General features: G+C 36.8%; 6 protein-coding genes and 2 long non-coding RNA genes across 28 annotated transcripts in view; 2 read left to right on the forward strand and 6 right to left on the reverse strand.

Moving 5' to 3' along the window:
• The window catches only part of LOC135776742 (rap guanine nucleotide exchange factor 6), a 94691-nt gene extending 67511 nt beyond the window's left edge, over positions 1-27180 (reverse strand). For 4 of the 9 annotated variants that reach the window (XM_065287632.2, XM_065287629.2, XM_065287628.2 and 1 more), the window contains exons 1-4: positions 26744-27179; positions 6314-6384; positions 5761-5817; positions 4699-4782 (exon numbers count right to left, since the gene is read on the reverse strand). In XM_065287632.2, the coding sequence (XP_065143704.1) occupies positions 4699-4782; positions 5761-5817; positions 6314-6384; positions 26744-26812 (281 nt within the window). In that variant the 5' untranslated portion in view covers positions 26813-27179. Of the gene's footprint in view, positions 1-2171; positions 2461-4698; positions 4783-5760; positions 5818-6313; positions 6385-26743 lie in introns of those variants that run through there. The other 5 variants (XM_065287635.2, XM_065287627.2, XM_065287634.2 and 2 more) reach the window with 3 other exon arrangements.
• A 1345-nt stretch (positions 27181-28525) lies between these two features.
• fnip1 (folliculin interacting protein 1) lies at positions 28526-60810 on the reverse strand. 3 transcript variants are annotated; one of them, XM_065287638.2, is made up of 18 exons: positions 60613-60810; positions 52475-52604; positions 45053-45184; positions 44663-44766; positions 44493-44567; positions 44316-44407; positions 42915-42998; positions 42459-42530; positions 40958-41093; positions 39988-40189; positions 39589-39674; positions 36624-36770; positions 36369-36538; positions 33739-35068; positions 33482-33647; positions 30765-30959; positions 30220-30335; positions 28526-30112 (listed from the first exon to the last, which is right to left on the reverse strand). In XM_065287638.2, exons 1-18 carry the CDS (start codon positions 60699-60701, stop codon positions 30034-30036), a joined length of 3405 nt encoding a protein of 1134 aa, XP_065143710.1. In that variant the 5' UTR covers positions 60702-60810; the 3' UTR covers positions 28526-30033. The 3 variants fall into 3 exon arrangements, with proteins under 3 accessions (XP_065143710.1, XP_065143711.1, XP_065143712.1); XM_065287639.2 differs by lacking the exon at positions 60613-60810 and adding an exon at positions 54485-54760; XM_065287640.2 differs by lacking the exon at positions 42915-42998.
• Positions 60811-61857: 1047 nt separating this feature from the next.
• Positions 61858-67582, reverse strand: LOC135776745 (uncharacterized). Of its 7 annotated transcripts, XR_010544190.1 has the most exons (14): positions 67461-67582; positions 67293-67383; positions 65925-65994; positions 65737-65785; positions 65527-65649; positions 65172-65297; positions 64993-65053; positions 64262-64314; positions 64094-64164; positions 62829-63131; positions 62680-62729; positions 62430-62507; positions 62099-62139; positions 61858-61969 (listed from the first exon to the last, which is right to left on the reverse strand). XR_010544190.1 is itself a non-coding variant. In XM_065287642.1 (12 exons), exons 1-11 carry the CDS (start codon positions 67528-67530, stop codon positions 62700-62702), a joined length of 1047 nt encoding a protein of 348 aa, XP_065143714.1. In that variant the 5' UTR covers positions 67531-67582; the 3' UTR covers positions 61985-62507; positions 62680-62699. The 7 variants fall into 7 exon arrangements, 2 of the variants coding, with proteins under 2 accessions (XP_065143714.1, XP_065143713.1); XR_010544189.1 differs by having other exon boundaries at positions 62680-63131; XR_010544186.1 differs by having other exon boundaries at positions 62430-63131.
• A 1900-nt stretch (positions 67583-69482) lies between these two features.
• acsl6 (acyl-CoA synthetase long chain family member 6) lies at positions 69483-94857 on the reverse strand. Of its 2 annotated transcripts, none has more exons than XM_065287647.1 (21): positions 94776-94857; positions 87735-87955; positions 85133-85244; positions 82097-82161; positions 81917-82018; positions 81729-81828; positions 81456-81634; positions 80873-80905; positions 79302-79353; positions 77142-77215; positions 76948-77025; positions 75005-75139; positions 74458-74592; positions 74280-74375; positions 74119-74191; positions 73073-73161; positions 72870-72986; positions 71394-71537; positions 71193-71294; positions 71027-71098; positions 69483-70791 (listed from the first exon to the last, which is right to left on the reverse strand). In XM_065287647.1, exons 2-21 carry the CDS (start codon positions 87936-87938, stop codon positions 70651-70653), a joined length of 2103 nt encoding a protein of 700 aa, XP_065143719.1. In that variant the 5' UTR covers positions 87939-87955; positions 94776-94857; the 3' UTR covers positions 69483-70650. The 2 variants fall into 2 exon arrangements, with proteins under 2 accessions (XP_065143719.1, XP_065143718.1); XM_065287646.1 differs by lacking the exon at positions 94776-94857 and adding an exon at positions 94610-94769.
• A 14841-nt stretch (positions 94858-109698) lies between these two features.
• Positions 109699-112550, forward strand: irf1b (interferon regulatory factor 1b). 2 transcript variants are annotated; one of them, XM_065287649.1, is made up of 9 exons: positions 109699-109828; positions 110177-110268; positions 110372-110471; positions 110576-110787; positions 110888-110981; positions 111067-111186; positions 111288-111319; positions 111497-111626; positions 111789-112550. In XM_065287649.1, exons 2-9 carry the CDS (start codon positions 110182-110184, stop codon positions 111908-111910), a joined length of 897 nt encoding a protein of 298 aa, XP_065143721.1. In that variant the 5' UTR covers positions 109699-109828; positions 110177-110181; the 3' UTR covers positions 111911-112550. The 2 variants fall into 2 exon arrangements, with proteins under 2 accessions (XP_065143721.1, XP_065143722.1); XM_065287650.1 differs by lacking the exon at positions 111497-111626.
• Positions 112551-113475: 925 nt separating this feature from the next.
• LOC135776749 (uncharacterized) lies at positions 113476-128571 on the reverse strand. Its single transcript, XR_010544191.1, has 2 exons — positions 128452-128571; positions 113476-114610 (listed from the first exon to the last, which is right to left on the reverse strand). It is a non-coding gene; the product is annotated as an uncharacterized lncRNA (long non-coding RNA).
• A 2847-nt stretch (positions 128572-131418) lies between these two features.
• Positions 131419-135165, forward strand: LOC135776998 (uncharacterized). 3 transcript variants are annotated; one of them, XR_010544280.2, is made up of 8 exons: positions 131419-132272; positions 132853-132933; positions 133072-133145; positions 133744-133836; positions 134005-134068; positions 134135-134233; positions 134493-134593; positions 134933-135165. It is a non-coding gene; the product is annotated as an uncharacterized lncRNA (long non-coding RNA). The 3 variants fall into 3 exon arrangements; XR_010544278.2 differs by lacking the exon at positions 134493-134593; XR_010544279.2 differs by lacking the exon at positions 134493-134593 and having other exon boundaries at positions 131419-131866.
• A 7269-nt stretch (positions 135166-142434) lies between these two features.
• Positions 142435-144179, reverse strand: part of slc22a5 (solute carrier family 22 member 5) — a 6619-nt gene continuing 4874 nt past the window's right edge. The window contains exons 9-11 of the mRNA XM_065287883.1: positions 143450-143585; positions 143291-143358; positions 142435-143195 (exon numbers count right to left, since the gene is read on the reverse strand). Coding sequence (XP_065143955.1) covers positions 143176-143195; positions 143291-143358; positions 143450-143585 — 224 coding nt within the window. The 3' untranslated portion in view covers positions 142435-143175. The remainder of the gene's footprint in view (positions 143196-143290; positions 143359-143449; positions 143586-144179) is intronic.

Genomic DNA, 144179 nt, shown 5'->3' on the forward strand with positions numbered 1-144179 from the left:
TCTTTCCCCGCCAGCGTTTTTTTGTTTTTTAAAGTTGCCATCCAGCGGCAGCATTTTTTATGATTTTCCAGAAAATTATTTCTTTGAAAAAAATCAAATGAAAGAACAGACCCTCTGCTTTTAAAGAGCACCAATAATGTTGCTAAAACAATGATATTTTGTCTGTTTGGTGTAATACAATGTGTTTGTGTGGTTTATGGTTAAAAACAATACATTATTTTAATGTACCGTACATTATTGTTGCTCCTCTACGCCCTGCTTGCCTGAAACTAGGGATGCACCGATACCACTTTTTTGGAATACGAGTACGAGTACTTGCATTTCAGTACTTGCCGATACCGATACCGAGTACTTAATAAAAAACATGATTTAAATTTACAGGTAACAGCTTTAGTCATATAATTTAACAAAAAAACAAGGCACTAGTTTTCCAGTTTGTTGTAAACTCTGCCTCTTTGGACAACACAAGAGGCATTAACCCCTCACACGCCGCTCAAACATAGACATTTCTCAGACCGTGGTATCGATCCCTGGTATCGGGGGACTTTTAACGAGTACGAGTACTTTAGAAAATGTGGTATCGAGGCCGATACCCGATACCAGTATCGGTGCATCCCTACCTGAAACGCACTGATTTTGTACAAAGCTCATCAATCTCAAAAGCGCTGTGTTCTGATTGGCCAGCTTATACGAATGTTGTGATTGGCCTAAATACCTCTGACGTCAGCTGGAAATGTGACGCTCCTTTCCATATTTTGAAGTTTAGCTCCCAATGCAATACAGACAGGAGTTTATATTATCTTCACTACCTCATAAATACGAGCTAAATCTGCGGCTTGAGTAGTCTTATCTTCTTTTGTTCTTTTTTATCACCATTCAAATATGGCTAGGTTTCTTCAAAAATACAAAATTTTGAGCAGAATGCTGAGATTTTTGTAAAGGACTTTTGTTAAAGAAGAGATTCAGAACTTTGATCAAAACATACACAGAGTTTTTACTGTTTTTGGATCAGTAGGTGCTTCCGTGTTTTATAAGTTGGGTAATAGCGGAAATATGATTGCCGTAAAAACTCGTCATTGGCAAAGAAACATTTTCTCTTAATTGTGGAGATAATTCCTCAATGGCAGGGAAAGAGTTAACCAGTCTGGCAGCGAGATTATGCACAAGCACAGGTAATACACAAAAAATATTTAAACAGTCACTATACACAGAGCTAATTCAGACATATACTGTACAACAAAACTAGCAGATGCATTACATGTTTTCATTGTCAACATCATGCAGTCCTTCCACCATACATGATGCGGTGTAAAACTCTTGCACAGCATCTCTTTATAGATTTACTTTAGCAGAAGTTATACCCAAGATCTACGATGAAACTCATATCAAAACAAAGAACAAACTGACAAATGCACAATGTGAAGCTCTGAACCTGACATGGCAACTGGAAGTTACTTAAAGTGACAGCAGATTTCATTTTGGATTGTAAAATGGAAAGCTCTGTTACAAACATCCCTAAAACATAAAGCAGTTTAAATCTATCTGCTTATCTGGTGAAAAATAGAGTTAGAAATGCACTTAATTCATGGGAAAGCTCGGAATAAATAAGAATGTTTTTTTCTGAACATCGCCAGCAACAAATCATAACGAAACCATAGCAAAATAAAATGTGAAAGATCTTCTTTAGAATATAACAAATAATAATAACTCCTCGCACCTATAGTGTATAATAAAATCACTGATTCATCAGGTTGGCCGTATGTTGATCAGCACATTAAGTCGAGCTGGAGAAGTGAGACTTTCAGAAGAGCTGAGCTGAAATTTCTCTTCCTTATCCTGATGACAAAAGCCCGTTTTCATGACAACACCGAGTGCTGACACAAACCACACAAACCATCATCGATGTTTGACTCGATGTCCTATTGAGCAGCACAGATAAACACACACGACACCACAACACAACGTAACATACAGCCCACTGCACATCTGTACCCATGTTTGACATCACTTCATATTCAACTTATCTGCATTAGGAAGAAAAGTTTTCTTGTGTAATTTCAGATGACCACAGCATAGTAAGACAAGACAAAGAAAATAAAAACAAAAAGAAAACCGCAGGTAAAATAAATTAAATGAACAGATCAACATTGAGAGAGGTCTGGATTACTTACGCATTAGTTGAACAGGGATTTCTCTGTCTTCCTTTAGGAATAGCAGTGACTATATATTAACTCAGATGAGAGTTGGTTGTCCATGACAGCGGCTCTACTGGTGTTATATTATAAATCAGTTACTAACACAGCTCAATGAAACTTTCTTTACAACCTGAGAGAATGAAAAGAATGCAGCCAAACCAGACACCGGGAATTTCAAAGCATCCAAAATATTCCCACCTTTACAAGAAACACATTCTTCTGTTCTGAAGGAAAAAAAACACTTTTAGATTTCCAGAAAATTCAGAAAGTCTTTCTCAAGCACTGATAAACAGAACAGTGTTTAAACCCAAAAGTGTAAAGATTGATGAATGCAGCTGGCGATTCTTCTCTGCTAACAGGAGTAAGGGGTGAGGACTGTTTCCTGTCTGAATGCGTTCAAAAAACACATGGCCAAAAACTCCAACACCATGAGTTCCGCATTCCTCATTACCCACCGACCGCCACAGAGGTCAACACACACAGACACACAAACAGAGACACACACACACACACACACCACAAACACACATTTCCCTTTACACTGTCTGAACAAAATCAGAATGTTTATTCAGTGAATCAGTCTTTAAAACAACTTTTCCTTTTAGTATTAATATGTTAGGATATTTATAAACAGATACAGTCCAAATTAATGCTGACAAAAGGGTATGAAGAATTTAAAAGGGTATAAAAAGGGTATGAGAATTTAAAACTATGTCACGTGCGCTAAAAAAAAACTAAAATTTATATTCTCGTCAAATTTCCTGTCCAATTAAATGCTTTCTACACTACAAAACCTGTGAGTATTTTTTTTACTTTTTAAACCAACATTTTAAGTATTGAAAATTCATAAATTACAATTAATCCAAACTTAAATTAATTTTAATTTAATATTTAAGAACACTATACTTAAAACTACTGTTTACAATAAATACTGTTTACCATATTTTTGTATGCTGTAAACTACTTTTACCATTAAAGTCACTGAAAAAGAGACTGAGCTCAGCCTGATTTTTCACACAGTTATCATTTATATGATAAAGCGACACATATCCGACCTAAAGCCTAAGCACAAGCACTACACTTCTGAACAACGGTAACCACAAAACTTATGGTTAACACTTTTGAGTCTTTCTCTTTACTCTAAAACCACATAAAATATCACTTGCTCTCGTAATGAAGGCATATGCAAAGCATGCTGGGAACAATCGTGTTGATTTAATGTTAAACTGAAGTAAATTTGCAGTGCCAGAAGTTTGCAATTATTTGCAGTGTTTGTTAAAATGAGGCTGTGGTATTGAAATGACTCTGTTTGGAAGTTATAAAAATTTTTTTTGAGTTGGCTAAGTTCTTTGACTCATTTTATTTGAGTTTGTGGAACTCAAAATGGTGAAACAGTTAAACACACATAAAAGCTTTAAGTTTAATACTTTAACTTTTCCACAACTTTAAGTACAGTTCACCCATTTTAAAAGAAGTACATTGTACTGGGTTTACATTTTGATAACGTGTAGCTGCTGAAGTTTCCTGTCCCCTATGTTATCCGAACATGTATACAAGTCATTGTTATCATTGTTTTTATTCTGTAATAACAGTTTCATAGTACATAGTAATACTAGACTGTGCGATAAACAATACGCTATTGGCTATTTTAAAAAGGAGGAGGGTCTTCTCGATAGTTCCACTCTGACTTCCTGTTTCAGTTGAAATTACGTCACCACATCAAATAATGCAGCACTTCAGTGGGCATTTAAGAGGAGGCTAATAAGAGACATTTTTACAGCAAGATTTGGTTGCATTGTCATTCATTGTAGAAGGCATTGGATTTATTACTTTAAAATGTGCAGAGTTTAAAAACTAAACACAATTAATGTCCAAAGCTTTTATCCAAACCAACTTACAGTGCATTTTAGCTGTACTTTTTTATCAATATGTGTATTCACTGGAGATCAAACCCATGACATTTGCACTGCTAACACAATGCTAAGTACAGGAACAAGGTAAAGCTTAAATATGTTTTCATCTAGATATGCTTGTCTACCTCACGGTTGGCGGCTAAATGTTTAATGACCATTTGACCATCCTGAAGAAATGCCAGTGACACGAGACTCATGCATGTTTACAGATGAGGAAATGAAACAAGTCTGAAACACTTCAATGCATCTGCAGTCAATAAAGACACGCAAAGCCCATTACTGCCTGCGGTTAACATAGCAGACACACTGTGTGATGCAACTCCACTTTAATGATATCATCAAGTCAAAAAAGAATTTTATTTATTATCAAAAAGTAAGTTTTTTTTAGGCTTCGAGTATGGTAACCTTATTGTGTTTCAAAAATATGACAGCATATTTAGCTCATGATATATATCCGGTTTCTGCCCAAATACGCAGGAGTCTTGTGTTGCAGTTTCATGTGCTGAAAGTCTTGTGTGATACTTAAAACACAAGTCAAACAAAGTGAAGACTGCATCTATGTGCTGTTGGCTTTGTGAGGTGGTACATACCAGCATCTTGCCAGGTACATGTGTTCCTTCACAAACACAGAGCCCGTCAGCAGGATGTACCAGCACGTGGAGATGGTGTCCGCACTAGAAAAGAGACATAGGAGATGACTTTATCATCATTTATACATCATCGCTCACACACACACTCATATAAACTCAGTCTAAACCTTTTAAACCTTTAAGTTCTCAGCAGCATGATAACACTTTGCTTCAGCACAATGCTTCAGTGCTTTATTCTGCACCGCAGGGGCGATTCTATGTTTTTAATATTAGGAGCAGCTCAGCCGCCAATTAGGGTTAGTTAAAACAAATATTTTAAAAATTTGAATACTATGATTGGATTTTATACTAACCGTACCACTTTTTTAATGAACATAATAACACCAAACATGATTTGGTTTTTAAAGTATGCTTTCATGGAACTCGCTGAAAATAAACAAGGTGTGAAGACTTTATACAGTGGATGGGAAAGCGTCTTTTTATTTCTCCCACATTACGCAACTGATTTTATATTAATAAACCACACAGATGCAGATGTCATCTATCAGTTAATGGACACATATTTGTACAGTCGGGCATGTGATTGGCCAAGGACAAAAAAGGAAGGAAGGAACCCAACAACATTGACGCTCAAATAGTCTTAGATGTTAACATTTGCAAGGCTTCTAAACACATGCAGATGATAATCTTTCTACATGAATAGTTATTTCTGATTTATGCTTATTTGACAGATGATTTACGTGATTTAGACAAGTCATCTCACAGAGGTCAAAAAGTGGACAAAGCCAGAGAAAAATATATTCAGTGGAGAAAAGTGTTGCTTGTTTATATGAACTGAATCTAATAAAGTCATTGACTATTTTTCTGCATTATGACAGAAGAGTACTGCAATAGAAGTGAAATGACATGCTAAAGTTGGTTTCATGCAAATTATGACTTATCATTCATTTCTTTTAAAACATCTCTTAATTTTCTTCTGTTTTACCAAACATTAACTGCAGTTCAGCAAGGCTTACTATCTTTCATACAACCAATAAATGGGTAATGGAGAAATTGACTTACTTAAAGAGAATACGGTTGGCTTCATAATGCTGGTACCTCGCTGTCATACACATGGACCTATAAACAGAGAGAGAGAGAGAGAGAGAGAGAGAGAGAGAGAGAGAGAGAGATGTGATGAAGTATGTGAAGTATGAATAAGTGTGTTTTATCTGCTCTACATATCCTTATCCTGACAAGAGCTCAGATCCAATTTATCTTAATCCATTAACTCAAATGAGATTGACTTCAAACTCTGATGAAACACTATAACATCTCCAGACCAGACTTCATGCTGTGAATCAAACCTAACTGAAGAATCTCTCCCCCCCACCACACACACACACATGTTATGATGTTAAAGGTCCTGTTTTTCCTTTGATTTTGAAGCTTTGATTGTGTTTACAGTGCGCAATATAACAAGTTTTGTGTGTAAAAAAAAAAGAAAACGCAGTATTTTCCAAACAATTTATTAAGTATCTCTAAGCAGCAACATTACACACCTATGAAAGTTTGAAAAATGGGATCAGGAAAAACGGGACCTTTAATGTGTAATGTCTGTTCGTGTGACTCTCACCTGAGCTGATGTTCTCTGAGGTGAGACAGCACATCCATATGGTACAGGTGAGTGTAGATGGTGTTCAGATCCTGGATGAGAGGACACAAAAATCAGTACAGTCAAAGATTACCTGCTGTCATTCATTACCAATGTGTGTGTGCAGGTGGTGAATCTGTCAAGAACTATAGAGCCTAGAGCATATCAACTTTCCAACTTCAGATTTTTACTATATTTTGTATGAAAAACCAAGGCCTATTGTAGGACTATAATAATATTTTTTTACATTATTTATTAGATTAACGCTTCTCTGCAGCACTTTAAGTGCTTTAGATATGAAAGGGGGATTCTAAAGCCGAAAGTAAACTAGGGACGTCATTTTCGTCATCAGGAGGGTCCACGGCCGGCCGCACGGACCGTCCGTGTGCAACCCAAAATTTGAGACCACGCGGACAGTGCGCGTACAGTCCACGTACAACAGCGCATGCGCGTGAAAATATTTAGACAGGACATTCCACTACAAACAATTATACAAAGGAAATAGACAGCATTTGCGCACACACTATCGGTTTTCTTCTTTAACTTTTACTTCTTCCAAGAACAGAAAGCTGTGGAGCATTTTTGTTACCATAATGTTTGATTCCTGTTCTTTGTTGTCTTGTTGTTTGTTCTAAACTGTGTTAGCAATGGTGGATCAGTTACTTTTCTTCACCTATCCTAATGTTTTAATGTACTGTAAATGTCGCCAAATCAGTGCTGCCCTGACGGCCTGTTAGAGTACTAATTTGAATAAGAAATCATTTGTATTGCATATAGTGTCGAACGCGGCCATCCGCATGTAGCCACAGGGAGTATACTTGGAAAGCTGCGCGGACGCTGAAAAAAGGTATAACCCGGCCTAAACTCAACCACCACCAATGGCAGCCATATTGCACCAGAATGCCCACCACAAACCAGCTTATTACTGGAAAAGAGAACTTTATTTATGCTGGTTTGCATCATGATAAACTGGGAAAATGAAACATTTTGTTCCTCAAATTAGTCTCATGTTCTTTTTATGCAAAATATAACAGATGTTGAGAAAGATGATGGTCGTAACAGCCCAACATAGAGCACAATGTGAGAGTAAAACCTGACTGAATGGATCCTAAATAAATTTGTCGACATTTGAAGTTCATTTAAGTTGTCCTAAGATAAGAATAGGTTTTGTTTAAAATTTTAAGAAAACTTTTATGAAAGGTTTTGATCCAATACAAACGTTAACTAGTGTATATGAAGATCTAAGAGGTCTAACACTGACATTCACTTCATCACACATGAGGGCATCTTTGAAGACAGTAATTAAGGTTTGAAAGCTATATGCCATTTTAATTATATCACAGTTACTATTTATCTGACAGTTTAAATGTTTATGTTTATTCATACAAAAAATATAATAATAATAATAATAATATATAAATAAAGGAGTCTGTCGCAAAAGGTTCATCATATTTGAGGGTCCCTGCCTTCATGAAGTTTGAAAACCCTTGGCTGGAGGTACACTCAGTAGTTTCTGTTAAGATGTATGTACGGGTCACCCATAATTTATACATTTCACAACTGTAAAATATAATTAAGGGCACTTGGTAGTGTCATCGTAAAGTAAGTCTGCTGGGTATCTTAAACCAAGTCTACTATATGTTATAGTTTATTTACATTTAGACTGATGACCAGGACCACAGTGTATAATGAGAAATACTGTAAACGACAGTAGAAAAAAGTTATTTACAAAAGCACTTACAAAATTCAAGTAAATGTTCAAGTAATTCAAGTAAATGAAAATGTTGTGTCAATAAGTGCTGCACATTTAGAGACTATATTCTTAACAAAATAAATCATTTCATTGACATCGATCTATTAAAGTACAGTCTACATTAAACATCACAGAAACATGCAGCTCTACTGCCACCCTGTGACACAAACACATACACACACGCAAAACAGATGTGTGCGTCCACCGTCAAACCACTACACAACACTTGATGAACTCCATCACATGAACAGAGAGGACATTATGCCCTTCACAACAAAACATCTATTCAGAGACGTGAAAAACAGAACAAACACTGTTGAAGTATCAGAACATTTTTCTCTTTTTTAACTTTAAAATTATCTCCGTATATGTTCATACAGATCTGAACAAACTAACCCAAAGTATTAAATAAACCTTCTCCACACCATTTCTTCTACACATTGATTGTACCGGCTGTTCGTAAGATATGTGTGCTTGCTTGCATCTGATGAATCAAGTAACAAATCCATAGCCCTGCTTTATAAGAGGGAGTGTCAAGCCATATCCAGACACCAGAACATCAAACACACACAAGTGGCTTTTTTGGACTTGGTTCAGTAAACAACCACCTAGCAACCCACCCACAACATCCATAGCAACCACACAGAATAAGCCAGCAATGAGCCAACAACCATCAGAAACACTATACTTCACAATAACTGAAGATTTATCAAGCGTCTGAAAGAGTTACACCAGTGGTTCTCAAACTTTTTCAGCGAGTGACAACCCTTGTGTACAGTGCATTCCTTCGTTCCCCCACCCCAAAAAAAAACAATTATGAAAAAAAACCATGGTGAAACTTTTGAATGAAACAAAACATTAAGTTATACAATTTAGTGCAGCCTTATTTTTCTGAGGTTTTATAAGACAGAAATTATGATAAATTCATGTATATTATAAAATGTCCAATAACTGGGGACCCCTGGCACAATCTTGGTGACCCCAGTTTGAGAACCACTGAGTTACACAACATCACTACAATACAACATCACTACAATACAACATCAACACAAGACAAGGAAAACTGGATACTGCCAGGAATTTGCTACAAAAGATGGAAAAACCATTCTACTTTTTTACATAAAACAATATACTATTACTGACTGAACTTTTGTAAGACACTATTTGTTGTGTAAAGGCAATGGGAGTGCAAATGGTCATGAATATTGATAAGATTTACACAGTATGAACATTTTACATCACGATCGATAACACACTAAAGGAGCAGAAAACACATATTTATTTTATTTTAGTGATGCCACTAATTCATGCAGTGATTTAAGGTCTTAACAATCGATCAGTATAACTAATATAATAAATAACTAAATAATGGCAGTGCTTTAGGGTTACGTCAAAGGCTTACAACAGCTTACAAAAGAACAATTGCATGCCAGTATCATGAATATGCGGTCAGCATTCATGAAGTGATTTGCATTGACTATTTATGGTTAAAAATGGGTGTGTATAGGGTGAGATATGAGTGCTGATTCACAAACGCACACTTGCAGGTTATCAGTAATTCATAAAGGGAACAATGCTTACAGGTGTGCATACGCACGGTTTTAGAAGTCTGAAGTTTTTTGGCTTTTGTGAGCACGTACACCTTTAGAAAGAATTTTATGAATGAGTTTTATAAATGAGACCCTAGAACAGAAACTGTTTGTAAAAATGCTAAGCAGACTCAGTTGTGGGCCAGAGAAACAACATCAGTGTATTGACTGGTGTGGGAAAACCTCAGCAATGCGGTGTGATGATGGAAAATGGAAATCACACAAATGTCTGTCTGCATGCTATGACTTGTTTCACTGTGCTTGAGGGTCCGGTCTTATGAACTATAAAACTGATAACATGACAAAACTGTCGCAACTTTTAGAAGTTTAAGAGAAAGTTTAACCTACAATTACAATCATTTCACTCTCCAATTAAACACAAAAGAAGAATTTTAGCCTTTAAGAAAACATAATGCGCCTTTGAAATAAGACAAAATATGACCTTAAAGTATTATAGTAGTAGTACACAGAGGTGGCTACCCTGTACAAAATGATGTCAAATCAACATATCAAGAGTTTGGTTCCAAAAACATAACTTAAATTTTCAGAAATTTTGTTTTTTGATTGTGCATTCCAATTAATATCAATCAAACTGCAGTTAACAAAAAACAGCTAACAATAAAACATGATAACATAATAATAAACATGTTTTGACAAAAAAAAAAGTTATCTCGTTTTGGAACCAAACTTATATTGTTATTTAAACTTAACAAATTAAGTTAAACAATTTTAACTTGTTTTTATAAGTTATGTCAAAACTTAAAATAGTAGATTGAATTGACTTGACAAACCAAGTTGTTTTTAAACCTAGTGTGCTGTTAATTGTATTAATATTAACAAAACAAACACAGTACTAAACAATAAAAAATGTACACACAAATTAACATCTGTAAAAACCCACTGGTTTGGGGTTGAAAAGCTTTAATTTAACTTCCTCTGTGTGGAACCTTAACAAAATTATACCTTATGCTTACACCTTTCCCTCTCTGTATTGCCAAATAATGTCAAAATTATTCATAAATCATGAATTCAAAAACTTTTATTTGGAATATAATTATAATGAGAAGAAAATAGGAATGTAACGATTCAAACGCGTGTCCCATTAAAAATGCCTGTCTGAAATCGATTCTGAATTGCAAGGCTGCGATTCTGTGTTTCATGCACGGCTTGTGCGTGTACTACGGTTCTGTGATCAGTAGGAAGTCCTTATCAATCTAAAATCATTATGAGTCGAAGTCGTTTATAACGTGAAATTAAAAAAGCAACACTCGTTAAATAAAAATCATTCAAAATATTCTAAAATACCTGAAACTATTTGAAGAACAGCGATATAAATATTCCTGTAGACATTTCCTGGAATAGCTTCAGTAATGCTACTTCTTCTGTGGCACAAAGGGAGTTTCTGCACAAGAGCGCCCCCTGGCATTCGGATGTGCCGGGATTTCATCGTAATTCATTCAAATTCATTCATTGAGAAAACGCACATTTGCACGGTTACTCGTTACAGCCCTAGAAGAAAATGATAGATTTGTAAAGCATTACAGTACCTAGTACAGTTAAACACAGGCATTATGCTTTAAAACCATGCTGCCTTCAATTTCTTTGATCACCGTATAAACGTCAGCAGTTTTGGGGCAGTTGCTATTCTCATTTCTAGACGTTTGAGTCCTGACCAGCCATGACATTTAATAGAAACCGCTTCTAAACTAGAAACCAATGCTGTTCATCGCATGTCACCATCGTGGCTTTTAATGCAAAAACTAATTCATTGTTATTTCATACATGGTACATGACAGAATGGCCACACAGCTTTTTTTGGGTTGCACAAGCAAAAACTGTCCACGTTTTGGCACTTTAGCCAGGTATAAGGGTGTCACGATTTCGATCTTAAATCGAAATCGATCAAAATGAAGTCACAATCTCGAACTTCGAATTAAAAAATGGGATCATCGATGCTGCCACGCTCTCATGTAACGTCTGGTCGGCTTGCCAAGCGGGGGAAAAAACTCTCAGATGTGCCTTTAAAAACATTGGTCCAGCGGAACGCAATTTATATTTTAAACATGAGGGATGTATTCCTACAACTCCTTGAAATGCATATCATAAACAGGATTACTACCTAGTGATCTGACTTCGGACAGAGAGCAGCTCTATGCACGTGAGTGAGAGAGGCGCCAAGATACAGTGCGTTATATTTTAAACAAAAGGGATAGTTTGCCTAAGCTTGCATGAAACACATAAAACTGAACAAATACATAAGGATTACTACTTATGTTTAAACTTCGGACAGATGCGGAAGCGCATGCACGTGAGACAGAGAGAAGCGCAGCTGCTTATGACGCGCTGGATTTATTTCAAATGCTAGTAGTCCAAGCACAGATGCAAGTCCAGATGCATTAAGTCAATGTGCGTGCAAAAAGGAATCCTATCTCTACAAGCTCTCTCACGTAAAGTGAAGCCCACAAACCCCCATGTGAGGAAAAGCACGCAATATGCATGTTAATGTGAAACTATAATAATAATAATAAATAATAATAATAATGGCATAGCATTTTTTGTCTTTCAAAAAAAAGTAAAAATCGAGGATCAAATCGTGACATTGGAATCAAGAATGTAATCCAATCGAGGATTTGGAGAATCATCATGACACCCCTAGCCACGTATCCTATCAAAAATGAACTACTCACACACCAGTCATAAAAGGTTTTTTATTATTTATTGATTGATTAATAATATTGTATAAATAACCATTCGGGCCGGATTGGACACCTCTGTAGGGCGTGTTTGGCCCGCGGGCCGTATGTTTGGCGGACTTTATTGACATCATTCAGTAATACTACCTTGACGTGACAGTCCCAAATTCATTCCTAACCCTATCATACATGCTGGTGCAGCAACAACCATTCTTAAATATCACAACAACGCAAAATACGCTTTAAATAATCTATTCAGGAGAACCTTACGGAAGCAAGATGACAAATTGATATACATGACAAATTCTACAAAGGCAGAATATTTGCAAACAGCACCAGCCTTATACAGTAAGTGTGTGTATGACAAGTCCAAAGATAAATCTCACACATCTTTGTTCATAACACAGCACATTAGACAGTTCTAAATAGCCTAGATGTCATAAAGATGAATAAAACCGTAACAGGCCTATTAAAAAAGCCGAGTCTTACATTATGATGACGTTGACCTCATTTAATTAAAATAGAAATCATTTAGTTTATTAATGTGTAGCGTCGGTTCCTTGACTTGGAAAAGTCCTTTACATCTGGCATGTGATGGTGGGATAACAGCGCTGTTTCTGCATTTGCTCATCGTGTTTGAGGCAGGGTGCCAGGTTCACAGACTCAGCTAGACAGATATGTCTGTCTCATAAACTGCCACGTCAGGTCTCGATAAAATCGAGCCATGGGCACAATTTACTTAAACATTAACAAATGATATGTGGCACAAAATAACACAACTCTGTTCAACGGTTCAAACGTAATCATAGAAACTAGACATGGCTTTCTTAGATCTGGACTAGTAAGTCACCATCAATCAAGCACACAGGGCACCATAACAACCACAAAAGCAACCTTCCAGATTAACACTGGGGTTTACACATAACCACATAAATGAAGCATTATGCTTTGTAAAAATTATGACAATATTTTATTTGAGGCCCTTTGCTACAGGGGCCCTGTAAGGAAGTGTTATGTCACCTGAATTTTATCACCGGTTGCTCATGTGCAACTTGCAGAAGTGGATTTCTCCCTTTGCCTTTACAGAGATATGTGTATTCTCTATGAGGACGCCCTCCGGTCCAAACATCGTGACGCTTCTTTACATCCCCATCAAACAGTGTATACAACACATAATATCTATCACGGACAATTGCATCCTCATGCCGAAAGTTTATTTATTTGCATGTATTTTAAAGTTTTGACAGTTTAAACTTTCTTTTTCCTGACAGCTGCTCTTGTCTGTGTTCACCCAACACAGCTGCCTATCATCAGTACATGTGAACAGAGCAATCTCTCTCAAGTCTTAAAGCTACAGTAACATAATTCATCTTTATATTACATCTTTATAAGGAATGTTAAATTTCTCTTGCAGACGAAATATTTGTTGTGCTTATTTATTTGATTCTCTAGTACAACACTTATATGCCTAATTACTGCAAATAATATAACAAAGGCAACATCTGTGGTATTACTATTTCTAGAAAAAATGAGCTTGCATATAAGCTTGAAAAATCTGTATTGAGCATTGGTTTTTTGCCAATCACAAAAAACAAAACCAAATCGATACTCGTATTGGCTGCAAAAATCCTGATCGGAGCATCCCTAACCAAGAGCTAATAAATTAATGGCAAAAACACACATTTTACAAAACTGCTTAATCAATGTACAACAAACAGATAATAATGTTACTAAATTTTAAACATAAATGTCATTCAAAATCATCATGACTCACATCGTATCGTATCAGGAAATTGATGGCAATACACAGCCTTATTATGATGGTGAGTCTAATGCTGTGTTTACACCAGCCGCGATAGAGGTGGCAAGCGCAGGTGATTTACCTGTTAAGTCAATGCAAAGATGCGATTACACGCGGATTATTATCCTGCGGCCGGTACACGCCAATTGAGCAAATTCTGAACTTCTGCGGATTTCCGCATCGCGTTAACCAATCAGGACCTTGCTGTAGTAGTGACACGATTACAGGAAGCGAGCAGAGTCTCAGCAAAGTCGCAGAAGCCCCTCCCATGACGCAAATTATTATCCTGCGGCCGGTACACGCCAATTGAGCAAATTCTGAACTTCTGCGGATTTCCGCATCGCGTTAACCAATCAGGACCTTGCTGTAGTAGTGACACGATTACAGGAAGCGAGCAGAGTCTCAGCAAAGTCGCAGAAGCCCCTCCCATGACGCAAATTATTATCCTGCGGCCGGTACACGCCAATTGAGCAAATTCTGAACTTCTGCGGATTTCCGCATCGCGTTAACCAATCAGGACCTTGCTGTAGTAGTGACACGATTACAGGAAGCGAGCAGAGTCTCAGCAAAGTCGCAGAAGCCCCTCCCATGACGCAAATTTCCGCGTGAATTTCTCGAATGACTAGAATTTCACGTGCGGTTTTCGCGAGTGAACTCAAATGTTCAAGCGTTCAACTACACGCGAATAGTGCGTCTCTACCGTGGCAGGTGTAAATGCAACATTACAAGCAAGCCTCAAATTGTTCTTGAAATCTTACAATAACAGAAATTTTCATTACAGTGATTTTGGAAAGTCAGCACCTCTGACTGAATTTGACACATCGTTCACATGTCACTTTTTTCTAGTTTTTAGATGATGTTTTTTTAGTTAAACAGTTTTAGTTTTCATGAACAGAGAAAAGAAATCCACGCAGAAAAGACACGCAGCTAAACCTTGTCTCAGTTGCATTGTTCTGTTAGTTTTATTGTACTTTATCCGGCCAATCAGCTGCAGCATGTGAAACAGCAGACGAGCTGAGAAATGCTCACATTCCCAACATACCTCAAGATCAAAACAATGCATTCAAGCAAACTAACATTTCAGGTTTCATCCCATTCTCTTTCATGTTTTAGACACACAGTTTTTATCTAACCAACAAAGTGTATGACAATGTAGGATAAAAGGAGCCCAAGTCTATCTATGAAACCAGTTGCTATATAAGAGCTTGCCATGGTTAGATTAGTTTATCTCAATAAAAACTTTGTAAATGAACGTGTAGATCTTAATGTCTTTATTACGTTTAACTGCATTTCAGTCTTCTTTGCAACAAGGACTGTATGGTTTCTCTGAATTGTTTTCTAAAAATATTTAAGAACAAACACATTAAGCCTGAGGCATTAAAAACTTTAACAAACAGCATGAATCAGTTTGTACTTCTTCTGTACATGGTGATTCACTGTTTACTATCGTTTATTTATTGCAGACAGTTACTTTTCAAACTTTACTGTATTTGCATTACCTATAGAGAAAAAAAAATCTAAGTAAACTTAATAGATTACAATATTTTTAGTCTGGATGGGTGAATAGTGCTATAGTGCAACTCAAGGCCACTGAAAACGAAACCTATCCCAATGATTGAATAAAGATATAATAATAAAATGTACAACAACTACGTAAATACTACAAATATATGTGTGTCTGTCTAATAGCACCAATCTTCTCCTCTCTAGGTGTTGGTTTTCATATGGGATTAAGATGTAATGCACTCAGTATATATCATCATATGTCCCAATTCGAAGGCTGGATCCTTTAAAGTCCATGAAGAGATCTGAAATGAGACGGTCAGGCTACTGAGGCTGCATAGTCACCTGCTATATGCGCCCACCACTGCTGTCGGCGTTACACTCCAGGAACGTTTCTGACTTATTAAAATAAATATGGAACCAGAAAAAAAATATTTTATTTTAGAAAATATGACACGCTGATGTAGATTGGACTAACCAACAGAAAATCGAATTAACCATCCTTAGAAATATTTAAAAGTAAAACATAGCATTCACAATACTAGGCCTGTCGCGATAAACGATAAATCGATTAATCGCACGGTAAATAAAATGAGCTCGATCATTTTTTTAGGCCGCGATAATTCACATTTGCATGCTTGTTTGTTTTCCTTGTCTCTCTCTCTCTCTACCAAAGAGACTGGATGACCGCTCCTTGCAACGAGTGACAAGGAGTGAACCCTCGTCAGTCATTTGTCAATCGCATGATCTGTGTGGGGAGGGGGGACTCCTGGCGTAGCCTATCACAGTAGGAGTACTGAGGAGGATGAGAGCCGCGTGAGAAGTGTAGCAGGAGAAAACACTAGTTAAGACGAGAGTTGGAGAAAAAGATGGATTTACTAGAGGCTGTTTACACTTGTCATTAACATGCGTTTTTATCGATCGGATCACAATGTTTTACGTCTTTTCTGACTTTTCTGACACAAGGTGAACAGTGCTATTTTAGCCTTTCATTGATAAACTAAAGCGGGTGATCTCCGCAGTTTCATTTTGCAAGCGTGTGAAAGTTGCGCGATCTTATTTCATCAATTGCGCTGAAAATTCAGAGAAAGCTCTAACATATAAACGTACAAAACACTGTGCAGCATGTATACTTGCTAAACAAGCAGCGGACTCCGACATAATATTAGTTTGCGTCCATATAAACTCATAATTACTCCCGCTGGCGTTCAAATGACAGCGGAGAGACTCGCCCACCGTCTCACGGACCGTCCCCTCACAGTATTCAGCACAGAAGCGGTCGAAAGTGGACAAAAGAGACGGATTTAAATACCAGGTGTAAATGTGATATGTCTCTCTCGTCCACTTGTGATCTGATCAAAAACACATCTTGATACCAAGTGTAAACAGCCAAGTTTCAAAACCAAACGCTACAGCTGCAGTGTGGGAGTACTTTGGATTTAAACCTAATGACCGAGGTGAACCACTAAACCTGACCGAGCCGTTATGTCGCATTTGTGGTAATAACGTAGCACTTAAAAGTGGCAACACGACAAACATGCATATGCACCTAAAACGCAATCATCCTGTTATTTTGTTCATTTCTTGTGGATATTTAAAATGTCTTCCAGTTCCAGTATTACTTATTGTTTAGAAATAAAAGTTTATAGATCTTTGAAAAGGTGTATCTGCATTATTATAATGGTCCCGGAGCATCAATGTTATCGCCTATCGCGATAAATTCCGAGGCAATTTATCGCCTAGCAAAATTTGTTATCGTGACAGGCCTACACAATACACACTTTCATTTAAATATTCAGCCATTAGCCATAACAGGCGTGCAATGAATTTTGGGAAAGCTTTGGCTGTAAAGGATCCATTCGTTCTATCCTTGGCAGCCCGAAGAAAAGGGAAGCATTATGTGGTCGCATTTTAAGCAGCCTTCGAATTGGGATGGACTTACTGGCCTTCAGTCGCACTGCTGTGACACAATCGGTTTTGCAGCCTTCCAAATGGGACACAGCTTAAATGTAACACATACTCAATGCTCTTTAGATTTGTGTCACTTCACAACTCGCGCTTTAAGTGTAGACACTACAGCAGGGCTTTTTAAATCTTACCCTGGAGGCCCGGAGCACTACAGAGTTTAGCTCCAACCCTAATCAAACTTACCCACCTGTGATTGTCTAGTTATCATGAAGACCTTGATTAGCTTGCTCAGGTGGGTTTGATCAGGGTTGAAGCTAACCTCTGCAGTGCTCGGCCCTCAAGGGTAAGATTTCAATTGCCCTGCACTACAGCGTAACAGCTGGAATTAAACTTCGTGTTCAACATTGTTGCGTTTTTAGGTTTATAACAAGGGCTTGACATTAACTTTTTTGCTCACCAGCCAAAGTGGCTAGTTGTTTTCCAAAGTTACTAGCCACTCAGCATTTTCACTGGCCACAATTTTGTTGCAGGTAAAATCCATTTTATATGCTTAAATTTGACTGTGGCATCCTAAAATGACTTTAACTTGAGTAATTGTACTCAATTTAGCTAGATTAGATGCACATTGACTTTCAAATGCAGACTGACCACCCAAATTAGAACATCCATTTAGAGCTGGAACTAACGACTATTTCTTCTGTCGACTAATCTATCGATTATTTTTCCGATTAGTTGACTAGTCTAACGACTATTTTTATTATTAATAAAAAAATCTTTTTTTGATTAGCTATTTAATCTTTTGGATAATCTGTTTTCTACTCTCTGTCTGATCTGACAGTTATTGTTTGTTTTATTGTATTTTAACACAACTGAATGCTATTTTCACATTATCTGTTCTGTTGTCAGATATATATGGGGGACAGTTTCCCAGACAGGGATTAGACTAGTACTAGACTAAAATAAATATAAGAGCTGTCCAAACTGAAAACATCTTGCACTGACATATCTTAAAATACATCAGTGCCCTTAGTTTGGCCTCAAAATGCACAAAAGTAATGTTTTTAGTAAGGCATGTTTGTTTAAACTAATTATATTTCCTAATTAAACTAAGGTCTAGTTCTGGCTTAAGCTAATGGAAACCACCCAGGGCCGGAGTGGGACTCATTTTCAGCCCTGGAGTTTCATGACTTAGACCGGCCCACTTTAGTTCATGACTGACTATATTAAAATAATACAGTTAAATCCTCAGTAGCCTATACATAAGTGTGCAATAGTGAACTGTTTTCTGCATCCTTGCAATTCATTGTATTTTTTTAAATAGATAATTTCCAAATCAATGCAAATCCAGTAAACAATTATGATTTTGGCTCTAATCTTGCAGCCCTAAGATAAGGTATTTTTATATTATTCAATTAAACATATTCAAAAGCTACTAAAAGGGAACAAATGTGTTTGTGTTTTCCCCTATATTTCTATTTTTAAAAAATGGTGGGTCTTGAGATTACCTGTTGGGTTGAAAAAGTTTAGAAACTCCTGATATACAATACACAAGCAAGATTTATCAAGTATGCAGAGGAACAGGAGGAAAAATAAAAAATCCTTCTCTTAATTTTTAGTACTTGGATCATGTACATTGCCAAATACCTTGTGTCATATAAGAACAAATATTGAATGGACTTGTTTTACTTAAGAAAACATTATATTCATATGAAACGTTTTAAATAAACTGATGAGTTTTGCATCAAATAAGTTTTTGTCATCAAAAGACGATGAATAATATAACTATTCATAGATCATTCATTATTTGTCTCATTTTCATTTAAGTGGCCGTTCGTATCAGGTCGCGAATCTAGACGCGCGGCAAACGCCCTCAAAAACAGACGCATCTGAATCTAAACTCGTGTTCACAGGCGAGCGCTTTGAAAAGCAACATTTTAAAGCCGGCAAATTACGCGAGTGGGGCTGAATAAGTGCTGGCAGCAGCAACCTTCAACCCGGTGGCATGACAACTCACAATTCGGCGCAAATTAAAAAATTGCCATTACACAGAGTTACTACAGAAGGCATGGGCGGGCATAGGAGAGAGAGCTCGCACACAAGCCCATAACCTGTTTGTGTGGGAAAACACTACTAATCTTTCATGATAAACTCGAATCAGTCGTCTTCTCTGCCAGTAACATCTGACGTTTACGTGAAAATGCAAGTACAAAACACAGCCAACTTTTAATTCTTTCATTCAGTGTCATGTATGAGAGGCGCTGTCTAGGGGCTTCACGCAGAGAAAGAGAGAGAGCGCGCGTGCACAAGAGAGGCATCACCGAGCAAGCACAACAATAAATTAAGCCGTTTTAAATGAAAATAAAAATGTAACGTTAAATGTTGCGGCCATTGTTGATTTTGTGGCGCACACAAACAAATCAATGTATGGATAACACTGCCAGGAGCAGAAGCCGCCATTACGCGAAATGAATGTAAACAGCGACGCGTTGCAGCACTACATCCATTATTTAGCTGGTAATATCAGTATAGATCATATCATATATTTAGGTGCATGAAAAACATGCTAGATAAATATATTAACTTCTAATGAATATATTAAAAGTGGAGCAGGGGTGTAGAAGGTTAACTGAAAAGATAAACACAAATACCCTAGACACTACAATGTTTATGTGGCACATGCTTCAAATCAGATTTGATCCTTTTTGACATGCGCACATTGCACAATTATAGTTTTGCGCTGTTTCAAGATACAAGCACACAAGCCAAATCACTGCATCTATTTTAGAGATCGGATCAGAAATTAAAAAATTGGTATCACTTTTTAATTTCCGATCCGATTCCGATACCAGACAACTTGAGTATCGCCGCCTTGTTGTTCTGTCATCTTTTCTCTCTTTTCCCTAAAACGCGATAAACGGCACTGCTCATTTTCTGCAGAATACAATAAATCCGCTCAACCAATCACAGCACACCATTCCACGCACTGTAAACAACAATGGCTGTGTTTTTTTTAATCCCAGTTCTCCTCATCTACTTTCTACTTTGTGATCAACAAACAAACAAAAACAAAATAATACTTTTAACGGCATTGCTAAACCTGTGGTGGTTTTCTGTGGCGGGGAAGAAACGTAAGCCATCAACATCTAATAATTTACACGAGAGGCACTCGGGAGCCGGTTGCTTGTTCTCCCGACAGCACCAAGATTCTCTCATGCTAACACATTGACCCCAGGGAATCTTATGAAAAACTTTCCATTATTTTACTCGAAGTCAACGAAAATCAAGCAGGACCAAAACATTTTACAGCTGATCGCTGTCAAAAAAGTTCAGCGACGACGTCCCAAGTATAACAGCAGCAGTGACAGTGTTCTTAATATGTTTTGATTTATGCCATTAATGTTTATTTTTTTTCCACTAGTAAACTAAATGAATATAACATGGCAAAGATGAATGCACATTTATATATTGATTCAATAGATTTATAACATTTCAAATCATCAGTTTTTTATAATAAATCTTTGAAAATCAAATTATGGATTTGAATTTTTAATGTTATTATAACCTAAAGATGCTATGTGAAAGTTTGAAACAGAAAATAGTGGTTTTCATCTTGAGACTTTCTTGGTATAGAAAACACGTTTTACCGAAATTAGTCAAAATTGATTTATTGCATATTGGAACCAAACTCTTCATATTTTCCTTAATTGCACAAAACTGTCACAGTAAAAAGTTTTAGTGTGCAGATGGTTATTTTGGGAATTATGCGCTTGACCGGACAATTTATGCACATCCAATTGATGCACTTGAATCATCCTCACATGGGAATCCTCGCACCGCAATGGAAAGTTTATAACTGTTAAAACAGAAAGAGAATAGATGCATTGTGTACTCAGCACATAGTAAATTGCATCCATCCAACGGCGTACTGAGACTTTATAAAATCAAAATTTTAAAATAGCCTACAGTTATCGTGTAATGACGCATTTCATCTGTCCGCTTCATCAGTGGATAAACCCATTTGCGAGAACAAAGTTTCCATAAACATAATTGAAATATCTTTAAATGTAAATTTTTTCGGTCCGCAAGACAGAGTTCAAACACGCGTTTGTGGATCAGAGAATAAATCATGGACTGACCGGACAACGCTGTCTCATATCAATTTCCAAAGAATTGGAAGGAGATTAGGAAAATGTAAGAATGACAGTCGCTTCATGTGACTTCCTTCAACAAGCTCACGTTCTTTGTGTCATTTGTCATTAACACTCCAGTCCAGTAGGTGGCGGAAATGCACCTTTAAGTGGGTTTGCCAACCGCCATTAAAAAAAGAAAAGAAGAAGATTGCACACACGCAGATCATCCGACTTTCAGTTTTCAAACTGATCAAGTGTTTACATGTCGTTTTGAGTGGATTACTAAAGGCATAAACCCCTCCTCTCAAGCCGATTAGATATTTTATCGGTTTGACTCTTATATTCCGACTGAGGTGTTTACATGGAGCTTTTAATACGGACTGAACATATAAACCGATTACGATTGTCCATGCATTATTTTTAAATAATTCAACCGCATGTCGTCAGTTATTCCTTACATATTGTTGTGTCAAGGGTTAGGTTTCTAATTCCTAACTAGGTCACCCTCAGGGGTCTTTTAACCAGTTCTGCAAGTAAAATCATGAAAATTCAGTAAATCAGTTGAACCGCCAGAGGTGGAAGGTATTTACCCAGTACTCTTAAAAAAATCTGTTAAAATTTTGTAACAAACATCCATTAGGAAAAAAATATTCTAATACAAAATTAACAACTTTCAATGAGTTTACACAACTCAACTCTCTCGACAACCCGCAAATGAGAATGTACAATTCCAAAAAAGCTATTAAGATAAAACCAAATCTTTCAAATGATAACTGTAATTGTATTTGCAGATCAACATTTGTATTTGCAACACATCAGAAATTCAAAGCCATGTCGTTTGAGTTTAACAAAATGATGTTCTGAAGATATTTTTATATTTAATATTTTAATATCCTTATCACTTTTTTTACAGTGAACGAAAGGAATTGGCCTTTAAAGTGCACACATACTGTCTATGTTGGATTTGTCACAGTTTTCACCAGCACGAAATTGTGATACTTTTCAAGAGGCTGTTTATTGTTAGTCAACCAGAACTAGAAACATTCACTAGTGTCCAACCAGTACAAAGAAAACCACTATGGATCTCAAAACCCAGTCCACCCAAATTTTTGAACGCATCATATTTAAAGTTCACCCAAAAATGCAAATTCTGTCATCATTTACTCAGCCTCATTTTTTACAAACCTGCATAAATGTCTTTGTTGTGATGAACATAATTAAAGATATTTTGAGAAATGTTTGTAACCAAACCATTCATGAGCCCCATTCACTTCCATAGTATTCTTTTATTCTACTATGGAAGTGAATGGGGTTCATGATCCGTTTGGTTAAAAACATTCCATAAAATATCTTCATTCGTATTCTTCAGAAAGTAGACATTTATACAGGTTTGTAACAACATAAGAGTGAGAAAATAATGACAGAATTTTCATTTTTTGGGTGAACTATCCCTTTAACACGCCATGCGCAAATGATGGTTTAATGTACAGAACATAAACATGTTATTTATCATTTTCATGCTGTCATTCCATTTTCCTTATGGATGTTATGAGTCATGCACAGTCCTGTTTGATTACCTGCATCCGCAGTGATTACAAAAACACCTGACCTGTAATCCAACATTAGCATCAATTTATTCCATACCCCGCCTGTTTGACGCCCCGGCTGAACCGCAAATCGCGCAGCAAGTAGAAACCTTTAACAATCTTCAGACAGAACGTGGAGAGAAATAAGCACAGGGCCATGATTGGACAAATATATTTTCATTAATGTGAAACTTTGTGAGGGTCAGCAAATTGACAGCTGAGCAGTCAGCAGTGTTTTAGCACTCATAAGCGCTACACTTATATTTAAATTTAGAATTACCCGATAACTTAATAATATGAGTGCAGTGATTTCAAAGAGATGTCCAAAAAACTCAAGTAGCCTAAATGTTTAAAGTTTAACCCGCGCTGGTGATAGCAAACGCGTGATGAGCTTGCATCTTAAGTTATCTTAAATTATGGTCATACAGATAAAAGTAAAACAACATTCAAAACTGTAAATTGTGTACTTTTATAACACTTTCTTCAGAGAAAGGCTTTCCGACGCACTTCAGAGGCAGCGTGTTTGAAATATAAACAGAGAGCGCCTTTGTGATAACTAATCACATATTTGAAAACTACAATACTAATTTCTCGCTAGAAATGCAATTAAAATGTGTAAAAAGTGAAAATATACGTTTATTTTCACTAAATTTGTGCTCCAGTCGCTTCCTTGGCCGCCATTTTATTTTTTCGAGCTCCACCACTGTTGTCATGTGGTTTACGTCAGTAAAGGCGATGACAAAGGGTCACATGGATATTAACGTCATTGACAGGAGACTGCACTGCCCCGTGTCAATGTTTTGAATGGAAATTTTCTCACGATTTACAAGTAGTTGAAAACATTACAGATATTGATAGTAATCAGCTGGACAAAATATATAACACTGGCCTAGTGGTTTTTGGACATTTTACTGCAAATATCTTACAAATTGCACCTTTAAGTGGGATTTTTCCATACAATAAATGAATAAAAAAACATAAACAGTAAACATTTCCTTTGTAATTGCTTTTATTTTTAATAAAAAACTATAATGTATTAGTTTTTGATAGAAACGTATAATAAATATGCTTAACTGGCTGAAATCAGGGAAACTGTCAAGTGGGACGTCTTATGATAAAGTTGTTAGTCACGAAGAAGGAGAGGGACCAAGAGAGAGTGAGGATTTGGAGGCAACAGAGACGGAAAGAATAGAGAAAGAAAATGAACGAGGGAGTCAGAAGATGCGCCGGAGGAAACCGAAGAAAAGGGAAGGAGATGGCAAAAAAGAGGGGATGAGAGTGAACACCAGACGTCTTAAAAGTGGAAGCTTGTGTGTAGCTTTGTTGCATTAAACTGAATCTTTGTTGATGTTGTTGTTGTCATGCATGTTCTGGTTATTTGCTCATGATTAAACATGAGTCTTTATGGCGAGAAAACAAAGCTTTGTTGCGTTTTTTTTTTTAAGTGGGGATTGGGGGTGCAGCAACCTGGTTGGGACATAGAAGGGGGTGCGCAGGAAAAAAGTTTGGGAATTGCAGGTTTAGACCACAACATGGGCCTTATGTGCGTCTGCTGTTGAACCATAGGGAGACTTTCAGACTCGCAGAGACCTTTTTTCCCTCGAACGGCTGGTCGCACGGGTGCGACCTCAGATTTTTTTTTGGTCGTACTCTAGATCCCTGCCGTGTGTTTGTTGTAGTCCAAGAAGAGACGATGTATTTACGATGGAGATGATGACTCGCGTCCTCATTTACTTTGGGATTTGTACATTTTGCATATCGTTAACATGTACTAATACACACACACACACACCAAAGGAAATGTAAAATCATGAATCGGACGATAGGTGCTCTTTAAGGTTTCACTGTTTATCTTTCCATAGTGCTCCTCATTTCTTTAGCACTTCACTGAATCTAAGAATACAATCTGACTCCCATCAGGCAAAGCAGCTTCAGGGACGAGGCAGCCGGCATAATGGTATGTAAATCGAGACAGGGCAATATTTGTTTTGCTCTCTTATGTAATACTCAACACACCCATCCGGCCTCAAATTTGCTATCAAAGCAGCGAGAGGTTACACAGTTTTCATTCATCTGCTTTATTGATCGTCTGTTTGCTTTGCTAGTTCATTGTCTGTACTCACAGATGACCATCAGAGGGAATCCATCCATATCTGCAGACACATACACACAACTACAAAATGTTAAACATCTTCCATATTGATTTATAGAAAGTCATTTCAATCTGTCCAATCATCCCTTCTTAGAAACAAGAAACAATGTATGCTGGTAATGCCCACAATTAACCACTACTATACATCAAAACTAATCTGTTAAAAAGCTAAAGCTGCAATAAAAGAAACCTTTAGACTTTGCTTAGATACTCTGAACCTTGAACTTACAGTAAGCTTTCAATAACAGAACCCAAATGTAGTCTTCTTTAGTAACAACAAAAACAGCATTGTCTACTGTGTTGAATAGTTTAGGTAGTGTTGCTAATCTGTCTCTTCAGATTTGATCCAGATGTGCATCCGACCCAACAATTTACTCATGCTTGCAGTGAGAGGTCACGTCAAAACTTTCCTTGCCAATACCAGCAAAGAAAATGGGCGGGTTATATACAGATGCCAACATAAAATACTGCCAAGCAGACTTCCCTCCAAAATGTCAGGGAACAAATGTTGCATACAGACATACAGTTCACGTTTGAGTGTTGAAGGAAAGTTTGTGTTGACTTAAAAGGCAGAAGATTTGATCTGAACTCTCTTGACACTAAACATAAAGATGTGTGTCATAAACAAACTAAACTAAACTGATCAACAATGTTCATATGATGTCGTTCATAATCTAGTGAACTGCCCAAGTCCCATTTTAAACCATGCTAATAATGGCCAAAAACGCTGTCTAGATATTTGATACTCATAATGTACAACAGTCATCATAATGTCAAATACACATAATATGACGTCAGGCTTAATATTACGATGTTGGTCACAAATGCTGCGATGTATTTAATGGCGATACTGATGTTTACATCTGTTGCTCGCTAGTCTTTGGGACTGATATGATGCCCGCAAATTCTCTGTATGGAGCTCATTTGTGTTTAAGACATCACATATGATGGCCACAAATACTGTCTAGTCACCACAAGTTTTACAGACGTCTGCTGGTGATAAAAGAAGCGTTAAACTTTCTAAACATCTGGCCACTTACATACATTAAGCTTACTACATAAACAGCTCAAAACACAGATTTGATTTTAAATAGATTAACAACTGAAATCAGATCATTAAAGACACGCTTAAAAGATTTCATAACTCTCTTATAATCGCGCTACATTATGAAATTACGACTTTGCTGAACTATTGTTTTTAGATTAAATCTACCGTGTTTATTTCTTAATAAAGTGTTTGTTTGAGTAAAATCTGTCGTCTTATTTCTTGGTGAAGTGTTTGTTTCAGTATTTTTACCTCAGCCGTTCGTCGCGATGGAGGAGTTTTCAACGCTTTCTTCAGCGATAAATCCACCGATGAATTCATATTAAACTCTCTGACTTCCAGGAACGCTATCTTTATATACTAACATAAATACATGACAAGAAAGATAAACTGAGATCACACAAATGTTGTGATAAAACACTTTCTGTCTTGAAAAAGACTGGCATTGATTTGAGTTAGCTTCAGTTAGCATATGAAGTTAAGTCCTTGTTAAAAGTCGCTTTCGGCTCAAGGAAGGTCCAGAAAAAACGAAAGTGAACTAAAATTATCCTTCATTTCCAGAAAACGCTTCAATTTGTGTCTGGAAAACATCATAAAAATCCATAGGATTGTATAATCCTCCTAGGAAAAGCGTCCAGCAGTACTCCATGACTGCAGCTATGCCGCGAGCCGCCACTGAGTTTCACTGACACTCACATGACGAGCTGGACTACACCAGTACACGCTGAACTACACTGATCACTAAAACCAGTACTAAACTACACTGATCACTAAGACCAGTACTAAACTACACTGATCACTAAGACCAGTACTAAACTACACTGATCACTGAGACCAATACACACTAAACTACACTGATCACTAAGACCGGTACTAAACTACACTGATCACTGAAACCAGTACACACTAAACTACACTTATCACTGAGACCGGTACTAAACTACACTGATCACTGAGACCAGTACTAAACTACACTGATCACTGAGACCAGTCCACACTAAACTACACTGATCACTGAGACCAGTACACACTAAACTACACTGATCACCAAGACCAGTACTAAACTACACTGATCACTGAGACCAGTACACACTAAACTACACCGATCACTGAGACTGGTACTAAACTACACTGATCACCAAGACCAGTACTAAACTACACTGATCACTGAGACCAGTACACACTAAACTACACCGATCACTGAGACCGGTCCACACTAAACTACACTGATCACTGAGACCGGTCCACACTAAACTACACTGATCACTGAGACCAGTACACACTAAACTACACTGATCACTGAGACTGGTACTAAACTACACTGATCACCAAGACCAGTACTAAACTACACTGATCACTGAGACCAGTACACACTAAACTACACCGATCACTGAGACCGGTCCACACTAAACTACACTGATCACTGAGACCGTCCACACTAAACTACACTGATCACTGAGACCAGTACACACTAAACTACACTGATCACCAAGACCAGTACTAAACTACACTGATCACTGAGACCAGTACACACTAAACTACACCGATCACTGAGACTGGTACTAAACTACACTGATATAATAAGCACACAATGTCTTCTTGGTAATCTATTGTTTGGTTGAAATGGGTTAACATGGTTAATACCAAACTTTCTTACATTTGAATAGTGATGTACAAATAATCTCTTTATAACTTTCATTTGTTTATTTTCCTAGAATGCTTTTTTTAAAGTGATTTATGCTTTAAATCTTAAAACTGTACGGACAATGTTCAATGTGGTTTCATACTTTGGGATTACAAGAGCTGGAGCTGAAGAAATAAAACACAAATGAACAGTTAAGGAGTTTCTGCACCGCACTTATCTTTGATTCTTAATTCTTCAATGAGATCCTGACTACAAACTATTACGCTTGCTTGTACAAAGTAGTTGATTTAGATTAGAAAGAAGAAGATTGATGAATGCATGTGATGCTGTCGGTCAGTCAGTAGAGATGAGTCGATTGATAATGACAAGATCAGCTGAAAACAGTGTCACATGCTTGTACATTTGTAATGCGGACATATTTATTGCACAATATTCCCATAAAAATTGGGAAACATAAAGGTCACAAAGAGAGGCGTTATGTACAAATACATAAAGGAAAATTAAAGAGTGTATACAGCTTACATTTATCAATGCATGCCAGGTAAATAAATTAAATGTATATTTGTATAAAGAAATTACATATAAATACACATTTAGTAGAAGACAAATGGATGCAGATTTTTCTTTAAATTACAAAATTAAACAAATTGTACATTTTATACAGAAGCATGTTGTACACATTTTAACCAGCAAAAATAACCAGCAATGCCTCTTGCTAAACTTGTTCTTTTAACGTCACGTCAATTAAGACTTCGATGCGCAGTTTGACCCAAAAGAAAAAATAAGCCAATCATAAACATCTATGCAACAGTGAATAAATGTGTCAAACAATTAGATTTCCCTTTAGCTTTTTTTTATAAAAGCACACCATGATTATCTTAACAGACTTTGAGGCATTTCTTCTGATTCATTCGCTCTTTGCAGGCATTTCAGCAGTAAACACGGTCGAGTTGCAAGCAAAGTGGAGTCATAGCATTAAAAATTTCAGCATTTTCTATCAAAAATGAAAGGTGATCATTGAATGTCCCAGAATCGCCATTAAAAAGGTCCAGCAGCACAAATAAAATGTAGTGAATGGTGTTTCCTCTCGGAAAGCATGTTGTGTCCTAAGCAATCACACCAATAAAATTCCCTTGATGATTTCAAAGACATTGTATCTAACAGGCTGTTCTGCTTATGTGACTTTGCCCAAATCCTCAGAGCTCATTCATGGGTAATCCTGGTAACGTTTACCTTAAATGTTTCACTGAACTTGTTGAAAAAAGTGTGTCGGTGAAATCGAAGGTTCGAGGTAGGAGCTCTTTCTCATTTGACTCGACAGGAGGACACAACAAAGTTAGCTCACTTGTAAACACATTAAAAGGAATATACTTGATCATTACTGCGATGATCACTGCAGAATTGTCTGATATATTCATTTAAAAATCATAAAACTGATTCTGTAATTACTGAATAAACCATCCCATGTCATTTTCACAAAGGTGCATTATAAGAAGTTCATAACTGCTGAAGTATTTGTTCGCATTGTGTGTCTTCTTTGGCTTCTACATTCTTACAGGTTGAAGAAACAAACAAACAAACAAACACACAAAATATGCTTCATGGAATTAAAAATATAGTTCATATGTCCCTTTATAAGGTCAAAAAGTGATATTCCCAGGTCACGTTTCTGGATTTACACGTGAATGCCACATCACAGCAGCATGTAGCTTTGCTGCCATCTATTGGCAGAGCATCTGTCCTGCAGTCTGCTGACCCTGAGATGATTCCCACAGGAGGCATTAAACACTGATATCAGATCATTAAACAGATCGCTGAAGGCAGTGGTCAGTCCAAGTCTGGAGTACGCCGCCCTGCTGCTGACGGGGAATAAAGAGTCTCTAACTCGCTGTGTCCCCTACAGGAGAATCTGGGCAACGTACGGCGAGTGAGTGCTCGCGATGGCCGCCAACAGGGGCAGATCATTAGACTCGATCCTGTGGGTATGAAGGAGAAATCACATTATTGGCATTTGATGGAAAGTGAAGCTACTGACACTAACAGTACAACATACTGGAAAAGAGATACTGAAGTACATTCTTACCCAAGAACCATGCCCAGCTCTTTCACGTGGACTCTGGTCTGTCCTTTTAAATACTCCGCCAACATTTTGCTCTTGAAATACAATTCCTGGAGCCGGTCCTCGAGATGCATAATACACTAGAAAGCAAAACAAGACAAGTTTGTCTCGTGCACAAACATGCACACATGGCCTTTTCTGGGTTGTGATTTGCGGAAAAGCTGTGGAATTGTTTGGAATGGATTTAAAAATGGTCGAGAAAAAAATCCATGTACAAAACACTCAAAATATAAACAAAATAAACACTGAAGGGATGGAGCACGTGCAGAACTTGATTAATGACAGGCGTGTCTGTGTGTATTAAATGATGTTTGTTGTGTAACCATTGTCACACAGAGCTTAGATTCAAAGTAGTTTTATGGGTACAACAAACAGTAACAAAGCAAATAGAAACCGTTTAAGGTTTAACATTTGGACAGACTTGCTTCATCAAAATTATAAAAAAAGAGCAATCTGATTTTTGCTTGTCTACCTAGGGCACAAATATGAATGTGGCTAAAGTGACTTACAAAATTTGGAGACACGTTGAGACGGTAGAGCTGGCAAGTAGATTGGAGCAGGACGGACACAAGGTTGGACACGAGCACTTCTTTACCCAGTTTGTCAGAAGATCGCCTCTGGCTACTGGCCACCTGTACGGTCCACTTTTCAGTGTCTGCGATAATGCAGACGGCCTCTGCGATAGGCTCATCCAACACAGGGTGCTTTAAAGTAAGAAAGAGTTGTTTACAAACCACAAGTACCATGAAAAATCAGTTCATGTAAGAATCCATCACATTATTGAAATACATTTCTACACCTCATGAATAAAATGTTAGTAACACAACAATAATTATGACGTGAACCATTATAAATTAGGTTTAATATCAAAGCTGGAATTTATCTATGAGAAATCATTTATCAAAATTTAACTGACGAAAAGCAAAAATGAGATAATGATTAACCGAATGCTATTGTATGTGAATCAAATACTTCTGCTTCAAATCTGCTTAATGCCGGCCTCATAATAACGGTTTGTTGGCAGAATCCATTAAATGCCACGTCAATTGTTCAGCAAAGTCCTCAAATTGCACAGAAAATGAGGAACTGGATGAACAACGGCTCATGCACGTCTGATTTCAATTGATAAGCTGGAAGAGTTTTACCCGGTTAAAGGAGGTTAACCAAATATATGAGGATACTGACCAAATTTGTACCTTTATTCAAAAAGGACAGTGAAGAGTGACTGAAGAGAGGTAGGGTGGGATTGGGAAACTGTGGATCAAAGTACTTGGACCCAAATGTGGCAGCAAATGCATCACAGCGCCCCCTAATGTGCGCTTCAAATTATTCTCACATTCTGACTTTCAGCATTTGCAATCTTTGTAGTCGCATCTTTAGTGATTTTGCAACTATTTACTATGCTTTGTCCAGAGAAGTAGATTTAGCGGTCATTGCATGTAATCCAGCAAAAATTTAATTTGTTAAATATCAGAGGCACTAACGATACATTAAAACGGGACGTTAACATTTGACAGATGGCCCTGACGCGGTCGTCAAAGTGACAACAGCTAATAACAGTGGCCACAACACGCGCTCCTCTGTTCTCCGGTCTTGCATAAACATAATTGGCTGGCTCTGCACTAGGTTATTTGCATAAGGCGATCTTATTGGCTGACACCAGTGTTGGTGCTTAAAATTTTGAGAAATGTACAACTTCTCCCGCGAGCAATGCCAGTGAAGCCGACGGATCACCAATTCAGTTTGTTAATGCATGACGTCACCCATTCAAGTAAACGAGAAGGGTTAATGCTGACGCCTCTGTGTGAATGTACAGTTAGAAAATGGGTGCCCTGTTCCCATATTGTCTGTTTCTGGGTGCCCAGAGAGGGAAATGCTCAACTTTGGGTGAAACGCTCAGCTGGTCAATGTCACTTTTTACTCAGCCGTCCAATCACAGTGGAGGAGGGGCAGGACAAACACCACAACAACCAACCGGCGCATCGTACAATGACTGATAAACAAAACAGAAGTATCATAGCAACCAAAGCGCTTAGCTAAAAAAATGCTCACGTTTAAACGGGCTTGCGATCACTCATCTTTCAACGAAAAAATAGCAACTAGAGGAAATTCCAAATTTGTATTTGCTCATGCGTGAGTACTTGTAAAAAATTATCACACCGTCTCAAAAACTGTTCGCAGTCTGGAGCCCTACAGAGGGTTTTGCATCTGACCATTCATTCTAAATATTGCCTACACTTTTTTATCAGTAATTATTATTTGGGAGCTGTATTCACTTAAGCCTTACAAGTGTACCAAATAACTCAAAACAAAATTATTTAACTGCTTAAGAACTAACACTTAAAAGTTTAATAGTAATGGTTAGCAACTAAATTGATCACCAAGAATAATCAGTAGTTATAATGGGGCTGTTTACACTTGGTATCAAGATGTGTTTTCATCGATCGGATCACAAGTGGACGAGAGAGACACATTACGTTTACACCTGGTATTTAAATCCGTCTCTTTTGTCCACTTTCGACCGCTACTGTCCTGAATACTGTGAGGGGGTGGTCTGTGAGACGGTGGGCGAGTCTCTCTGCTGTCATTCAAACGCGAGCGGGAGTAATTATGAGTTTATATGGACGCAAACTAATATTATGTCCACTGCTTGTTTAGCAAGTAAACATGCTGCACAGTGTTTTGTACATGTATATGTTAGAGCTTTCTCTGAATTTTCAGCGCAATTGATGAAATAGGATCGGGCAACTTTCACAAGCATTCAAAATGAAACTACGGAAATCAGCCACTTTAGATTTATCAATGAAAGGCTTAAAATAGCGCTGTTCATCGTGTGTTGATGCCAGAAGTCAGAAAAGATGTAAAACTTGTGTTTAATACCTCAGATTAGATAAATGGGTGGAGAGAAGGCGGTCGCATGTGGCTGTTCGAACACATTCAACCACCGTTTACACAAGCAAAGGCAATTCGATCAAAAGTGGTTTCATCTACCTCTGAATGTGGCTGAAAGTGGTCGAAATTGGACGAGCTCAAAACGTTTTAAACACCGTTTACACCTGGCATTAATGTTGGCCACTTGTGATCCGATCAATGAAAACGCATGTTAATGCCACGTGTAAACAGCCTCAATGATGCTAACCAACTAACTACTTGACAAACAGACAGCATGAACAGGTGATGATTTATGACTAATGTCAATATTTTATGAATGATAAACTGCAGTTACCTGTACAGCATGGGCGAGGTCTGCCATGATGTTTTGCCTCAGTTTCTCATCATTAGGAATTCCGTGCAGAACAAAGTCTGGAACGTATGATGGACAGTATCCACCAAACAATGACCTCCCAAAGTTGGCAATACTTGGTTTAGAATAGTTCTCTACCAGCTTAGCCCTAGCAGAAAGACATCAATCGTGTTCATTTTCATTTAACAGACATTAGGGGATACAGATGACACACTACAGTAGAATATGACGGCTCTTACCCTGGTAAAGGCACCTCTAGTTCATCTTGCCAGTCGGCCTGATCTTGACTGTAAAACGATCCGTCGTGTTCTTGTCTGGCCATCTCCTGTCCCGCATCCTCACTCTCGCTGTCCCCAAGTGCACTATCAGAGCTCTCGTTTCGAGGAATGTCCCAGTCGTTCAGCGGGACGGCTTTCTTCTGGCCCCCATCATTGAGTAGAGAAGGGACGCTCAAAGATATTTCTATGCCTCTGTCCTGCTCAACAGAACAGCAGGTTTTGCAGCAGTCTGTGCCAAGGTCTCCAGTACCACATCTACAGGGCTTGCGTCCTTCTGTGCCTCTTCCTGCATCAGTCCCTGTTTGTGAGACATCATCAATAGTCCTCGTCTCCACAGGATTGTCCTCATTAAAATACTCATCGAACATGTCCACACAGTCTCCTTGTGTCCTTGGGATCAACTGCGGTAGAAATAAAGCCTTCTTGTCGTCGTTGGTCTTGATTTGGTCCACTTGAGGTTTAGCCTTGGCCTCAGTCAGTTGTACACCATTACATGGTTTATACTGGCCGTCTTTTAGGAGCTTCTTATGTTTCTTTATCTCCTTTTCCACCTTGAGTTGTCGACTCTCCATATCAGACTCGGGAGACATAGAGTCACCGATGAGAAACGTGACTTTGGAAGAGGGTTCATTCCCATCCTGACGGGATGCGAGCGAGCTCTCGTCAGGTGAAGACTTCTCTAACAGAACGTCTGATGAGCGGAAGATCTTGATGGGCAAACCGACACCCTCCATCTCAGTCCACGCTGCTGACGGCACATCCCCTCGAACCTCAAGCATGGCTCCACTCTCATGCGGCGAGGTGGATCCAACCTTTACGACCGTCTCCAGTCGAGTTTCGACCCGTAGGCTGCCTGCTTCTCTGCAGACCTGTGTGACACTGCTGTCATCAGCCTCGAAAACCGGCATAACAGGACACGGATGTCTGCAACCATCTGGAGCCTCGTTATCCGTACACGTGCTGCTCTGAAGGCCATTATCTTTGGAGGGGTAGCTGTCCGTCTCTGTCTCAGCCCCCTGGGACAGGTAGTCTTGGCTAGGCTTGTGCACAGTAACCAGCACGTAGTCAGACTCCTCCACCTCTCCACGACGCAGCGATGTGGTGATGAGCGAGCCTGGCATCACAATGGCCTCGTCCTCCGCGCTTTCCAGCAGATGCGTTTCCAGCAACTCTGAGCATCGGATGAAGTACGTCAGCACAGAGAGAAGGCGCTGAACGAGCTCCTGACGTTGACCAACCACCACCGTACGAGACAGGCGCACAGGTGAGCCGATCGCCCCGTACAGGTCACCTGCAGCAAAGCATGATGAAAAAATCAATGCGGTGCAATTTGTCTGCAATGGGTTATATGTGGTGGCCAAAATTATAAGAACACCCGACAGATCTGAAAATATTGACCTGTGCCTCCAAAACATGTTATCATGTAAATATCAGATGAAGTGAGTCGTACTGTTTTTACACACTTTTAACTTAATATTCGGTTTGTACACCTTTTCAGCAGCACATCTCTCTGTCAAAATATTTCCTCGGGACTTCATCAGTAATGTTATCCTTCTGCAACTAAAGCCAAAGGCTTTCCTTTGAATTTACCGTTTTATTTTCAACTCACCACAAATTTGCTTGATGGGGTTGAGTTCTGGACTTTGAGGGGGCCAGTAAGGAAGATGGCCTAAATCTCCTTAAGTCGATACACACCACATTATCTTATTAAACCGATGATCTTATCAGATTTTCCTCTGTGTTAAGAGCGTCGGAATCAGCTCGGAAGCACGTCAGAGGCGCTCCAATCGCAAATCTGATTATTTACGATCAGAAATCTTGTTGTGTGGGGGAACCCCAAGGACAAAAGCACACGCATGCTGTAGATTGTCATGTGAAACGATAGCCAATCAAAAAGCGAGCTGATGAAAGATGAAACCATAACAACTACAGTCATGGCACCACAGGCACAGTCCAAAGTGAGATGGACATCAGAGATATAAAAAAGCAGTCCAATGCATGCCTTCATTCTTCATGCCCGTTGTTTGCTTACTGTGAAGTCGTGTTTGGCTGTGAGAGACATTGTGTTCTCAGTGAAGACTCGTGTTGTTTGTGAAGTTAATCTGATGGTGCGTGGTGTGCTGTCATGACCACATAGCAGCACCCAACACACTACAGGAACAAAAGTGTTAAATCGTCAATTTTCTTCGTCATGATTGTGGTCTCTCACATTTTAAAAATCTGATACGATTTGAAAAATCTTTTGATGTGGCCCTAGCTTTATGATGGCTCTAAATATGAGTCATAATGAAGACTTTAGATGCAGTGATGGCCATCATAAGGAGATTTAGGTCATTTTCTTTACTGCCCCCCCCCCCCCAAAGTTGCATTTGTTGAACTAGCAGACTGTTGATCCTGAACCTGAAGTGTCCACCATCACACATGCATGTGCACACCAACACACTACTGGACTTTTCTGAACACTGATATTTGGTGAAATTTACAGCAAAGATGTTTTCAACATACACATTTTTTGCTGGTAAGTAATGCCTATCAACACACCACTAGGTGGCGAAATACACATATTTGAACACTTCATCAGGCTTCATTACCTAGTTGTGCCCAAAGTGGGTTGTAGGGATGCGTTTTGGCCAGCATGTCCACACTCTGAGAGGAGTGCTTCTCCAGGAAGATTTTAATGGGTGGCTGACCATTAGGCATGACTGTAGGAACCCAGGCAAGATGGTTAGTGAGAACAGCAGTCAGAAGCGCAGGGAGGAATCTAGAGAAAAGATAAAGAAATGCGTTAAAAAAACCTACTACATGACTTTCCGTGCCTAACATCATCATACTTGATGTTACTCAACTGGTTTTTGGAGGCTTGTTCCATGAGAGAGGCAAGATCTTTCATGAAGTGCCCACAGAGCTGGTTCTTCTCGGGTGCACCCGCCATCATAGTGAGCCAGACGGGCTCAGACACACGTGGCATAGTGTACAGGCTGCAGATTGTTGTCCTACAGAGACAGAAGAGCTTTTGTCAACTCGGAAAGAAACAAAGAACGCTTCAGATCCACAGGGACGCCCTGCAGCCGGGAAAGACCTTTACAGCATATTTAAACTTCTGGGAATGTCACACAGTCCGGAAATATGGGCTGCAGTCCAGAGCACACCACCACCACATTTTAAAATGCTAGCAAATCAGCAAAACATCAAAAAAAAAAGTTCAGACCTAACACACATTTTCTAGCTACACAATTTGCATTCCAAGAATTCTTTGGTGTAATACTAAGCTTTAATACCATCAAATTAAAAGCTCATCGATGACATCCATGTTTATTTTGCATCACAGGCAAAAATCATTTGATCATTAGTAGGAATATCCATGCTCATCAGAAACTGGGAGTTATGCAGATGTTTGCAGAAATTCCTGAGCATACAGCTAACAGTCTGACACTTGATAAAGTGCCATGTCTTACTACAATTCCCAGTACTGAAGTTAGTGAGTAGTGACCTATAAAAAGCACCATTCGCTTTATGTAAGTGCCAGCTAACCGACACAAACTTCAGTTTGCTTAGCAATAGACTACATAAGGGTTATAAAACCTGTGAGGGTCCAAAGCTAAAGGGGATAACTAGAAACTAAACAGAAAACTACATTTGTATAGGCACTGCCCCAATTTGTTGGGGTCCGGGGATATGTTCAATATTATTTTGTAATATTGCTTACATTGATTCATTTATTGATTCTGTATTGCCCAGTCATAAAAGATGTGGATAAAATTAAATCAAAGCATTTTATGGTTCAAAACTAGGGCTGTCAATCGGTAACCACATTCTAGATTAATCTAATGATTAATCGCAACTTAATCGCACATTTTTATCTGTTCTATATTTACCTTAACACTTTTTAAGTTTTTAATTGGGTGTGGACAAATATGGATGCTTTATGCAACTGTATGTTTATTATTATATAGTCAGCAAAAGTCATTTTGATAAAGATTTTTTTAAGGTTTAAAAACAAAATAACAGCATCCATACTTTAAAATCACCACTAAAACTAAGATTTATCACACACAAAGTCAAAAACTTTTTTTCTTTCTTTTATTGTTTGATTGACATTGAGACAGACAGCTTTAAGATCTACTGTAACGCAAGGATCTAATATAATATTACACATCAGATATTTTTCCCTAACAGTAAATCAAACTTTCACCTAAGCCATAACAGATTATATCTGCGTGACTTCTTGTCAAAACAGATATTTTTAAAACTGTAAATCTGTATAAGTGTATATATATTGGGGTCTGTGCATGCTTCAGATGTGTCAGTCAGCGTGAGGAAGATTGTTTTTGAGTCTTGTCACTCTTAATAACTCTTTAAACATCAATCAGGTCCCAAACGTCATCTGCCTTGATAACTATTTTAACATCAAGCAAGTCACGCACTTTATTTTCTAATTCCTGCCTATTTTAAAACCAAAACCAATGGACGGTATACTCAGAAAGCAGACAAAAGATTGTTTGATGACTACTTAGAGGATTTGAGATCACTAGACGAGAGCTTAAATGTTGTTATTTTTTAAAAAAAAAACAATTTTCGACCAAAATCTAAATTTGTATGTTCTTTTGCCTCAAAAGTAGCTCAAAATGAGACCCTAATTTAGACAGCACAGGTGACATTGACTGTCTAAAGGCTGCGGCTCAATTTATCCAACAACTGGCTAAGCCAAGGGTCACACAGAAATGGCACGTTGCAATTAATCGCACATTAAACATTTTGGCAGTCCTATTCAAAACAAATAATTTTGGTCACAAAAAAGAACAATAAAAAACCATAGTGATTCTGATAAGTGAAGATGAATATGACAAGGGTTTCCTCCTCTTCCTCTCTCCATGTCTATGACCTCATTAATGATGAACTTCTACAGCTCTGGATGTGTATATATAGAGAAGCTGAGATGAGAGATTTAGAGTATTTGTTTGTCTGTTCACTTGCATATTATTGACTATTCTGGTCTGTCCTGACAGTGTGTGAGGGAGATAAGGTTGCTGTGGTATTGGGGTCAGGTTGTACTGGCTATGGCCCAGCAGGCATATGACTGGCCACCTCTATGACACGAACAAACCATGACTGAACCCTTCTGCCTTGTTTTTTACAGAGTCAATTAAGTAAGCAACAAATCATTGTGTTAGTAGAGTGAAATAACACACAAACTGTTAAAATACAAATGAGCCTGAATGCACTGTCAGTCACTTTGGATAAAAATGAATGCATAATCCATTAACAATATGTTCCATTTAGTATCAATAATCACATTTCTTTTGCATCCTACATTTATTTAAATCTAGTTAAAATATGAGCTGTTAATTATTCACTGATTAATTGATCATTCATTTAAAAACAGATATCCACTAGTATGAAGTGACAAGTTCATTCATTTTTGTCATGTCAAGGTCTACACAGATTTTTGTGTGGTGAATTATGTGAATCAGTTTCCACAAGTTCAAGTTTAAAGGTTAGTGCAGCTTTCTCTAGTACTGTAAGAGTTGATCTAAGGACAGCGTGTCATTTACACTGGACATCAATATCAGGTAAACCATTAAACTTGTAGTCTTATCTATGGACCTGTCGGTGAGTTTCCACTCGACACGTTTAATAGCACTCAAGAGCTGTTCACTGACACATGTGAAACTGCTCTCAGATCAGTACTGATTACACCAACTGTGTGTGTGAGTGCTTTAATGGATTCAATGTGCATTGCTGGAATGTTGGTGCGAATAATAAAACACCTGGTGTGCAGCGTCCACTGAACTAGTCAGTGGTCACACTTACCTAAATTCATTGAGGCCATCTACCATCCGACTGTAAGCCAAAGCTCTCTGACTGGCATCAGCTGACTTGCGGCTCTGTATCATCGCCTTCAAACAAACAGAGCAACAACAGACATCAAAAGACTGCAAACCTCATAAATACAGAGAGTAGAGACAGAAAGGGAGGATAATTCATGGGTGAACTTCATTTAGGGAGAACTGTTTTAACCCACAATACTACCCACCATTTAGTGGCAATTTACCCAGTCAGCTTATCCATGCTGGTTATAAACAACAAGTCATAAATAAAACACAAATAGTTTTTCATTAATGTTATTAATAAAGAATGATTGAGTAAAAGTTTATGGAAGTCTTCATTAGGATAGACTGAGCATTTTACAAATATACAAACTTGTCTAACCTGTTCAATGGCACTTTTGAGTTTGTTCATGTGACTTTCAAAAAGTGGAAAATGGGAGAAGAAAAAGTCTTGGAACTTGGCATTTTCTTCCTCATTAGGTGACAGAAGAAAGATGACACCGATAGCGATTTTCTTCTTCCGTGCAACGCCCAGGCTTGGCCCGCTGTGTTCATCGGACATGTTGAAGCTCTCCTCCACAGACCTAAAAACCAAACATTTCACTATAGTTTCAAATTGTTTAAATAAAAGCTTAGTGGTGCCTACTGTAGTAGGAAAAGAAAAAAATCTGATCAACCATCTGATTCTCCCCCTCTCTCCCTCTCCATCTTAACATTAACTCTTTCGCCACCATTTAAGAGAATCGTTTCCCTGCCAATAACTTATCTGTCCTAAGTTTTTACGCCAATCTATGTTTACGCTATTATCCACCAGGTGGCACTTTTACACAACTTAAAAATCACTGAAGCATCCACTGATCCAAAAACAACATTCTGTATATGTTTTGATCATCACTCTGAAACATTTCTCTAACAAAAATATTTTTTTACTTTCTGTTCAAAATTCAGTATTTCTAAAGAAAAAACCTACACATACTTGAGAGGTGATAAAAGAGAACAATTTAAGATAGGATGAAACGTTTCTGTTCTTTCATTTGATAAATTGTGTGTTTATATAGTTAAAGAACAACATTTTCTGGAAGGTGCTAAACTTTTGTGGAAATGCTGGCGCTCACTTTTTAAATGGTGTTGGGAAATAGTTGAATGCAAAAATAATACATATTGAATTGGGCCTTCAGAATAAACAGAGCAGCATGTAATGGCTCTTGGGTTGTGCTCAACTGAATGGTCCGAAATGATTTCTTTGGTCTTCTGACCCACACAAATATTTCGGTTTAAAGCAAATCCTTCTGCGTTCTTACTGATTGGAAATATACTAAGAGATGTAGTGTGTACATAAATAAGTTTTGTACCATCGAGGGAAGACGCCGTTCTCTAAGCTGGTGGTCTGGCTGCGTAACCAGCGTCGTTGGTAGCTACTAGCACAGCTGCTGGTGATAGAGGAGCCCGGTGATGGGAATGGGGTGATCAACAGACTACTTAAAGATGCTGTGAAGAGAAAAGAAAAAGGGTTGAAACCTCACCATCCACCATAAATAAGCTTGGCCCTCCACAGCCTGACAGCATGAAAGCTATAGCAACCTAATGGCTGCAAAAAGCATAACCAACCACTGCAGTGTATTAAAAAATGATACAAATATTTTTCATGAATACTTTAGAATTATAAAAAATGTAAACATTATGAAATAACACTAAGTTATCAGTAAGACATCAGAAAAGCTGCATCACCTACAAGGACCAGACCATGATTTTAATAGCAATATGGCTGTTTCCATCCATTAGCCCATGCAGTCTAGACTAAAAAACAGCTCAAATGATCTGACAAAAACGGTTTTAAAACTTCAGCTTAAGTAATGTGCATAATACAACCATGAATGTGCATTAAAAAAAGGTCAAGGAGCTCAATGAAAATGAATCATGTGTAGAGTGAGACCTGAATTAGCCTCATTTACTAGTGCTGGCAGGCAGTTTTAGGAACTGCTAAATATAAACGTCTGCATGTGATGCTGCATTACACAGAAAAAGATCTCAGCTATGCTGCCTGTGACCTCGCTTTCCACTGCACAAGCTTTTCCAGCTCCAATGCATCTTCACAAAGCTGCAAGATTCAGTTGCACAGGTCAGATATTCCTATGCTCTGATACGCTCACTCTTTAAAATAAACCTGAAGTGTGTAGTTTATGTGCCTAGCATCAAATGGAAGACCAATCATCCAAAAGAATTGTAATCTAAAGATGCATACTGACACTTTTGCTGACAAACAGGTAACCCCGGACCAAACTCACATCACTGGTTTAACCAGGCTGCTTACATGCACATGTCTTTGAATATTTAAATGGGCAATGAGAAAGATATTTAACAGCTATTTAAATACTTGTTTTTTTATGCTCTCAGAAATGAAGGCATTTAGTCTAGTTTAGTTTATGTATTTATAAAGCACAATTAAAACAACAGAGTTTTGAGCCAAAGTGCTGTACAATTGTAACAGGGCGTTCACACCAGACGCGAATAAAGCGCGCTATTCGTGCATAGTTGGAGCTTGAACATTTGGAGTTAAATCGCTTCATTAAATCGCTTGTAGTCACAATATGCATAGCTCAAATTCAGTCAAAAGCGTTTTTTACAACTAGCCAGATTGTCGTAATCACATCACTACTAGAGCAAGCTCCTGATTGGTTAACGCTGCACAAAATCCACCAAAGTTCAGATTTTTCAGCTCAATTCGCGCTGCGTCATTTGTGCAAATTGCATGATTAGGGTGAAACGCAATGCAGGATGTCTATTGCTTAATTCACGGCTGGTGTGAACGCACCATAAAGGTTTATAAAAAGAAAAAGCAGCATCAGTGCTGACCTGATCGGGCGATGCCACTGTCCCTCTCATCATACGGTCCTCTGCCTGGCATGTCCATGGGGTTACTGTGGCCTGTGACAAAAAAAAGAGACATGAAAGGATGTTCTAACAGTTTAAGAGAGTTTAGGTTTCACACCCACCACCCATCACATCACCACAGTGATCTACCTACAAACTAGCTCAAATGCATGCACATGGGACAAAAAAGAGAGAGAGAAAAAAGGATGGGATAACGTGTGGATGCAACTAAATGAAGAGTAAAGCTCATTATAAAACCACCACAGACATACCAAAGTTATCTGTCCTAAGAGATGTGACACAATCAAATAATGAAAGCTCTACCAAAACGTAGTTGCACATGCACAGAAAACAAATGGCATTGACATGCAGACACTCATACATGCTTATAAAACCTGACATGCACACACACACACCTTCACACACACACACGCCAACCTGAAAAGAAAGAGGCGCTCTTGATGAGACGGAGAGGACCCTGCTCTGAGAACGCCCGGCGTGGGCTGCAGAGCTGAGAGAAACCTGTACGGTAAAACGATCAGGAGGAAGAGACGCATTTAACTGTTAGTCAAGTACAGAAGAGACACAGACACAGAAATACATCTGAAGCCGCCATGATGACACAAACACGTGTGCAGCGTCACCACACAAGAACATACAGTATACTGTACAGCAGCTGTGTACTGCTCAATCTGATCCAATAATTCTGGTACTCTCATCGAGCAGGGTTTCATCACAAGCACTGTCTGAAACACAATGAGTATGCAAAACTAACTACATTCATTGAAAATAAATGCATAATCACATTGTTTCAGGCAGTCTTGTGGATTTCAGAGAAACATTATTATTACAACAGAAAGACAGAGACACACCGACAGACAATGCTGAAATCAAAGACGTAAAGCAAACTAAAAGTGCAACATTGTTACATTTTCTGAAAAAAAAAAATAGCAAAGATATATGCTTGTAAAGTCTGACGCAAACTTCCAGGTCCAAACGCCTCATCTAATAACCACTAACAGTGCAGTGTAAAACTACAGAAATCATGATCCTAATCATTATCCCCATACTGAAATCCCTGATAGCCAGAAAGTAATGTATCTTATGAATTGTTAGAATTATTGTTGTCTGGGACGTCGCAAGCTTGGAGAATGTACTGTACACCACAAGTTTAAACAAATATAGCATAAATGTGTGAAATTAGCCTTATATGAAGCGAGTGGAGGCTTGGACCCGGAAATGGTTTTCTTTATGTCCCAACTTGCTCAAGACTTGACTAAGGTGATGTTTTATTCATATCCATGTCTGACTTTTAAGACAAAGCTCTACTTCTGCATAACCTACTATAGGAAATTACATTTATACTGTATCATTTTGTAATGCCTGTGTTTTAAAGAACAAAAATAAAGACAACTTTTAATATGGGTTATATTTACACTTGTGATAGAAGGTTAAGGGGGCGTGTACACCAAAGTGTTTAAACACAGCTGAAAACACCAGGCAGATGCAACAATCTGCATTTCGAATCACTTTGGGTTGCTATGATACTTCTGTTTTGTTTTAATTAGTCTTTGTACAATGCGCTGGTTGGTTGTTGTGGTATCTGTTCCGTGATTGGGTGGCTGAGTGAAAAGTGACATTGACGAGCAGTGATCAGCACTGAGCATCCAGAGCGTGGCCATTTTAAAAAAATGCGACACATCCATTGGAAACAATTGAAAACACCTTGGTGTACACGCCCCCTAATAAACAGCTATGATTTCTGACTGAGCTTAAGTTTGTTGTGGCTGTGTATGCGAGTAACTGGTTAAAAACAATAATGGGATGTTTTTGCTTTACCTATATTGCCTAGGAAGCCATTGCCTACAGTGTTCTGGTCGGGTCTGAGTGAATTGGAGTCCTGATTGATGAACTCCAAACTGTCCTGCAGTCTGTTATATGAACAAAGAGAGATCAATCAAGCACCTGCATGTAATCTACTGTATGTATGTGTGTTAGTGTGTTTGTGTTGCTTACGTGTTAAGGCTGCCGCAGACACTGCCGCCTGTCCTCGCTGTAAACACTTTACTGAGCATCAGCTGTGGTGGGGACCTGGAGACACAAACACAGATATTACAGGCACTGAATATTCAGCAAGAATTTGGGTCTATCTGACCTTTCTCACACTCGTTCAGATTCAGTCTCACCTTATCTGGTGAATCTTCAGCGTTGAGCCTTTGTAGCTCATGGCTACAGAACCGAACATCATTTCGCCAAGCATATTGGCGTCTGATGAGCACCTGGTTGAGCCCTTAGGAAGTGTACGAGAGAAATAGATTAATCAAATCAAAACAAATAAAGCAAACAGGGTTGAGTACTTGTCAATAAGTAGATATGGTCAAAAAGCACTGAATGCAGGCCAGACCTCCCGGTCAAACATTTAACTGATAAACTACATCCATTTCCCATGTCACATATATACTGTTATATAAACAATCTGAAATATGTAGCTGTATTGATCCATAAAAGAAATTATTAATTCTAAGTCCAACTTAAAACTTGTCACATTGTTATGAACTAGCTTTAAGAGGTCTCACCTGGAAGCGGCTTTGTTCTTTAGGCTCTGAGGTGCAGGATGAGCTGCTATCCAGAGAACTGGAGCTGCCCCCTGTAGGCCTCAGCTGACAGCACCTTCCGAACATCTTCGCCTGTGTCTCTCCACACACCCTCTGCAAACACCATATACAGACAAACTAAACAACTAGACGGTGCAGTGTGTCAGGGAGAAATAGACTGAACATGATGCTTATATACATGAAGAAAAAACTTATTTAGCCAGGAAAGAGTTTGTGACTAATATACAGTAGTGATCTTGCATATTTAATTTTGTGAATGGAGTCTAACACAAAATGACAAGAGTTTGGCACCTATTATTACTATTGGTGTTAATGACTAATTGTAAATCTAATGAGCTTTTCAATGTCCCGTGTGATGCATTTAGTTATCCCTCGGCTGTCCATGTAAGACGTATTTTTTTGAGATCCGGACGGTCTGCGTTCATCCACGTGCAGCCCAATTTTTGAGACCATCCAGATGGTACGAGTACAACAGTGCATGCATGAGAAAAATTTTGAGACAGGACTACAAACAACATACACAATGGCAATAGACAGCGTTTGCACGCACTGTTGACTTTTCTTCTTTTATTTTCTTCCAAGAACAGAAAGTTAAGAAGCATTTCCATAATTCACCATAATTTCTGATTCCTGGACTTCGCTTTCTTGTTGTATCTTCTGAACCTTGTCTGCAACAGTAAATCTGATACTTTTCTTCATCGCTCCTGGGTTAGGTAAATGACGCGAATCAGTGCTGACCGGCTGGTAGAGTAATATTTCAATAAGAAATCATTTTTACTGCGTATGTGTCAAACGCGACCATCCGCGTATATGAGTGTGCTTTGAGAGCAGTGTGGATGCGGTTAAAAGTTTACTGATGCCTTAAGAAGTGTGAGAAATATTAAAACACATTTTCCTGCACTGTGGATATCTTAAAAACAAACCTGAAGTTCAGATTTAAGGGCCGTACACATTATAACGATAACAAATCGTTTTATATTAAAGACAAAAGCGAAGTTCACACCTATAACTATAACTATAACGATACAACGAACAATATCGTTGGGATCACTTTCTAAGCGATTTTTTCCCCACCTGATGAACGATAAACTATTGACAGCCAATCAAATCCATTTGAACTTCAAGTGCACGTGCACTTGAAATGAAAGTGGAAAAGCTCAATGCGGAGGTCTATAACATGAAATTACCTCAGGTATCCAGCGCTAATGCAGTTTCTGTGAAATTCACTACATAATTTTCTTTTCCTACCACACTGACTATGCCAAAAGGTGAGATATTAATTTAGATTACACAAACTAAATTCACTGTTTAGACTTACACGAAACGCAGCGTGTTGAGGACATCTACTGGTTACCCGCTGTGTAGATGCAACAAGAACAGCATATTTACATATTCAGTGACATGTAAAAAAAAAAGTTTTTATTACAAGAAATATCCAGTAAAAGTTAATGTCATTAAAGGCAAGTATTTGTGCGAGTGCCCCGCGCGTGAGCGAATTAACAAAGTTATCGTTATAATGTGGACGCTAAGATATTTATCGTTATAGTTAACGTAGTTATCGTTATAATGTGAACGGCCCTTGTATGGAATTATATTTGTGTCAAATTAAACGAACGCAACTTTTGCAAAAACAAACAAAAATATACATTGATAAAAGAAAAAAACACTCTGAAAATAAAAACAATCAACTAACTAGCAAAAAAATTAACATCATCTTTAAATATACTGCATTCTTTGTTTATGGTTTTCTAAGTTTCAATTTCACTAAACATAGTTTTGAATCTGCTGCAATTGTTTTCGTTTTCGCTTTCCAAGTTTTCGTTTGCACTTCGCAAATTTACGTTCTCCATTTTGACACAAAACTCTCGTGAGGGGCGGGCTTAACACCGGTTCGCTCTTATTGGCTTGTGAGATTTTGATTGACAGCTCATTGAACCGGAACCCCGAAACAGAAGGTGGCGGTAGTGCACCAATAAGCTGGATGCCAACTGCTGTTAAAAATAACAAGAAGAAGACGACGATCGGACGCTGTTCTTCAGCGGAGCTGCAAGTAGTCTTAACAAACGGTAATAAGAGTATATTAAAGAACAGTAATGATAAAACACGGATATTTTACACATCAGCAGAAGAATAACAACGGTTCAAGATGAGTAATCGAGAGGCTCACGGTCCAGAGCATCAACACCATCCTCCTCGGCCGGACAATCGAGGCAGCCTGAGGTAAGTTTGTAATAACTATCAAAGTAAATAGAATCATTCCACTCCAAGTTTTATTAATGTGAAGACTGCAACAGTTGTGTTAAACTGTATATGAATGGAATTGCGTTTCTCAAAGCAGAGCAAAGATCGTTACGTAACAGACCATTTGTTCCATAGTCTACTTTGGCACATATGTTAGGCTTACAATGGATATGTGAAACGCAAAGATAATGATCTTTCTTTAGTTGTGGTTAGGAAAACAATTCTATCTTTATTATTGTCCATACAAAAACAAATGTAAGATTTTAGCCTAATTCGCTTTTCTTTTTATATTACTTATCAGGACCAAAGATTGTCATTTCTCCAGGTAGGCACTGAACCAGTTCATGTTGTTCTCTATTTATAAAATACCACTTTAAAGGGGCTTTGGTATATTTTTAGGTGTTTTTAGTTTATGTTTTTATAATATTTGAAATGTAACAAGTTCAGCATAGAATTCATGTTAGCTATTCCTACAAGAACAAGTGTGAGATCATATTTTGCAGCGTATGTTAAGTTTAAATCAATTTTTATTCAAATCAATTAATCTTTAATGCACGTTTACAAGAGCACCGTGCTACATAAGGTTAAAATGAAGCCTTGAAAGTGGTAGTCATGTTTGCTGTTACTGGTGGGACAGAAAGCTCTCTTTGAAAAGATAACATTTTAAAGATCTTTACTTGTGTTCAGAAGATGAACAAAGGCTTAAGGGTTTGGAACGACATGAGGGTGAGTAAATGACGCAGAATTGTCTTATTTAGGTGTATTAGCAGCACTCTAAAAGTGAATATCTGCACCACATCTGGTGGTATTCAGCCCACCTGCCCTTAATGTAGAAATGCCACTAATTTGGTTTCCATAATACTTCACATGATGATTTACTATGGACAAACATTTTTTTTAATAAGCTACGATTTGACAGTAATTCTCTCTTTTTTTTTTTTAGAATTGAGCCTCTATGGTGTGAGGTCAGCCGTCTCTTGTACTATGAAGAACTGCAATGGAATAGGAGACAGTGCTTGATTCGGCAGGTGAACTGCACCTATTTTGTAAGACCAGATTTAATTTTAGAATATTTATCAAGAATAAATGTTTCATTTTTCATCTTTTATTTTTATTCATAATTCTAGCTGGGTAGATGGGATGACATTAAACTATGAATAAACAACAACAACAAAAACACTGTAATAATACACCCTTCCCACGACAGTTTTTTGCATAGTCATTACTCATTATCATAGTAAGTAGCGTGCTGTCCCCTTCCCCTAAAAGCAAATGTGGTCTCAAGACTCATCCAATGCCATGTGTAAATAGGGCCTATGTTACATGAGATTGGAATGACTTGAAGTAAATATCAGGATTTTTATTGCATATAGTTACTTTGGCATTATGTAATTATGTGTCCTTAGAAATTTATCAAACTAAATTTGGTTAGCATTATAACACATTGTTTCTTTTTCAGATGGTGGAACAACTTTTTTAAGAGGACATTGTTGACATTCACAGAGGATGATGGTGTGGTCATGGTGCCAGAGATCTATTGTCCTTTGTCAGACCAAAAGCCTTTGAAATCACCATTGAATGTCCAGGAGTTATACCAACAGACACTCGACTCGATGTCATGCAAAGACTGTGCTCCATTTAAATTGTAAAAGTCATTTTCAGGTTTGAAAGATGCAGAAGTTGGTTCACAGATGAACTTTTCCTTTAAAACTATTTCCCACCTACAATGGAGACACATCTCTGACTGCTGGGCTTCCCCTCTTATTGTGTTCAGATTCATATGCATCTGCAGGGTTATTCATGCCAACACTTTATAGCGTTGTGCTGGTAATTTATCTTTATATATCATGCCTTCTCACTGCATCTGTCAGCCTGTGCTTTACATATCTGTGAGTCAACGCAGCTGAACATGAAGGACAAATGCAATGCAAGACGTTATGCATGTTATATCAGCATATGGATGATTAGATTAGAAACTGCTTTCTGTTGGTGTGTTTAAACATCACATGACATAGAAAATTTACTGTCTTCCATTTTCTGTTGTGTAATAAATCATAGGAAAATCACTTTAAACCATTCAACCATTTATTTTGAGAAATAACTTTTTTGTAACAAAATATTTAAGACTTTTTAAACCATTTAGTAGCATGTACAATCACAAGTGTTTTTTGTCATCCTCATCCCATCTCCATGTTGTTTCTTTATTCTGCTGAACACAAGACATTTTAGAAAAAGACGACATTTTAATAAATGATGGTTAACACACATGAGACTGTACCCATTGACTTACTTAGATTTTATTTGTACTTTAGACGTCAATGGGTACACTCTCCTGTTTGCTTACCATCATTTATCAAAATATCTTCTCCGCAGAATAAAGAAACTTAAACAGGTTTACAACAACATGAGGCTGAGTAAATGATAACAGAATTTTCATTTTAGGGTGAACTATCCCTTTAAGACTCTGTGAACCATTCAGATGCATGTAAAATCATTAACAACTGTTAAACAGCATCTATAAATTATAAAAAAGACATTACTATTGGGAGAAACATTTTGTCTAGACATTTGAGTTTATTTCAACCGACACCTGTAAAAGTAAGCATCATGTTGCACTGCTGTTTCCATTCTTTCTTTAAATTCATTAGCTTGGCCTTCGGTGCATGCATGTGTGATCAAACTTAGTTATTTTGAAGGCGTTTTTCTCTGACAGAAGCAGGTGCCTGCTGTCAACCACTGCATAGGACAGAAAGTGCTGCCTCGTCCTGAGTTTCGCCGTCTAGGGGAGTAAAATAAACAATAAGCATTTAATGACATCACTACATATAGCACAATAATCATTAAACACAAATACTTTAAAATGTATAACTTGTTTGTAACTAATTGTTGCTTTAGAAAACCGCAAGTTAACAGACAAGGTTAACATTAGAACCCTGAAATGTTTGCAACCCTGTGCAAGGCTTACAGCAAAAACCTCCCCAGAAGCACATCAATAGAACTTCCAGTGAATTTATTCTATTTATTTTGATAGTTATTACAAACTTACCTCAGGCTGCCTCGATTGTCTGTCCTAGGAGGATGGTGTTGATGCTCCGGACCGTGAGCCTCTCGATTACTCATCTTGAACTGTTGTTATTCTTCTGCTGATGTGTAAAATATCCGTGTTTTATCATTACTGTTCTTTAATATACTCTTATTACCGTTTGTTTAGACTACTTGCAGCTCCGCTGAAGAACAGCCTCCGATCGTCGTCTTCTTCTTGTTATTTTTAACAGCGGTTGGCATGCAGCTTATTGGTGCACTACCGCCACCTTCTGTTTCGGGGTTCCGGTTCAATGAGCTGTCAATCAAAATCTCACAAGCCAATAACAGCGAACCGGTGTTTAGCCCGCCCCTCACGAAGGGTTTGTGTCAAAATGGAGAACGTAAATTTGCGAAGCGCAAACGAAAACTTGGAAAGCGAAAACGAAAACAATTGCAGCACATTCAAAACTATGTTTAGTGAAATTGAAACTTAGAAAACCATAAACAAAGAATGCAGTATATTTAAAGATGATGTTAATTTTTTTGCTAGTTAGTTGATTGTTTTTATTTTCAGAGTGTTTTTTTCTTTTATCAATGTATATTTTTGTTTGTTTTTGCAAAAGTTGCGTTTGTTTAATTTGACACAAATATAATTCCATACCCTTTAACAATGCCAGTGATTTTACAACATATAAAAACATAAAATTTGCAGTCATGTGCTTAAGCCATGATTAGTTTTCTGCCTATCTGTCAGTAGCCGTGTTTCCATTACCCTTTAAATTGTACAAATTGACATATTGGCAAATTAAAAATACAAAAGTCAATTTCGCAAAAACTCCCATATATCGCATAAAAATTTCATGTTTACAATAAAATAAATAAAATAAAACAAGATGAAATCACACAGATTTTGCATTATGCCACATATTGATGCTATGTAAAAACTTAATGCAAGTATAGTGCAAGATAACAGATCCAGCACAGATTCAGATAAAAGAGGACTGAGTTAATAAGTATTGTTACAGTGAAACGTGTGTGTGTGTGTGATGCGTGCTCGGCTCAGTTTCACTAATGGCTCACACAGAGGCGTCTCGTCCTGCCCTGTGAAGAGCACAAAGAAACTTGAGCATGTGATGCTGTCATATGACTTCCTTAACAACTCGTGAGCTGCTCACTCGCTCTCTTCTGCTCTCGCTCAATGACTCGCTCTCTTTTCTCTGAAACAATATCCTCTGCCAAAAAATGTCATGTGACTGCAGCAGCAGCTCTATATCAGCAATCTCTAGAGCCTCACCCTAACACATTAGACAGGCTGTTTATCATTCATTTGGCTGCAAGAACACACAAACATTAGCTTGAACCTGTCGGTTATATGACTGATCCGCATCATGACAGGAGCATTGATTCATCTGCGGTACAAATAGATTTAAATAGTTGAGATGGAAAACGTTAACAAACTAAGTTTGTTTTATTAAAGTGAAAGTAAATAATAAATAATCATGAAATCTCACAGGTTAGGCAGACCTTTGAAAAAGTAAACGTTCAGCCAAAAATAAGTAAATTGTCATTATTTACTCATTCATGTTTCATTCTAAATCGATGTGACTTTATTTTGTCAGGCAAAATGTGAAGTAAATAATAATAAAAAACTGATAAAAGTATGATAAAATGGTCCTTTAAAATGAGAAAAACTAGCATTGCATGGAAGAACAACATAAGTATTCTGTAAAACTTTTCATTTTGTGTTCCTCCAAAGACAGACAATCATGGAATAAATAACGACAGTAAATACCAACAATTTTGATTTTGTAGCAAGTATATTGATACAGTACTGATATGCGTGTATATGTTGGAATTAACTGAAAATTGCGGTATTGGTCCATAACCACCTGCAGTCTCATGACAGCTTATGACAAACAACCTGGAGACGTGACAGAGAGCAAGAGAACAGCGGGTGGGGCGGGAACACTCCTGTCATGTGAATGTGAAAGAATGCTTACACATTCACTGTCAGCTGATGCTATTATTACTGTTGATAAGGCCTCTGGTACAAACTGGTTAGTAGTCGAGTGCTCTCTGGCTGTAGGAGAGGCCCTGCAGGGGGCACTAATCGCTTACCGTGACCGGGGCATCTTCTGTGCTTCTCTTTCTGGCATCGGAGTCGAAAAGAACATTTCTCCCACGCCGCTCGCAGTCCTGGTAGACGATGAGACGGATCTGACTGGGGTCCAGCTCCGGGGAGGCCCAGCTGAGGGAAGACAGACATGGACGTGAGAATGAAGGTGGCACAACGCCAGCACAGTGACTTTTACAGGCCGACCACACAGTGCTCCGGAGCGGACACAACACTGACCACACAGACAGCTGACTAATAAGCTTCCTTCAGCTGTCAGCTGTCATTGTCTGGGCTGCCATTTTGACAGCTCCTGCATTGCTGCCATTCCTTGGGTTTAAAATCGTCCTGTTTAGTAAAGAGTGGCAGGCAACCTACCCAAGAATGAGAATAAACAAAAGCGCGTTGTTTATGAGGTGGGATTTGGGTAAAGGGAGCAAGGTTAGTGAACGACTAAAGGGCCGTTCACATTATAACAATAAAGATAACTATTAAAAAAATCTAGTTTGAAAAAATCTTTTTATTACAAAAAATAGCGGAGTTCACAACACAACTATAACAATAAATATACAAGGAATGGTATCACTTTGAGCATTTTTTTCTCTAACTGATAAACAATAAACCAATGACAGCCAATCAAATCTATTTGAACTTTAAGTGCACATGCATTTGAAATGACAGATGACACTGTGGAGAAGCTTATTACTTATGACCTCAGGTATCCAGCGCTGATGTGAAATTCACTACGTAATGTTTTTTTCTACTACACTGACCATGCCAAAAGGTAAAATATTAGATTACACTAAATACTAGATTCACTGTTTTAGAGTTAAACGCGGCATGTTGAGGACATCTGCTGTGTATACCCACTGTGTAAATACAACAAAAACACAATATTTATACATTTATTACAAGTGAACAATTACAAGCGTTTTAGTAAAGGAAATATGTAATATTAGTTAATGCCATTGAAGGCAAATGATTTGCGCGATTACTCCGCTTCGGCATCGAATTAGCATCAAGTTATCGTTATCATCGGGTGCTGTGGACCCTAAATATAGTTATCATTATGGTTAGCATTATAATGAGAACGGCCCTTAAGTCAGAGGGAAGGGTTATTTCTGTGCTCTGCGTCAATGCAGGTGAAGAAAGGCACAGGACAGGCGGTAAAGTGCACGGTTGTTTACTCATCCCACCAACTGCAAATTCCAAACAACCGCTCTCATTCTCTTCAGAGAGGAAAATGAGTCAAACATAGGGTTGATGACAGCATCACTCGCTCTTTCAAGACATCTCATCCTTCATTCAAAATAACAAAACACTACATTTGAGCACAGTTTTGGTCTGTAAAAACAAGCCGTAGGACAGTAAGGGCAGAACTCACAGCCTTTGAGGAATTCCTTAAGCGTTCCTTAAATAAGCCAAGAATAACTTTCACTACAGGCTGTTAAACATTCGCACATCAGTTGCCTAACAATACAGCTGTGTATGGTATAAAAAAGCCAAACAACATGACTGTTTTACCAATGTACACCAGCCAAAACCTCACATCGCCCACCTATCTAGCTGTATACATGGGATCATTATTCTTTAAAAATTTGACTTGCTTAACCTGAATATGGCAAATACTCATATTGTTCAATAGTAGTACTGATAAATATTTTTCGTGTTAAAATTAAAGGGTACTGGCTGGCTGATTGACAACAGGAAACTTAACGATTACAGTATATAAATAAAAAAGACTGACAGCCTTCACAGCAAGCTCTCAAGATGCAACCCGTTAAGCATAATCTCCCAGCGTATATGTCGTATACGATCTCCAAAGCGAGGAGAATGTATACGACCGCACATCATGCTCTTGTCCCGCACATACAAGACAACACAAACCATAAAGTATTCACTCAGTCACTCTCCTGGCTGTCTGACTCCGCACAGACCTTGTTACTTTAGCAGCTTCTTCGAGCACAGATTCAAACTCTATTAGCACACAGTAAAAGCAAGCAGGCATGGAGTACCTGGACATCTGTGTAATTGTGCCAGTGCGCTTTCCCATCCTCCCTATCCCTCAGTCTGCTCTTCCTCACCCACGAGCAACGCTAAGAATAGCACTGAACTAAATCCAAACAACAACATGAGACTGTCAGGTGACCTCCAGGCCGAGCTGGACAACTCCTGGACAATTGCATCTGTACGTCCTGGTTGAATATGATGAAACTGAAGAAAGTGTGAGTTTGACTAATGCCCATAGAGAAGACTAATCTGTCCCTGGCTCTGACCTCTGACCACATCTCACAGCCCTGCCCTCAGCTGACGGTCAGTGTTAGGTTGCACCAGAAGCACGCGGGTGTTACATAAAGAAACTTTTCAGACCGTGACGCAGTTCCTGTCCGCTAACCGGGGTCATTTTTGAACACATGCGGTGGGAATTTTTCCAGGCTACATTCCTATCAGCTCTACCAGAGCCTGCTGCCCTAAAATACAAGCAGCCCTTCAAGACATCTTTATAGACAACAAAATAATAATCTCAGTGAAACTTAATAATAAAATAATCTTAGTGTAAGCATAAACCTGGTGGTCTAAGCAACATTTATTCACAGCACCCATTCATAGACTGTGTTTAATAGGCTAGCGCTCATATATTTCATTGAAATAGTAGGGATGGACTGATAAATCGTCCGATGATGCTTGCTATGCTTCTTAATAAATTATGGTGAAATGCCCCTACATCCAAAAGCCAAAGGGGGGTTTCCCATGGAAACTCAATATGGTTTAAGCACATATTTATATCGCTGTTCTTCACACCTTTACAGGTATTTTCATGAGAATAAAGAATATGTATAATGATAATGTTTGATAAGTGTTACTTTTTCAAATGCATGTTATAAACGACTCAAACTACCGACTATAAGCCGCGTTTCATAACTTGGCTGGTGCTGTGTCTTATAGTCAGGTGCGCCTTGTAAGTCAGTATCAATTAATTTTGACATTTATGAGACAAGAGACATCATTAACGTCAACAGCCGCAAGAGTCCGCTATATGTTGATCCTGTATTTATGTAATTTAATAGATTTAATGATGCTGAATCTGCAAATTTTACGCCTGTTGGCTTGTTCGGTTAATTTTGACTATTCAACCTTCCAGGTAAGTTCTGTATGCTATGGTTTATCGTTTAAATAACTGATAATATTACTTTTAACGTACAGACATCCATTCAGCCTGCTGTTCTGTCTGCTATTGTTTAATTGAATAACTTGCCTTTCCAGATTAATGTCTGTTCTTCGGCTTGGATTTTGTGAAATAATTTTTTTAAATAAACGCGACGTATAGTCCACTGCGACTGTACGTGACTTATATATGTTATTTCGTCTTAATGACGCATTTTTAAATGATGCGGCTTAAACTCCGGTGTGGCTTTTAGTACGAAAAATACGGTAACAGTGATTTCAGATTTATGAGGACTTCCTGATCAAAATCTGTAGTACATGAAATAGCTGTGCATAACATCAGTTGTGCGATTCAGAATATCAGCCAGGTATTATTAGTGTGTATCAGCATTTGTCGTCCCATCGCCATGTAATATTCTACAGAAATAAAGTTAACTTTAAGATCTCCAGGCGTCAAATATTAGTGAACCCTTAAAGACGTAAAACGGACAGCGTATCTTTCAGTACCTTCAATCACCTCTCCTCTTTATACCGTTATACTAGAACAGGAAAATTGAAAGCGAATACATTAAAGAGTAACTAAACCCTAAACCAACTTTTTTTAGTTAATGATCTGTAAGAATGATGCTTTATTAGTGCTGTTCATTGATTTTAGTAACTTTTTTGACATTAAGATATAAAGTGTTTCAATACTGCAATATATGGTGTAAAAACGTCTGAGTGCTGCCCTCTTCAGGTTGAACGGTGGCTATTGCAGTTGAATTTTCCTATTGGATGTTGGGTCCAAAAAATGACTCGTGACGTAAGCAGTTTCAAGCTCACCACGCCCTTGTTACGATCTCACCACACACTTGGTAAGAGCTTAGTTCGTCCCCACTATCTCCGTTGGGATCTGCCCACTTTTCTTGCATTTTTCAAATATTGCCAGTGGGTGGAGTCAGGCTCTGACAAGGGGTTTAGTTACTATTTAAAATATGTGCACCTAGCAATAAATAATCTCTTAGATAAATTCACACACAATCTTTTTCAAACTTTACAATTATCGTTAGACCAATGTCACATTTACCCACAGAATGTCCAAAAATCACCACGGACACTCTTACTATTAAATAACTTGTTTTTGAGCTGTGCTTTGGTGAATCTTCTAACTCTGTCAGCTAGTGCCCAAAAATAGTTTTGGTAAGCCAACATTTAAATGATTATATTATGGTGGTTTAAAGAAAGATAATTAAATTATCATTCGAAATAAAAAAATGTGTTCCTCAGTCAAAATGATGCAGCAGGTCACACATAGCTCACAAACAATAAAAATCGGCTGACACTTTTTTTATTATTCTGCGGTCTTCAGCACTCAATTCAGCATAATAAGTCGTATTTATTTTCACAAGAATACTGGAGCTATCTAAGAGAGAAATCTGAGTGTATGCCAGTCTTTGGGTTTGGCTGAAGGTAATCCCCTGCCAGAGCACACAAAAGCTTTTGGCTCAGTTGAGATGTGCAATATGACCATCTGCCCCTGCCAAAACCAAAGAAACTCCAGCAGCATTTTGGTTCTTCACCCATTCACTTGCCCTCTTTGATATTCTTAGGGATAATCTAACTCATCATCACTATGAGCTCTTCATACTGAACATGATGCCTTCAATACTTGCCCTAAATAGTTCTCCTGTAAGTTGTTGTCCACACTGCAGAGTAAACACCTTAGACTAAAGATACAAATTGGAAATGTAATAAATGTATATGGATTATAAGCTCAAATGAGTGCATGACACGCTATTCTTTTATGCTGCTGAATGACTAGCTCTGACCATTCTGGATGTATTACAATACAAGAGACATGATGATGTGCTTCCAAACAAGGCAACAACTTTAAAACCTCATTCACACAGCACTTTGGTCCCAAAATACCTGTAAAATTGCCACACAGACTTCTGTGTGAACACAAACACGTCCTCTAAATGTTCTGGTATTTCTTTTGGAAAGAGGACCTAGTAACATTCCCATAATATTCCCCGAAAACCCTCTGTGTGAACAAGACGCAGAAACAATGCCATAAGGGGCATGCCGTAGTAAGGACGTGTGTTATCGCAACTATGAAGTTATGGTTCAGTTCTTTAAAATTTGCAATTTACAAGAAGATCAACATTCACAACGTGAAATGTCTGCAAACTGGACTGAAGCAGATATCAGGGAGCTTGTCACTATCCGTGCTGAAGTCATTCAACAGCATAAAAGAATAGCGCGCCATCGCAACAAGATATATCGTTCAGCACTTTAAAACGGGGGTTTTAAATGCACATTAATAATCACAATGAGAAATGTCTTCAAACTGGAATAAAGCAGAGATCAGGGAGCTCGTCAAATATCCACACTGAAGCTGAGATCATTCACCAGAATACTAGAACAGCATTGCACACGCTCCTTTATAATTGTTAATAAACAAAAATGCAGGCGAGTGGTTTCTGGAGAGAGAAATCAAGGATAATAAGCAAACTTTAGACGCTGCAGATAAAAAACTACCAAGTGCAGGACTTTAAACACATCATGCGTCTTTACGGGATCTTTACACTGTGTGTGTGAATGCACATACAGATTCCGAAAAATCATTGGCAGTGTGAATAAACCAAAAATCAAACATAGCTGCAGGAGGCGCAATGACAATTACGAAGTGCCCGAAAATAGTCCCCTGCTATTGAAAGATAATAAAGAGACTATTTTCGTCTGCCATATAATATCACTACGCCTCCTGCAGCCATGTTACGGCAGCAAAGTCCTTGATTATAACGCCAGAATGAGAGTATAGTTCCTAGCCATATCTGCCTAGAAAATCGCAACTTGAAATTTTCTGTCGACCTTAGTACACGATGTAACTACAGAGGATTTAAGTTTTAAATAGAAAAAATATTGAAACTTTTTTCACTGAATATTTTTAGGCGCGATGCTAATGAGTTAATCAGATTGAAAGGATTGTGCTAAGCTAGGCTAAAAGTGGTAGCGCCAGACCCGGAGATCAGCTGAATGGATTGCAAAACAGTAAGAATCTAATGTTTAAAAAATTAGCATATTTTCAAAAAAAGTGCAGTGTCCCTTTAAGTATTTGGCAGTCTAAGAATAAGCTTTGATATGAATTTGGCGGCATTTAGACTGTGAGACATATTACACAATAGGTGTAAAGAAAAACAAAACAAGTGATGCTTTTTGTTCAAGGCTAATTGAGGCCATTTATGAAAGCAGTGTGGAGGAGAAGACAGCCAATAATCAAAGTAGTGAGCATTAAGAATTACAGCAGAGAACAGCACTGTGTTTCTTGTCTGTGGAAACAATCCTTCTGGGCCGGGCCCAAACCACATCTACTCAGAGCAGTGGAGACCCTTAAAGGTGCTGTAGAATGTAAAACTGTATTTACCTAGGCATAGATGCATAATTAAGAGTTCTGTACATGGTAATGATGACATATCATGAGCCTCAAACACGATTGTTTCCTCCTTATGTAGACCTTGTGCATTCAAAAGCCAGTTCGAAAACAGACCAATCTCAACATAACACTGACTGCGACGTTACAGTTGAGATGTACACCCCCAACATTAAATGACACATTAAATACAATGTTGTTATACAATGCTAAAAAAAAAGTTGCGACTGCTGAGTTAGCGCTATATGCTAGGTAATGCAATATTCTAACGTTCTACTACTGACATTATAGTTACGTTTTGTAGGCCCATACTGAAAAAAAAACACAAACTTACAGATCAAAAATGTCCATAAACAATCTCCAAACAATTGATTATTCCTCAAATTCTCTATCTTCTTCTGATACAGGCTTAAACACAAGGTCTGTTTACACACACAGACAGAGCTATCAAAGGAGCAGCTCTGAGAAACAACCAATCAGAGCAGAGCTTTACACATAATTTTTTCACATTATTATTCATGACCCTTTCAAATAAGGTAATAATAGACTTTTTCATTCTAAGGAAAAATCCTAGGGTTGTAAATGGACATGTTAAACCGTTTCTGGATCATTTTTACACTTAATAAAGCCACAAATCTAGATATCAGTGAACAATTTGACATTATTTCAATGGCACCTTTAAATATACATGAAGCACAATATTAGTGTACCACTACGACAACCACTACTACTTCTACTACATGTAAAACTAGTGTACTCATAAAATGACACATTTTGTTTGTCAGTCCAGTGTAGAGGACCCACTGAACCTTCTTTCACAAGCGATTTCTACAACCAACCTTATCTCTAATTACCAAACTTGACATTAATATAAATAAAGCTAAAGATTAATAATCCAAAAAAGCTTAAAACAATAACAACTTCAAATGTAACAGAAATGCTAAAAGCAAACTGCAGTGCTTATGGTAAAGTATAATAATGTTATAATGCATCTATGAAGCACCCAGTGACTGCACGAGAATGTTGGATGACAACGTCACGTGGTGGGAGTCCCGTTGACAGAGGTCTATAACGCGAACATTATTACCTATATTAAATGAGCACTGTATAAAATTCCCTGAATATCAGAGGAATTTACATCAATGAGTTCATAGTAGATCGAGTCTATAAATATTCTTCTCTTAATCGTGTCAACAGCACTGTACACGCGCGCGAGACATGATAATAGCGTAAAGTGGTAAACTATCTAGTACAAATTTTATACACACACACATTGATCAGAATGATAAATTATGGTGGACTGTGTGGTATAAGTTCACTTAGTTAAGCGGGTTTCACTTAGATCAATAATGTTTTGATTGAACGTGCTAGTAGCACGAGGCTAAAAAAACAATCTGTACACGAGGAAAACAATACTCCATTACTACAAATAAATACAATCCAGGAATCAAATACATTCTTCTGTATCAACATAAACAAATATATAACGAGTGTGTTGTCATATTTCCCTCTAGACTTGAGACATTGCGTCTCCTCAGTGCAGATGAGCGCGAGCTCGACACGTACCTGAACACGGCGTCCTCTTTGTTACACTTCACCGGCGGTGATAACGCTTTTCCTTTGTTAAAAAGTTTATGAAATAACGTGGGAGCCATAATGGACCCACAGTTTAGAAATTAAAATTCCTTTTGTCCTTTTAATTCCTGAGATACAATCGACTTCTGCAAACGGACTCCATTTGTGGGACAGTCATATGACTGACATTAGTCACAGGAGCTGCTTGGCAACGCTCTCCGCTCTCCTATTGGTCAATAATTCGATGCGCTTGCCTTGAGCCCCGCTGATTGGCTAACATTGCAGCACTTGCATCACGTGTCACTATCACTGTGTTGATGTTTTGGTGTTACCAGTGCAATGCGTTAAGGGTTAATTAATATACACTGCGTGAAATACAGTGTTGGGTGTAACTAGTTACTAAGTAATTAATTACTGTAATCTAATAACGTTTTTCTTTAAGTAAGGGATAACTCTTATTTTTTCCAGTAATTTAATTACAGTAACTTCTGATGTAATTGAACTAAATACTGTGTATGGACCTTAGAACAATTATATATATTAAAGTATGAGTTTAAAATGCATATTATCTATGCATCCTTCTCACTTTAAATAATTTGGTGAGATAATAAGAATAATGGTAACATTTTAGTGTACTTTGCAATTCTCACTATTTACTGGTTGTTTATTAGGATAATTATTACAGAGATATTGGCTGTTTATTAGTATTTAAAGCACACTTTAATTCCTGATTCTGCAAAACCTTATTCTACATCCTTAATCCCACCCAATTCCAACCAATACTTAAGCTACTTTTCTAAGTATTTATAAGCTGTAATTAGGAGTACATTCAGGTAAATGTGATTAATAGTTAGTTAATAGAAAGAAGTGAACCTTAAAAAGTGTGACAAGAATAATTTATGGACCTTTATATGATTTATTCAAGCCATTTTAAGCCTATCTTTCTATCATTTACTAAATAGGATTTGGAAAGTAATTAGTAATAATTAAATACTTTTTGGAGAGAGTAGTTTGTACAGTAATCCAATTACATTTTTAAAGATGTTATAGTTAACTAGTAATGAATTACTATTTTTGAGTAACTTAAATGCAAGATTACATTACACAAGATTATATATTAAATACATATTAACCAGACAAACTGTAATGCATTAAAATATTTTAAAATGCATTAAAATATCAAGTCACAAAAACAATGCAAAAAATCTCTTTTCATTCTTTATTTATGAATAAATTATTTATGAACATATATATATATATACACACTGTATAAATAATTGTATAAATAAGATTTTTTTTTAAATAAGATTTGTATCCAATAAAGCTCATTTTTGGGTCACAACTCCACCTAAAGAATCTTTAAAACAAAAACAAAAAAATTAAATAAACCCAAACATCACTTTAGTCCAATAGACATGTGATTGAAACAAAAATTAATGGATTAAAATGGTAATTATATTTTAAACATAGTCCTTACCCATTATCTTATCCAGAATTGCTACACATCATTCTCGAGAGCTGCAAAATCATTAATTAAATGCATTTAAATAACGTCAACACCAAAGTTGGTTGTATATTACTCTAGTGCAGGGGTGACCAACCCTATTCCTAGAGATCTACCCTCCTGCATATTTTAGTTCCAACGCAGCATATGACTCAAATTTTTAGATAGCCCTGAAATGCTTGATTGCCAGGTTCAGGTGTGTTTGATTGGGGTTGGAGCTGAACTCTGCAGCACAGGAGATCTCCAGGAACAGGGTTGGTCATCACTGCTTCCATTGACAAATGTTTTCAATATAATGCCTCACCATACAGAAATCATTCACCCTCAAGTCTTCAACCGCGAAGAAGTCAAACTGACACAGCACAAGGCTCTAAGTGAGCCACTACATTCAGAAACAAAACACAAAAAAAGGAAAGAAAATAATTCCACAAATCCAACATCTAATTGTTTTTGTCTTGAAGTCTTAGCTTGCCCTCTGCTGGTCACTGTATTTTTCTGTACACTACACAATGATTCTTTTAAGGTAACAATATTCAACAGGAACATTTCCAAACCTTGTTTTGACTGAAGTCTCCTAAAATGCTTGGGATACTATGGGGATTATCTAAAAAGAACAGAATCACATGCCAAATAAATGTTTGTGTCTCTTTATAACGTTTTCTCCTTCTTATAACACTGCCAGAAAAAGAAAGACAAAAGTTACCATTTTGGCAGGAAACTGGAATGAGTATGTTTGTTTTAGTCTTTGAAAAAATGCTTTTCTTTCACATTCATCTGCAAAGTCAAAGAATTTAGCTGGCTTTGAGGAATCATCACAGGATTTCAGTGACATGGTCTGAACTTCATTAAAGACGTCTTCGGTTCGTCTAACCAGCTTGTCATTTTGTACTCCATAGTGTCGACGGCCTGTTGTATTGCATCTGTGGCTTGATATATTCCTTATTTTCACAATATCACTGAACATCACTTTTCTGCATTTTATTGGTTTCTTATTTTCTGCAAAACACTAGAGAGTAGTTATAACACAGAGACAAAAATATTACACACACACAAACACATACATAATGCACAAACATATAAAGAGCTCAGATGCAAAACCCTCTAAGTGCATCTGACATGTTTTCTTGTAAATGAGGATTTTTATGACTCTTTGCCAACACAGTAGTATTTCTGAATGACCTGAGGCCGGGATTAAGCAGATTTAAAGTGAAAGTATGGGGGTTTAGGGCTTTCGCATCTCAGCTCCTCATATAAACATTCAAGAGTTTGCGGTCACTTGACTGAAATGGTTTTCATGATCTTAAAAACTTAAGTTGTCCCAACTTTTTCTGATTCGGGTTGTATTTTTAAAAACCACTGTCGCTTCGGTTTAGGGTTAGATTTGGTGTTTGCATTAGAATGTGTATTGGTTTATACTATTTTTTCAGATATTTTTTTTATATGTCGCCTGCCGTTAGGGTTAGAGTTGGGTTGGGGTAAGGATGTCATTTTATGTAAATCTAACCCTAAACTGAAGCGACAATGGTAAGAAAACAGGACAAAACAGTTGAGTAACCAATACGTGATAATCACACGAAAACAGAAATTCGTTATACGAACACGAATAAACGCTGAAATTCGTGATATCACGAAATAAAAAATCAAAACATTTCTTGAGACTGGGTTGACTAATACACACTTACACACCAAAGGAAATTTAAAAAATGTGAATCGGACCATAGGCACTCTAAAAAAAAATTGGGAAAGTAAGATTTAGATGAAACAGTTAAAGAAAATCAGCCAATAAGAGACTCTAGTAAGAACTCTACTCAGTGTGAATCATCAAGAAGTTCCTTAATAAAATGACAAGAAAACATTTCTGCAAACTTTAGACAAAGAGTTACTATAGACTGAAGATGTGAAAGTACTTAACCAGTCCCTATACATTATTCTAAAGCATATGACTCTGAATAAGCAAACAACACTCACCTGCTTTTCCACAACAGGAGAGAAACTTGGCTCTCTTTTGTTCTTGACCGGTGTTTTCTTTTCAGCTGGCTCTAACAAACATCCCATTAAATACAGAAACTTAGAATTATTTACCATGCCGTTTATTTGTAACATATGTGAAGGAAAAAACACTTCTTTTGCAAGTACCTGATGTAATGTCAGAAGCCAAGATTTCAGAAAGCACTCGTACAGGGGAGAGGCTAAAAAACATTAAATTACTAAAATCCATAACCTTTTATTTAACAAGAGTCAATCTTTACTTCATTAACCCTATAGAACCCAAGACAAAAATAGGATGTTTAGTAGAATGTGGCCGTTTCGCAATGGGAAGGCTGCAGCCTCCAGAGGTCGCATATGCAAGTTGCATACATCATTTAGCCTTATTTTAGCTAACTGAGCATTACATTTGAAGCCATAAGCATATTACAACAATTTACGATTAACTATGAAAATCTTTTACTTTGTCATGTATTATTTTAGAAAATAAACAATTATAATGTATGCAGCCTACAAATGCGACCTCCTTAGGTTGCAGCCTTCGGATTGAGAAACGGCCTATGTGGGTGCAGACACATCCCATGCCAAGGGTTAAATGCCCTTCAAGAATTTAGACACAGGACAGTTACAATAAGTGAAACAATATGTACAATACACACATTTGGGTCTATTTTTCTGATACAACATTTATTACGTTTTTATATTATAGCATAACAAACTGGCATGACCTTTGAACTAAGTTAACATGGTAGTGCAAATTAACACCAACATGAGTGACCTTTCTCTGTAATAAATACATATTTATAAACTTCAGATTTCAGGTTTAAATTTTACCTTTCAATCCCAGAGTTTCCATGCTATATCAAATAAATAAGTCTTACCTTATGGGTGACAATGAAGATGAACGTTTCCGTTTCTCTTTAACAGCGTCTAATGATAGTTCTGCAGGAAGTTGAAAACAATGATTAAGACTTTTGTTTTCTTACTCGGCACAACATCTGATCTAGCCTTTGTGTGAAACATCCCTTGCTGTATTCAATGAAGATCAGTCGTGACATACCGAGAATGGAGGAGAGGTCTGGAGCCTGATGCAGCGCTATATCTTCTGCATGACTCAGATCTAGAAGAGTTGAGTTTTTAACACCATTCAATATTCCATCGTTACCGACTATGGTGATCCCCTCATCTGAGAAGTATACAAATATGATTAACATAAAATGATATTTACTCAAAACCATCTCTTGTTCATCGCTCCCAAGCTTTAAACTTATTTCCTTCTTGTAAACCACCTAGCTTAGGAGCCAAGCTAACAATAAGCAAAGTCTACAAAAACGCAATGTTTAACAATCCTTCATTCGTATGTCACTTTGGAGAAAAGCTTCTGCTAAATGAATACATTACCACAATAGGATTACCACTATTATCTGCTCTGCGAAACTCCTCAATAGATGAAAGGGTGGAGTCAGTGTTTAAAGTTGAAGAATCAGTTTCCAAACAATCCAACAAGAAGCTGGAAACCCCAGAGGGCATGGTTATACCTGACCAGCGAGAGAAAACCATTACATAATTTTTAGGGTAAATTTAACCACTAATCCAACTATAAGAGAGAAAGAGTTAAACCCAACTTGTGGTCTCCTGACTGGAATCTTTGGAGGCACTGGCGGTCATCAGGGTCTGAGCAGAGAGGAATTATGACCGCTTGCTTAGGCTCTCATGCAAAGCTCTTAAAATACACAGCCTGTGCATGTATGTAACATTTGAACCACATTTTATGCTATTTACAGTAATACATGCGATATCATGTGTGCCACACCTTACAATGACCTCCTCTGGATCCTGAAGATGATCGGCCACTGAGATTTCTTCTTCCTGTCTTTACAACTCTGAAATTTGTAATTCACACGCATATTTTTAAATAGCGAAGCAGATTAACAGGACAGATACAACCGTTTAGTTTTATAAGGTACACCAGGCAGCCAGGTGTTGTGTGCACAAGCTCATGAATATTAATTAGCTAATATTTGCATGAAAAGATCTGAGCATTTGAAAATAACTTTGGGGAAATTTCTTGCTTGGAGATTTTATTACAGACATATTAGGATGAACATTCGTGTAATGTATGATAAGGGTTGTCAGCACTTGCGCCGCCCTCCCTGCCTCACACATAAAATAATACAATTATAATTATTTTGTAAATTATATACATTTATATGATGTGGCAATTGTGAAATTTCCCACAGGAGGCGGGTCTTATAAGTTTAGTTTCAATGTTAAGAAATAAGCACATATTATGATATGACATCAAATTTAGCCAATCAGCGTCCTCAAATCTAATACGAGATGAATAATTTCGCTGTTGCCCCAAACTGCTAAATTAAAGACTGAGAAATGGGAGCGCAATTTTTACTATGTGACGTGGACGTTATTCTGGGCAATCTTCTTCATATTCATTTGCAAAGAGAACTTTGGCAGAAAAACTGAAGGTAAGAGAAGTTACCAATGCTTATGGTCCTCTCCCATTTTTCTTCAACAAAAGGTTGTGTACACATGGATCCCTAAATATTTTACTACAAATAAAACATTAAACCTATTTTTGCTACAGAAACCATAGTTTTGTAGTAAAAACTGTGGTATTTGTAGTAAAACTGTGGTCAACAAACTGTAATCAGTCCACCTAAAAGCATGTTACTACACTTTTACTATAATAAAACCATGGCAAGTTAAAGCATATCAGTATCAGCAGCACATTTTAATACAATATCCTTAAAATTTGCAACCACTTAAAGATAAATATGAAAAATATTTTTAGATGATTAATATTGTGTTTTTGTTAAGTTAAATATAGGCTACAGTTCCCCATGCACTCACATACTTTTGGTTAACTTTGTTTACCTCTCCTGAATTTTCCACAACTCGTAAAATTTTAAATTAATAGTAAAATACAATACTACTACTTCATGATGTCTATAAGAGAGTTTTTTATATATCATTTTAGGGCATCCAGTTAATCTCAGAGCGCCACCTGCAGGCTGATTTGGCCAACGGGTATCAGTAAAAATTCTATGAATCAATGGTATCTGTAATTGTAGGACGTAGGCTTAGGCTACTCTGTTTTATGTGGACAATATTAGACTACATGTGTGTGTTTGTATAAATGTAACGTATCAAAAAATAATCCCACCTGTCTTTAATGAATCCAAACACGTTACATTTACTCCGCTGTCGACCACGGCGAACACTTCGACTTACTTTGGGTACAAATGCTCTGATATCTATTAATTAAAAACAACTACGAGTAAAAATGTGATTTCACTATAAATCACTGCCGCATTACACAAAGACATCATACCGATAGATGAAGTAGCTCTTATTGGCGTCACATTGCGACATTGTCGTGCTGAAGACTTCTTATAATTCATATTAAATGTTAAAGGGTCAAGCAACAGCAGCAGCTTTTTATAGTAGTGTTCACCAGCAAATAATTATTTAAAAGCCCGCTGTCATGTTAACAAACCTCGTTGGCTGTTGTTTATAGGGGGACGCACCTTAATTAACGTGCACCCCAAACGTAACCTAGCAACGTCATTAATATTAATGAGATTGATGCGTTTGACTTCACGCAGCCGCAAGAACCCACAAGCGAATGACATCAAAATACCGCGAGAACGAATCGAAGGAGCAGTCTGCCCCTCCCCTCAGATTTCTCTGGCCAAAATATGTTTTATATATGCTATAATGCTAAATACATTTTGGAGAAAATAAGTTTAATTAAATATATTTATGAATTTTAAAATATGTTTAGTTTCAACTTTCATTTATCCTCATAGGCCTATATTTCAAAATGTACAGTAGTTCTGTATGGGAAGATATGTATTCTTGGCCAAAATATATTATATGTATTTTTGACATATATTTGATTTAAATATTTTTACTCAAGTGCATTTTTCAAGAATCGGTTCTTTGTCACATTCTTTAGAAAATAAACATTTAGTACATAAAAAATCTCAATCCCTCAGTAGGCTACTTTGGGCACTGTAGGGATAGCTGCCCACTGCTCCGAGTGTGTGTGTGTGTGTGTGTGTGTGTGTGTGTGTGTGTGTGTGTGTGTGTGTGTGTGCGTGCGTGCGTGCGTGCGTGCGTGCGTGCGTGCGTGCGTGCGTGTGTGTGTGTTCACTGCTCACTGGGATGGGTAAAGTGCAGAGGTCACATTTCGAGTATGCGTTCCATACGTGACAAACATGTCACTTTTACTTTAAATTACTTTTGCTTGAGTAAAAGTGACGGGTCTTTTAAAGTCGCCATGAAACGGAAGTAGCGATTGCCTTATTTTCCCCGTGGTGACGTATATCCGAATGAAACGGCTTTTGAGATGAAATAAGGCAGGGCTGGATTTGAATTTGTCCATCGAGATCTGATTGGATCGTTTGAAGTTGGGTCGTGTTGCTAATTGCTAATCGCTGCGATCTTCTCCCGGACCCCGCCCACCTGCCATACTTTTGACCGGAAGTGAAGAGAGATCGTTTTGAGGAGGGGAGGAGATTTGCATTTTTGATTAAAGATTATGAGCACACACGAATTTTTTAAAAATAATGAAGCTCACAGATAAGTCATTTGTTAATAATACCACAATATTTAAAAAATATATATAGTTTTTCATTTCAATTTCATTGCGACTTTAACTTTACCTGTAATTCATTTAAGGTCAGCCATGTATCATATACATAAACCTAGTGGCTAAAACTTTGGAATTTAGCCATTCAAAACACTTTTACAAGATAAGTTAGTTATTATAACCATATGAGCAGACATATAGCAGTCCATATATACTGCAAATATTAAGTAAACAGCTTTGATCCATCACATGCTTTTATTACCATGATGATTGGCCTAGTTATTTGTTTGTTAAAAAATTGGGCTGTCAAAAGATTAATCACAATTAATCGCATACAAAATAAAACTTTGCATAATATTTGTGTGTGCACTGTGTGCAATTATTTTGTATATATAAATACACACACATGTATGGATGTAAGAAACATTTACGTGTATAGATAGATAGATAGATAGATAGATAGATAGATAGATAGATAGATAGATAGATAGATAGATAGATAGATAGATAGATAGATAGATAGATAGATAGATATTATATAAATAAATAAAATAAAATAAATATACAAAAAAAACATTTCCTTAAATGTATATATATTTATGTATGTGTGTATTTATATATACATATACCTACACACAAAACACACACAAATATATTATGCAAACACAAACTTTTATTTTGTATGCGATTTTTGTATCTTTTGACCAGTTACGTAAATAAAGATAGTTGTAATCCTGTACTCATGACCATCACAACCAGAAGATTTACAAAGAATCCTTTATTTTTACAGTTTTGCACACACTCATCACTATCTTTGTGAATATGCAGAGATGTACATGCACATGAAAGACTTAAGGAAAAGATGCAAGTAAACATTTAAATAACCAAAACATAAAATGTTGGTCAAAATTGTGAGGAAAAACTGGAGCTTGAGCATCTAAATGGAGTTTAAAATAATCTTTTATTACAATAAATTAATACCGGAATATACCTGATAGCTCAACCAATTATCTGTCAAGTTTTATAATCTGCAAGTAAATATTACAATAAAGTCCAATACTTCAATATAAACCAAACCGGAAGGTGGAAAAGGCCGGAATGTGCTTTATGGAATCTGAAACGATTAAAATGAATAAATTAAATTCTCTGCAGATCTATTTTCAACCATATCCCTTCAATAAATACAAAGATAAAGTTCTGATATCATTCAATAACAGTTTTAAAGTTATTGGGTTTTCTACACTGCAAACCATTGCTTAAATATTTCCACGTCTATTGTTCTTCAGAATGTACACTACTATTGAAATACTTTGGATGAAATGGAACGGAAAAGCTAGTTTATTTGTCAGCCGAAAATCGTATGGCATGCTCACTTTTGGATCACGTGAGCCACATTCGTAGACACCTTTACTACACAGAGCATTATAACGTAACTATAGTGTGTGTGTTTGTGTGTGTAAGGGTCTACCGATGTCCTGGAGAACGAGCCTGTGAGACACAGCCTCGTGAAATGCTGGGTATACATCATGCATTGCTTTTAGCTCAAAATGTGCTGGGTTTGCTATCCAAATTCCCTTTGAACCCGTGAACAAACCCAACATGTACTGTCAAGGGGTGAAATAATTTTGCCCTCCTTGGTCCAGTGAAAAAGAAAACAATGAAGCACGCATGCTCGAACTGCTTCAGTCTCATGAGGAGGACTAATTTGGTTGTAGCGCTGCCACATTTCTAAAGGCGCACCGACTGTTGACATTCACAGCCAAAGGAAGATTTACTCTTAATGACTCTTTTAGCCAGTAAGCTCATGCTTTGCCCTGACGCCAGTGGCCCGTTTTCAGTATTTTGTGCCAGCTAATTTTCTGAATGAAGAAGAACAAAAAGGTAATGAATGTCAGTAAAACGTCCTTGTCTTCTGGTGACAGTACAGTTACATGGAAATGTTGCTGTACAGTTGTTCGATTTCTGTCTTGAAATATTCCTTCAGCTCCGGTCTTTTGGCCTTTAAAGTTGGGGTCAGCAATCCGTTTTGTATGGAGAACATTTCTTTATGAATGTGTATGTCTTTAACCTGAGGGGGAAGTCAAGTAAACATTTTTACATTGCATTGTCAAAAAATTATCCTGAATGTAAGTATTTCGTCATTGCTTATGATTTTGAGAGTTTGGGCCAGGATTATCTGTTTATCCAAACAACTGGCAAACCATAGCAGTTTAGTTAAACAGTAACTTTTTTTAATAATGCAGGCCTTAAAGTAAATTTCTTCAATAGCACTTTTCGCACACAAGTTATTTTTTCAAGCATACCTGCTCAAATGAATGGAGGCCACTGGTTTTTCCCAAACGCACCATATCATCTAAGATCGCTTGCTTTATTCCCTATTGACAAAATGGATAAAATAATGTATATAATGTAGGATGATATCATTTATTTATTTAAAAAATGTCATTTATTTATTTGATGAAATCTTACTTGATTTTCACACAGTTCTTCAAAGCAGCCCCCAAAGCCTTTTTTCTGAGCCCATGAGGGTAAAACCTCTATATCAGGTACGACAATTCCAACCAGACACGACTGCACAAACACATTCAAGATCATTTACTATAGTTACACACTCATGTGTCATAATGTAGCTATACCTTATTGCAGACCACACAAACATTAGTGACTGACCTGCAGACTGTCACCATGGACGTAGAGCTGAGACACAGGTTCACTTCGGATGTAGATGTTTTCGATTTTCTCTGGAGAAATATATTCACCTTGAGCTAATTTAAAGATGTGCTTCTTTCTGTCAATGATGCTCAATGTGCCATTCTAAATGAAACAACAAAGACAAATGAGGTTAGGAGTACAAAGTACACAAAAGCCCTTCATCCATCCGTTCATCTGTATCATCAATACTGATGACCACAAGATGGCAAACAAATTAAATTTTAACACAGCTTTCCTTTTCGTTTCTGTAAGTTTTTCTTAATGAACTGCTCATGTAATGAACCACGCCAATTATGTCATTGAAAAAGGTACAATGTAACACTTTTGACCAGTGTTTGGGCAGCAACTAGTTACTTGGAGTTACAGTAATAATATTACATTCTCTGGTAACTAGTAGTGTAACTGGTTTCTCATTCATTTTTATCACAGTCGCTGATGTTTTAAAATTCAAAAATCCAATCATTCTTATTTATTTTCATAATCATCATGCATGTACGTATGTATGTGACATAATCAACACAGGAAGCTAGCACTTTTCCGTTCTGCTAACATGTTTGGTTATTTTCATTTGCTTGCAGATTTTACTAGTTGTTTAAAAAATATTTATTCATTTATCTTTAACGTTCATGTATTCACACTGCAAAAATTATGCAATAACCAATTGTTGGGGGTGTAATGGAAATTTTATGTTACTAGTAGTGTATTAATTAGTGTTGTCTTTGAGTAATAAGTAAAGTAATAATATTACTTTTGAAAGAAGTAACTAGTAATGAGTAATAAATAATATTTTTTGAGTAACACTGCTATTGACAATAAAGCATGGTAGTACAAAATATATTTCTATACATTTGAGAATAATAAGACCTGAATATAGACTGTTTCATCGGACACACGTGCGCTGACGCGATACACGTCTGGATCCGAACATTACTCTCGGTTTTGTTTTTTTTATGGTCTGACTAGTTGCTAAACTGATCTCTTGAACAAATGCCTCCTCGAAAATAACAAATGTTTTGGTTTCCTAGGTAATCTATGTGTTGGGTTTTTTGCTTGTTATATAAAAAAAACTACGTTTAAAGAACTTTGTTGTTATTTATTCTTAGCGGAGTTTACCGGAAGTTACGTGCGGACCACGACAGCCACTTGTTTATGTTGTTACTGCTGAAACCGTCTATACAATATGCCCTGCTACTGGATATGTTTTATTATTAATCTCTATGTCATCATCTGAACTTTAGGACCAAAACCAAGCCTAGCTGAATAGTCAGGAAGAGTTTCAGACAACACATTTTGAAATCACAGGTTTAGGTTTCATGCTATCTTCTTATCTATATTATAGATGAAAGTGTTTTACAAGACATTTAAGGAACATAATAAGACACACGAATGGCAGGATTTTTTGTAACCAAGATATTTGTAGTTGGTCATACATACTGGTAACCACTTTCCAATATCTCCTGTGTGAAGCCACCCATCTGCGTCCAGGGTCTCGGCGGTCTTCTCTGGGTCTTTCAAATAACCCTTGAAGACGTTTGGACCTTTCACACAAATCTGACATAGACAGGAAACTGTATGTTTTAGACTGCTTTTAAAAACATTTCTGACTCTTTACTTTATTATAATGATGTTTAACAAACCTCTCCCTCTCCTTTAGCAGCAAAGTAGTTCTTCTCGGCCACGTCCACCAGTTTAATGAGATTACATGGCAGTGGTGCTCCAACGTGACCTAAAGATGAGAAATGAAACAAAACAATACATTACAAGTTTTGCTTAGCATGTACATTAGTTTGTATGGTTATCTCAGGTTCATAATATGCAGATATTATGGAGGGGAATAAATAATGTGGGTGAACAATCTCTTTAATGTTTTCTTAAATTTAATGCATATCTCTTTACGCAACAGCAAACAAACTCAGAAAATCATAGGAAGATCTATCAACATTTCAAAGCAGAAATATTAAAAGCAGAAAGACTCTTCCGTGTTTATAACCTTTACACTTACACAGAAATTGAGTGTTTGGAGGATATAAGACACAAGAGGGAGCATTTGCCTAAAAACATTATCGAAATTTCACATTTGGAACTTTACGATCTTTTGAAACATCACATTGGTGCTGTGAACACATGACTTTACTGCCGGGAGCTGATTAAAGTTACCAAAATGACTGTACCGGGCAATAACTCTTTTAACTTCAGAGAGCTTGAGAAGGGCAACGGTCCTGTCTCCTTAAGCCTTATTAACCTATTACACCTGAACCATCTGGAGCAATAAAACTAAACACCAGAGAAGAGCAGTGGAGACACTTAATCATATAATATATTACAGTATACACAAAATAGTAAACATTAATGTGTTAATAATTTTATAAAAGCAATAAGTTATCTTATAGTGCTCTGCTGGATGCACTTGACTATCTGGTGGAATCAGACGTTATAAAGGAATTTAGGGAAGCCCGTGTTTCAGTATTAGTCATCTATAAGAGGTTTTCCCTCCCACACGAGAGCAAATGACAAAAGATTTTATTTCCTGCTGATCAAATCACATGTTTATTTATAAAAGTGCTCATGTGGCTAAAAACAAGCTAATAAGTGATTCACCAAATACATTGAGTCATTCAGGGACTTTTCATTGCTTTTTTGTAACGGTTTTACAACACAGAGGAGTTTCATATGCACATCTTACCAGATGTCCAATCCCCAGGGGTGGTAAAGGTGCATCCAGCTGTGCATTCTGTCTGACCGTATGCCTCATAGACCTGCCAACAGACCGAGGACGTAAGGAAAACAGCATTGGAAAAGGAGGGACTATTATATGAGATGAAAAGACTGATGTGTAACTCGAACCTGACAGCCAAGAGCAGCTCTCAGGAAACCCAGGACAGTCGGAGAGGCCGGGGCCGCCCCTGTAATGATCATACGTAACCTGCCACCCAGACTGGCCTGAAATGTAAAAATGTGAGTCTCTCATTTCAGTGCACATGCTTCTGTGAGTCTCATCATGTGTGCTGTATAGCTCACACACCTGGATCTTATGGAAGAAGATCTTGTCCCATATACTGTCGCTGCGGATGACACCACGGCTCACCTCGGCTCCTTTTCTCTTGGCGGCGAAGTTTAGCAGCCAGCGTTTCACAGAGTTGTTTGCCTGACTGAAGATCTGAAAGATAATGGAGAATATAGCCGTGCCATATGTAAGGAATAATTGACGACGGGCCATTGAATTATAAAAAAATAATGCACACCCAAGGTGCACCGCGGGTGTGCATTATTTTCAAATAATTCAAAGGACCGGAGTCAATTATTCCTCTTATACCACGGTTACCACAAACATTGTACTGGTGACAATTTTTAAGACATTTTACAAGTAAGGTGTGCGGTTATCAGAAATTAATACATACCCAATCAATATACAGCATTCAAAAGACCCATGGTATAATGTGAATATAACACACAGTGAAATCTGTATTTTTAAAAGTGTCGCACTAAATCTCATCAAATCAAACTTCAACACTAAAGTAGTTTTGACATCTTTGCATTGTTTGGTTAGATTGACTCGTGAGTCATCTCACCTTATCATACATGCGGTTCAGGAGACGAGGCACGACAGGGAAAATAGTGGGTCTGAGAGCCTGCATATCATCAGGAAGAAGACGGATATCCCCCTGGAAAAAACCGATCCTCCCACCATGGCAGATGACTACTGACTGGAATGCAGAAAAAATATAAATTTACATTTATTAGTTTAGCAGACACTTTAATCTAAACAAACATATTATATTATCATAGATACACTGTAAAAAATTGCTGAAATTATACGAGTAAATTACTGTAGAAGATAAAGACTGAATTAAAATTTCATGTTCATTTAACTTTGAACAAACTGTTGACAGTAAATAACATAAATGTAAAATCTACAGTAAGTTACTGACAGCTACTGTAAAAAATTTGCTGTAATTTTGCAGCTGGTTGCCAGTAACTTACTGTAGAAGATAAAGTCTGAAAATGTTTCATGTTCATTTAACTTTGAACGAAATGTTGCCAGTAAATAACATAAATGTAAAATCTTCAGTAAGTTACTGGCTGCTAGTTGCCAGTAATACCCATTAATACTGTAATTTATACAGACATTTTTACAGTGCAGTAATACCCAGTAATACTGTTATTTATACAGAAATTTAACATGGTTATTGGGTCATATAAGTAATTTAATACTTTAATCCCAAGTAATGCCTTGCTGAAGGTGAGGACGACACCTGAGGTTATGCCCAACCCCCAAAAGAGCCCTAAAAAAATTAAAAAGGTCCCATCTACTTAAACCAGGAGGACAGATATCTTCAACAACATATTTCTGACAAATAATAAAATCTATTATTAACTGTATCGCAACTTTTGTTACTTAAGCTCAAATTGCGCAAAACAAACCCTTTATTCAGAGTTGTTTCACCTACTAGATTGTCAAGCGCCTCACATGAACCGGTACAGAGCCCCTCCCCCAAAAGAAAATCAGTTTTTAGAGATTGCTGATGATTGGCTCTTCTGACTGGAGGGCGGGAGTTTCTTCGCTTGAGCGCCCATACTGACTGTTGCCTTCCCATTCATAGTAATAGTCGTGCTATATATATATTTAATATCTTTGGTGTAGATCAACTTGTCAAGATGAACCGGTTCTCACCATAGGCATAGATGCTGGAATGGTTTTAAGAAATAATAAGTACATAATAATTGAAATAATTTCATATTACAAGTTTTGTACAAATCAGTTAACTCTTTTTTCTAAGGAAAGGGCTTTGACCAATTTCCATGATTTTCTTGTAACAATGAAATTAGCAAGCGTTTACATATATATATATATATTTTTTTTTTCTTCTATTATGTTTCATATATTGTATGTATGTATCCGTGTACAGTTTATGTATATATGTACAATCCTGGCATTCTTTGTGGACGGCAAAGTAAGAATTTTCATGCTCAGGGAAACCTGCTTTCCTCACTGGGTATATGACAATAAACGCTTTGAATCTTGAATATTTTTTTTCTCTAATAGCATGGCAGAAATGCACATGGTTCCATATTAGGGTCTGTTTAAAACACTTAAAAATATGTGTCAAACTTAAACTTTGTAAATGAAAATCTGTTTTTTTTTATTTAGATTTCAAATATAAATTCATGATGTTTCAGCGGTCAATATCGCATTTTAGAAAAATAAAAATGATCTTCTTTAAGAAGGAACTGGGTCATGTTAGGACAGTTGAACGGCTGGGATAGAGGAAGTGAGTTTGACATGCTTCTGTATGTGTTATAGGTGTGGTTTCATGGCCTTGTTTGTGTTCACAGTTGACACAAAGCCAAACTGTAATCTGACACAGCAAAGCTGCGCATACAAAAAGCAGAAGATGAGTTTCTGCCGATGACTGGGAGAGTTTCTTCAGATGCTTGAGACTTTACAACATGACATAATAAGAGTTTAACCCCGGTCTGAAAACGTGCAGACACATGTTATTACAAGTCTCACCTCGATCAACCTCTCGAACATGTGAGCCAAAGGCAGGAAGGAAATGAGAACGTCGTCTTGGTTCGGAAAGATGACTTTCTGCACAACAGAAATAGATGCACAGAGAGACTGCGGTTAGAAGTCAGTCACATAAGTGTCTGCAACATGGCACGTCTCAATCCAGTAACCATAAACTCACAAATGACTGCACTTACATCCGTCACTTTCAAAAAGCCAGCAAAGTCGGCGACGACGTTCCCGTGGGTCAGCATCACTCCCTTCGGATTTCCTGAAGGATAGCACGCAATATTATCTTGATGCACCTGTGTGACCTACAGCATCTATCGTCATTATTTCAACATTCAAACATTGTCTTGCTTTTAATAAACAGAAGCCGCCATCATGTGACAGCACCTGCAAAAATGTAACCTGACACTTTGGTCACACATGAAGAGATCTGAATGTCAACGAATCTACAAGCACAAAGCGACCCCTTCGTCGGGTGCAGAATTATTCACAGCAATACTTATATGTTTAAAAACTAGTCCTGTAATGTGTTTGAACATTAAAACTAAATGTTTTGCATTAAAGAACTAAACTATACAAAAAAGTCATTATTTATTCTTTGCTGCATGTCATTGGCTGTCTGAAACTTGATGAACATGTGAAGTGATATAACCAGTGATACAACTACAACCAGCACTCTTATAAGGCTGCATGTCTCAGTGAACTACAGGAGCACACATTACTGTAGTTTAAAACAAAATATCATACAAAGTGAAATTTGTTGCAAGAATTCAATGACCTTTTATATAAACTGACTTCCCTTTTCCGAGAAACCATTACATTAACTGTAGACTACTGTTTTTTAACAATCAGAAAGTGTGCAGATGTCTTCCTTTTAACACTGCACTTCCTGTTTTATTATTCAATTTTTTTTGTCATCTTGAGTGATGACAGGGTTGCATGTGTCCAAATATTAATAATAATAAATACAATTATAAACTTCATAGGCAAACTTCAGTCTGTGTTGGGACACACATCCCACCTTAAGCCTTGCTTATACTCGACGCATCTGTATAAGAGCATTGGTGTGCGTTGCAAAAATTATGTCAATAATTAAAAAAACAGTGCGTTGGGTGCGCGAGACCTCATTTCATGTGGAGGTGTGCACAGCAATTTTCGCATCTGAAAATTACCAACCTTGCACAGCAAAATCACCAGATTTCTTTATTGTTTGTTTAGTAAAAAATGTAATTAACAGTAACAGTATGTGCCGGAAAGGTTGAACGTGCAAAAACCTTCGCCGTGTCACGTGTACTCCACCATTGGGCCAACGGGTGGTTTCCCTTACATAGGTGTCAAAATAGCTGGAAAAAACACCCGCAATGTAATACAATTGACATTTCCTCCATTTCATTCTTTTTAAATTCTTAAAATGTGAGCTAACTTGAGATAATTGCTGCAGATGGACAGTATGACAGACAGTACAACAGAAAGGAAGTGCCTCATGATGATTATTCATGTCATCTGAAGCAAATTGTCCAATCCATGCAAGAAACTGTTGTCACCTACTATATCTGAGAATGAGTACATTTACAGCAAATGTTTAATCCTTTAAGTGAATGTAGGATCTGTTTAAGTAAGCAATAAGATATGAGAAGTATGCAAAGCGGAAGTGATTGCTTTTATAAAATGGTTACCACACAATACAAATATTCAAGCAAAAAAATATGTATCAATGCAACTTTTCTGAAAGTTCCTAAAAATCCCTAAATGTCTTCCTCTTGCTGGAGGATCAACAGTAACCAAATGTTCCACATACGCAGTGTTTCACAGATTCATTGTGTGCAGCACTTATAGATGTTTTTTTATCATAAATAAAACACAACTACTGAGAAATGAAAATCTCAGGTCTAAAACAAACAGTTTTTATAAATTCTAAAAGGTCCCTGATGCTGTGCTGTATATTGTAAATATGTCACAGCTAAAGGGGGGTAATTGACTTCACTTTGCATTGTGCCTACCAACACCCTTCAGTCCTGACTTATTCACAATACAACACAGCCTTAAGTACCTTAATGCCTACTTAATGCTTATATAATGCATGTTTGAGCTGCCTTAATTTAAAAAAAAACCTTGCAATAACACATCTTAATATATACCAATGAGCAATTTCTACTTGATTTGTGGTAATCAGCAGATTTAAACCAATCATTAGCATTAGCATATAATTGGCTGAATATTTGCATTGCAAGGTTACTGGTGGACCTAATAAAGTCACAACAAAGATGTTTGATCACACATTTACACAATGCTTTATTACATGCAAATACAAATGTATAATTAAAAAAAAAGAGGAATAAATGACCAACCTGTGGTGCCGCTGGTAAAGCACACGATGGAAAGATCATCCGGTGCAGGAGGCTGTGATAAACATTAATTGCTGTTGTCAATGTACTGTATACTCATCATGTGTTACTTAACATAATAAATTATGCACTGTAAAATTGTCAAATCAACATATATTTTTATCTAACTTTAACTTAAAAAAAGCTACAGAACTTGATTGTATAAGTTGTCAACTTTTAACAAGCCCAAACTGGAAATAGTAGGCTAAACTGACTTGCAAAAGTCGTTTTAAGTTCATTTCGCATTTTTTTTCACAGTGTGTGTGAATTAAATCAAACTCATTCATTCATCCAAACAAGCATGTCAAACATCAATATTTCAGTAGTTTCATTATGACATTTAATAGTGCAGTATTTACAATCAACACTAACTGCAACTTGCACATGCTGCAAGACATCTGTCATTACTTTAATGATAACAAATATGTACAGTATTTAATTTGATAAAATAATAGGAAAGTGTGACATTTGAATTAATTATTTGATACGGTAGGCATAAAAAAAACCATTTTAATACTATATACGTAATTATATTTACTGCTTTTAATGCTCTATTTGCCCAATATTTTATGGGAACTAATAAGACATTTTAAAGCTCACGTAACACACGCTGTTTCTGCATTTCTGATGTTAATCTGGAGTACCTATAGAGTAGTATGACACCCTTTATATCTCCGAAAAGTCTTTAGTTTAATCAGATTAATAAAAGAAATATTAGCTTTACTGAATCTTTCCGATAACGTACGAAAAAATGAAGAAGGAGGAGTTATACCGCGGGAGGAGCGAGTACGAGTCATGCAACACTGTACAACACTTATAACTTATAATTCACTACTTGTTCGTGTCATTTATATAATATGCACGCCCATATTTACAACATAAGACAGAAGTCTTACTTACCGCGTGCAACTCGTCATGACCCGGTTGGGAAAATCCACCGCATCAAACACACATGCAAAACTCCGCTGCTACCCCGGATAATAAACTATAACCATTGTTTTCATAAGGCTGGATTTCTTCTCCTTACATCCAAAAACACACTTCATCTTTCGTGCCATTGTTGGGTTTTGAAATTAAACAAAGCTGTCGCGTGATGTGAATGTTTGTATGTTCTAGCGTCTCCCACTGATTGCTGGGTGGGCGGGGTTTTCCCATATATGGGGGAAGTGCCCATGTAAAGAAGTGAAACGTATAGAAACTCCTGAAACGTCAGTTGGACCAGTAATCGGAAAAAAGTTTTCGAAACCTGTAGGAACCCTGGCGAAGTGCATTCGGCACAAAAATACTCTGTAACATGTCCAGATGCTTTTTTGACACTTTGCCTACGTTTAGCATGAGGAAACAACTCTATAACTGTGTAAATAAGTCAGAATGCTTAAAATACCATTGAACCCCCCCTTTAAGTTACACAAGATGGCATTTACTTTAAACATTTTATGGTCGGCAGAGTTTCTTAGTTTCTTTTATTCTTAGTGAATAAAACGACTCTTAATTTGAGTATGAAGTATCTGTGAGTTTACTGATATCACACTTACCACAGGTTTCCTGTACTTCTCTTTACCCACAGCCTAAGAAAACAAACAAACAAACAACTTCACATGTTTTTAGGTAAGCAATAACATCAATTATGTTTGTTTTCACAAAATATTTCACTAACCCTAAAATTATTCACAGATTTAAATGCAACAACTTTCTCTCCATATAGGCAAAACCGTGTGAAATTGGTTCTGGTTTAAAGATGTCAACTATAAAAGCATTGAACAAACTCATACAGTAGACTTGTGTGTCACAGGTTTGAGCATGCTGTCAGGAATGTGACCTTTCTTAGATAGTCTTTCCTGATATACTTCCAATGAAGCTAAACATGCTCATACATTTAAATTACATTGGAGCACACTCTTTATCTCTCAAAAGACAGCAAGATTGTGGGATTAATCCTGATGTGACATTCAAGCATAAAGGAAATAAGTATGAAATTTAAGTATGAACTTTTTTTTTAGAAATGTGTACATTTTTCACAAAAACAGTATGAGGCGAGCCATAGGCTACTTTAAAATACCCAAGGCAGCATCATGTCACATCTAAGCTAAAGAACGATGTGTGGACCAACGTTGTTACCTCAAGATCTTTAAGGGCCTGGATATGAACTCCACACCTCTGTCCTTTCTCCACGAGCTGGAGGTCAAAAGCATCCATTAGGATTATTGTCTTAAGACCTGCCGTTTCTCCTCTCTCAACATTTTCCAAAAGCACTGTGGCTTTGTCAGCTTTGTCACAGATCACCGTGGCAATTTCAGCTGTGAAATCAAACATTCATAGGTAAATACACAGGCAAGACAGCAATGCGAGCTAAACTATGACAATTTGATTGTGAAAAGTTAAGCGTTGTACCTGTATTAATGATGTATTGTATAGCATCGGGTCCTAGAGTATCATAAAGTGGCACCACCACCATTGAATACGAGTAGCATGCTAGCTCTGATATGATCCACTGAAATATAATTAAAAAAAAACAGAACCTTATTTCTTGCCGTTTTCCATTTATTGCTTGTAACTTGTGCTTTTGCGAATTTTTTTACCTCTGGCCTGTTTTGTGCAAACACACCAATGAACTGCTCAGTATTGGGCTGACAACCCTGAGACAACAAACCAGAACCCAGGTGCTCCGCCCTGCTGAAGACCTAAAGCAGATCACAGATAACATGAGGCAGGCCGGCACGTGCAAAATAAAAATGAGTACATATTATATTAAGACTCACCTCTTTGTAAGACAGCCATTTATAGGGCTGACTGGGGAGTCTGGAGCCTAAAAATGGTCCATCACCTGAATAAAAACATACATGTGTATAGAGATGAATAAAGAATACATTTTTTGACTATTGGCATAGAGTCTGGTTGGCACGATATCGTGGCTACGACTCAGACACTTAACCGGAGAGGCTGTCTGACAGACCCCTGATAAATCCTGACTCCTATTCTTTATGTGTTATGTTTTTATCAGTGTAGTGCTCAGATCCTGACACACCTGATCTAGTTTTGTTTTTCGTTTATTACGTCAGGATCTAAACTGGTGCTCTGTGTCTCTTTTGTTCTGTTTGTGGAAGCACATGGCCTTGTTTTCTATGGTGCCATGTGCTCTCCTGTCTCTCATCTGCATCTTTTCCACCAAGGCAGTTTGAGTGCTGGTTCAGAACCAGAGCTCAGTTCTCTCTGTTTCGACACCCAAAGCACCTAACTAGCACCAAGAACCAATAGTGTCAGGCGCTGGGGTTACTGTGACACAATATTAGGAGGGTAGCTACATGCTAAGGCTAAAATTGTTCTGTGTAAATGATAAAATATGTTATGTCTGTACTAGAGGTCTTCTCAAGTCCAAAGAAATGTACCCAAACCAAATCACGTTTTAATCGAACCTGACGTTCAAAATTTTTTTTTGACGTGCATAAAGAAAAACCCAACCTGAGACAAACACGAGAAAATAAATTAGACCTGAGTCCAACCCGACCAAGTGGCAATTTTTTTTAACCCAACTGGACCCGAATGTAAACGGCACTGACACGTGTGCAGTCTGTAGCCCTACACCAACCAGTCAGACAGAAAGAAACCCAGTGGCCTCAATTTTATTTTCTAATTTGATTGACAGGTTTGGCTCAACCAAAAGTAACCTTCTGGCAGTCACATGATGTCACAAGCACTCTTGGCAAACAGAAGGTATTTCTCAATGTCAAGGAAGGATCCTCGGAAGCCAGAATTTCGAGGATGCTACGTCATCGACATCCGTCGAAGGACTGTTCCAATGTCGAGGATCCTCGGAATTTCAACCAAGGACTGAGTCCTTCGTTCGATAAATATCCCATATACAGGCAAGGATGCATATGTGTATCCTTCACGCTCTTTGTGTTCTAAAATCACTCACAATCCTATGCGCGCAGCGCCGAAAGCACACCTTTTCACTGACATAACGTGCACTTGCTAGCCTGTTCCATTAACGTGTTCTCTGAATGCTAAAGATGAGCCTCGCCTAGACTCTGAAAGAAGTGATTTGGAAGAACCAGTCCTGCCAAGAAAGTATCCTTGACATTTAGAAACACCTAAAGGAGAGGTTGGAAAAGGACTTGACACACACGCAAGAAAGTGCGGGTCATCCTGGGTATGTTCGGCAAAAACACATTCATTTTAAATTATCCGAGATCCAATGCTGCTAATATTATACACGACCTGTGTCCGAGGCACACGTGAAACTTTTAGACCCAAACCCGCTCGGGTCTCAGGGTCGGGCCTCGGTTTTTGGATCTAAGTTGACCCGTGAAGGCTGTTTTTCTCAATTGCAACCTCAGTTTATATATAATACATGGAGCTGCAAGCACACGTTGGATTCACCGCATATAGATGCCAATATATGTACGCAAAGTCATGATCATTAATAATAATGCAAGATCCAATATTGGTGATGGTGGAAAGGCAAATCGGTTCTTAGAATGCTCACCAGTAAAACCAATTTTGAACCAGCAACAGCACTAGCTCTGAACTAACACCTGGTTCTTCCCTGTGGAAAGGAGGTAATCATGAGCCTCATTCACTCTCATTTTTTGTCTTGTCTTTCTGTTGGTGTTTTTATTTATTAAATAAAAAACGTTCTGTTTCCTTTGGGTTCCATTAGAAAACCTTATATTACATTTGCTCATATACAAAGTGACAAATAGACATTCAAGGTATACAATTATCAGTATTTGTGTTCATATCAGTATTTTTTGCCCAAAGTTGTTACCAGCGTTACTGAATAAGATTCAGAGTGAGCCTCCAAAAGTTATGGATGAAATGAATTAACTGTACAGACAGACAGAGTACCGCAGGAGCAAGTCAAAAATGTTGCAAAATTGCTCTCGTGGCACTTTAATGTCAACCGATCGGACTGCGCAGCGCGTCATAAAGTTGTGTTTGTGTTATATTCAGGCTTGTACGGATTCCTCGCCCGCAGATACCCACAGAAAACTCGGCAGATTTCTGCAGTCAATTATTCATGCACTGTGCGTGTGAGTTTGTCAGCAGTAGAAGCCTGAGTAATAAAATCAATAATAAATAAACAAAGTGTAATTGGTCTTGACATGCACATTATCTGTGTCTTCAGTTTAATTCAGAGTACTCATTTAGTTTGGTGTGTTTAGATTATGACAGTCTCTTTATTAGCACCAATCAATTATAAACCTCACTGTAGGCTTCTCCTCTTTCTCAGTAGATGATCTGAATCAAATCTGCTGTCATCTGCAGTTATACCGGTATACATTTTGCAGAGACCAGTATTCAGTAGACTTTTAAGGACTGTTTGGGCACTTTTAAGAGTATAATAGAATAGGATAAAATCATAACAGAGAATGTTTTCCTCATTCATATACTTTATCTCTAGCATTATTTATAAGACAGACTTTGGGCTCCTGAATGTGCAAGATTCCATTTACAGCTTAAAGTAAAGAATTCATCCATGATTTCATCAAGACCTTAACTGAAACTGACATTCCTCTGGGAAAAATCACAAATACTGGGTCAATTTTGGCTTCATCTCTGTTATGTCACAATATGCATTTACTCATTTAATGATTTGTTTACAGAACAATTTCAAATTTAAATTTTAAATAGATTTGTTTTATAATTAAATTTAATTCTTTAATAATCATTTAGTAAATGATAATAATAATTAATAACCACCCCAGATGCCAAACTTCTTTGCACACGAACACCCCCCCTTTAAACAGTAATATGAGTAATATGAAGTGAAGAAATGTTCAGCTGAAACTCACCAGTTATGTGTAGCCCTCGCTGAAAGACCTCATACATTGTCTTGGCATCTTCATGGTAGTAAGGCAACAGCGTTGAGCTGCTACCCATCATGGACCTGCGAGCTCCATCTTCCTTTATTAAAACAAAGATGAAGGAAATGTTTAGGACGCCACAACCTTGTGGGCACCATATTGCAGTGGCGTTATGGGCGACATGTCTTTATGCGACCTGTCTTGTGAAATAAACACAATAAAACTAATAAAGAAGAGAGGAGAACATACTGTAAGTGTAAAACTGCGCATTAATATATAACAGTATAAAAAATAATTGAGTGCATAAAGCAGATTTGTGTTGGATTTGCAGGTTTATGGAAGACAAAGACCGTCAGGCGTTCACTGAAACAGCATTTGTTAAAAGAATGCCAAGAGTTTTATAGAAAAAAAGTGTTGACGTGGTTGTCTGGTACTTATTTGCATTAACATTTGTATTTGTATTTGAATTTGCATGAGACTTTATACTGTAGGATATGCTTGACATTTAAGTTTCAGCAGATGTGTACTGCATACTATGAATGTGGTTACTTATGAAACTGGGTGTGGACAAAAAGCTGCCTATGGCGTTGAAATACAATGCAAACCAGTGAAACACCTTCTGTGTTTTCTGAGGACACGAGCAGGCCTATGACAAATCTTAAAGAAAGGCAACATCGAGATCGCTTAAGATAAAACATGACATCCCCAACATGAGATTTACAAATGTATGTGCAAACCATTCATAATTTAAGCATCAATAACTTCCTTAAAGACTAACAAAGAAGTTTGTATGAATGTATGATATCTGTTAAATCTTTATAGGCGTTGGTTTTTTAGGATGATCCGGTTGGCCTTCTATCTTAAATACTTTGCTTATGCAAAACAGCGAGCAGAATTCAGGTCATATTCAACACAGCATTCGGGCTCATAAACACTGTTAGTCATGCAGGCAACAATGAAAGGAGAAATTTGTGTCAACCACGAATCCTATTTTTATTAAACCTCTGCTAAACAGGATCATCCAGGTGACAAAAAATGGACGCCTGTACACTACCAGTAAGAAGTCAAGACACACCTTCGGTATCTATTCTTGGTTATATTATACATGGCTCTGGAATGCTTGATTCTGATTGGTCAGAGGTTTGTTATTCCCAGATATGGAAAACTAATAACACAACATCATCTCGGTACTGCCAATCTTGACAGGAGCAGGAATGTAATATAAATATGCCTCATTCATGACATACATAATATTTTATTTACCGCATGTTCTTCTTGTTTGAACTTAGTGTCTTTGTTTAAAGTCGCTTGAAGACATTTATCCTCACAGAAGGTTTTGCATTTGTTATATATTATATATTAATAAAATCAATATTTTGTCTCCAATAATTTACTCATGTGGCAAGTAGCCATGTTATGTAAGGAATAATTGACGACGGGCCACTGAATTATCAGAAAATAAGCACACCCAAGGTTGATATGCGGCACGACGTGAAGCGGCCCTCTGGTATTAAGGTGGGAGAATGAACAGCCAGCCCTTCAGATTGATATTAAATATCCTGTCCACAAATAGTTATCCCTTACTTATAGAGGGAATAATAGTGAAGTCATTGAAACTATTAGAAAAAAAATGAAAGTATGACATCAAATAATCTCAGTCGAGCACATGTGTCTTCTTGACGTGCCTTCTAGGATAGATAGTTTAAGCCGTCCGAGATGCATATGTCCATCATTTTTCAGACTAACACATTATCAGTTATTTTAGAAAATGTCTTATATCTTATTGTTAATAAAATGTTAAAGGTTCCACTTTATTTTGATAGTCCACTTTAGACATTCTACTAATTATAAACAATTTTGCAACTACATGTCAACTAACTTTCAATAATTTGCAACTATACGTCAACTAACTGTCATTAGAGTATTAGTAGACTGTAATGGTTGGGGTTAGGGAAGAGGTTTGGGTTAGTGGAATAAGTTGACATGCACCTGCAAAGATACTTATAGTCAGTTGAAAGTCTGTTGAGATATCCTCACAATAAAGTGTTAGTAGATATTAAGCAGACAATCTACTAATTCTCTAAAGATTGGTAGTTGATAAGTAGTTGCAAAGTTACTTATAATTAGTAAAATGTCTAAAGTGGACTATCGAAATAAAGTGTTACCATGTTAAATTACAGGGTCCACTCCTTTAAGTCCAAAAAATAAACAAATGCCTTTTGAGGGTAATCATTGTGGTGTTGTTGCAGAAAAATAGTTAAACTTTATAAACGAAAATAAATTGCTTCTGGTAACGCTGATTAACTGATAAAAAACATTTTTTAAAATACATGAAATCTCGGACGACTTAGGATGAGTAAATCATTGGTGTAATATCATTTTTGGCAGAACTATTCCTATAATCACTTCAATTTTTAATTTGACAATTTTTTATGTACAAAACTAGCATTATCAATACATAGATTCACTGGGAACTGATCCCTGCTTTGACATTCCTGCCATGTTCCAATTAAGTCTGCATCATTTCCATGACCCATTTTAAGTTGCATTTCATCAGTCTGTGTCCTGTTTGTGAAAAAACATGACCTACCTCGACTTCCTGTGACTGATGACGGAGGTCACAGGGTGGAGTAATGGCACGAGGACGAGTTGTGAACCAGTAGGCTAGAACGGCAGTGATGGCACCCAGGCCGACCAGCGCAGAAGTGGGAAGAGATCTTATGAAGTGACTCAGCTCGTCCAGTTCTGGCAACTGAAGACCCAGCAGTGAATCCTGTGACTGCATTTTCTCCATAAGAGTGGAACTGAGCTCTGAGACACACAAACACAAACAGACATCAGCATACATCCAACAGACTACAGGTGCATGGGTTAGGAATTTTACTATGAATTCAAGCTATGGCACTTCATATGCAGATGATGTGTAAAAAAAGACAAAAGTAAGTGTGCTCTGATCTCAGACACTGCATTTATATTCAACTCTTATGAGAAAATGTTTGTAATGTTTTGTGACCTTCGATACAAGTGTCTGCTTAATAAATAAATGTAAACATTCACATAGAAAATTGTGGAATATTAAATTAAAACACCATCTCGATTTCAGCTATACATTATTTTTCCTTTTCTTCATCTGAGACTAACATGTCTGTATCCAACATCTAGAGCTTTTAAGATGCATCGACCAAAACCTCCACAGTCATTTCAGTTCTGTGCTGTATCTTTCTTCTCTATCTGGTCATACTAAAGGTTTTTATAACCCCAAATATTTACAATTACAGAATGTTGCAATGGGCAAAGAGTCTTCAAACATCACGTAAACAAACTGTTACAAATCCCTGATGTACTACAAGCGTTATTAAAATCATGTCACATACATTTTCTGAACGTCATATAAGCACATTCAGCAGTATCAGACAACCTATACCAAGCTGACTTTTTGAAGATGGTACCGATTCGAGCAGTGTACGCGTACATAAACGCAGTTATGAGAGCAAAACTGTTAATCTCATAACTTACCGGTATTAAACTCCAGCGGCTGAATCTCTAAGCAGTAAACTCAGGCTATTGACACATCAGCATGTAGTTTAAAGTTCACACTCCTAACTCTCTGTTGTCTGATTTTAATGCGTTATTTTTAATTTTGCTGAAGTAAATACTTCATTGTTTCAGTTACCGCTTGAATCTGAGTTTGTACCTCAATCAAAATAAATATTTTCTACAAAGATCCACTCCCAGACTTTTTATTTTCACTTCAATAAAAACTGCTTACGTGTGCAAAGCTACTCAGATCATTTCTGCCACATTACTGAACACAGATTCATTAAAGTATATCTAGATTTTCGAAAATAGTTAGACTCACTGATACTGATAAATGTGTATTGTGATCAAAAAGACCATTGTGACCTGGGATGTCTGGCTTGTTTGTTTACCCTCCTTTTATGCCAGCCAAATAGTCTTGATTACAGCAATAAAGAGCTTTATACAGACTGCATGAGCCACTTATTTTCATGAAATTTAAAACCTATAGTCACGTAATTTTGTGAGTGTTTTCCGTGACACTGACACGGTTTTTCCACCTTTTTTGTGTGAACATGTCACGTATTTCTGTGTACGTGTAAATGTCATGTATTTGTGTTACTCAACTGTTTTGTCCTATTTTCTTAACATTGTCGCTTCGGTTCAGAATAAAAAAAAATAAATGACATCCTTACCCAAACATCCTTACCCCAAACTCAATTCTAACCAAATGGTTTAAATGGTATAAATCAATACTTAAAGTAATATCTTGTCGGAGCTGATGGTGTAGTGGACAGTTCTCCGACATATGGTGCAGACGCACTGACCCGAGTTCGAATCCCGGCTTGAGGTCCTTTGCTGATCCCATACCCCTCTCTCCACCCTGTGTTTTCCTGTCATCTCTCTAATTACTGTCTATCAGATAAAGGAAAAAAATGGGCCAAAAAAAGTGATATCCTAACGCAAACACCAGATATAACCCTAAACCGAAGCGTCAATGGTTTGAAAATCAAAATAGAGTAACAAAAACGTGTCAGTGTCACAGAAAACACTCACAAAATTACGTGACTAAAGGTACATCATTTCATGATACAGGGTTGGCATGTGATGACATAACCTGATGCAACTACGCATCATTTTGCTTTAATTTCTAAGATGTAAATGATCAAGGTATTACAAACACTAAATTGTAGCCTTCAACATAATAGAGAGTGTTCAGACTATACAATGTCATTTTATTTAACAATTATATCATTCTTACACATTGCCACTTTAAATTAAGTTTATTTAACTAAATTTGGGGGGAACATGGTCATGTAATCTGACCAATCAGCGCAAAGAGTATATATAGTATATACGGTATATACAGCCGTCCCTCGCCTCTATCCCCTGATAGTTTTTTCAGAATCCCTCCTCCACCTCATAGTCAAGAATGGGCTATTAGACCCTGCGAAAATGTAACAGGTTATATGTAGGTTGTAACCATTAGGTAACTAGGTAACACCACCTCTAAGGCATTGATAATAACTCTTGTGAATTTAGATCTAGGGAAACATAGTCTCAGCCTCAGACCGCTGGCAGCACGTCTGATCCATTCAGCACACTTAACTAGAAACAATTCAGCAGATTCGAAATCGTCCTCTGATTGGTTGAGTTATACAGGATGTGTGTCACGTTCCCTAATCGATCAGCCTGGACAGCACAAAATCCATCAATACAAATCTGTCTGATGAAAGTATGCAAAGTTCACGTCATAAAGTCTTTTTAAAGATGTCCAAGTGTTTTGCTTGAAGCAATTACTGGAATGTAAAATAGATATTTTAATGTGTTTGCCACTGTTGTTATAAACTTGTTATAAACAGAGATGTTAATGAATGATGGTTGCACACCTGTCTGTTATTGTGGAGACATCTCTAACCCCTAAACATGACATGGCACAATGCGAAACAGGATTGGTTGCTTGACTTGTCAGTCATATTGCCTCTTTGGCAGGCCTTGGCAAACCGGCTTCAGTATAAAGGTCTGGCTATACGGGAGACTAGGGAAAGCATGATGAACCTCTTGGTTTGTAAAAGACACAGAAGACAATTTTAACTTAAGCCTTACTATTGATCTGTGTACCTTTCTACCCTTAGTTTGGATGTTTTATTAAGTTTTATAGTTTTTTGCTACCCAGTCTTACGAGGTTTCGTGATATAGTCATGTCATTTTTTTATTCTTTTTTCGTGATATTATCACAAATTTCCGTGTGTTTTTTTTGTGATCGTATAACGAATTCCTGTTTTCGTGTGATTATTACGTATTGGTTACTCAACTGCTTTTTCCTATTTTTAAACCATTGTCGCTTCGGTTTAGGGTTAGATTTGCTGCTTGCATTAGAATGACACTTTATTTATTGGTTTATACAATTTTTTCTGATTTATTTTTTATATGTCGCCTGGCGTTAGGGTTAGAGTTGGGTTTGGGTAAGGATGTCATTTTATGTAAATCTAACCCTAAACCGAAGCAACAATGATAAGAAAAAAGGACAAAACAGTTGAGTAACCAATACGTGATAATCACACAAAAACAGGAATTCGTTATAATATCACGAAAAACGTGGAAATTCGACTATATAACTAAATTGCATGAGACTGGGCTGTTTTTTAACAATTGATTGATTGATTGATTGGTTGATTGATTTACAGTATAAGGGTACTTAGGAAGTCCAAATATTATTGGATTGGAAGTTGACTGAGAGTTCATTTAAAATGTGATACGACTCAACTCATCCACTTAACAGATAAAATGTCATGTGCCCTACTGACCAGCATCTGACGTGTATTCTGCTGATGTGTCTGAACTGAGACACTCAATGCTTGCTCAGATTGAATTATTTACTTAATATACCTCTGAAATCCTCCTCTTCAGATTCCGATCAATTTAGCAGAGATTCAGGCAGCATTAGATATGTATGGCCTGTGCAGTGGGGTGATTTGTTTTGCATCTGCTTTCCATCTTGGGGGAGGAGTCAAGAGTGTCCTGCTCCACCTCATGCACGTTACCTCACAACCCCCCATCCCTCTGCAAAGCGTCAGTAGAAATTAGCCTGCGCTCTCACGAGATTACAGCCTATTAGTCCAGAAAGCTGATGGACGAGAGTAACCCCTGCTCTGGTTATGTAAATTCTTTCCTGCTTTCCCTGCTGGCTTTCTATTGGCCTGGAAGTCCTCTCCTCTCACGTCTACTTTGCTTCCATCAAAATAGTTACATTAGACTCTAATTTTATATACACATGAATGTTAACTGCTTTCTTTAATTGCGGCATGTGTTATTTGCAATTAATCTAATATTATAGTAGATTGCAGTAGGCAAGCCAGGCAGACTGCATTTATACCACCATTAGTCAACCTGTGAGTACTTCCTCTTATTACAGCAGCAACACCAGCAGAGAGAGAGAGAGAGAGAGAGAGACTGGAAAAGAAAAACGCATTCGCTGCTATGAACCTTTCTGGCCACCGTATCATACCACCCTCAGCAGATGAGCTCTGCCTCCACCCCTCCCTCTCCTTAATCCACATCTCTCTCTTTCTCTCTCTCTACCCTTGACTACATGATACTGAGTCTTAGCTTACAGCTCATAGATCCCAAACTCACATACTTAATAACACATCAACGAAGCTAAACTAGTCACATTTACAGAGAATTCATGTGGTAAAAGACACATTCCAGCAAGCAATTCTGCGTTTAAAGGATGTCTAATAGCGATCCACACTCAGTCCAAACGTCTCAGCTTAAATAAGGCAAAAATTGGACTGTCAGTGAAAATTGTCTAACCCTAGCCCTAAAAATTAATGAAATAAAATAATACATAAATGAAACCAAACACATTGTAATCGCTGTTGTCTTTGCTTACATGATGGAATCTCAAAATGTTATGTAACCAAATTCTAATTTATTTTGGCTAGAAGTTATACATCGTTATATCGTGTCTGTAGTTAACCTAGATGGTGAAATGACAACTATAGCTTGCTGGGATAGCTTCACATAGCTTAATTGATTTTTTAGCTTTAGGATCTTTATAAAAAGACATTGTAAATCATGAAATTCTGCTGTTATAAACTCTTAGGGGTATTTCTAATACATCTAACCTATGAGATGACTTTTCGCTGTGTAACCGCAGGTTTTTCAGTCGAATTAATAAATTCAAAATATAATATTTAGTTTCTGTAGTTGTTACCAAGTGAAGTAAGTTTTTAGGTTACCTGACATGAAAATACATTTTGGAAACTTGATGCTGAAAATAAATTATGAAAAAATCTAGAGTTGCCCTTGTAATAACCAGTATCAAAATGAGTGATAATTACAATTACTAGCAACAACAGTATTACACGTGACCCAACCAACAATCCCAATGCAAAAGATGGCGTTTATTCAGCAAAAATTAGCTGCTTACTAAGGAATATTTTAATTATATAAATATCATCCTTCTCCATTCAGCAAACCACAAAAATCCAGTGAGATGTTTGCTTGTGGTTATTATCACATGACATTTCGACACATGACAGCTCAGGATCTATACTATGACATCCCTGCTATGTTCCTATGTATCTTTATGTGCCCTGCAAAGCAGAAGTGGTGGATGAAGATGTGCACTATCGACTGTCTGATTGCCAACACTCATATGATTCAAGTTTAACTTTGATGTGTTTTGATCATTTTTTTTTTTTTTTTCAGATTTAATTAGGAGAGGGACATTGGTTACTACTCATTACAGACCAATCTCTTAGTTATCTGCACTAAATACTTAAAAAAAGAGAAATTAATTCATCTCTGTCCTGCATTTCGGATTTCTTCTGTAAGGTTTCCATGTCACTGAATGCTTGTTACAGTAACAGGCACAGTTTCATCAAGAAACTCACACTGACCTGGTGCTGGTTAGTTTCAATCGTTTAATTATGAAGTAAGGGCTAAGAGATTAGGTTTACCTCTGTCTCTCATCAATGCATCATTAATAAGCAGCACATGGCAGCTGAAAGGCTCAGGTTAGACGCAGTAAGGTTTGTGGTGTCCATGCACCATTCATTAGCATATATACGTAGCTATGAAAAATATATGATGTGTCAAACGCAAGGTACATTCAGAATGAAATCTTGTGATCTTGCCCTCATACACAATGTTTCTGTGTAATCTACCGAGTTTAATCTCTCTAACCTGAATGCTGTAAGACACATCACGGCCTTTGCTCTTTTACAATACAGCAATTTGCTAACAGGACAGCAGAATGTGGGAGGAGTCGCAGTGACGTTTCAGAACCACAAGCTGGACAGCGACTCTCCGCGTGACGTCACCGGTCTCCGCTTAGCGCTGGAAGCACGACACCTGCGAACCTACAGTGACTTTATCAAGATCTATTTAAAAAATGCCGTCCATACGACCATGATAACATACGCAGACACACATAACTCACTGTATGTCGTGTGTCTGAATGCACTACATCACAATTCATCCACTACAATGAAAGTTATCCTCGCACAGTAAGCGTCGCGTGAGATCTTCATCATGTGCCGCATAATGAAAAAAAGCCAGAATCAGCATCTTACGTGTTCACGCACATTATAAACATTTAAAAGCATTCAATCAAAAGCGAATGTGATGGAATCACTAATTCAACTAGCTGTTTAATTGCATAAACTGACATTTTTTTTTCGCATTAGCAGCTAGTTCATGTTGTAGAGGCCGCAGAAGCAAACACACACTCACTAAACCAAGAGTATTTTTAATAACTGAGTGCATTATAACGTCGAGCTTCACGTTTTCTGTACGCATTATCGCGTATTTCAACCACGACATCGACTGCTGCCGCTGCATTTCATCATCGTGCGGCGCACAGATGAGCCGGCATATTCCCATCATTCCTTAATCCTCAAAGAAGCACGAGACAGATAGAGAGAGCAAAGTCAAACTCACCTAGTACAACCCAGACAGAGCCAGCAACTAAAGCAAAAGCGAGCATGTCTCATTCACTGAGCCATGGAGAGATGAGGAGAGGAGGTATGAGGACGAGAGGTGATGTCCACGAGCCGGTACAGAGAGACTGAAGGACAGAGATCTGAGTATGGAAATAATGCCTCACCTCATCTCTCCTCCCTGATGCTGCTGCTGCTCCTGATGATGATGATGCACCTATGAGGTTCGCATAGGTTAGCACAATTTATGGTCGATGATTCTTAATAATGGAAAATTAACACTATTTTCACCAAATAAATAATACAATTGCGAGAAATAAAGGGCTGTTAAACCAGACATCAAATATTATTTTTGCACTTTATTTTATGAATAGGTGCTGTTATTTTAAAAATGAGTCATTGTTAATGTGGTCAGGTTGATTTAGACACATAAAATAATATTTTTGACTTGAGCTAGTTTATTTACAGTAAATGTTACCACATGCAGCATTTCATGTGGCCTGATAAAATATGTGTATGTATTTTTGCAGCATGAATTATTCATCATTGCTCCTCTTTAGTTATTTTAATTAATCTTTAGTTTAATTAATTATAACCATTAATGTGAAAATGCTGTCCATAGTAGTTTTTATCAGTTTGCTGCACAGTAATATGAGGTTCACATTACTACTACGCTTTTCATTGGAACCAATCCCCGAAGGTAAAACAGATCACGTGACACTCGTGCCCCGCCTTCTTCCCTGTTTAACCTTGAAGGATTCTCCCTCTCTATAATAACCTACATCCAGAACACCAGAGACTCCAGCTCACGTGATTTAACATTTTGATGACATGTCCTTATACCTAAAGTGTAAAGATACAAATTAACATAAGTCTTCAAAATGAGTCATCTTTATTTAATGTCAAAGATCTGTTTTAGGTTTGGTTTGCATTCTTTGTGGAACTCTGATCAATCAGACTACAGCCAATGGCTTTCATAATAAGCATCTCAGAAACAGAAAACAAATGTCCTGCCCACATTCAGTACGTTGATTCATGCAAATAAAGGCGTCAGGTGAGTTTTCACTGCATTGTCCAGTGTGGTTATTTCATGTGTTGGGTTAAAAGGGATTAATCAAACCAGTTTAACTCATTGTTGAGTGAAATATAAACATTTTCTGGGTTAATTTTAACTGGTCGCCATTTTTGGTTAAAATAAGGCAGTATTTTTAGAGTGTACATAAAAAAGAAACATAAAAAAGTCTTTATCTTTACAGTATCTATGTTATGTTGTTATTATTATAATGTTAAATGTTATTAAACTTAAATAACAGCCTCATGCAAAGCATTCTGAGAACCAAAATATGAAGGAAAAAAAACATTAAAAAGGCTGATGAGGATTTCTAGTTCCCAGAATGCTTTGTATGAGGCTGTTATATATTTTTAGTTTTATTTTGTAAAGATAAAGACGTGTTAATGATCATTTAACTTTGAACAAACTGTTCCCAGTAAATAACATAAATGTAAATCTACAGTAAGTTACTGGCAAACAGCTGCATAACTACAGGATTTTTTACATTGATATTCTGTTTATTCAGAGTTATTTGTTGTCAAATGGAGACAGGTAATGTATAAAAAGCATAAGAGGAATATAAAAACATACAGATTTGTTGCAGGCAGCTGTCTGAAGAGGAGGACAGACTTACCAGTGACGTAGCTGACATGGATTTGTCACTCAATCCAATGTCAATGGACTGCCAAAGCAGATGGCCAAGGAGAGATTTAGTACAAGGCTTACTCGCACCCGTTCTTCTCTCTTTCATAGCCTATGACAACTGTGCTCATATGTGAGTTTTCAGATGTTTTGGTTCACAATATTTCACTCAAGAATAATACTAATACCTGCCTTTTATAAACTGAGAAATAGTTTATATGAATATTACAGCAGAAGTCATTCTATTGACTGGAATTTTTAGATGAGAGAAGTGGTCAAAGTTGCTGGCCCCTGAATCAATGCGTCATTTTGCCTAAAAGTGATGAATTTAAAAGCAACTGTCTTATCTGCATGCTTTTTGTGTGAAAGAGAGGTTGTTAGGGACGAAAAAACTCCTTTATGAAACCAAACCTAGTGATATTAGGAACATTTAGTAACATTCATATGTCTTCAAACACTTGTTTTATCCCATTTAAATAGAGAAAGTAAAGTCACTCTAGGTACCAACAAATTTGTGCATATAAATATATTTGAGTTGTTTCGCACAAAACTTGCAACTTTGCAACAAAAAAGCATTTCATTGATATACGTTGTGTCTGTTTTTATTTAAAGCAGAAAAATGACACATTGATAAGCCTAATGAAAGGTTATTTTAATTCATAGGATATTACCTAAACATACACTTTAAAATATCTGTAAAAATTACAGTATTACTGGCCGCTGATTGCCAGTAACTTACTGTAGATTTAAATGTATGTTATTTACAGGCAACAGTTTGTTCAAAGGTAAATGAACATTAGACATTAACAAGTCTTTATCTTTTACAGAATAAAACTAAAATAACAGCCTCATGCAAAGCATTAACCAAAAATCATCATCAACCTTTTTTATTTTTTTTCCCTTTAGATGTTGTTTCCCAGAATGCATTGCATGAAAAAACTGTTGCCAGTAAATAACATACAGTTGGTTACTGGCAAACAGCTAAATTAATTACAGCTTTTTTACAGTATACCCTTACCTGTGGTATAATCACTGCTGTATTTCATTGTGTATTGCTTTATAAGATGAACAGCTGGAGACTGATATTTAATTTAATTCTGAATTTCAGGGATGTTGTTTGTTGTTGTGTTGTCTGTTAGAGGAAGAATAAATGATGTAGCAAATACTTGATGGCGCACTAACTTTATATCTTTACTTTTCTAGAGGTGCCTACCAGACATCATTTGCAAACAATATAATACATTTGGAAGCTACCTTTAACTGTTTTAATAAATGTTAAAGAAAGCAAACTAAACTTTACAGCTTGCTTTGGTCAATGACATGGATGCATTTGTCACAAAGTAAAGCAAAGATCCAGGATTCATGTGCAAGTACAAAAGGTTTATAAAAATCAAGAAAGAGTTGAGACAAACAACATAGGGCAAAAAAAAAAAACCCCTTTTGTAAGGCCAAAGTTTATTTTAAATATATGGTAAATACAATAATTATTTTTTTTATTTGAAAATATATTTAGTTTTAACCTGTAATTGTTAACCCGCTGATGTATCACAACACTACGGAAACGGAGGCCTGTCATGAAAGTCACACAGAGTAAAAGCATAAAGCCTCAGACACACTAGACTTTGAACATACGAGTATTTGTTGGATGTCATTAATGTCTTTGGCTTTGTCCATTTGTACTTTTCGGTAGTGAGAAAGGTCACGCAGTGACATACCGGTTTTGCTCAGGTCACAGTGCTCCATGTGATAAGAATTTTCAGATCTCACCAGACTATGCGGTGACCTGCAAAATATCTGTACACAAGCTTAGGCTTGCTTATAAATGGAAGTCAATGAGACGAAAAGTCTTGTGTGACCACGGCTTAACATGACAGAGTTAGAGCTGCATCCTCCACCAAGAAATTTCAAATCCAAGGTGTGGAAACCAGGTGTGTTTTTTTTAAGAAAGATGGACATCTCAATAAAACCCATGCAATTTGTAAAATGCAGTGCCGCTATAAAATATACAGGCAGCACAACTAATTTAACAACACACTTGAAACGCCAACACAGTGTGAGTGCGGAGACGTCGGCCTCCTCCTCCTCGCTCTCAGAGTTATTATTTATTCCTGAGCATGACATCGTGTTGAACCGAATCGAAATCGGACCGCACTGCAAAGTAATGGGGTAAATTGTATTGCAGGTAGCTGCTTGTATCTTTAATGTATTGTATCGTATGCTATTCATTGAGATGCATATTGCATCGGTCTCAGTTATAGAGATGCACATCCCTAATATATGCACTTGCATTTGTTCAGTCATTGTCTCGTCTCGTCTGTTGTTTAATGCCCATTATCCTGTTTATTTATTTATTACTATTATTTAAGTTTATTCTTGTTTTAGTTCACTCATCGTTTATCTCCAGTCATGTGACAGAGAACTAGACCAACAAATATTAATTCGTTTTTTTATTTTCCATCTTTTTGGAATGATCACCACTTTCCCAGTCAATTGCCTCTGTACTTTTCTCTTAAAATGAGAAAAATCCTGGAATGTTTTCCTCAAAAAAACATAATTTCTTCTCGACTAAACAAAGCAAAACATTAACATTTTGAATAACATGGTGCTGAGTAAGTTATCTGGATGGACTAATCCTTTAAAACTTGAACTCTGAGTTAACTTACTCTGAGATGGGAAACTACAGGCATATATTCACACATAATTAGTTGTTGTGGGAAACTGCTGCTCGAGTCAATGTGTACATTTAATTTTATATCACTATTAAAATATTATGTGTAAATAAACTGAGGACTGTACATGAACCTTATATTCATTTTCATGCAGATGCAATCACAGGGACCAAAAAAACATGATAGGAGTTAAAAATGAAATAAGGCTACAGACTTTGGCATAAAAGTCTACAGACTTTACAAATGTTTGAAATTAATAAAACCAAAATACACCAAGTCAGTATGCGAACTCATATAGCCGAAAGTATGTCGATGCTGCCCACTAAGCACAGCGCTGCACACTAGACCATCGGCTCTATGAATTCGTGAGAAGCATAAAGGCAACTGCTGTAGGATGTAAGTGACTCAGGCTGTTATTAGTCATGCAATCTTTATCAATATATCTAAAATGAATGCAAAAAAATTTAAACCGCTGTCTCGGGTTTAACACACCTCCAATTCTGAAACTGAAAAAACAGTTTCCCACATTTCAGGTTAAAATACTCAGAGTTTTGATTAAAACTCTTGTCTGAAATGGGCCCAGGTGCATGAGCCAGCAATATCGTGCATCACTGGGTGTTCTGGTGGAGTTCGATGGCTTTGAGGGAACCCCCGCCCACACTCTCACCACTACAGTCTACTGGCTATTTTAAATATTTGAATGAGGGTCACTGCTGTCTGTGTTGGTCCCGCACAGCTCTCCTTTGTCTCTGCTGGTCCCGCCCAGCTCTCCTTCATCAACCAGAACATCTGCCATCTCCACAAGGGTCCCACCCAGCCTCCCACTCCCTTCTCCTCTTTCGAGGTCAGCTTTCAGATCTGGGTCCGCTGGCAACTTAAGACCCCTCAGCTTTGCGTGTAGGGTCGGCTGAACCTCAGGATCTCCAGCTGCCAGCTACCTCAGGGGTGGTGTTCCTCATGTTTCCACCTCCAGCCTTCGCCACCTCTGCCCATCGACTCCACCTTGGCTCCTTGCTCCCTCCTCTTCACCTTGGCCCGTCATCCGACTAGCTCGGCCAGGTTTCCTCGTCCGTCCTGCTCCGCCTTGGTCAGTCATTGTCCCGCCTCCACCTCAGGACTCCACTCCTCCATCTATGCCTCGTCACTCCATCCCACCAGCTCTGTTGGGCTCCACCTTTCCTCCGACGTCACCTCAGTCGCTCCGGACCCCCACCTTTAGCTCTTGGCCCTCTGGAGCCTCTTCTTCCCCTGTTCACTGCTGGTGTATATTTGGGTATCACCAGGTCTGGTGGTACTCATATAAACACCAGAAGTGTACATTTAACACTAGTGATTTTGCTGTGCACCACTTCAGTGTAGTTTTTGTTACGTTGCGGATCGCACCTAGGGGGAGGGGAAGTACTTTTATAGTCTCTACCTTGTGTTCAATGTCCTCACCTGTTTCCCATTTGTTTGTTTAATATTCATCCTCACCTGTTTCATGTTTAGTTATCATTAGTTCGTGTGTATATATACCCTTGCCTTTGTTCAGTCGTTGTCTGGTCTTGTCTATGTTATATGTGATTTATTACACGTTATCCTGTTTATTGCTTTATGATTATTAAAGTTTATTCTTGTCCTCATCTCCTCATCTCCCACCAGCCACGTACCATATTTAATAATAAAATATTTAAAATATTTTTCTTTCAAAATATATATTTTTATATTTCAGCAAGTATATTTGGCCACTTTTGTATATTGAAAAAAATATTTAAATATAGATATAATTTTTAGATTATTTTATCTGCATTTTTTTTGATGTATGGGGATCATGAGCAGACAAACTGGCAAGCATACACATGACATTGGCACAACACCGCAAAAACAAGAAACCGATGGGTGTATATAAATGGATTTATCAGAGAAATGAGACACAGTTGAGCAAAATCAGGGCAGGGTCACAGGGATAGGACTACAACAGGAAGAGGAAGTGACATAGGAGTACAGAACAACAGCAAGAAACAACACATGACAAAACAAACAAGATGACATATAACAACAATTTCTTTTGAAAATTTGTATAACATTTGTATATTTTTTGTGAGTGCAACTGCTTGCACTGAAGCTCCTTGCACTGAAGAAAAGAAACCTTTATTGTTCAAGAAAAACAAAACAAAAGCATTTCCTTTTAATTCGTCACAAAAAAAGGGAATCATAATCGGTGTTCTGGCTTCTTGACAATGAGGCCTCAAGTCAATATTAATCACTGATAATAGACTATATTTTCATTATACATCTATGAACTGCACACTTTATATATGTGAATTAGCTACCCAGTCTCACAAAGTTTCGTGATATAGTCACGTATTTTTTTGATTCTTTTTTCGTGCTATTATCACGAAATTTCGTGTTTTTTCGTGATCCTATAACGAATTCCTGTTTTCGTGTGATTATCACGTATTGGTTACTCAACTGCTTTTTCCTATTTTTAAACCATTGTCGCTTCGGTTTAGGGTTAGATTTGGTGCTTGCATTAGAAAGTCACTTTATATATTGGTTTATACTATTTTTTCTGATTTATTTTTTTATATGTCGCCTGGCGTTGGGGTTAGAGTTGGGTTTGTTTAGGGATGTCATTTTATGTACATCTAACCCTAAACCGAAGCGACAATGGTAAGAAAATAGGACAAAACAGTTGAGTAACCAATACGTGATAATCACACGAAAACAGGAATTCGTTATACGATCACGAAAAAACACGAAATTTCGTGATAATAGCACGAAAAAAGAATCAAAAAAATACGTGACTATATAACGAAATTTCGTGAGACTATTAATCAGTCCACAACATGAGCTCACAATGTTAAACTTAACAGTGTATAAAAATACAATGAATTTGAAAAAAGGATACATTTACAATAAAAGAGAGACATCTTTAAGATATCAAACACATTGTAATATATTTTCCATGAAAAAAGTCTATTAAAGTTGTGTGTCCTTATTTTGTGTGATTTATAATCCTGAATAAATTAGTCAATGTCTGCTTTAATTTCTTTCTTCGATCACAGTTTATTGTTTACAATAAGACAGGATAAAAAAAAAACAAAACAATGCTGAAGTCACAGACACTTTAACATGTCAACTCCACACTGTTTTTCCAGTGTGATCATGTTTGTCAATAGTTGTGATATAAATCTTGGCATTGTTGTTAGGTTTAGTAAGGCAGCTTCAATCAAAGAAAAATCAAATGGCTCCACCATACAACATTTGTTTAAAATTAAAAGCTATTTTGTCAGCTCTGTCAGATGTATTACAGGGTGGACTTATAGCCTAACACAAAGACTTTTTGTTATGTGTTATCAGTGGAGGACTGGCCATCTGGTCCACTGGAGTTTTCCTGGTGGGCCACTGCAATGTGGGCCGGCTTGTTGATCCTGTATGCACATACTGTATAAAGAAATAATAATAACAATTACACTTGAAACAGATGTTATTGCTGCTGCTACCTCCTTCGCAATCACTTAGCAGCAGTCTAACAGCACTCGTCAAGGTCAAAATGTTGACCAATCAAATTAAAGAATGTGGGCAGGAAAAAACTATGACTGTGTGTATATTGTGGAATGGAAGAATTCACCAGTTATGACATGACTTAAAGGAATAGTTCACCCGAAAAAATGTCTTTTATACAGAAGAGGAAGAAGATATTTTGAGGAATGTTTGTAACTGGTAATGAGCCCCATTCACTTGCAAAGTATTTTTTTTACATCCTATAGAAGTGAGTGATGCTCATAACTGGTTTGGTTACAACGATTCCTTAAAATATCTTCCTTGTGTTCATCAGAAAAAAAAAGATTTATAGAAGTTTGTAACAACATGAAAGTGAATTTTTATTTTTGGGTGAACTATCCATTTAATTGGTTACCTGGCTTTTCTGGTAACTTTTCAGTAAATGAATTTGTCCTAGAAAATGATTTATAAAACATAAAGTGAGAGATCATGACCCTCATTCTTGACTCTTAAACACATCTGACCTGAGTCAAAGCCTTAGGTTTTGCCTTGTTTTATGTCATGATCAGTAAGATGCCATTGGGAAATAGTTCAAATGCATTACTTTGCATACATTTCATTTTCCAAAAAGTTCAAGTAGCATTTATGTTTCTGAATTGTGTTGTTATAAAATGGTCTGCGCATCAATGAGCCAGTGTGCAATGGCGTGTTGCAAGCAGGGTGTGGTGGGCCGCTCTGGATCAAAAAGCCCAGGGCCACTTTTTAGTCCCAGTCCACCTCTGTGTGATATATTATAAAATTTTTATAATTTGTATAATTTGCTGCATAATATGGAATTGCTGTTTTATGATTTTAATTTCATATAATAAGACAGAGATACTTATTATTGAACCAAATCGCTCCAAACAAAATATGTCAGATTACAAGTTGACCATAGATGGTTGCACTGTGGTACCATTTTCCACATCAGTCATGAACCTAGGTGTGATGTTCGACAGCAATCTATCTTTTGATAGTCATATCTCCAATGTCTGCCGCATAGCATTCTTTCAACTTTAAAAAAAAAAATACATAAAAAATATGCCATATACTGTCTGCATCAGATGCAGAGAAGCTTATCCACGCTTTTATGACCTCTAGATTAGATTATTATGTTGGCTTGAGAAAGCCAACATACTGTTGTTGCACTTAAACTTATTATTATTATTATTATTATTATTATTATTATTCTTTTTCTTCTGAGACTAAAATTTCTAACTCTAACTCGTCCTAGAGCTTTCAAGCTACAGCCATCAAACTTTGGACAGACTTTCGGTCTGATCTGACGAGGTGTGCTATATCTTTTCTAACTGATGGGACCTTCCGAATTCCTAAACGGGGCGCTGAAACACCCCAAAATTTCCATTGACTTAACATTGAGACAAACTTTGACGGGTCAAAGCTGCGAGTGAGAAACTTGTAGAAACTTGTGGCTTACCACATTTAAGGAGGCTGACAGGCTGTGTAAGAACATACCTCACAATGGGGTGTAAGCTGTACCCCTGGGGTGTAAGAGGCCCCCAAATTTTCCCATTGACTTATAATGGGGCAGGAAATATGCTCATAAAAGGGAAAAAAAGCGTCCCAGATGGAATATCTTCACTTTAGAGTGTCTTAGAGACATGGGGGTGGGCTCATTTTACTCAAGCATCCAATCAGTCTCTTAGGATCACCCCAGAGATATTAAGCCACGCCCCTAGCAACAATTTTGGGTACCCTAGCAACATCTCCCATAGACTACCATTATAAAAAGCCCAGATGGATATCTTTGCACCAGAGTGTCATAGAGACATAGGGGTGGGCTCATTTTACTCAGGCATCCAATCAGTCTCTTAGGATTCTTATTGAGGTATTAAGCCACGCCCCTAGCAACAAAATATGAAGACCCTAGCAACATAATAAACAAAGCCTTATATCTCTGGATCTGAACATCGTAGAGACACAGGGGTTGGACCGTTTTTCTTGTGGCTTGAAGTGTAATCATTATGGGATGCCAATTTTTTCCCTAGCAACCAAACTTAGTACCCTAGCAACGGAATAAACAAAGCCTTATATCTCCGCTTCAGAACATCATAGAGACACGGGGGTTGGACCGTTTTACTTGTGGCTTGAAGGGTGATCATTATGGGATGCCAATTTTCTCCCTAGCAACCAAACTTATTACCCTAGCAACGGAATAAACAAAGCCTTATATCTCCGCATCAGAACATTGTAGAGACACGGGGGTTGGACCGTTTAACTTGTGGCTTGAAGGGTGATCATTATGGGATGCCAATTTTCTCCCTAGCAACCAAACTTAGTACCCTAGCAACGCAATAAATGTTAGCTTCATGCTAGCTTCTTGCTAATCATGCTAGCTTCATGCTAGCTTCATGCTAATCATGCTAACATCATGCTAGCTTCATGCTAATCATGCTAACTTCATGCTAGCTTCATGCTAATCATGCTAACTTCATGCTAGCTTCATGCTAATCATGCTAACATCATGCTAGCTTCATGCTAATCATGCTAGCATCATGCTAGCTTCATGCTAATCATACTAGCATCATGCTAGCTTCATGCTAACTTCATGCTAATCATGCTAGCTTCATGCTAACTTCATGCTAATCATGCTAGCATCATGCTAGCTTCATGCTAATCATGCTAGCATCATGCTAGCTTCATGCTAATCATGCTAGCATCATGCTAGCTTCATGCTAATCATGCTAACATCATGCTAACTTCATGCTAATCATGCTAGCATCAAGCTAGCTTCATGCTAATCATGCTAGCATCATGCTAGCTTCATGCTAATCATGCTAGCATCATGCTAGCTTCATGCAAATCATGCTAGCATCATGCTAGCTTCATGCTAATCATGCTAGCATCATGCTAGCTTCATGCTAATCATGCTAGCATCATGCTAGCTTCATGCTAATCATGCTAACATCATGCTAATCATGCTAGCATCATGCTAGCTTCATGCTAATCATGCTAGCATCATGCTAGCTTCATGCTAATCATGCTAACATCATGCTAGCTTCATGGTAAATCATGCTACCTTCATGCTAATCATGTTAGCATCAAGCTAGCTTCATTCTAATCATACTAGCTTCATGCTAATCATGCTAGCTTCATGCTAATCATGCTAGCATCATGCTAGCTTCATGCTAATCATGCTAGCATCATGCTAGCTTCATGCTTATCATGCTAGCTTCATGCTAATCATGCTAGCATCAAGCTAGCTTCATTCTAATCATGCTAGCATCATGCTAGCTTCATGCTAATCATGCTAACATCATGCTAGCTTCATGGTAAATCATGCTACCTTCATGCTAATCATGTTAGCATCAAGCTAGCTTCATTCTAATCATGCTAGCTTCATGCTAATCATGCTAACATCATGCTAGCATCATACTAGCTTCATGCTAATCATGCTAGCTTCATGCTAATCATGCTAGCATCATGCTAGCTTCATGCTAATCATGCTAGCATCATGCTAGCTTCATGCTTATCATGCTAGCTTCATGCTAATCATGCTAGCATCAAGCTAGCTTCATTCTAATCATGCTAGCATCATGCTAGCTTCATGCTAATCATGCTAACATCATGCTAGCTTCATGGTAAATCATGCTACCTTCATACTTAAACATACTAACAGCCAGATAGCCTACTAAACTAAACTTATGTCAAACCGTTTTAAACGTTCAGGCTACGCTTTCTCAAGCCAACATAAAGTTTGTCTTCAAACTTTACTATCTAGTTGTAACTCGTTACTCGAGGGATGTCACGCAAATCAGGTAAATAGGCCTAAGCTTCAGCTGATTCAAAACACCGCTGCAAGAGTGCTCACTCGATCTAAGAAGTATGACCATAGCCTGGTAAATATCGCATACATTTTAAAATATTGCTAATCACCTATAAAGCATTAAATGGCCTAGCACCTTCGTATCTTTACAGGTAGAATACAATCCGTCACGTACACTGCAGTCACAACATTCTGGTTACTTAATTTAAGTATTAAAAGTATCTAAAGGTGGTCGATCCTTTTCCTACTTAGCCCCCGCCCCCCCAGCTTTAGAATGATTTGGCAAAAAAAAAATTCGGGAATCAGACACAGTCGATCAATTTAAGTCAAGACATTTCTTCTTTAACAAAGCATTCACATAATTTGTCTAGTAAATATTCTTATCCCGCAATAGTTAACGTGTCCGGAAAAAAAGCATTTGCATAACTCGTCTGTGTAATATATTTATGCCGCTATAGTTATCCTTTCTGGAACCGAGTGGATATTAAACCACAATACTGTGTGACACTTGCATTACATGTGAACGGCCCCTTTGCTAATAGGATTTTGTTTCTCGTTCCCTGTCTCGTCCTCATTATCGAGGACAATGGGACTAACAGACCCAATTCCTGCTGCTGTGGAGGTCATCACGTCACAGATCTACTGGCCTTCCCTTAACGTGATGCCAGCCGATGTCAGACCAACGACCACCAGCTGCCCCCATCTAATCTATTTATCCGTGTATATATATTATGTTTTAATCCCCATAAAATGTTATATTATAATATCCTCTATAGAATCAGCTATGCCTGGCTCTCTCCCAAGTGTTTTTCCCCTCCTAGGACTTTTTCCACAGGGTTTTTCTTCAACCTCTGGGGAGTCTGCTAACATTCACTTAACTTAGCCCCCTCTTATATATGTAACATTATTACACTCGCTAGTATGGCTAATCTTAACCACTGTATTCTGCTGGTTTTGTTTTATGATTTTTCTGTGTTTTTTTCCTGCATCTATTAATATAAAGCTGCTTTGAAACAATTAAACAATTACGAAAGCGCTATATAAATAAAATTAAATTGAATATTATTTGTCCTGATTTACATGTCTTGTATAACATCTACTACAGACATGCAAGCACACACAAACTCGATTTTTCATGGTTTATAGAGTATTTCCAACACATAATGACTTTTATACTGTACAAACTGCTTCTCAAACTTTTCAGTGTGTGCCCCACCCCAGCTCCTGCCATTTTGTATGGGGTGCCTCCCCTCGTGCTCCCCAAAATTATATTTTTTTAAAAACTTAAAATTGTTATTAAACAAAGCAAAACTGTAGCACTCTTGCCTCACATCAAAAAGATCCCCGGTTTGACCCCTGGCTAGGTCAGGTGGCCTTTCTGTGTGGAGTTTGCATGTTCTCCTGTGTCAGCATGGGTTTACTCCCACATGCCAAAAACATGCAAGTTAGGTGATGGAAGATACCAAATTGCCCCTCCCTCTTTAACGCAAAGGCAGCAGATTCACATGCAGTTATGTAATTTATAATCACAAAACAAGATAAACAAAACAACAACAAAAAAGATAATCCATAGTGAAAACAGGACCTAAGACACACCTAGGAAACAATCAGACAAGGACCAATGGAACAAAAGAACTACAAAGGACTACCTGTGTATGGATTAATTTGTGTATGGATTAATTTGTGTATAGATTAAAGAGTTCTTGTCATAAATATAGCCATAGATGCTGGAATGGTGTGAAGAATAAAGAAAAAAATTATGTAACAAATCATATTCAATAAATCAATGTAGTGCTGTTGGTTAGTACCCTTATTTATCTGAGGTTTAATTGCACAGAATTTATGATTAATTAATGTATTTAAAAAAAATCATAAGGGCCCCCTAGCACAATCTCATGCACCCCAAGGGCAGCCCGCCCCACAGTTTGATATGCAAATATGGAACAGTTTCTTTATATCTTTAGATTAAAACGTGTTTCTATAATAATAACAACTTTCTGAGACTGTCACAATTAACAATGATTTAACCGAGTTGCTTTGTAAAATTCGTTCATTATAGCTTAGATAGTTGAATTTAGAAAGAACCAGTGCATCTAATATGATGCAATATAGATTAATGTATGGGTTACAAGTATGAATGCAAGCACCGGCTGTTTTTAGATCATGATCTAAGAGTGTAGTAGTTCATACTTTACAAGGATAGCTATTGCACTACTGAATCTCAGGATTCAAGGGGAACATCGCTGGATTATCCTTGGGAAAACCCTGGAATTTACAGAGCAGAAACTCCGAGGAAAAGCCCCTCCCCGGCAGAGACACACCCCCTTGTGACGCGACACGGCATTGCATGAAACAAGTAACTGCAGACAGTAAAGATCCTTTATCTTTGATCTGACGGACGTGCACCGTCACATCGCCGTCTCTGTCATGTGCTCTTTTTTATGGTTGGTCTATATAAACATGACCTATTTACATTGTCAAATAAAAGTATTAATAATCTCTCTTCGGTTTCGCTGCGCCCCATCTGATTTCAACAGAAAGCAACAGCGCGTCACCACACAAACCAGCAAACACTAAAACTAATACATATTCACTACATTACACTCACGTGAAGTATGCCCTACAGGCAAGATGATGTGTCATGAGTAGAAGTTATTACTTAACGTCAGGGCTATGAGAGTTCAGATACGGTTTCTTTGAAACACTGCTCTTACAGGAAGATATTTCTGATGACAGACGCCATCTACAGGTGAACACGCGACACATTTCCTGGAAAACCTCTGACTTCTTTTCTGCACGGATAGAGACTGGATTACACAAACTATTTAACTTCAGTGAATTTCTGGCTGTACTGTAGTTCAGCCTTACTAAAATAAACATAGCATTATATGGTTGGGGCGTTTCTTTAATAAGTACCCTTGCACCCATCAGTGCAGGTTTAGAGTCCATTAATAACCTTTAAAAAATAAATATTTCAAATATAACATAAATGTGCAGACAGCATTCAATAAAACTGCATGCACATAAATTCTGACCAGTGCCCAATTTTGCTACAGTTTCTTGCACGCGTAAGATTGATATGATCATATTTATTTATTATGTAGATTTCACGACTGAGGTGCCACATACAGTAAATAACTGTTATTGCTGGAGAGGTGTGTAATGTTTAATCAAAATGTTTCTATAGCCTAATGTATAATGGTCTACTATATGGTTCATATGGTCTATTGTGTTATGTTGCGGTGTGTGTTTGTGTTTATCTTAACTAAAGTATCTTCCGCATGCAGACAGTCTATCTAACAACAGCATGATTTCTCGGAAATCAGGCTGGCAGGCTTTAGAGCGCTCACTCTGGTTGCGCATGCGCGTCACTGATGGGGAAAACCCGCTCGAGGTCTGAATAAAAAGCGCACTCACTGCTTGTGAGATCTTCAGTACTACAGTAAACGCGAGCTCATCATACATTACTCTTTAGGATTTACGCCTTAGCAGGAACTATTGCTCTTTTCACTGTTTCTCTATTTGGATACAACATTGGATTATACTGTAAGTCCATTAGTAATATTTTTTTGGTGCTTTTTGCAATTTATTAGAAATGTTTATATTATGCATATTACAAGATACCTATTTTATATCATAATACATATATTGTAATAAATTAAATGAAATTTGCATCTGTGTCGCATGCACAGCAAAAGCAAAAGTTTTATTAGTTTAAAATAGCAAATTATGCTTTTCATAGAAAACCGAGCGATTTATTATTTTTTTATTATGTACAATGAAAAGACGTAACGTAATGCGCTTCATGCGTTTCTTAAACCGAACAATGCATTTGTAGGCTCTTTGTACACAGAAGAAATTAAAGTTTTTTTTATTTATTTACTTGTGTTACAGAAATCATGCCTGTGTCCCGAATGCGCATGAGACCATGGCTCGAGGCCAGAATTGACTCCAATACAATTGCTGGACTCATGTGGGTCGACAAGGTAAAGTTCTAACCATTATATATGCAGACCTTCATGTCAGGTGTCTTCTACAAGAAGCGGACTAATCCATAATCATGCATTCTCATGCATTTTCTTTTTTTAGGAACAAGGGATGTTTTCAATTCCATGGAAACATGCTGCTCGTCACGGCTGGGAGGTGGACAAAGATGCTTGTTTGTTCAAGCAGTGGGCCATCCACACAGGTAAGGAAGTATGCATGCATATGTAGACCATGCAAGGTTTTACTTAAAGTGAGCTGATAATCACGATTATATTAGTAACTTGAGTTGTCCATGTGTATTGTTAGGTAAATTTAAGGAGGGAGTCACCACACCTGACCCCAAAACATGGAAAGCCAATTTTCGCTGTGCCATGAACTCTCTACCGGACATCGAAGAGGTGAAGGACAAAAGTATCAACAAAGGCTGTGGAGCGGTGAGAGTCTACCGCATGATGCCCGCCATCACCAAAAAGAAAGACAAGAGATCAAAGAACCGTGACAGCAGAAGGCGGGCGAAGGTGTGGATGTTTTCGCTGTCTTCAGTGTGGTGTGATTAAAATAATAGATCCATCTGTAATGCTTAAGGCTAAACGGTGTGTTTGCATTTTGTGTTTTTAGGTCAAAACACAAGAGATGGAGACCGACACTTACACACACATGAAAGAGGAAAGAATTACACAAGAAAACACCATCGACAGCACTGAGAATCCAAGTAAGAGCTTTCAAACTTTAAAAGGTTATTTTCAAATCTCTTATATGTTAAAGAACACAAAATTCATGTATTTTTTGTCCTAAAGGCACCACCAGCCCTAGTGTTGTTGTCCCAGACATCTCCGGATATGAAGTTGAAATTGGCCCTGATAGCACAATCGATATTTACCCCACCAAATTCCAGGTCTCACCGGTCCATTCGACAGGTAATAGAAACAACAGTTTGGTTTTACAACAACAACTTTTTCAAAGTTACACTCAAGACAACAGGTACTCATTGGTTTTTATCTTTATCTTAAACCCTCAGACTTTGAAGATGAAAACGAAGCTATCATTGAGGTGAGTTTACTTTTAAGTTTTTTTTTTATTGGCATTGTGCTTTTTCATTGACAGGAATACCCCATTTAGCATATCTCACAATTGGCCAAAATGTTAGTGTTGTTGTAAACAATAAAAACAATACGAACAAGCAAAACTCAGTCACTTACAAGTTCCGTGTTTTGCTTCTCCATGCAGATCTCACGGCAATTGGAACGTGATAGTTCGCAGTGGCTACAAAACAATATCCTTGGAAAGGGGTTCCTGGCCAATGAAGTAGCCACAACAGAGTCTCTCAGTCCAGAAAGCCAGTGGAGTGAAAGCTCAGGTAAATGCAAAAATAACATAAAAGTGGTCCGCTTCTAATTGAAGTCTTTAGTCACTTCGTTGGCTGCCTTTCAGATGTAATATTTGTGTCTGCCTCCAGTCTTGGTTGGGCCACGTGTCATTCATCTGTATTCATTTGAATGTCTTTGTTATTTTGTTTTAGGAGAAGAGCTTGAACTTCGCTTATATACAGAACTGAACCCAGGTCTACCTGAAGATCATCTTTGCACATACACAGAGATGTGGAACAGCAACTCCATGCCACAGCTCATCTGTCCTCTCTGAGAGCTGCGGGAACCTGTACATATTTTCTTACCTCAAACTCCATCTTACGGACTTTATGCTCATGAACTTGCAGATAAACTCAACCTTGTACCTCAGTTGTATTCCGGCGGGAGTCGGAAGTCATCATTGATTCAGTTTGGTGTCTTATGCATACATCTGGACATTTTTCAAACAAGGTTCTTGTGTGTGTGTTCCAATTTAGGCACTCAAGGCCACAATCCTTAATTACAGAGATGTGTTTTTACTCTGCGTGTCATCGTGTCAGGCCTTTGTTATGAAACGGGTATTTGTCTTTACATAGCCCTGTTCTTGCAATGTAGGACTTGTAGGAAAATGTCATGCTTTTTTATTGAAGGACTAAAGGATCTTTTGGATTTTCCCAATTGAAACAGAGACAAAAGTCTTTTTTAAATTATGGATTGTGGATTGGATGTCAGCTGTACAGCTTTGTGACCATGTAATCTCATTTTAATGTGAACTTGTCATATTCCGTTAAAGGCTCAAGTCAGGGTTTGGATATATAGGCTACATATACCATACATCAAATGAAGCTGTTGTTTGAATTAGGGGATGGGGTTCTTAACTGTAAATAATGTAAATATTTATTTGTAATAAAAAATGTGAAAACAATTACATAAAACAGTTTATGATTTTTATTTCCAATGTGTATTTGTATATATATGTGTGTGTGTGTCTGTGTGATCCTGTCTGTGAAATCCACACTAAAGTATCTAATGATGAGATGAGGAGCATCAAAGTTTGATTTCACTTGGATCTTACTCAGTCAGTATTAAGAATAGCAGGATTATATTGTCACAGAATCTTATTCACATGAGTTTATTTAGAAAACTGTGAATCACAAAAATTAACCAGCTGGGTTTACATCGACTAGAGCTGTGTCCAAATTCGCCCTTGATCTCCTGTGCAGTACAGTATATAGGGTGTCAGCAATTTTGTAGTTTAGTCCAAAAACTTAATTCCCTATACATTTGTTCACTACTTTTACCCACAGTGCACTCTGATTTTGAGGGTACATTCGATGTACACTGGCTAACTCACTATTTCCCATGATACAACACGAGACAAACACGTGACTGGAATCAGCTGGAGAATACTGACACCAAAAACCATAAATTTATCTTAATATACTGGTGTTTGTTTTTATTGACAGAAAGTACTTTTAATTTTAAACATAATATTTAAACATAATAGTAAATTAACATGACAAGAAGTTGTTTTAGTTCGCTTTATTATGAACTAATAAAATAAACATGACAAATGTAATAAACAGAAAAAATATAAAAGCGTTTCACAGTACCAAACAGCCAAAATCCAAACAGCCGCACAGGTTAAAGGTTTATGTTTACACTACAAAAAATACTTTCTTAGTATTTTAGTTTTGTTTTCAGTAAAAATATAAAATAATCCTAAATTAACATGCATTGTCTTGATGAGCAAAGCAAACTAAAAAAGTATAGTTTATAGACAAAAAATCTACAATTTAAGTGAATTTTAAGCAAAAAATAAAATTAAATAAAAACTGCCAGTGGGGTAAGAAAAAAATCTTGAACTTTTTTAAACACTTAATTCATGAAAAATTTGTTTGTGTTAAGCACAAATTCACTTAAATTGTATATTTTTTGTCTAAAAACTAGACTTATTTTGCTCGTCAAGAAAATGCATCTTGATTTAAGAATGTTTTGATATTTGTACTGAAAACAAGACAAAAATACCAAGTTAGTTTTTTGCAGTGTAGGATGATTTCACAGTGATGTCTATTACTATCTAATGCATGATATTTACATCAGCGTCTGAAAGAGTCTCATTCATTTTTGTTCACTTCTTCCCCATATAGTGGACTATTTAGCATTTGCTAATATAGGGAGTAGTGAACGACTGAACAAGTGAGGAAATTCAGTCAGAGCAGCGGGTCCGATAATTTATTGTTGGATGTATAAAAATCATTGAGTGTCATGACAGATACATGCTTGAGGCAGATTCTTCACTGAAATAATTAATTTGTCTCTAATTCTAAAGGTTCTTTTGTTTAAAACAATCACGCTTAAATAACTTTTGACACAATAAAGAAGGGACATGGCCTTAGTTTCAGGTAATCTGTAAATCTGATTTTTGAATCAAACTATCTGGATCCACATCATTTACAAAATTAATCTTCATTTACATTTTCATTGTTCTCTTGAAACAGTGCTGCTGTGTAAGTTTTGTTCAATTCAAACAGGCCCATTTTTCTTTAGGAAAATCCTTTTATTAGGTTTTCATTACAAAAAAACAATAGTGACCATAACCATTTTTACTTTAATATAAAGTCCCATTTATAAGTCACATTACACAAAGAGTCCAAAGTCACTAAATAAACATATGTAGTAAAGAATAACAAAAAAATCTATGAAGATTTACAACAAGATTTTGTTAAAAAAAAGTGATGTATTTATTTTACAAATGACATATTTCACAAAAAAGTGAATTTTTTTTATATATTTATATATACAGTACACACACCATTATATACGATTGGTCCCAGTCCAGGTCAATACTGTGATATTATGGTTGCTTTAATAGTAAATTGCATAATCCTGTCTCCAAAGGTCAGCAAGTTTGCACAATCTCTCTCTCTCTCTCTCTCTCTCTCTCTCTCTCTCTCTCTCTCTCTCTCTTTCTCTCTCTCTCTTGTGAATATCTCTGAAATATAAAGTAAAAGAAAAATATGATTAAAACATTAAGTGAAACATTCAAATTTACCTATGATTTAAGTGACATAATGTGGATTGATGAGATAAGAAACATCTTTCTGCATGTGTTGAGGCAGTCTAAAGACACTGTATGTCACCTGTTGTTATCTCTTATGATTTCAATCTAATCTATAGACCCTCATCTCAGAAGTCTGATAATTATTAGGTCATATAGAGCCTTAGCAATATATGACTAATGTCCAAGTTCCCTAAACTGCAAAATATAGAAGAGTAGAGTTTAAAACTCATTCTTAATAAACACATTACAGAACGTGTAGAACAACATTCCCAAAGAGACTAAAGCTCTGATTCATCACTCAACGTCAACTTTTGATCAGTTGTTGTTGTTCCAGAGAAAAATGAATTCTACAGTAAATTCCAAAACCATAATTAACATAAATGTGAGGCATCAAAAATACCTAAAGTATATGATTCCTATGTTGACTATATTGAATTAACCAGTCAGCCATTAAAACATAAAAAATATCTGTATATACAGTAATTAACACATAATATACTTTAATGATGCATGGGTTGCTTCATAATGACATTGAAATGTCTCCATACATGTTTAAAACATTTACCTGATTTTGCATACACTGATGTTAAGGTAGAAGTAAGAGTTTGCTAATGCTTGTGTTTTTGTTGGTTTGACCTACATTATAGAAAAAAGAAACATGGCCTCACAGTCTTTAAAAACCTTTATGTTTTATCAAACAACTTACAAACAGTGTTTAAATTCAATGTTTCAATAGAAATAATTTTTTTAGGGTGGGGTTTGGGGATAAAACATCATTAGCTCAGTATGAAAACTATTCATTTAATATAAAGGAGTGTGCACAGACGTGTCTGTCTGTACTAAAATGGACCAAACAACAGGGCACTGAAGATTATAGATATAGTGCAAAAGACTTTGGTTACTGTAGGTTTATTTTTTAAAGTCAAGTTCTGGATAGGTCTTAAAGGCTTGCCTTTATGCCATTTTGGAAATATTGGGGTTTGTTGTCACACTATTTGAGATTAGTTGTCACAATCCAATTGATCATTAAAAAGCTAAATTCAAACAGTAAACCACAGTCAAGAAACCCCAACTATTTCTTGAAACAGTAACTATAAATATAGCTACAAGCAGCAAGGCCGGAGTCAAGCCCAATAGTGGCACAAATAGGCAAACATCAGTTATGATCATGATGTCATGCCCACCAAGTCTCTACGATGTTCTGATGCAGAGATATAGGTCTTGCTAAGCAGTTGCTAAGGTATATCATTGGGTTCTATGGAGTCGCTTGGCATCAACAGAATTAATCAACATCCCAAGTCTACCAGAAGTTCAAAAATGCAGCACCCACACAGCAGAGAGGGAGGGGGAGACCTTGCATGTGTGTGCTAGTGCAGTGGTTCCCAAACTTTTTCAGCGTGCGGCCCCCCTTGAGTAAAGTGCATTTTTTGCGGCCCCCCGAAAGAAAATTTATGACAAAAACAGTTTTAAAATGTAATATTTAATTAAACAAAACATATAAAATTATACCTAGTAGTGCTGTTGGTTAGTTGGCTTATTATTTTTTAGGTTTAATTACACAGAATTCATGATAAAAGAATGTATTTTATAAAATGTCATAAAACTGGGGCCCCCCTGGCACAATCTCGCGGCCCCCCTGGGGGCCCCGGCCCCCAGTTTGAAAACCACTGTGCTAGTGTGCTTGTGTGCCTCATTCAGCGAATGTAAGACAGAGAGCGTCCTGATTAACCTGTTTCATTAAATCAACCAATCAATTGTCAGTGTGGGCGGGCTTTTATCTCTTCTCCCTAACCAAAATAATTAGTGTACCTAGGAGCGCCATGGCAGAGGGAGAGTGACCCAAAAAGCCAAGATAAAAGACACATTTTATGCCACCGTCCAGACAACACGAAAGTGAAGCCCTGTCTTATAAGAGTTCAAAATAATGACAATCTTGCACAATGTACAGTTTGTAACAGAGACTTCAACATTACCCATGGCGGGTTACTAGACTGTAAAAGACATGTTGAGGTGAGTTCAACAAGTTTAATTTCCTGTGCATTTTTTTTCAGGCCGGGTAGTTGCCAGGGCCACAAGAAAACATCAAACTCCTTATACTTGTTTGCAATGGAATATAAATAAAAACAGTTTACATAAATAGTATAAACAGCTTATATAAATAGTAAAATGATCTACATGTTTTAATATAATTAACAAATAATTGGGTAACACTTTACAATAAGGTTCATTAGTCAACATTAGTTTACTACATTAATTAAGATGAACTGATAATGAAATGCACTTATAAAGCATTTTTTTATCTTTGTTAATGTTAATTTAAACATTTACTCATACATTATTCAAATCTTGTTAACATTAGTTAATGCACTGTGAACCAACATGAACAAACCATGAACAGCTGTATTTTTAACAAAGATTAACAAATATAGTAACAAATGTACTGCTTATGGTTAGTTCATATTAGTTAATACATTAACTAATGTTAACAAATGACACCTTTCTTTTATTTTATTTTTAGGGGGCTTCGGGATACCTCCTTAAATCGACATTTTGCAGGGTTTGGGATGTCTGCATCCACCAATAACTATATATATTCCAAGCAACAAGTGAAACAAACCCACCCGTGTCTCTACAATGTTCTGTCACAAAGATATGTCTTGATAAACGGTTGCTAGGGTACTTTGTTTGGTTGCTAGGGAGTAAACTGGCTTTCCCCAATAATTATACTCCAAGCCACATGTGAAACAAACTCTCCACTGTGTCTCTACGATGTTCTGATGTAGAGATATAGGTCTTGCTAAATGGTTGATAGGGTACTTTTAGGGAATAAACTGGCATATAACCAATGATATGCTCCAAAAGGAATCAGTCATGATGACTATAATGAATTTAGATCTAAGTTTACAGTAGTTTTAAGCAGAAAGAACCATTTTACATATCCCGAGACCACTACGTGGAGCTGCGTGCAACCTCAAGTCATGACTATAATGACATTTACCAAGTTTTATGTCACTACACAAAGATTCTGCGAAGATAAACCCTCAAATCCATTTTGGTGTACTCGCCATTGAATTCGTTTATGCGTTATACAAGAATGGATTGGCCTATGGATTTGTCTGGAGTGTCTCTAGATGATACTGTACATTCAAGCCAATAAAACAACTCTAGAAGGAGTTTAAAAAAAGTAGGTACATAATATATACTATTCAACATTTGAAGTGGATCAATCAAAGTTGTCCTAAGACAAGAATGGGTATTAGAGATTGGTTTTATATAAGCTTTTGTGAAAGGTTTTAATCCACTTCAAATGTTGACTAGTATGATTTAAAATGACGGACAGGAAGTATGTTTGACTATGACATATTTGGTACAATCATACTAAGCATCAGCCAAAGAATCAACAGTGTGAAGCCTTATAACAGTATGGCAATTTAATCAAATATTAAAAGCATTTTTTTTATCTCGCACTGTTGTCCAAAATGTCATAACTTTCCTATGTACAGTTCTATGGACTGGCATAGACCCCAATGTGGTAGAAAAATAATAGGGAAGAAAACAAACAATTTCAATAGGGGTCTTGACCCGTTTTGGGCTTGATACCTAATTATCAAACCCTTGTTGCTAAAACATCCATTTTGAATGTTGTGTTTAAATCTTGACTCTTTGTATGCTAACGTATGTTGTTTTGTTTTTGCTTGTTAGTCAAAATATCATGTTATCATAAAGATGGCATATTTCTTCCAGGTCCTGCCGTGGTCAGCCTACTGTAACCGATTGACAAGATTTGCCTCTTGCAGTTGAGAGAAGAGTTTCAAAGAGAACAAACAAGATGGACGCCTTCTGTAGTAGGCTGAACTAATGGTATGCACCACATTATTGCTGTCTTACTTCATGGCAGACAAATGCACTGTTTGCACAACATGTACTGCATCAGATCAGACACCGACGGCTCTGAGCAACGGTGCATGAAGAAAAATGCACATTAATGTTAATGTTTTAAAAGACTGAATACATGTTCAAATGCAGCGTTAAACCAAACATCACGTAAAAGTTTTTCTTGCACATCCATTGCCAACTTTTATGTCACAAACTATTGGACTAATGGATTATTCCAGTGCCGAAGAAAAACAAAGCTGTGGACCTAAATGACTACAGACCGGTGGCCCTTACATCAGTGGTCATGAAATGTTTGGAGCGGTTGGTTCTGTCACATCTTAAACCTATCACAGCACCTTATCTTGATCTACTACAGTTTGCTTACAGGGCAAACCGTTCGGTAGATGATGCGATTAATTTAGGACTGCATTATGCTCTGGACCATCTTGACTCTCCTGGCTCCTATGTAAGGATGTTGTTTGTGGCCTTTAATACCATTCTACCCGAGCGACTGTGGGAGAAGCTGTTACTGTAGGGGGTAGGACCCTCTATCTGCCGCTGGATCATGGATTTTCGCAGTGACAGACAACAGTATGTGCGGCTTGGACAGCAAATGTCTGATTCTCAGACTACTAATATTGGAGTACCTCAGGGGTGTGTGTTTACACCATTTCTTTACTCACTGTACACTAATGATTGTACTTCCAATAATGGTTCCATCAAGCTGATTAAATTTGCAGATGATACTACATTAGTCGGACTTATTAAGTGAAAAGACTAGTCTGCTTACAGGCAGGAAGTATCTAAATTGGTTCAAATTCCTGTGTATCTGCTGATACATTTGGCGAATAAAGTGATTCTGATGGACTGGACTGATGGCCATTGTTTAATGTTTTGCAGCCTGCTGCAGCTTGTACAATGGGTTCAAATGTGACGGCCTAAAGGCCCCCTCACTTTGCACGATGGAGCCCAAACAGTTTGGCCCTGCTGTACCACGTCTGAAGCCATGATGATATATACAATGATGCTGGCAATGTTGTGTTCACATTAAATCTAACAAGCTTCCAGTGAGTGTTGTGTTGTTGATAAGAGTGAAGAGCACTGATTCACAGTAACGATGGTCAAACCGAACAATTCAAATTCACTGCACAATGCATAAAATGATGCATTGAATTTTTGGCCCTAAAGATGTTTTGAAATTGTGCATGTACCGCCCTGTTTTATTCATGCCAATGAAACAAAAGGATCAATTTGATCTCGTCTTTAAAGCCATTCCTCTTGTTGACGTAGATGCTGTTGTTATCTTGTCACTCTGCTTCAGCTGGTCGGCTGTGTTTCTATTGAACTTCTTGTCACGCCATCTAGATGTTAAGCTATATGTAAAGTGTTTTTGTTAGCTCATCTAGCCAGTCCATCAGCCAACTTTACACACGTCTAAAACACAATAGGCTACTGTATTGTATCTTTTTCATTTACATAAGTAATATATAGGGCATTGGTGTACTAAAGTGCTGTTGTGATACTGTATAAAAGGCTTTGAGAACAAAGTAACCAGCTGATGATCTCGGACAATAAACTTATGTAGGGTGATACTGTAAGACACCAGAGCGGTCCACAAAACCAAAAATAAATTACAATCATGATGAATTGTTAGATGATTACCGTACGAATGAATTAGAGAAGTCTTATGATGATGATGTATGACCGAACAAACACGCGCTGACACACTAGTGACACTTACACAAACATCACAGCTTACTCAACTTTACACAATAATACTTAAGGTCCTGAAATTTGAACAATGTTTTTAACGTGAGAAAGAGATTTGTGCATACAGTATGTATAGGTTTATGTTTTAATGTCATTGCAGATAAAAAAATCCAATGATGCCAAATGTATGAATGTAAATAATGTAAACACTGATTGTATGGGGTGACTTCCTTGTGTGTTTTTTCTTTGTTTTTCAAAGATCGTGTTATTACAGATCCTTGTATCACTGCATCTCTCAACCACTTCCCGTTTCTGTCTGGCCAACTGTGCGCCCACCATGAAACAAGCCTATAAAGCTTTCAGCTTTTCTCAGCTTAAAGAAAGAGGAAGACAATTGTCTGCTTAGTTGACAGATTTGACAGTTACTTGTTTTCAGGTTATTCGTTATGTGTTAAGAGTAAAAAAGTAAAAACAAAAGGTTAAAATTGTGGAGTAGAAACATTTTGTTACTGTAAAGATAGTGTACAGTAGGATTCCAGCTTTTTTTGGTCATTTTTAAAATAGCTCATATGCCGAGGTGATGTTTAGATTGTTACTGCAGTTCCCCATTTGCCATTCAAAGCTTGAGTCAGAATGCACAATAAAAGACTAAAAGTACCGTAATAACCACTCCTAAAACCAACCAGACCAATGTGAGACTTTATCTTTTCAAGTGTCATGTGAGTCTTTAAGGTTCTTTCCAAACCATACAGTATTTAGTTCTTTATACAGACTCACCATGTTTATGGGTGATTTTTTATGTTGTCTATAATACTGCTAAAGGTTTTTTATTCATTATGGTGGTGGTAAATGATGCAATTACACTCTAAAAATGCCGGGTTATTTTTAAACCGGCATTGGGTCAAAAAGGGACAACCCAGCCGACTGTGTTGCAATTTAAACTAGATAATAAAGCTTGTGGAAAAACTTTATGATGGATTGAGAAAGTCTGGCCTGAATGTTTAAAACTGTTTGAAGTTAGAAAAGTTTAGTTTAGTAGTCTAGCCCCTTACAAAAATTAACCACTTTTTTGTGGTAAAAGTGTAATAACCATGGTGTTTTGGTGTATTGATTATTATTTTGTGATAACTTTGGTTTTACTACTGTAACCATGGTTTTTGAGTTTTAACTGTAGTAAAACCATGGCTAATTTCTGTGAGGGGCAGGCTGTTAGCATGTTTTAGCATGAAGCTAGTATGATGTAGCAAGAAGCTATCATGCTTTTGTCAATTGCAAGGTCAAAATTATTATTTTCTGGGTTACCCAACTGCTAGGGATGTCCCTTTTGACACAACGTTGGGTTTGTAATTGCATAATTTTTTTGTTAGTATATAACACGACTGCAAATATAATATTATATACACAATTTATAAAGCTTAAATGTATCAGATAATATTGTCTCCACTACTCAAAACTGAGTTTATGACTTTTGAAAGATCAGATTTGTATTAAGATCAGTGTTTAGATAAAAAGTCAGATCTCTGGTTGTTTATTCAACAGATATTTGCGGGATTATAAAAACCCATAATTGGGTAACAACAACCCAGCATTGGGTCTTTTTTACCTGTCCAATATTTACCCCCAAATTTTTCAGAGTGTGGATTTATCTTGCGCATTAAAATGAATGTTTACTTACTGTTTTACAGTGAGAAAAGGAAAACGCAAGTCTTTGCAACAACATCAGTGAGTCACCCGACCACAGAGGTATCTCCCTAACAGTCTGTTTGGGGCCGCTGTTGGTATTTCCCTAATATATAGCCCATACCCCATAGATCCTGATCCTGTGGGACATTAACAATAGCAGCCCTTACACTTGTTGACTGCACTGGAAGGATGTGGTAAGAAAACGTTAAGGTGACAGATGATTTAGGGCGCTACTCTTCCTTTCACCACGGAGGGCAACTGGTTACGGTTGAATGTTGTACTGTATTTGAGCTATAACTGCCTCTAATCTGTGGCCGGTTGCAAAAAACTTTAAGACTAGTCTAAAAAGTTAGTCATGAATTTTTTTCTTCAAGACTGATCATAGCTGTTTTAAGTATGTTACATGGAAAGGTAGATTGGTCTAATTTAAATCCAAATAATAAGACTTATTAGCCCTAACTAATTGCTAGTTAGTCAGAATCATTCTTAAGACGCAGTCTTAACGTCACGGCTATGTTTATGCAACCGGCCACTGGTTTAAAAGTCATTCATGTATTTTTCTCTTTAAGATGGATAATAAAAGGTGAAGTGGTTCAATTTAAATCAATATAGACTGATTATCCCTAACTAATTACTAGTTGTCAGACTAGTTCTTAAAACACAGTCTTAGGTTGTTTTCACATATGTTGGTGCGCACCGTGGTGCGGCCTCGGAGCGCACCAAAATACATTGTATCATTTTTCAGTTAGTGCGGTCCGTGTTCACATATATTTTTTTTTTACTTTACTCGAAATGCCGCACCGTACACCATGTGACAACGGTCAGCGCTGTCATTGGTCTCTGACAGCTCTTTCCTTCTCATGACCACCCCCACGTTTCCACGACAACCAGCTTGACAGGGAGAGCGCAGCTATCAAGATGTGGAGATAAACGATGCACGTCTTTGCGAAGTTTCTTTGCTTTAACGCGAAATTGCGTAGCTGTTCTATTAAAGCCTTTCTCACGGAGCCGTTTGCTAAAAGCCCGTAATGTCACTATTTGTGTGTGGAGGACAGCTATGCATTTATAAAATCATCAGTTCAAACGTAAAGGAGACAACGAATCTCTATGCAACGGACCAGGATTGGCTTGTTTGTTGTTAACCCACAATATAACACCCGGCTCACGTCACAACGAAAGCCCAGTGGCTCAAACATGTGGAGAACTTCCTGTATTTGGTTCGGCCCGAGGTCCAGCAGTGTTCACACCACAGGTGGGTCGCCCCAGAGTTCGGCAACAGCCGCTCCGAGACCACCTGTTTAGAGCGGTCTCGGAGCGGCCGTTTAGTGCGCACCCGAGTGCGGCTGTTGTGTTCACACTGACCCAAACGCACCGTACTCGGAGCGACACGTCATTTGGGTCGACCTAAACAGTGTATATGTGAAAACACCCTTAACTTCACACTTCACAGCTATGTTTATGAAACCGGGCACTGGTACAGGTTTTCCAAAAAATGCTCCACTCCATTAGGGTGTGAATACAAATCAAACCATCTTATCAGAACATCTAAAAAATGTGTTTAGCAACACAGACAGCACGACACCATGTTTGAAAGCAGGACCATCGGTTAAACGGTCACAATAACAAAACATTGACCCCATTTACTAAAACATAGGTCAGATCTATTATTGCCTGCTTGTATGCTTTGTTATGTTAACCGTGGAAAATTATACAAAGGTGGATATTTGATATTGTCATAACTGAGAGAGCAAGACGTGGTTATTGAATTGCATCATGCATTGACTGGCCATGCAAATTGTTGTATATATACATCAGACAACATCTCCAAACTGTGTACTGCTGCTGCATATCGTGTCTCCATTCCTCAAAGCAAGACGTTCAGAGACTTTAAATAGGAAACTCTATATTCAACAAGGTGCAAATGCAAAGTGCATGGGCAGAAAGAGTGACATAATATTTGGAGTTGTGAAAAGAGCACACGATATTTCTTTTTCATTTCTCAGATCAAACAGACAATTAAATTCAGTTTGCAAAACTCAAAGTTAAAAGTCTGTTGTTGTTAATTGTGAAGCTTCACCAAGCAACCGCTTTGATAGTAAACAAGGAAGGTAAAGTTGTCTTTCAAGTCTTGATAGACATTCATTCACGCAAGCATTCTTTACATGTATTGTTTAACTTGGCAATGCACAACTACACACCTGGATATGATTATAGGCTTTAATAACATGGCAAGACTTATAAACTCTACTACAACTAGAAAAGAGACGATTCCTGTGGGTAATGCAGTGTTTTTTAACCAAAAGGTTACCACTTCATATGCCTAGTTTCATTTTGACTCAAGACAAATCTCAGAGGCCATAATTAGTGGGACTGTGGTCTGCTGGATGAAGGAATATAGCACGTGAATGCATTTAGGTCAGATGACATTGCATTGCATTACAGCCAGAATAAGCCTGATTAAACAACAAGTACATATGGATAAAGCACATTTAGATAGCATCATGCTGTCTGCTGGGGTGAATCCTGTTCAGATCAGTGAATGATATGTTAGGCTTTCAGGCTGGAATTACTTTTAAAGCACTAAATAGCTATTTTGATAATCAAACTATTTAGCTAGGTCCTATAAGGACACACCTGTAACCTATTCACACCTGCTATCAGAGATTTTCCATGTCAACAGATTGAGACAGTTTCATGCAACTCACCAAACTCACAAATTTCAACTGATTTTGAAGAAAACTTAAGGTTTTAATATAGCTGCATGAAAAAGAGTAGTTTATTTCAAACATTTCACTAATGAACTGAAACTAGGCATGTTTTAAATTGTTGCTGAAAATCAACAATATCTGCTCATATCCGGTCCTACACATCAAAACTATGTTAATGACTCAGATACAGACTTTAAACTCTCTACACATTACTAATACTGTAAATGAATAACCATACAGTAATAGGGCCACAGTTACCTGCTGTCATGTCAAGTCATATATATATATATATATATATATATATATATATATATATATATATATGGGCAATGCTTGCTGCATATCTTTAAAATATTATGGTCGAAATTAATCCATATACACAGTTTTTGTTGGCATGCATTTTAAACCGATGAATTGAGAGAGGAGAGCCGTGCAGTATGACATACAGTATGCCTGCGACCTAACACCCACTCTATTGACACACATTAACATCAATGCACAACTTTGCAAAACTGTGGCTTGTTGGAAGATGAAACCAGTGCACCTTTCAGTTACACTGACATCAATAAAAATTGAATAGAAATAATAAATTTTAACATCAGTATGACATATCTCAAATTAAACATATCAACAACTTCAACTTGCTATATGCATTGTTAAAGTGTAATAAATATGAAGTTGAAATGATTTGAAAAATGTAAGGCAACTAGTTAATGTTTACAGTGTAATTAGTTCTAATAACATATTCATAATAATAACAATTCTAAACATTCAGGTATCTACATTAGGTTTATGTGAAAAGCATTACTGATAATGGAAAGTATTTGGCAGGTTTGTTGATAAGCATGACAGCAGTGCCTGAGGACACAACAGATCATTGCTGGATCCTCAGCAGTGGTAGCTTGGATTTCTTGTAAATCACGTGACTTTTACACCAGCCGTAATGCTACGACGTGACCAGGCGGAGTCGCCGTTGAGAGGAAACACAGGCATTTACAAGAAATCCCTCTCTGTCTCTATGGAATTCACCCAGCTTCCCTAGATGCCATACTTTGACCCCACCTAAATGTGTCAGCCTGTATAACATGTCTTCACCTATAAACCAATAAAGAAACATGAACCTTGTGATCCTACAGCATGAAAGCGAGTCAGAATATTATCTTTACTAGATAAACATTATATGAGCTGATTTGTTTTGTTTTATAATCACTTTCCGTAAGAAACTCTCAGCTACGGATGGATTCTCCAGTACACACAAAAAATAATTGCAAACTAAGATATACATCTGTGTAGGTGGTGTTTTAATAGACATCATATAATTGTGATATTGTGCAATAAATTGTTTATCATCTTGGGTGCTTTTACAAATATGACGGATATAATAGTTATAATTGTACTGACCAAAATGCAGTTTATATAATATAAAAAGCGTCGGCTGGATGTGTAGTAAAAACAGCAGCCATTCAAAACAAGTACAGTAGTTTAAGCAAACTAAACCATTAATGCCTGAGATAATATTATGTGCTGTCATCTCTCACCACATTTCAGCTATGTGGAGTAAAGCTAACAAAATCTGAGAAAGCAAAGCTTTTAAAGCCAAAGCATTCTGCAGATGCTTTCCTCATGACTATTGTTTATTTTCAACATGAGTTATTGCATCTGGACTAAAAATGGTACTAATGTCAACACTTTTAGCTTAGAGCGAATCTGCAATATGCTGTAATTCTCTAACTATACAGATGATCTACTGTATCTACCCTTAAAAGTCTACACATTTTCTTCTAGCAGATTTGGAAACACATTATTGAAAGAGACAACAATTTGACTGCAAGGTCAACAACTGCTATGATGTGGATGATTTATTTTTATAGTCATATAAACACAAGGTGGACTTGCAGAAAGGGTTACTTGGAGTTTATCCAAAAATAAAATAAAAGCTGTTGTTGTTGTTATGGATTATTTAAAGGTTCATTAAGACTGTACTGATAGATTTATCCTACTTTTATCCTAGTTTAAATTCCTGTTCCAATATGTTTAATATGTATGTCTTTTATAACTTTGTACTTTATCCTCAATACCGTTTCAACTTCACATTGATATTTAAAAATATATTTTAAAGCATGCTATGACTGACATTACATTAAATTATGAAAAGTTTTCTGTTTGTTTGAAAACAGTGGTCACTAAATTCGCTACTAGTTTAAATGAAAAATGTCTGAGTATGTAAGATGTTTGTGTTAGTGTAAAAGGTTAATTCTGTAATAAAATCACACAGCGTCCTCTGCTGGACACGTGCTGATTTACTGCCAGTCAGAGTGAGCAAAACAACTCTTTCCACTTCATGGACAGGGATTAGACTAGTCCTAGACTAAAATAAATGTAAGAACAACTTGAACTGACATATCTTAAAATACATCAGTGCCCTTTGTTTTGCCTCAAAATGCACACAAGTAAGGCCTAGTCCTGGTTTAAGATAATCCCTGTCCAGGAAACCGCCCTAAAGTGTATATTGTAATGCATAGGCCTTAAAACTTTATTATGTACCAAATAACCAAACCAACTTAACGTGTAACCAAACGCTGACCTTTTTTAATGAATACATCAAACATTAAGAGAAAAGATAAATAAATAAATAAATACAATTTAAAAACAAAAACATATATAGAGGAAACATTATGCACCAGTGTCATTACTAAAAACATCGTATTATTTAAAAAAAAATCTGTCACTTTTCTTGTTTTTAAACAACCTAAGGAATTTAACTTCAACTGGAATATGTGGAAAAGTAAGCTTCCAAACTAAATTAAAAATTAACAATGTAATTCGTCTAGATATTAGTTGTGCCTTCATATTAAAATAAACCTGTTCTACAATCAAAATGAGATTATGACGTTCATGATGATTTCTGTGATGACACTGACATCTAGTGGACAATAATCAGACAGATATTCACCTTTAACAGGCCTACTGGGATTCCTTTCAGTTTTACTCTACTCTTTTTGTACTGCCAAATAATTATAATAAAAAAGACAACAGTACCAAACAACTGTAAATAAAACAAGGGAAAAAACTATAAAATATACAGAATGACAGAACTTACAGAATTGTAAAGTAATTACATAACTTTGTATTTGTACTACACAGCACAAAAGCTGTACACTTTATTCAAAAGTGAAAGTTGAATAAATTAAAAAAATACTTCAATTGGTAACACATGAATGTTGTTTTTTTTTTATCAAATCCTTTTTTAGGTGTTATACCAATTTAAATAATTTTTACCTTTTTTTTTACTTTACCTTAAAGTGAAAAAAAAAATCTAAATGTGTGTAGGCAATGTTGCACATTTTTGATCATTTAAATCTTTCACTGGTCTACTCTACTGTACTTGACTGTTGCGCAGTTGACTACACAGTTTTAAATAAAACAGAAATAATCTTCTGGCTGGTCTTGTAGCCTGTGTTGATTCAAGTCTGTGTGAAGTGATTGAGTCACACGTTTCTATGGCACAAAGCTTTTTAAAACCGAAGTGCTTTCTCTTTCACATTCACTGAAGACTACATTAAAAACTCTCAACACCAAACTCGGTTTTAAACGCTACATTCGTTAAATATAGTGCAGGCATAAGACATTTTAAAAGATGATATTTGTTTCGCTACCGATCTTTTAATTAATTCGAATTTTAATTAATTTGAAACACGACGGACCATATGGACCGCAGTTATTGTCGTATTTGTAGTGTATAAGAAAATCAAGTATAAATCATGCAATTAATGTTTAACACGTGTTATCTCTTACCTGGTGATGATCATCGTTGAACAAATAGTAATCCACAGAAATAAGATTATTTATGAGAACTGATGAACTGAGGAAAAGGTAGCGGTGATGCATCAATGCTTGAGTTTGTTCTTCTTTTACTTTCGCTTTTGACTGAATCGTATGGGAGGGACATATGTAGGCTATACACTACACACAATCCCTGCTTCAACAGTGAAGATTTACATTATGTGATACCTGTTTACCTTTATTTATTATAGGCATCCTATGGCGATAATAATGATTAGATTAATAGAATAAGTCTGTGTTACAGTGATTTTACCAGCTGGATAACCTCATTTCTGTTATATAAAATAAATACAGTATAATTTAATGTTATCCATGTCATACCAAATTAATAGGACTTATTGTCAGGCCCCACGAAGAGGTTGTTGTGCCCCCCTACACAGTTTTTTTATTAATATAATATATATCAAGAATAATTAAAATAAATTAAACATTGAATGTTTCATGACTTTTAATGTAGGCCAGGAGTGGGGAACCCTGGGTCATGGAGGGCCACTGTCCTGCAGAGTTTAGTTCCAATCCTAATCGAACACACCTGAATTTCATTTCCAAGTAATCCTGAAGACTTTAATTAGATTTCTCGGGTGTGTTTAATTAGGGTTGGATCTCTGCAGGACAGTGGCCCTCCAGGACCAGGGTTCCCCACCCCTGATGTAGGCCTAATCAAATGAGGAAAATATAGTTGATATAGACGGTTTCATTGGACGCATGTGATACACGTCAGGATCCGAACCTTTATTCTTAGCGGAGTTTACCGGAAGTTACGTGCGGACCGCGACAGCCGCTTGATTATGTTGTTACTGCTGAAACGTTCTATATGCTTTTTAAATTAAAAGTTATTTTTGCTGATTGCGTGCCCCCCGTTAGTTACTGTTCAAAAGTTCACAAAAAAATTACATCACTTAAATGTTTCTCATTTTAAACATATTTGATCTGAACGTGTATGCTTAAATGTTTTGAAATGTTGAAATTACTTTTGTAGATAAAAATAACTGTATGAACATGTTAATTTCTTTAAATACAAAAAACATAATTTTATTAAAAAGAAGTTGTATTACGGCTGACTTGGGACGAAATAATGAAGAAGTCAATGCGAGTCCAGAATAGATACATTTCAGGGTGAAACCAAGATGCTGCTTGATAAGAAAAAACTAAAGAAAATGTTTCTATATATTCTTAGGGTGACTACACCAAATATTATTAAATATAGTTTTTTTAGTCACAACATAATCCCCATTGTTACATCATAAATATGAGATATGATGAGTTTACTATTTCTAAATGTGTAAAAATGAAAGAATGAGAAAAGAGACCCTAAACTTTAAATGTTTCACAATATTGCTTTGGAATTAGAAGGATTCTCTTTAACCTACTACAGGTCAGCTAGATGTTACCAAAAATTATATGTCCACATACAACATTGTCTAATGGTCATTATACTAATGGTCATTTTTATATTAATTAAGAAATGCCAAAGGTTTTTTGTGAAAGTTTGGTTTAGGGGTTGGGCCAGGAAGGGAATAGAAGTTAATGGGGAGACCCAGTAAACCACGTGTGTCTGTGTGTGTCTGATACACATGTAACAAAGTGGATAAAGACATTTCTACAATGTAAAAAGTGAATTAAAAAGTGGATTTACTTACAATTTTCACTTATAGATACCAATTTTTAAGTTGACATGACTTAATGCAACATAATAGTTATCTTATGTCTTCCCTTATGGTTTTACTGCAGTTAAACCAAAAAAACATGGTTACTGTAGTAATACCATGGCAACAGTAAAACCATGGTTATGCTGATAGTAATTAATACACCAAAAAAACATGTTTATTACAGTTTTACCACAATAAAACCATGGTTAATTTTCGTATGGGTATAACATTTGTTTGGAGACAACGATTGTAATGTGCCTTATTGTTACGGTCCAAGAGCCTTAAAGGTTATTTAAGGTATGAGAAAAATGCCGCCATCTAGTGGCATTGTTGTTTTCTCTTCTCTTCTCTTCTCTTCTCTTCTCTTCTCTTCTCTTCTCTTCTCTTCTCTTCTCTTCTCTTCTCTTCTCTTCTCTTCGGTAACACTTTATTTCAATAGTCCACTTTAGACATTTTACTAATTATAAGTAACTTTGCAACTACTTATCAACTACCAATCTTTAGAGAATTAGTAGATTGTCTGCTTAATATCTACTAACACTTTATTGTGATGATATCTCAACAGACTTTCAACTGACTATAAGTATCTTTGCAGGTGCATGTCAACTTATTCCACTAACCCAAACCTCTTCCCTAACCCCAACCATTAGAGTCTACTAATACTCTAATGACAGTTAGTTGACGTATAGTTGCAAATTATTGAAAGTTAGTTGACATGTAGTTGCAAAGTTGTTTATAGTTAGTAGAATGTCTAAAGTGGACTATCAAAATAAAGTGTAACCTTCTCTTCTCTTCTCTTCTCTTCTCTTCTCTTCTCTTCTCTTCTCTTCTCTTCTCTTCTCTCTTTCACTCACTCACACAGGGAGTAATTGCATCCCAGGTGAAGTGGATTAAGGTGTGTGCTCTGGTTGCCCGAACCCGACGGGACCCGTCGGGACCCGACGGGCTCGGGCGGGTTCGGGCTTCATTTCTAACATTTTACACGGGCTCGGGGCGGGCTCGGGCTTCCGCTCCGGCTTTGTGAGGTAAATGAGCGGTCAAGTTCAAATCAGTAGCGCAGGATCGCGCTGAATTCATTAACAGTGGATTTAATGATTTTCCTCATCAAAAACATGTAGCCTAATCTTGGTGAGTAGGTTTTTCAATGTATAACTAAATATGAATCGAGTCTTACATAATTTAGACAGAGGATATAGACTAATGTTGGCAGTAATGGAGAGAAGTGCCGATGCAAATCCCGCGGAGCCTGCCTCTTAATTTCGTTATTCCCAGCGGGCATATGACCGACCTTCAACGTTGAAATTTGGTTGAAATTAGGTCAGGTGTTTGTTCAACGTTGAAACAACGTTGAAACAACGGTGAATGGTAAACGGTTGAAAAAGGTTAATAAAATGCTTAAAAATCAACGTTGAAATTTGGTTGAAATAATGTCAGTTGTTTGTTCAACGTTGATTCAACGTTGAAACAACGTTGAAACAACAGTGAAGTAAATGGTTGCAGAGAGACAATAAAATAATGTTTTATAATATGTGAATCATTCAGAAAAAAAATTTAAAAACTCATTTTATAAAATTGATGAAATTATACAAAAATGTAACAAATAATTGAATATACAGGTAGCGAGGTAATCTCGCGAGATTACACGAGACTGGACTGTTTTAACGGCTGTCTGGGAGATCTTGCGTATCACACGAGAAAATGCTTCAGAGAAAGAAGAGGTAAGGAAATATAAGTCAATGTAAACGCATAACGTTATTATATTCACATATACAAAGTGGTATGACAAAAAAGCACGATGCCAAATCGGGTTTTTTTCTGTTAGTTGCGAATGTATTCGTTATAGTAGTTAATTTGCTAGTCCACGGGATGTTCCCGCCGAAATTGGACTTCGTTATTATGAATATTAATATATTAATATGAGGTGTGTTTTTATCAACTTAACCACTTGGTTGTTTTTGCTTCAGAAAAGCAACTAGTTATAAATGTAAGGGCTTTTTTGGACAACTACGGTGAAAAAGTGTTGATTTCGTTGTTCATTCAGCGTAATTTATATCCGAGAGGTCTTACAGGCGCCACAGACACCTATCAGCCTTTTGTAAGGAGGAGCAGCGCGAGTGCGGTGCGGTCAGTGTTAAGCTGCTTAGTTTCTCAAATTCATATTAACGTTACTGATAAAGTGTTAAAACTTAGATGAGATGTTGGTGTTTTATGGTTCACGAATTCGCAATAACGGATACGTATAGCAGTTCGTGTTAATGACATTAATCCAAACATATTGATGACGTGATAACATGGGCGTCGAATCCAATATTAATCATGCTGAGGTTTTCTCGACGGGGTAATGTGTATAAATGCAGTTATAAAATTAAAAGGGACAAGATAGTCGACGTGACCCTCATGTTTCCATGGCAATCAGTCAATTACATGTTACGCTTATGATCGCACCTGCGGTCATTCGCGCAGTATCCATGATTTTAAGCGGCATGAAATAATTAAGTTAACTCCTTTGTACGAAAATGTCATGTCGTGTAAGTTAGTATGTTCTATTCGAATTGAAATACATTGTAATGGTGTAATTTTGCTTACTTCTCTTGTTGAATAGTTAGCAAGTTTTAATGGAAATAGAAAATATTGGTTATCTAGACAAGTGTGCTCTTGTTTTCAGTATATTTTTATAACTCTTTTGTAATGTCTTTGTTATCAGAGTCCTTCAAATTAGAATAGTGATGATGATCTTGTCAATGCTGAGATTTTCATGCATCAACAGCCATTACATCTGGATCAGGTAATGTTGTGTTAACCCTGCTATTCTACAATATTTACTTAAATGCAGTATGCAAGTGTATGAATTCATGTTCTGATAAAAGTCATTATAATTCTCTTCCAATATTGCACTAATTTTACTTTTTTATATTTTGTCAAGATTGAACAAGAAACAGACAGCAAGGGTTGTCAGATCAGAAACAGAATGACACACAAACACAAGAAACTTCACAGGTGAGAATTGAGAGTGGCTTTTAAAAACACCTGCTACTTGTTTCTCAAGAATGGTTTATCATTGTCAATAGGAAAATATAAGAAACTAATTTAGGATACAATGGTTACTTTTTCTTTTGTATGCCACTATTCCTTCTACAGTATGTAGGCCTACATATTTCAAACACTTTGTTTTCAGTATACAGAGAAAAAAGTAAATCCAGTGTTCAGAGTGGATGGTGATGCAAGTTTTATAGAGGCTTCATATTGACAGAAAAAAATGGGTCTTTGTGGTGGTGTACATGACAGCATTTATTTGTTCTTATCTTTATGTATTATGGCTTTAATCATAATTTTTTAATTGTCAATGAGCTACCACCTACCCTGGTAATGCACCACCAAGATACCATGTTGTAATAGAAATCCGTAATTTACCATTTCTTTTTTGTGAAGCGTCTCCCCTTAAACCTTACAATGCATTTAATATTTGTTTTGTAACCAAATCAAATTCTACTAATCCTAATAATTAAGATGCAGTGTTTTGTATTTCACAATTTATGTTTTCTTTTTAAAAGGGGCTATGACTTGTTTTTATTTTATTATGTGTTTTAAATTGTAGGCATATCAACATGCAATTTGAAGACGTGTGATAAAATACAGAGAGGTGAAGTCGTGTGTCTTTCCAGATGCCCAAATCATTCCCCCTTAAAAGGTAATGAGTAGTGTCATGACAAAAAATGTAAACATTCTTAATTTCTTTCAGAGTTGTACTTGGGCCACAGTTTTCTATATTTCTAACCAAAACAATACATTTATGTTTCTATACTAATGAAATATGTTTTTCTTTTTCCAAACTTTATCAAATGCAATGATCGCTAAGATGAGCCTGAAGAGGAGATTTGGGAAGATGCTGTTTCATAAGTCGCTTTGCCTGATCACCTGTGGTAAGTTTGTAAAACATATATTAAAAATAGGATTAGAACATCTCCTAATCAAAAGTTTTTGATCAGGTCGGGATGTCTGCTAACAAGATGCCTTGCTGGTCTGGGCGAGTTTAAAGGCTTACACAGACAGTCCAGAGGTTCTGAAGTCCATCTTGGATTTCATTGGTAAGGGACTACACAAAAGGCTGTTTGACCCACACGTAAAGCAACCTGTCAGTGTTTGCTTTGTTAAGCATCTCATTTGGGGGTGTTGAAAATATAAAGTTAAAATCACTTAAGCATTCAGTACTGGATTCATTTGTAACCAAATCGATCAGAAGCACCATTCACTACCATAGTATTTTTTTATCCTACTATGTAAGTCAATGGTGCTTCTGGTCAGTTTGGTTGCAGACATTCCTTAAAAAATCTTTGTGTTCATCAGGACGATTTAAGGTGTAGAAACATCTCAGCAACCTCAAGAGAAATTGGAGGCAACTGTGCTAAATTGCAGATGTTGTTGCAAAGGGTCTGAATATGTATAATGTAAATATGATATGTTTTCTTTTTTTCATACATTTGCAAAAGTTTCTAAAATTCTGCTTTTACTTTGTAAAAATATCTAACAATTACAGTATCATGCAACAACATAACATTGAAAGTGAAAGGTGTATGATTTCTGAATGGACTGTAGATGATCTTAATTGTCATCTTTGTAAACACAACAGCTTTGTTCCTTCATCAGATGGCTATGCAATGTTTCAAGTCAGACTATCAAAGAAAACGCATCTTGCCCTGATGTGCAATAACAAGATTTTTTTGTACATGGGCTAAAATGCAGCATTTTTTGAAAATTAAATATCTTGTTTTTTTCCCCCTCTTTAGATGCTGTCATCGTATTAAGTACAGCATGAGCCAGAATGGATGGGTGGTGGTGGCCATAAGAAGACTGTCAACTAAACCAACAACAAAATTCATATTTGCAGTTTTTCTTGAATAAAGTTTTTCTATTCGGATGAATAAAATGACTTTTAAACATGATTTTGTTTCATATTTTATGATTTTATTCTATATTTAGAAAATTCCACTTCTGCACTACTAACTGGAAACCTAACTGTTTGAAAGAATGTGTTTTATCCATTAAAAAATATTTTTAGCAGCTGCTTTCATGTTTATTTGGAAAGAGTAGGCACCTGCCATCTTATTTGTCCACATTTAAACTTTACCTTCCTTAAGCGTTTAGTTTTATGAATGGGGTTGTACTGTAAGTTATGCGTAGCAAGTTGCATTCATATGATAATTGCACTAAAAATGACACGTATACAGTAAATCATTTAGTGAGTATTGCAGTGTCAAGTAAAAATCTATATTTAGTGTTAAAAACAACAAGGAAATAGAAGGTTGAAATTGCGTCATGATATCAACCATAATTCACCTATGTTGAAAGTGTGACGTTGAAACAACGTCGTGATTTCAACGTTGAAATTTTTTGCAAAACCGAAAGGTAATCCAACGTTGATTCAACGTTGGTACCTGACGTTGATTCAACGTTGAGTCAACGTTGAAATGCCGACTGGGTTGCCAAATACCCATCTTAATTCAGAATGTATTATCTTAATTTAATTAGTTAAGAAATAATAATTTTATTGGCATATTTATAGTGTATTGCATAAGCCTATTTAGAATGAGATGTTACAATGTTACAGATTACTTATTTCTTTGTTTCAGCTTCCAAGTGGCGTGTAGATTATTAGTCATGAATAAATAATGTTAAAACCTGTGTAAATTTCTCATTCTTGACAAAAGCTGTGTGTGTGCGCACATTTAAATAATGTCGGGCTGTAAACGGGTTCGGGCTTTTAAAAAGCTGTCAATCTAAATGTACGTTCGGGTTCGGGCTGCATTCTGTCGGGCTCCGGACATTTCGGGCCTAACTTTTAAGGCCCGATTACAGCTCTACTCTGGTATAAAGGACAAAAAGTCTCAAGGCGCTGTGCTGCACCATAAGTTGGTTTGCCATCCACCATAAAAATTAAGAAGAAGAAGAAGAAGAAGAAGAAGAAGAAGAAGAAGGATTTAATATAATCTTACACATCAGATATTTTTCCTCAACAGGTTATCATACATTCACTTAAGACATAACAGATTATATCTGCCTGAATTCTTGTCAAAACAGATATTTATAAAACTGTATTTCTGTGTAGATGTCTATATATCCGGGTTGTGGAATTGCAAGTCTATGTGCACAATATATGTCAGTCAGCGTGAGGAAGATCACTTTTGAGTCTTGTCACTCTTAATAACTCTTTTAACAGTAATCGTGTGTCAAACTTTATCTCTCTTAATAATTATTTTTACATCAAGCAAGTTCTGCAATTTATTTTGTACTTCCTGCATGTTTTAAAATCAAAGCACAAGTGGATGGACAACCATCCTTTGTGTATTACAGTTTTTCTGAATTGCTAAAACACATTTTTTGAAACCATCACTCATTTTCTCAAAACCTTAAACACAAATCCCAATTTTAAACAAAATTCACAGAACCCCTGACTCTTCTAGCAAAATCAAACAATTGCTTCAAAACCATTTCACTTGTACTAAAAATCAAACTAAGCTTTCAAATCATACACACATAAGTCTATAATATAAAACACTACAAGCATCCATTAGACACTACATTAAAAAATGAAAAACACAACATCCAGGAGATCTGCTTACAGAAAAATACATGTTTATTGTACATAACAACACACTTGACAAATACTGTTAAAAATCTCTATCACTGTAATCACAAGTTTAGTTCAGTGAATATAGTGAATACTTTACTGTAAGTACTGCAAGTAATAGTAAGTTTTCAATATTACTGTAAGCAGCACTTGTATTTTGTAAAAAGTCAGCAATCCAACTGCAAATTTTGCCAATTGCATCGTCTCTGGTGTCCTTTTCTTCCTCATACTCTTCATCTGCCTCTCAGACTGTTTACAATCCACACAATTGGTAAAAAATACCATCAAATAAAAGTGTGCAGAATTTTGAGTTGTTGTGTTTACTCGATGATAACGGTGTTTTAGTTGTGTTCAACTTTTGCCTGCCTGTGTTTAGTATTTATAAAAAAAGTGCATTGCAGTGTGAAATGTGTGTTTTAGTGAGAAGTTTGTGTTTAGAATTTTGCAAAAAGAGTGCATGATTTGACAAAAGGGTTTAGGCCACTATGAATTTGGTTCAGAGATTGGGGTTTAGTGTTTTAGCAATTCAAAAAAACTGTAGTAAAGCCTTTTGGATGGGACACCTCGCAGAAAACTTACAAATAAAGATCATTTTAGATGTTCAACAACCATTTAGAGCATTGGATTCCCTAGATGAAAGCTTATTGTTCTTATTTTTATGAAGACCTCCAAATCATTTACACTCTTAGAACGAATGTGTTAAAAACAACACATTAGTGTTGATTCTGGAACAACACACTAAATGATTTGTCCCAGAATCTACCATCTCTGTGTTATTATTGAAACAACACATTTTAACACAACTTTGCTGTTACTATATTGATACAAATAATTTTTACCACCTGCTTGTGGATAATAAATACACACTTCTTTACACACTGGGAAAGATCCTGTGTAGTATCGCTATTCTACCACTAGATTCTGTGCGTAAGCATGCTCCGAGGTGTGCGTATAATCACTATACACACATTTCTACGTAAGTGCAATTTCATAAATGTACACTTTACGCACTGATCTGTTTGTAAACACGCTTGATAAAATGAGGCCCCAGTAGTGTACATTTAACACTAGCAGAGGTGTATAATACTTAAGTATTTTAGTTACATTTTCCAAGCATCTGTGCTTTATCAGAGTGTTTATATTGGGAAAAAATTACTTTTCTTTACTAAAAAAATGTTCACTACATTCTAAAGCATAGAATCATACTGTGTATTCATTATATATCGCATATTATAAATGATTTAATACCTAGTTGCATAAAATTGTGTACTTTTACTTTCTTGAGTAAAAGTACGAAAAATTACTAGATATTTAATGTACTTAAATATTAAATATAAACCAAAAACTTGAAATTATGAAATGTAGTGGAGAAAAAATTATGATAATATGTTTTGGAATGTATGTTTTCCAAAGAAAAACAGTAATAAAATACGAATAATTGAAAATTTACTTTTTTGTAGAAAGTAAAAATACTTAAGTTGTATACAACTCTGAACACTAATGATTTTGATGTACACAAATTTTAACATGTTGTAATGGTATTTTGAGCTAAAACTTCACATATGCATTCTGGGGACACTAAAGACTTATTTTATTAAACTTAAAAAAATAATCTCATAACATGACCCCTTTAACACTTTTCTGAGTCAAAGAAACTTTTGCCTAGTGTTAATAATGTAACTATGATTAAGAAGTTGTTGTCACGGTTTCTTAAAATATCCAGAATATTGTGTTTTTATCCCTCGTCATAGCAGCTTCCTCAAGTTAAAGAGAAAAGCAGCAGTAAAGGTTAACAATAACAATAAACAAAGGACTTTAATAAAATAAGGTTGATACATACACATCAGGGACGTGCACAGACATTTTGAGGGGCAGGGGCTCAAGTGAAATAAAGGGCACCTTTCATAATTATGTATATTTTTTCTTTTTTCTTAAACAAAGGGTATATATATATATTAACACAATTCTGACTTCCTTTTTTAAAAAATTATTAAAAAAGTTAATTAATTTTATCTTCCTCAAACTCACGCAATTGTTTCATTTTCAAAAGATGTCTACAAAATAATCAGTTCACACAGACACCATGGTCTCCTTAGTATTCTAGGTTTATAGAGCAGCAAAGGAAGCCATTACACAATGTGCATGTTTTGAAAACATTAAATTACACATTAATTACAAGTTTGTTAAAATGCTAAAAACAAAGTTGTGACTGCTGAGTTAGCGCTACATGCCAATAAATGCTATATCATATGCTAGCGTTTAGCTGATTGGTTGTTAGTTGTTACTCAAAATGTATTTTTGTCTGATAAGGGCTCAAAATATAAGGTCTGTTTACTAATGTGAGCTTCTGGCATGAGTCTCAGAGCAGAGCTCAACATTATTATTCATGACCCTTTCAAATAGGGCAAAAATAGACCATTTAATTAAAATGACAAATTCTAGGGTTGTAAATAGACATGTAAAAACGTTTATGGATAATTTTTGCACTTAATAAAGCAACATACCTTCTATGTAATTGTCAAAGAACAATTTAACATATTATGACAACACATCCTATGGCACCTTTAATCTTAGGTTTCATATTTATTAGGGTTACACATGTCAGAAACATAGATTAGGCCTATTTTATTTGTATTTTATATTTTACTTTTTTGTGATGTCAGTGAAAATTCAGACTGGGCAAGTAAAATACTGAACCATCAGATTTCTTCCCAATCTACTCCAGCACTCCAGTATAACACATTATACTTATTTAACAGCCATTACAAAAAACGCAAACAAAAAAGCTTACTACTGCAGTTAGCAATTATTTTATTGTTTGTGCTTTATTATTTTATGAGCAGTCTGTTTAAACTACATACACTACACTGTTACAAGTTTGCAACTCTTCAGGTTAATATGGGATTGTCGTGGAAAACAATGTCCCTGAATCGTTATGTGTAACAACTTGTCCCATATTTTGTGCATAAAACTGTTAATATAAGAATGCTTTCATCCTCACACACTTACCGATAGCTGGCTGCATAATCATGCACATGATCGCGTTTCATTCAGGCTGAGCTTTGCGCATGAAGCCCGAATGATGCAGCACGAGTGTAGACAAACCAATCATAAAGCAAAGTAAGTTAGAGAGGCGGGACTAAGGAAAGGTAAAGCCAATCATATTAGCGATGTGAATTTTGGAGGCGGGACTCATCTGTTAACCGTTTGTGTGCCACAAATAGCGCTGTTTTTCTTTATATAAGAGTTTAAATCTCATTTAAATGATTCCTGAATAAATTCATGTTAAATTAAATAAGCAACAAGTAAAAAACACAAGAAACAGACAGACATCAGTTGTTATATGAATAAACATCATATAATAATTTTTTTTTTAAAGCACCCAAGAAAAAAAGGGCACTTTCTCTCCAGGAATAAAAAGGGCAGGTGCTCAAGCCCCCTTTGATGTCTATGTGTGCACGTGCCTGATACACATACACAAATGAGATCAGACATGGACTGAACAAAGGCAAGCGTATACACATGACACAGGTGATGACAATTAAGGTGATTAAAGTGCACCTTTTTCATTGCTAAATTGCGGTGTGTTTGTTGTAGTCCAAGAAAAGAGATTTACGTGGAAACGATAATTCACACATCATCATTTACTTTGGGGTATGTACTGTACCTTTGGCATATTGTTAACATGAAATAATACACACTTACACACCAAAGGAAATGTAAAATCGTGAATCGGACCGTAGTTGCTCTTTAATTTGTTGCACCTGTGGCTCGTAAGGTCCCGATTGTGTTGCCCTGGAAACCAGGAAGTACTGGTGTGTCGTTAAATGCGGCCTGGGCGGAAAACCCCATCTTCAGGCGGAACCAATCTCTGTCACTTTTGGTTCCGCCCTCCAATAGTCACCCTGTGACACATGAGCTGTGTCCCAATTCAAGGGCTGCAACCTTATGAGCATTCGACCTTAAAAGGTGAGCACTCGGTCTTTCAAGGTGGAAGCCTCAGAGGTTCGCGAAGAGAACTGAAATGAGACAGTCTAACCTTCGAGGACCCATAATTAGCGTCACCTGCTGCACGCGCCCACCTTCACGTTTCTGACTTATTAAAATAAATATGACATCAGAAAAATTATTAATTTATTTTAGAATTATGACACGTTGATTTATATTAAACTATTCAACAGTATACCAAATTAATCAACCTTATAAATATACGCAACACAAAAAGAATATTATTAACACAAAACATAACTTATAATACTAAAACAGTGACAAGAAAAAAAATGTTTCTGATAAATACACTTTTATTTAATAAAGGTTTTATTTGTTTATTTTAGAATATCCACCCATTATATGCAGCCGTTGCAGACGCGCAATGACTCTTGGGATATCCTCGGCTGTTAAGGATCCATTCGTTCTATCCTTAACAGCGCGGAGAAATGAGGACGCATTTTGAGGCTTCATTCTAAGCATCCTTTGAATTGGGACAGCCTTACTGGCCTTAAGTCGCGCTGCTCTGACGCAATCGGTTTTAAAATACGTCCTTAGAAGGTCGCAGCCTTTGAATTGGGACACAGCTATGGTTAAATATTGTCTGTGTAAACCATAAAGCTGAAGTAGACCTGATGTTGTACAGAGGATAATGAAAGGATACTAATAGCTGATTCTTAAAAAAAAGAGTTAATTGAAACACTCCCAATGTTCCCAAAAAAGTTGTAATGTCTCATCATAGTAACTCATTTTTAAACAATTAAGTTTCTTTACTGTCAAGAAATCCAAGTACAACAGCTTTTTGCTTTTAATGATTATGTTTGTACGTGCTTGTAACCCTTACTGAACACAAATTTGGAAAACAATGTTTATATACTTTTACCTTCAGTGACAGTTTAACGCCTGTATGCTGACACAAGTGTGACTTTATTAAACATTACATCAAATGCTGATCTTTGACTTCTAAAGATTTAAGAAGTGAGCTGCAAATCTTATAAGCTTTATTGCCATTTGATCAAATCTGTGTGTTTTCCATAATAGGGATGTAATTGAATTGTTCTGAAGAATTTGCAAAATTCCTGCTCCAATCACAACCACAATAGAGATCCAGTCATAAAAAATAAAATCTAAAAATGCAGCTCCAAGCTGTGCACATTATACAGTATGCAAATGAAATTTTATCCTGGATAGGATTTTTGTCATATAATTTGGGGATGGGACAACCCTTTTCTGACCCTCTTTATGATAGCGACAGCTGTGAGGCTTCTGTTCAGTCACAATCACTAAAATGTTTATTATTATATCTAGACAATTTAAATGACACTAAAAACCTTTAATTCTCCTTTGCCAGAATAATCTGGCCAGCTGGTCTTAGCTGGTCCTGCCAGCCTGGTAAAGCTGGTGTTCAGCTGATTTTCCAACTGGACCATAAAAGAAAGTGGACAAAACTACTAAACCAGACTGTGAGAGACATATTAAGTATAATCACCTTGCACTTAATACACCAAATAATATAACCACAATAGTATAATTTCCATAACAGTTAAGCTGTTAATTTAATTAATTAATAAGTCATTTGCTCAGAAGAGATGCAATCATTTTAAGGATTCCCAGAAGCTATAAATCTGCATTTCTTTCTTATACAGGGGTCTGAAGATGCTGTAAGGTTCATTTTCAAATTATCTTTATTTGGGCCAAAAACAAAACGTTCAGGAAACAGGCAAGGGTCAGATTTAGATGAGATGAAACTGGAAGTCAAAAGATGAAGAGGGAAAGCATGCCTATTTAACTTAAAAAATTACAGAATGTTATGTAAAGTTGCCTTTAGACACAGCATGTGATAGTAATCCTAATCATCAAAATAATTTGCGGTACATAGCAACAAATATACTGTTTTGGTTTGTGTTTTTTTATTTACATTATAAGACATAATATATTGTAATTTTACATCAAAAATAGAAAAACTTCACTTAAATCTACAGTATAGCATAGAGTGAGAGAAAGCATTTAAGGTATTCAAAGGGTACTTACTTAGACTTAATTATACAATTTGTCTTTCAATATTTGTAAACGTACGCTTTGAAGTTATATGTTGGATTAAATATTTGATGCTTCTGTTTTTTCACATTCTTAAACATTTATGACTGATGATTTGACAATCATAAACACGGTCACAAGCATGGCATCTTTATTCTGCACATGACCAATAGAGGTCACATTACCCATTACAACAAGATAATACTTTCAGCAGGCAGAAAGTCAATGTCCTGTCATATCATGCGTAACCATATATGACCTCTGTATTGTGTTGTTACACTTGTACATAATTTAAGTGGCTTTGACAACAGTTGATGATGGTTATTTTGAGATGCAGAATACCATTCAGAAACCAACCTCAAATCCACACAAATTTCTTTAATAATGCTGCTCACACACTGGAAAAGAAAAACAATAATAAAATATAACAAAGCTCAAATATTTTTAAAATAAACTCTAATAAAGTCATTTACTTATAAAATTCGACTTTTACCTTGGTGAAGTGAATTTTTCCTCTTCCTTTGTCTCTCCTCCAGACTAAGGGTTTCTTTCTTAAGAAAACTGTAAAAATAAGATCATATTTAATCAACAGGTAAACTAAAGATAAAGAAGATTTAGACATGGAAGAAGACTAAAGAGATGTAAAACTTACTTTTTACATTTTTGCATTTCATCCAAAGTCTCAGGCAACACTTTTCCAAATGTCTCAGGCAAAAATATGTTTGATAATGATAAGACGATGGTGATACTTCCCATCAGTATGTAAGGGAGATATTTGTTGAATGTACCTTTAAAAGAGTTGAATAATATTCTACAATTGAAATCTCTCAACAGAAACAAATGCTTTGGTTAATAGATTTTTTTTAAATTATATTCATTTAAATATTTCATTACATTACATTAAATAGTTGAAACCCCTTGTTGGCTTAATCATTTATTTAAACAACAGCTGAACCAGTTTGTTTAAAGGAACAATATTTCATTTTCATTGTGGTTGTAGCCTGAAACAAGTTGTAGTCTTCATCTCCAAGACTCACAATTGACGAATGATGTTATGAATTAAAGTTTTATTACAGATTAGCTTCATAGATATTTTAGCAAAGTAATGTGCTAAATGCTTCAAATACTACTTTTGCATGCATTGTGTTACGCAGATTGATTGGCTTATGACATCAAATTAGCAGTGACCTCACCTTGCTGTTGTTGTTATCAAGGGGTAGGATTTGGCTAGGGACACTGGGGACATGGCCAATATCCACGGAACACTGAATTGTCCCTAATAATAATTTCGTTACCAGTAAATTTATGTCCACATCAATGTCAATCAAACTTGTTATCAAGCCAATCATTTGGGTTATTTTATAATGTAACAGTTATAAAAC

The sequence above is a fragment of the Paramisgurnus dabryanus genome, chromosome 18 (genome assembly GCF_030506205.2).
Source record: "Paramisgurnus dabryanus chromosome 18, PD_genome_1.1, whole genome shotgun sequence".
NCBI lineage: Eukaryota > Metazoa > Chordata > Actinopteri > Cypriniformes > Cobitidae > Paramisgurnus > Paramisgurnus dabryanus.

Bases quoted from the DNA above. Each gene is read 5' to 3' on its own strand.
- acsl6 (XM_065287646.1), bottom strand. From the start codon at position 94,655: ATGCTCGCTTTTGCTTTAGTTGCTGGCTCTGTCTGGGTTGTACTAG. The intron at 82,019-82,096 runs GTGAGTCTTAAT...GATCTGCTTTAG, and splicing joins AATGGCTGTCTTACAAAGAG to GTCTTCAGCAGGGCGGAGCA. The intron at 77,216-79,301 runs GTTGGTCATTTA...GCTATCCTTCAG, and splicing joins CTTTACCAGCGGCACCACAG to GAAATCCGAAGGGAGTGATG.
- fnip1 (XM_065287638.2), bottom strand. From the start codon at position 60,701: ATGGCTCCCACGTTATTTCATAAACTTTTTAACAAAGGAAAAGCGTTA. The intron at 44,408-44,492 runs GTAAGCAACACA...TTCATATAACAG, and splicing joins GTCTGCGGCAGCCTTAACAC to ACTGCAGGACAGTTTGGAGT. The intron at 41,094-42,458 runs GTCAGCACTGAT...TTCTCTTCACAG, and splicing joins CAGTGGCATCGCCCGATCAG to CATCTTTAAGTAGTCTGTTG.
- irf1b (XM_065287649.1), top strand. From the start codon at position 110,182: ATGCCTGTGTCCCGAATGCGCATGAGACCATGGCTCGAGGCCAGAATT. The intron at 110,982-111,066 runs GTAAGAGCTTTC...TTTGTCCTAAAG, and splicing joins CGACAGCACTGAGAATCCAA to GCACCACCAGCCCTAGTGTT. The intron at 111,187-111,287 runs GTAATAGAAACA...TTAAACCCTCAG, and splicing joins CTCACCGGTCCATTCGACAG to ACTTTGAAGATGAAAACGAA.
- LOC135776745 (XM_065287641.1), bottom strand. From the start codon at position 67,530: ATGAATTATAAGAAGTCTTCAGCACGACAATGTCGCAATGTGACGCCA. The intron at 65,995-67,292 runs GTGGGATTATTT...TACAAATTTCAG, and splicing joins TTTGGATTCATTAAAGACAG to AGTTGTAAAGACAGGAAGAA. The intron at 65,054-65,171 runs GTATGTCACGAC...AACTTCCTGCAG, and splicing joins AGACCTCTCCTCCATTCTCG to AACTATCATTAGACGCTGTT.